This window comes from Protopterus annectens, chromosome 3.part1 (assembly GCF_019279795.1).
Source record: "Protopterus annectens isolate FY-2018-M chromosome 3.part1, PAN1.0, whole genome shotgun sequence".
NCBI lineage: Eukaryota > Metazoa > Chordata > Ceratodontiformes > Protopteridae > Protopterus > Protopterus annectens.
Window position 1 is genome coordinate 1,242,138,607 of NC_056732.1, and position 144,179 is coordinate 1,242,282,785.

The 144,179-nt window shown below is 41.5% G+C and overlaps 1 protein-coding gene across 1 annotated transcript; it reads right to left on the reverse strand.

The window, feature by feature from the left end:
- Positions 1 to 1,055: 1,055 nt before the first annotated feature.
- LOC122798400 lies at positions 1,056 to 100,865 on the reverse strand. Its single transcript, XM_044067307.1, has 2 exons — positions 100,700 to 100,865; positions 1,056 to 4,482 (listed from the first exon to the last, which is right to left on the reverse strand). Exon 2 carries the CDS (start codon positions 4,463 to 4,465, stop codon positions 3,152 to 3,154), a length of 1,314 nt encoding a protein of 437 aa, XP_043923242.1. The 5' UTR covers positions 4,466 to 4,482; positions 100,700 to 100,865; the 3' UTR covers positions 1,056 to 3,151.
- Positions 100,866 to 144,179: the final 43,314 nt, after the last annotated feature.

Consider the following 144,179-nt stretch of genomic DNA (forward strand, 5'->3'; position numbering starts at 1 on the left):
AAAAGATCATACTAAATACTTAGCACAAGCACACCACCAAATAAAGTGAACACTCACAAGGGACAAGCATATAATAAATGCTTCCTCTTTGAAATTTAAAAGGTTGTATCAGGTCAAAACATGAGCTTGCACTATCACTCTTATGCACGTTTAATCAAGTATTTCTTTTTTTTCTGACACATTTTAACAATGGTTCTTTGCAAAATGTTGCAGCTTGTCTGACCAGCTACTAGTGGATCTGTGCCCTTTATCTGTGCATACCTGCTTGATCAGGTTCTGGCCAGCATATGTCTTCATAAAACTTTTGCATACAGCAGCTAATTTGTGCAAAAATCCTGAACAGCTTCCAGAGTCAGACAAGTTACGCCCCTTTGGTCTGTAATTTTCTGGAGATGCATAGTTCTATGCACTTTCCTATGTGGTTAACTATGTAACACTAGTTGAATTACTCTCGCATAACAGCCTGCCTCTACTTGATTACAACAGTCTATTGATATAAAACGGTCATTAACTAAAACAGAAAGAGCTATAGTAACATTATGATAATATCAGTGCTGCAGCAAACAAAACATCAGAAATCATGGTAATCAGTGCTAACACAAAAAAATGGCTACAAAATAAATGAGACCATGGGATGGCATCCAAACAGAAAAAAAAGGTGGGGGCTATATCTGCGAGTTAAGAAGGCTCAACTTCAACTCTGAGGTGGGGGGATAACTTGGGAGCTTTGCAGACTGTTTACCACAAAACCTGTGGTGAGAGACCTGGGTACTCAGGTTGATAATCTCACATTTGACCATCATGTAGCAGCAGTGGTCAGAAAAGCCTTTTACCTGGTTCATCTCAAAATTAAAGGGGTTGCATCCAGAAAAAAAGATGTTATTACCTCTCTACACTCCTCCCTACACCAATAATTGAGTGTAACCCCCCGTTTGGTACGTACCTCTTCAAACACCTGCACCAACTGGAAAGGCCACAGAAATACCTGACAAAGACAATCCATGGCCTCTAACACCTGTCCTATGTGGACAGGCTAAAATCACTATCACTCTACTCGGTATCGTACAGATTGCTCAGAGGTAATCTGTCTCTCGCCTACAAGGCAATCGTGGACCCTGCCCTACCAGAGATGCTCCATATCTGTAAGTCTAACGCCTCGTGCATTACATGCTTGAAAGGCCTGAATCATATATGCGACATCAACAAAACTGATGGAGAGAGAGGTTTGTCTCTGGAATAAACTTCCCATACATGTCAAACAGAGTACCTCGCTGACCCTCTTCAAACGCAACCTTGAAGAGTGGATGTGAAATGACAAATTTTTAACAGGGGGTTTCACCTGCGTCCCTCATTGACGGGGCGACAGGTACTGACTGAGGTTTCTTTTTGGGGATACACTCTTGGCTAGGCTTGTAAGGGCCCCAGGGCCATTAGCCTAGTAACCTCCTATGATCCTTTAAGGTGCGCTTTGAGATTTTCCACATGCCCTTGCTCTCTGCCACTACCACAAGATGTGCAAAAGAAAGCAACACACTGTACATTTACATGTCACATGGATACTTCAATACGCACCTATACTACCATCTCCATCTGTTTGGGCCTTTCAATCATCAGATTCTTTTTACTTTTTTATTTTTGGATTCCACAGATCAGCTCAATGACTCCTCCTCCTTCTACTCAACTGACCTATCTGATCCTCTGTTGGGGACTGAGTCCTCCAAGCTCATTCATTACCCAGAAGATGCAAGTCTTTGAGTTTTGTGTTAGTGTGATGTGGGCCTGTCTACCGACCCTGCAGACTGTCCTGTCCACATCACTGTGTCAGCCTGTGTACTCCACAACTGCTGCTTTCAGCAAATGCATGCATGTCACGTCACATGAGCAACATCCCAGCTAAGCAGCACACAGTTACACAGTGTAAACAAACCAGGCTTCTTGCTGCAGCTGATTCACTAGCTCTCTAGCAGGTGTCACCAATGCAGTGAGATGAGCTGCCCCCCTGACTGGGTGAGCTGATGTTGACCACTTATCACCATCCTCTCTGCCCATTCCCTTCCCAGCTCATGCTGCTCGCCAAACAGGAGTCGGGGCTTTAGCACTATGCACCACAGGGGCAGGGTGTCAATCTCCCTTTGTTGTGAAATTAATTACCAGGCGTAGAGCAGTAGATCCATAGAAGGGATTCCCTCCAAAGAAGATAGGCAAGACGGCTTCTGCTGCTCCCTTCTACTTACTCAGCTACTGACTCCTCCCTGCGGGACTGCAAGTCAAACAATGGTCAGACACAGTGTGACCCTAGTGAAAACCTGAGCACCACGAGCAAGGTGGACATAACTTGCTCTCAACATCCAGCTCCTTTCTTTTGATCACACTCATTTTATTCAAAGAGTTCATCTTCATAATTAGAAGAAAAATAAGTTATGCAATACAAAAATATCAAAACATTTCAGAGGATGTGACATCAAGTGCAATCAATATTTTACCTTTCTGTTTACTCATTCCTCAAAACCTAATGAACTGAAATTAATGTGAATATTTTTATTCTACTTCCACTCCCTCCACCCCGCAAAAGAAACTATTTATTTTGGCTACCAGTTTTTGCAATACTGCACATATGATTTTCATTTATATATATTTTTTTTTGAAAAAAGGCAATGTAAGCAGAAATTTCTTACATACATGCATCAGAAATGGGGAAATGGTTAATGGTCTATATCAATTTAACTACATTAACTCTGGAAACTTTCTAACCAAAACAGAGTACTCCATTTCACTTTCATAACTGAACAATAACCATAGTGAAAAGATAAGCTCCCTAATCAGAATAGCACAACTTTTACAATGTACTCTAGATGACTATATTTAAGTTCGCTGTTGCATGGCCAGAATGCAGGACATTCTAAGGTTACTGTATCCTACTGAACAAAAACTAGTAGCATCTTTGGAAATTAACCCACTACAGACTCTTAAATTGTTCTGTAGCAGACTAGGGGAAAAGGTCTTTCCTATATAACAGCTTATCTGTGAGATATGCTTAGACTGAACCCTATGCATTCTTTTAATAGCAGTGTTAGCAAGACTGCTTCAGAAGCTTTCACTACACATTTGTTAAACCAAATAGCTTTCCCAAACTTTGAAACTCCGAAGCTTTTCAGAGTAACCATGTGTCCGAATGCTTTAGACAGTAACACGACTGCAACAAAATTGCATGCAGTTCATGGTATCCAAACTCTCGCCACTGAGGAAGAAGTTTTTCTCCATTTATTAACTGCAAGTTTGGAGTACCCTTTTTCAGTAAATCGTACAAACATGTCCACTTGCTCTGAAGTGCTAATCGAGTCCTGCGGTTGAGGATTATGCCTCTGACCGCCTTTTTTATCCTTAATTCTTTCAATGAAGGCAGATGGAGGTACCCAAACACTAAACCATGGCTCTGTGAGACATCTAAAAATTCCAAAGATCTAGATTCCAGTGCATATGAGATACCCAGGTCCCGAACAGGCACAAGAACATGAAGGGTCAAGTTCTTGAGATTTGGCAAAGAATTTGTCAACTCTCGCATGATGCTAGGACAGACACCTTTAAAAACCCAAAAGTACTTTAGCTCCAGAGTAGACAGTTGTTTAAAGTGGCTCAGCAAGGTCACAGAACGCTGGGACCAATCAAACGGCAGCTTCATTTTAGTGAGTTTTGGTGAGCTTCGGGTCAGCTTCTCCAGTAAGACCTGGAAGCTCTTCATTTGCTCCATTTTGACTAAACTTGCTCCTGTCATACTGGCCTGTGGTCCAAAATCAATGGGTTCCAAGTAGGTTAGGGTCCAGTTGAGATCTAGTACCTCTAAGTCATTACAGTGAATACCCTCTAAAAAATGTAAAAGGAAGTCTTTCCACTTGCTCTTTTGGTCACTGAGGTCAAAACTAGCATGAAGTACCATAAGACTAGCACTACGTGAGGTAAGATGATAAGCATATTGGTAAACCCACTCCTTCCACCTCTCAAACTCCCGGGTTGACACAAGGACCTCATCTATGCCAGAATGGAAAGCCCCTAAACGCACAAAGTCAGCAACTCGCCAAAGCCTAGGTGTGCGCATCAGCACACTCCAGCTTTGGCAAACTAGTGCTGCCCTGCATTTCTCCACTTCTGAGAGAAAGGAGAAAATGTGAAGCTGGCAGTCTGCTGGTAAACTATTGAAAGGGAAGAAAGTTAGCCGTTTAAGATCTACCAAATTTGAGGAAACTACATTTGGAGAAGTACAAGGATCTGAAGACAGAAGCACGTCAGTTGAGATGGCATTATCTGGTTCCACAATTTCTGATCCCATGTTACAGACAGATGATTGGCATCTTCTTCGTTTGCGAGGCATTATATCCAGCCTTTGAGAGGCTTCTGAACACAGAACACAAGTCTTTAACCATATGCATCTTCTACAGAAGTATGATGGTGCATAAAGAGTCACAGTCATCTATGTGGAAAATATTCCTGCAAAATAAAAATACAGGTTCAACCATTACACCACAAAAGTCAATAAAATTATATAAACATTTCATGCACGGGATCTGCATCAATTAAGCATCTTGAACAGAGTGAAGATACAAAATAAGTTAAAATCTAGCATGTGCATATGTGTGTGTATATGCACGCACACACTTACACATTTGCACACGCTCACACAGCAGTGCTTCTTGATTTACTTGTAAACATTTGTCAAGTCCCGTTTAACAGTGTGGTTTTGTTTACCATTTAGGGTGTCTCCCCTCCAACATGTATACAGTTCCAGGAAGACATGTTCAAAAGAACAGATGTGTGGGAAATTTTTGTTTCTCCACTCCAGTACCATAATCAGGGAGGAGCACAAATTCCTCCATGTATGTCTGTACAACATACTTAACAGACTGAGCCATAACCTAAGCCACAAGGTTAAATACAGTTAGTATAGACAGGTGAAAACTGCCATTCAACTAACATGTTCTGGGAGCTGGGAGAAACCAGACAGTCACAAAGAATATGAAAACTTCACAAAAAACACAGGGGCCATGACAGAACTCTGGAGCTGTGAGGCAGACACCTTAACCACAGGTAGGGCTCTAAGATTTAGGACAGTCCTTAGACATGCCTCCAGAACAGTAAGTGACACATATTTAATTTTAACAGTAGCAAGGACACCATGTCATCCATCCAAAACCCTTTTTCCCCATTTTTGCACATGAGGTCGGGGTGCACTTCAACAGTGACAATCAACAGCGTAGGTTCACACCACCCAGTAAGCTAGCCTTGCCATGGTTGTTCTTCCATAAAGTCACATGCACACACACACCTATAGCCAATTTAGAGTGTCCAATCTACCTACTGTATGTCTTTGAAATGTGGGAGGAAACTGACACAAACATGGGGAGGACATGCAAACTCCTCACAGAAGCCATATTAGCCAAGAATCAAACTATGAACCTCTTGCTGTGAGGTGCCACTGTGCTGACCCCATGTACACCACTTCACTTCCCAACTAATCCATACCCCTTTATAAACAAAATATGCCAACAAGGTAATGTGTGGCAAAGCAGCATTTCATCCTTCATAATGCTGTCTGGTCACTTTATCAAACCTATACGCATAAAACCATGCTTGAGTGGGATTTAAACAATGAACAACTGTGGTCCCACTCCACAAAGGCGGTGGTTCTACGGACCCTGGAAATTACCGCCCCATAAGCTTGACGAGCCTTGTTTGCAAGGCTATGGAGAGGATCATAATGGAACTCATAAATAAAGACATTGGGGACCTACAGACACTGGATCCTACCCAATTTGGCTTTGTCAAGGGCAGATCCTGCCTCTTGAACTTGGTCGACTTTTTCGAAACAGTCACTAAGGCCATTGATGAGGGTAAGGCAGTTCACACAGCCTACCTTGACCTAGCAAAAGCGTTCGACACAATACCCCACTCGGGCATCATAGAAAAGCTCACCAGCTTAGATGTAAACCCATATGTCACAAGATGGGTTGCAAACTGGCTCAAGGACAGAACCCACAGGGTTAGAGTTGCTGGTGCCATGTCAGACTCTAAGCCGGTCACGGCCGGTGTCCCACAGGGCTCAGTCCTGGGCCCCCTCTTGTTCGGCATTTATTTGTCTGAAGTGCAGGCAAACATAGGGGGATTGTGGCTGACAAAAGTTGCAGATGACTGCAAACTGGGCACCATAATTGACACTCCATCAGACACAGACATCCTCCAGAGAGGCCTCATAGAAATGGATAACTGGTGCCAGAGCCATGGCCTTAAGCTAAATGCCAAAAAATGTATAGTCATACCCTTTAGGAAAAACAAGGTAACCCCTAATTACCACATAGGTGGTAATCCATTAAACACGGAAGAAGTTATCAGGGACCTGGGGACCCAATTTGACAGTAACCTCTCTTTTGACACTCACATTGCCAAAGTGGTTAGGAAGACCTTCTACATTGCCCACCTGATCATGAAGGGATTCACATCCAGATCAGGAGAGGTCATTGTACCCCTGTACTCTTCACTTATCAGACCAATGATTCAGTACAACGCCCCATTCGGAATGTACCTTACCCGACACCTGCAGCAGTTGGAAAGACCCCAAAAGTTCCTCACCAAAAGGATAAAGGCTCAAACATATGTCATAGCTGCCCGACTGAAGAAACGCCAGCTCTATTCAGTCGCGTACCGTCTGCTCAGAGGTGAGCTGTGCCTGACATACAAGGCCATGTCCAACCCGAATTAATGGACATGCTCCACCTCAAAAATCCAAATCCACCAGAGCCCCAGAGCAAGAGACTTAAACTTCAACACGGATATAAATAGGATGTGCTGGAGGGACAGATTCATCACCCAGAGACTCCCTACACTATGGAACAGAATCCCAGTCCATGTGAGGCAGAGCCCCTCACTGATTCTGTTCAAGAGAAATCTTGACAGTGGATGGGAGATCGTAGGTTTACCAGAATCATCTCTGTGTCACTGCTGGACAGAGGCACAGCAAACTAATGGGTATAGTATTCTCATCCTAAGGGGTGGTGAAAGCCACACACACTCTGGCTAGGCTTATAAATGCCCTAGGGCAGATAGCCTAGTATGAACCTATGAACAAGTTATGATAATCTGTGTAATTTACACCAATAACTGGCAACCTCTGAGTTAGTTGCATTAGCTAGGAATGCACATAGGACTTAACATACTGCATGGGCAATGGGGGACATAAAAAAGCATGTTGGCAATTTGCCTATTCGCTCTTCTGGCTGTGACTGAACAAGTTTTGGTACATACTGTGGCAATGAGACCAATAATGTTTTTCAGCCCTACTATCCAGAGACTCTTTTCTACATTAACATTTATCATTCTATACACTGTCACCTCAGTCCTCACGATGAATAAAGCATTTTTTGAATCTCATAACAGAATCAAATATGTTAAAGAAAGGAAGAAACTGGTCAAAACTCAAACTATGCTGAAAAAGGAACTGGTCTCCGTGAAACCAATGGTTGGTTGGTTGGGATTCAACAGGACTGTAATTTAAGAAATGGGCACTACATTCTAGCATATTTTCTTCCAAAAGGACACTCGTGCAACACAAGAATACCCTATACCCTCATTTTTAACAGTGGGAAAGCACTTCTGCTTTGCTAATGCAGATGTACAAGGTAGATAAACAGCTGTGCTGCAAAACTTCCCAATGGCTTAGAGGATTAAACTAAGCTGAAACGGATTTGTGAAGGTTCATCTCCATTAATTAAAAGGGTTGTAAAATCACCCTAGCTTGCAGCCACACGTACAGAAATTGTTAATTCTGCTCATCCACAAGACTGTCATAGGCAGCAGCAGCTGTTATTGACAGGAATTGTTTTGTCACAACCATCAAAGCTGCACAAACACAAGCAATTTAAAATGTGTCAACATTAACAACACAGAATAAACTTCTAATGAAAATTAAATATATATATATATCTGTTAAACATCTAGACCAGCAGCATGCAGAACCAGGCACAAGTACTACTTTTTTAAACACCTTTATTAAATTACCACTTAAGACACTGGCAAACATACATTAACAGAAAAGAAAACAAACCATATTAGCATTTTTTCATTTACATATATTAAATATCACACACCTTATTTTCTGTATAACTATCATCAGAGATTGCTGAAGTCATACCTTCTCTTAAACCTCATTGCTTCTCCTGAACATTACTCTGCAGCACTGGTCTCACAATGTCTATTTCTATGAAATTTGCTCATTTTTTTGTGTAAACATCTCTCTTCCAGTTCTTTTAACTCTTTTATAATATTCAGTACTTCAAATACAGTTGTTTTAGACTTTGATTTTCTTTTTCTAGTAATTGTATTTTTTGCAGCTAACCGAATTAAACTTAATAAGGCCTTTCTATGTCTAAGCCAATTCAGATTCCGTGCTCCAGACCGAAAAAAAAATCATTTCATCAGTTACAGCAATTTGCTCACCCAATATTTCTGATAAAGAACTCTGTAGGGAATTTTTAAAATCTGCCAACTCAATACACTCCCATAGCATACCTTCCCAGTTACTTCTTTCCTTTTCTTTGAGCCGATTCATGTGTGGGTACATAATTTACAGCTATAGCCTTTGTTTTATTATTTTAATTTTACAACTCCAAAAGAAGTGAAACCGTTTCAAAATGTTCCCCAACAATAATGTCCTTTTCTGGACTTATCAGGTTCAAATATTATCACCTGTAAATAGAGAGAAAGTACAGTTTTGTACCTACCATAAATGTAGATGTCCGAACAGGATAGCATCTGCAGTCCTAACAAATGGGTTGTCCTGTCGTCAGGCAGCCCTTCGGTCGGCCAGATTCCAAAGTCTGGGTCTGGCCTCGGCTGGTGTCGCACTTCACCCGACGTCATCTCTGCTGGTCTTCGGGTATAAAGGCATTAGCCGACGCCATTTTCCTCAGTGTTTCTTGCCCCAGATGCCAGTTGCCCTCTTGGAAAACTAAATTTTGGGTAAATGCCAATGTTTCCAAAAAAAATAGTAGGCAAACACAAAAAATAAGCATGTATGTACATATATACAAACAAATACACCATAAGAGATCCCCCCCTAGCTAGCTATTAGGAGGGTAAATACCCTAGGAGTACCACAGAGGGGAAGGAGGGTGGGTAATCCTGACTACAGATGCTATCCTGTTCAGACATCTACATTTATGGTAGGTACAAAACTGTACTATGTCCTTCAAGGATGCATCTGCAGTCCTAACAAATGGGTAGAATACCATAGCCAAACTAGGGAGGTGGAAGAAGAATTATGGTGTAGTTAGGATCCCTTGCACACGGCAGTGGCAAACCCTGCTCGGGATCTAGAGTATAGAGGTAAGTTGTAATGCTTGGCAAATGTATGCACGGAGGTCCAAGTAGCCGCCTCAATAATGTCCTTGGTAGCCACTCCTCGTAAGAAAGCTGTGGTAGTGGCTGTAGCCCTTGTAGAGTGAGGTCTTATGTTCTGTGGAATTTGCTTTCCATGGTAGGAGTAACAGAATCTTATGCAATTTCCTATCCACTTGGAGATTGTCTGTTTGGAAATTGCTTTTCCTTCCCTTCCTGTTGCATAAGCTACTAGAAGCTGGTCAGTTTTTCTATTGCCCTTGGTTCTGTCCAGGTAGTAGCGCAACTGTCTATGTACATCCAAGGTATGCAGCAGTCTTTCCCCCCTGTTCTGTGGATTGGGAAAGAAGGTAGGTAGGTGGATTGTCTGGCTTAGAGACACTCTGGATACCACCTTAGGCATAAATGTAGGATTAGTTCTCATGGACACTCTATCTTGATGGAGGATTAGGAAGGGTTGTACTGCCATTAAGGCCTGTAGTTCCGAAACCCTTCTTGCTGAAGTAATTGCCAGTAGGAAAGCAGTTTTCCAGGATAGGTGTTGAAGATCTGCTGTTGCTGCTGGTTCAAATGGAGGGAGTGTCAATTTTTCTAGCACAAAGTTCAAGTCCCATGCTGGTAATGGTGGTTTCCTAGGAGGTTTTACATTCTTGATTCCTCTGAGGAACTGCCTGAGTAGAGGATGTGAGAAGACAGGGGATCGAGCTGTATTCTGCAGAAATAGCTGATGCATGTATCTTGATGGAGGAATAGGACAGGCCTGTATGGAGAAGCTCTGCCAAGTACTCCAGGATGTTAGCAATATCTATCTTTGACACATCTTTTCCTCTTTCAGTACTCCAAATGACAAACCTTTTCCATTTTCCTGCATAGTTCCTTCTTGTTGAAGGTCTGCGGGCCTCAAGGATAATGTCTTTAACCCTTTGGGATAAATCTGGGTTAGTTGCTGTTATGTAAAGTTCCAGGCAGTCATTTGCAGAGTTATGGGGAAAGGGAAAGATTATTTTGTTTGTCCGGGTCAAAAAGCCATCTGGGTTGCTGTATTCAGTCTCACACCCAGAAAGCACATGTCTTGAGAGGGTACTAGACTGGACTTTGTTTCGTTCACAGAATACCCCAGGCATCTTAGCACTGCTATCACATATTTCAAATGCTGAAGAAGCTCATCCTTCCTTGAGCCAGAATCAGGCAATCGTCCAAATAAGGGTAGATCTGTATTCCTCTCAATCTGAAGAAAGCTATCACTGGAGCCAGAACTTTTGTGAATACTCTGGGCAGTAGATAAGCCAAAGGGCAATGCAGAGAACTGATAATGAGAATTTCCAGCTCGAAAACGCAGATATTTCCTGCAACTTAGTGTGATAGGAACATGAAGATAGGCCTCCTTGAGATCCAAAGTTACCATCCAGTGATCTTTGCCCAGCAGAGGTAAAAGCTGTTGTAATGTCAGCATCTTGAACTTGGGTATGTCCAGAAAGGTGTTGAGGATAGACAAATCCAAAATTGGTCTCCACGTGTTCCCCTTTTTTGGCACTAGGAATAGGCGAGAATAAAATCCTAGGCCCCTTTCTGGCATAGGCACGGTTGTATGGCCCCTATCTGGAGTAACAGAGAAATTTGCGGTAAGCTTCTAGTCTGTGTTGAGGAGGAATGTCTGGCATGCCTTTGAAAGGGGCAAGGTATGGAAATAAAACCTGTAACCGTGGTGAATGATATCCAAAACCCATCTGTCTTGGGTAATTAAACTCCAGTTTTCCTTGAAAAGTGCCAGTCTTCCTCCCAAAGGTGCTGCCAAGGCGGAAGGTTCTGGCAGTTGAAAGGTAGGTCATTGGGTCTGTTCTGAAAGGGCTGACCCCTGCCCTCACCGAAGACTGTGCAGGTGAACCCCTGTTCTAGATCTAAAAGAGCCCTGAGCTCTGCCCCTACCACGCCTAGACCTACCCCTAGACTGGGAATCATAAGAAGGATATGTCCACCCCTTGGTTGGCCAATTTCTACTAAACTTTGGAGGCTGAACCTGTAAAAAATCTTTAACAGTGTGCATAGACTTAGCTTTGTCTTCCATTTTCTTTAAAACTGCTTCAACAGGAGAACCAAACAACACATCAGATTGCAAAGGAGCATCCAAGATCCTTGTCTTAACATGCTCAGCTAAATTCTGATCCCTTAGCCAGGCGTGCTCTGCGAGAACAGAACCGGTGGCAGCCACCCTCGAAGAGGCCTGTACAGCATCAAAACCACATTGTAAGGAATGTTTACCCACCTGTTCTGAAACATGTACTAGATCTTGTAACTCCTTACATTCAATACCTTCTGCCAGAGCATCTACCTTAGACTTTAATTGTGAAAGAAGATAGTTTTGATATCTCAGCATGTGGAATTGGCAATTCAAAGCCCTCATGGCTAAAGTGGAAGAAGTATAAACTTTCTTTCCCCATCTGTCCAAAGCCCTTGCCTCTTTATCCGGAGGAACCGGATTTTTAACAACAGAAGCCTTAACCCCTTTAGGCCCCTGAGAAACAGTCTCTGGGTCCGCCCTAGGGCTCTTAAAAAGATACTTATGAGCTTCAGGCACCCTATAATACCTGTCCGGCTTAACAGGAGCAGGAGGTAGAGAATCAGGATTAAGAGAAGCCTCTGCAAAACATCTTCCACCACAGTAAGAACAGGAGGAATAGCTAAAGGCCTATGCTGGGGTAAGAATAAAAATTCCCTAAGTCTTTTCCTGGAATCAGAGAAATCCTGACCTTCCCATTTAAAATGTTCCCTCATAGAATGTAGAGTCTCTGAGAATGAAAAATCCTCAGGAGGAGAAGCAGTAGGAGTAGTGTCATCCACATCAGAATCAGAATAAGGAGAAAACTCCTGCAAATCTTCAGCCGAAGACTCGGAAGCATCAGAATCCTGTTCAAAACTCCCAATGTCAGGTTCCACCCTAGGCCTCTTGTCAGGAGGGGGCATAGAACCCCTAATCAGAGTAATTAAATCTTCGGCCATCTTAAGCATATGCCTCTTGGGCACAGGGCCTGAAGTACTAGGAGTGACACCTGCTGAAGCTAAACCTGGCCTGCCTCTGGGAGAAGCCTTGGGAACAGTAGGGGAAGGCCTAACCACCTTAGGCAGGGAGGGGAGGACAGTTACCTGAGAAGCCCCTTCAGCCTGGCCTACCTCCTGAGAGGATACCTCCTGTAATAATAAAGTCTCTCCCTGGGACTCTAAAGAAACTTCTGTCCGAACCTCCGGCTCTACCGAGCCTTCTAAAGAACCAACGTCCGGGACGGACGGTTCTTCTAACCTAGGCCTAGTTCCTTTGTCCTTGCGCTTTTTCGACGAAGCGGGCGGAGCATCCGACGGCATTTTGTAGTTGCACCGCTTCCCGAAGACTAACCTGGCACAATCTAATCTCCTCTTTATAGTACGTTTGTTAAACCTAGCACAAGAGGGACACCCAACAACGTCGTGCTCAGGCCCTAAACAAGGTATACACAAGTTATGGTAATCCCTATGTGGTATCTGCTTCCCACAAGAAATACAGTTATTCACTTTTTCTGACATCCGTAAAATACTGAGGCAAGAAAAAACAAAATATTCCCCAGCAGTACTTAGCCAACTTTGATTCGGTCTGAAACTCCGATTTCGGAAAATCTCAGGACGCCAACCCGCACTCGCAACGTTGCTTCTGCATCGGACCACGCGGCAAAAAAGACTGAGGATATGACGTCGGTCATGCGCATTTATACCCCGACGTCCTGGCGTCAGATTAATGCGCCTTGACCGACGTCAGCCATATACTTTGGTATTTGGGCCGACCGAGGACAGCGGTATACCCCAAGTGTAAGGACTGCAGCAATGTGAGATGAAGAACATCTGGAGCAGCCAAGCAGTTAGCTTCAAGTTGTCCAGATTCGGGGTTGGTAGATGGGACGGGTGAGATATCAGATCCGGTATGGGATCTAGAATCCAAGGTGGATTCACTGAGTGAGACCTTAGGAAAGGGAACCAGATCTGTCGAGGCCAGAATGGGGCAATGAGAATCATTCTTCCCCCCAACCGGGAGGCTTTCTGAAGAACTTGGAGCATCAGAGGCAAGGGAGGGTAAGCGAGGGTAAGCGTAAAGAAGACCGGGGGGCCAAGCATGCACCAGGGTGTCTCTTGGGGTATCTCAGGTCGGAGGTATTAGAGCAAAAAAACTGTCGCACTTGGTGTTGAAGGGAGACGCAAAAAGATCGCAACAAGGAGTTCCCTACCGTGTGAAGATGCATTTCGCTACCTGAACATTGAGTGACCACTCGTAAGGGGAGAGAATGGTGCGACTGAGCTTGTCCGCAAGGATGTTGGACCGACCCGGAATATGCGCTGCGATTAGAAAGCGGTTGGTGGAGATTGCCCATTCCCACACTCTCATGGCTTCTCGACAAAGAGGGTAAGACCTGGTTCCCCCCTGTTTGTTGATATACCAGACGACAGACATGTTGTCCGACTGAATCGCAATAGTTCCCAAGGGAAGAAAGGCCTGAAGTGCTCGCAACGCTAAGAGCACTGCTCTCATCTCTAGAACATTGATATGCAGTAAAGTCACTGAATCGTTCCACGTGCCTTGGACCGTCCGGCCTGCAAAATGCCCCCCCCCCCACCCGAGGCGGGAGGCGTCCGTGGTCACCGTGGCAAGAGGGGGAGAAGCACAAAAGTTGCGGCCTCTGTGGAGATCTTGGGCGTGGAGCCACCACAAGAGGGACCGCTTGCAAGCCTTGCTGATCGCTATGGGATGATGCATAGGGAGAGCAAGATAAGACCACTGAACTAGGAGTGTCCATTGAAGGACCCGCATATTGAGCCTGGCGAGAGGTAGAAGAGCTATCGCTGCTGCCATGGACCCTAGAGCCCTCAGGACCAATTCCGCCGGAACTGAACTGGAGTGGAGGATGGCCCACACCTGGAGCTATAGATTTTGAACTCTGTCCGCCGTGAGGAAGGCTCTCAATTGTCTCGTGTCTAACCTGGCCCATATAAAATCTATGAGCTGTGTAGGGGCTAGGTTGGATTTTTCTGCATTTATCGTGATGCCCAGGCGGGGAGCTAGATGGAGAAAGGAGTCTCGCGCCAATAACAGTAGATGCCTTGTTGGGGCGGTAAGGAGCCAGTCGTCCAGGTATGGGAAGACCTGTACCCCCTGAAGCCTCAGGTGGGCTGCTACCACTGCTAATACTTTGGTGAACACCCTGGGGGCTGTGGTGAGACCAAAGGGAAGGACCCTGAATTGGTAGTGAATGGCTCCCAGCCGGAAGCGAAGAAACCTCCTGGAGCGTCTGTTCATTAGAATGTGGTAGTACGCGTCTTTGAGGTCTATAGAGCACATCCAATGATTTTCTCCCAGAAGGGGGAGAATGGACTGCAAGGTAACCATTCGGAACTTCTCCTTGGGAACTGCCAGGTTTAAGAATGACAGGTCTAAAATTGGTCTTAGGTCCCCCGTCTTTTTTGGCACTAAAAAGAACCTGGAGTAGAACCCTGATCTGATCTGGTCTGGGGGGAACGGGCTGGATGGCTCTTTTCTTCAGCAGATGGCCAATTTCTGCCAAAGCGGCCTCCCACTGACCGGGTGGAACGTCGGGGAGGGACTTTAATTTTGGGATGTGATGAAACGGAATGCGGTAACCTCTGGATATGATGCGGAGGACCCAGCGGTCTGACGTTATGGACTCCCATGCCGCTAGGTGCTCAGCGCCCCGACTGCCTCCAGAGTGGAGCAGCCGGGCAACCCTTCAGGGCTGCTGCGCGGGCCGTTCAGAGAAAGGTTCTCTGGACCCGAAGTTCCTGGGAGCCCCTCTGCCCCTAGGGCGGCGTCCTCCCTGTCCTCCTCTGCCACGGAAGGACTGGTTCTCTGGAGCGGGTTGGGACTGCTGCGACTTCTGGAACCACATCTTCTTTTGGCCCTTTTGGTTCCTAGAATAGGACCTCTGGGGCACCGAGAAGCGGATTCCGACGGCAGACAGCGTCTTCCCGTCCTTCTCGCTCTGGGTCAAAGTATCGCGAACCGTTTTGCCAAAAAGGGCAGAACCATCGAAGGGAGCGTTCGCGAATGACGCCTTGAAGGGCTCCGTGAAATCACAATGGCGGAGCCAGGCCTGTCGTCTAGTAACTAGGCGTGCCCCTGCAGCTCTAGCGGCTCCCTCCGTAGCATGGGACAGTAACCACATAGAGGCATTAGTCACGGACCTGAGAGTGGCCATACGGGTGGAGTGCAACAGTTTGTCCTCCTCCGACATGGACTCTGGGGGGATGCAGCGTATTCTTTAATAAGATCGCGCTGCATCCTAATCACATGTGCCAAATAGTTCAGTGCCCTCACTGAAAAGGTCGCTGAACTAAACATTCGCTTCCCCAAGCGGTCCATCATCCGAGACTCCTTGCTCGGGGGATGGACTGAGGGACTCTCCTGAGCAAGTTCCCTCTTGGTGGCTGCCGCCGTCAACATGGCATCTACTGGAGGCCCCTTGCTCCAGTGGGCACGGTCAGCCAGGGGACTAAGGATGCGGTCTGGCCTTTTTGGGATTGGCTCCACGGTGTCCGGTTCCTTCCACGCCCTGGTGGTAATCAGGTCCACCAGGGGGTCGGCAGGAGGGGACACCCAAGAGGTAGATGGGCCCGCTTCGAATGCCTCCAAGAACACGGACTCGTCCGAGGAAGACTTGGGGCAGACCACCCCTTATGAGAAGCATTTCCATGATGTCTCCAAAGGAGACATCCTCGGGGTGATCTTGGGAGCCTTCCCCTTCCTCCAAATCCGTGTCTTCCGTGAGAGACTGGGGAGTCTATGTGCCTCCTTTTGCACGTATGCTTGCGAGGATATCCTCAGGGGGCTGTCCGAGGACCCTCATGGCGGTGTCATGTTCCAAAGGAACAACTTGGGGCAAAGGCGGGCTGTCCCAGTGGCGGATGGTGGAAGCCTGGCCCAGTGCAGATGGAGTGCGGGACGGAGCCGAGGCAAGTGCCGGGGGTCCGGAAACCCTCAACAGGGCCCTCTCCACTACATCAAAAGCCGAGGGGGAGCCAACCTCGACCAAAGGATCCGATAATCGGCTCCCCCTCGGATCCGAAGAGTGGATCGGAGCTGGCACCGAAGCACTCGGATCCGAGGGGGCAGTGCGCTCCGACACCGATGGCGCCGAAGGAGCATTGATCCCCCCGGATCCGAAGCTCGGATCCAGGCTCCGAGAGGTCAGATCCGAAGCACTCGAGGGCAGGGTCGGATCCGAAGTACCCAGTACTATCGGCGCCGACCCCGCTCGGCTGCTCGGCTCCAATCGCTCCGAACCCGGGTAGCGGGTCGGAGAAGGAGCTATAGGTTTAAAGAAAGGGGTCGAGCTCCCCCCCAGAGGGGGGGGAGGCAGGAGCACTCCCATCTGCATCTGGGCCTGGATGAACCTTCTCATCATCCGGTCCAGATCAGCGTCAGATAAACTGTAAGTAGATCTCGATGAGGCTACCGAGGTAGGCCTTGAGTGCCTCCTCGATAGCCTCAACGGAGATTGGGTCTCCTCCTCCTCAGGTCCCGGTGAGAAGCACACTGGAGACCGGAGCCGAGGAGGGAGAACCAGCAGACAAGGAGGCCGGAGGAAAAGCCAGCTTGGCAGGCGGGGCGAAACAGAGGTCTCGGCCCGCCGCTTATGGTGCTTCTCCCTCCGGTCCTTTTTCTTGCTTCCCTCTCCTCCAAACCACTAGAGGAGGTTGAGTCCCGGTGGAGGAGGGGAGCAGGAGAGGAGGAACCGTAAGCGGTACCCTGAAGGAGCAGAAGCCGAAGCCGAGTCCGGGGCCAAAAGACCCGCCAGGACCAGCTTCGACCTCCGCTCCTTCAATGCCCTGGGGTTGAACCCTGCACAAATGGAACATCCAGAAGTGAGGTGTTCAACCCCAAGGCATCGAGACTGAGTGTGGCCATCAGCAGGAGAAAGCTTATGGCCACACTCGGAGCATTTCGAGAAGAAAGCCTTAGGGGGGTCAGACATCCTAAGGACACTACTACTACCACCCTTTTTTTTTTTTGAAAAATAAAACAATAATAAGGGCTAACTAGCCAAGCAAACACAGGCCCAAACACACACTACGCACCAGCGAGGGGAGGGATAACTAAAGTTATAAAAGTTATTAAAACTTAAAAACTTTAAGCTATAAGGATGGGAACCTACAACTTTCACACAGAGCTAACTAAAAAAAATATCAAATTTAAGACTTTAAAGTGAAAAAACAACCACTTAGCTGAAGAGCTCTGAATTCCAATCTGGTCACCAGCGCGGCAAACTAGAACTGAGGTCATGTAGGGAGAGCAGGGCATTATGGGTGAGGGGAGGAGCTGAGAGCTCGGATCCATAGCTGGAAAACCATGCCGGTTCAGATCCGATATCGGATCCATAACCCACAGGTTGCAGACAAATGAATCTCCTACTTCAGATTTTTTGTTTCTCCACTCCAGTACCATAATCAGGGAGGAGCACAAATTCCTCCATGTATGTCTGTGCAACATACTTAACAGACTGAGCCATAACCTAAGCCACAAGGTTAAATACAGTTAGTATAGACAGGTGAAAACTGCCATTCAACTAACATGTTCTGGGAGCTGGGAGAAACCAGACAGTCACAAAGAATATGAAAACTTCACAAAAAACACAGGGGCCATGACAGAACTCTGGAGCTGTGAGGCAGACACCTTAACCACAGGTAGGGCTCAAAGATTTAGGACAGTCCTTAGACATGCCTCCAGAACAGTAAGTGACACATATTTAATTTTAACAGTAGCAAGGACACCATGTCATCCACCCAATACCCTTTTTCCCCATTTTTGCACATGAGGTCGGGGTGCACTTCAACAGTGACAATCAACAGCGTAGGTTCACACCACCCGGTAAGCTAGCCTTGCCATGGTTGTTCTTCCATAAAGTCACATGCACACACACACCTATAGCCAATTTAGAGTGTCCAATCTACCTACTGTATGTCTTTGAAATGTGGGAGGAAACTGACACAAACATGGGGAGGACATGCAAACTCCTCACAGAAGCCATATTAGCCAAGAATCAAACCATGAACCTCTTGCTGTGAGGCGCCACTGTGCTGACCCCATGTACACCATTTCACTTCCCAACTAATCCATACCCCTTTATAAACAAAATATACCAACAAGGTAATGTGTGGCAAAGCAGTATTTCATCCTTCATAATGCTGTCTGGTCACTTTATCAAACCTATACGCATAAAACCATGCTTGAGTGGGATTTAAACAATGAACAAACAAGTTATGACAATCTGTGTAATTTACACCAATAACTGGCAACCTCTGAGTTAGTTGCATTAGCTAGGAATGCACATAGGACTTAACATACTGCATGGGCAATTGGGGACATAAAAAAGCATGTTGGCAATTTGCCTATTCGCTCTTCTGGCTGTGACTGAACAAGTTTTGGTACATACTGTGGCAATGAGACCAAAAATGTTTTTCAGCCCTACTATCCAGAGACTCTTTTCTACATTAACATTTATCATTCTATACACTGTCACCTCAGTCCTCACGATGAATAAAGCATTTTTTGAATCTCATAACAGAATCAAATATGTTAAAGAAAGGAAGAAACTGGTCAAAACTCAAACTATGCTGAAAAAGGAACTGGTCTCCGTGAAACCAATGGTTGGTTGGGATTCAACAGGACTGTAATTTAAGAAATGGGCACTACATTCTAGCATATTTTCTTCCAAAAGGACACTCGTGCAACACAAAAATACCCTATTACCCTCATTTTTAACAGTGGGAAAGCACTTCTGCTTTGCTAATGCAGATGTACAAGGTAGATAAACAGCTGTGCTGCAAAACTTCCCAATGGCTTAGAGGATTAAACTAAGCTGAAAAGGATTTGTGAAGGTTCATCTCCATTAATTAAAAAGGTTGTAAAATCACCCTAGCTTGCAGCCACACGTACAGAAATTATTAATTCTGCTCATCAACAAGACTGTCATAGGCAGCAGCAGCTGTTATTGACAGGAATTGTTTTGTCACAACCATCAAAGCTGCACAAACACAAGCAATTTAAAATGTGTCAACATTAACAACACAGAATAAACTTCTAATGAAAATTAAATATATATATATATATATATATATATATATATATATATATATATATATATATATATATGTATGTTAAACATCTAGACCAGCAGCATGCAGAACCAGGCACAAGTACTACTTTTTTAAACATCTTTATTAAATTACCACTTAAGACACTGGCAAACATACATTAACAGAAAAGAAAACAAACCATATTAGCATTTTTTCATTTACATATATTAAATATCACACACCTTATTTTCTGTATAACTATCATCAGAGATTGCTGAAGTCATACCTTCTCTTAAACCTCATTGCTTCTCCTGAACATTACTCTGCAGCACTGGTCTCACAATGTCTATTTCTATGAAATATGCTCATTTTTTTGTGTAAACGTCTCTCTTCCAGTTCTTTTAACTCTTTTATAATATTCAGTACTTCAAATACAGTTGTTTTAGGACGTTGATTTTCTTTTTCTAGTAATTGCATTTTTTGCAGCTAACCGAATTAAACTTAATAAGGCCTTTCTATGTCTATGCAATTCAGATTCCGTACTCCAGACTGAAAAAAAAAAATCATTTCATCAGTTACAGCAATTTGCTCACCCAATATTTCTGATAAAGAACTCTGTAGGGAATTTTTAAAATCTGCCAACTCAATACACTCCCATAGCATACCTTTCCAGTTACTTCTTTCCTTTTCTTTGAGCCGATTCATGTGTGGGTACATAATTTACAGCTATAGCCTTTGTTTTATTATTTTAATTTTACAACTCCAAAAGAAGTGAAACCATTTCAAAATGTTCCCCAATAATAATGTCCTTTTCTGGACTTATCAGGTTCAAATATTATCACCTGTAAATAGAGAGAACTTTTCTTGATTACCATACCAATTATACACCTGCATTTCTGAATCCCTTATTTTCTTTGCCAATGGCTTTAAATATAAAGCAATTAGGGGAAAAGAGGACACAGTGGCTGGTTCCTCTGTTCAGACAGAACTTATCAGATAGGAACCCTCACACACTATTCTTGCCTCTGATTCTTCACATATCCTCCTAACTGACCTTATTGTTTCTGAGAACACAAATGTTTCCATTGCCCTACTCATAAATATCAAGACCCATTCTGCTTCTCTCTGAATCATCATTGTTCTATTAATGTTGTTTGCATCCCCTCCACAAATCCACTTGATCTATATCAATTTTACAACACCTTTGCCATTCTTTTAGCTAGCATTGACATACACACTTCATAACCATGGTTTAAAATTGAAATGAGTCTTTATGAAGCTGGGTCTGACTGGTCTTTACCATCTTTAGGCAATACAGCTACCAAATCTTTCTTCCAACATGTGGGTGCTTCCCTTCCTTTTAAAATACCATTAAATAAAATCTTCCAGATCTTTACCACTTTCTTCCCTCCAAACTTCAACAGGAATACCACCTGTTTCTAGAGACTCTCCTGAAGACTGATTATACACAACTGTTTTTATCTCATTCTCTTCCATGTTAGCTGATGGTTGTTGAGCCTCATCTACCTCCAACCTTGACATAAGTTTTCCATAATTTTTTTCCAGTTATAGTCTTTCTTGAATTCCACATTTCTCTGTTTTATACAAATTTTCATAACATTGACAAAATACCTCTAAAGCCTCTACAGGATCTCTGGCTATTTGTCTTGTTATAGTCTTCCCAAGTCTGTTAACAGCCCTTTCTACTTTCTGCTGTCCAAGACATTGTGCTAAAAGTTTTTGTGCACTGAAGCTATTATCAAAATATAGTTGCTTAGTAACAATCTTTTTAAATTTATAGATATTATCCAGATACTCCTTTATTTTCTCCTTGGCACTCTGCATTTGTGCCTCTTCTTATTCTGTGAAACTCTCCTTTTTTCTACAATACTGTAACTTTTGTCAAGCAAAAATCCACGGTGGTGCAGCGGTAGCGTTGTTGCCTCACAGCAAGAGGTTCTCCTGTTCAATTCTCGGCTGCAGTGCGGGGAGTGTCTTGTGTGTGGAGTCTGCATGTCCTCCCCGCGGTTGGGTGGGTTTGAAAGACGTGTGTAAATGGGCGTGCCTTAGTTGAAGGCTGAATGTCGAGCTGGCACCTCGGCGTTCGTGAAAATCCACTGCCAATCATTAGCGGACCGGAGTTCCACTGAGGCGACCCCTAACCGGGAAAAGTCGAAAGACAACAACAACTGTAACTTTTGTCAAGCCCTCAAAGTAATTCCTATCATGTCTTAGCCATATCTTTTTCTCTTTTCTCATTACAGTTTTTAAATTCCATTTTCAATTTATCCCACTCACTACAAATAATTACTGAAGATATTTCTATCTTCCCTAACAACTCCCGAATAATTTCCAGTACCCAATCCTTAAATTCCTCTCTTTTTAATAGGTAGATGGGAAAACACCACTGCTAACTTTACTTCATTACCCTGCATCTTGATCTTAGTTTTTATTGGTGCATGATCTGAAATAGTTAATGAATGTGTCTTGAAGCTTTCAATTAAATGAAAATGTTTCTCTGAAATACAATTTCTATCTAGTCTAGCCCATTTATTTTTCCTTAGGGAACAGTATGTAATTTCTGTCCTCATTACTACTACTAAATTCACATCTTCCACTTCAAATATTTTCATAAATTTCTTCAAAGTCTGCCCTCTTTTGTTACATTTTTCCTTTCTAAGTCCCATGATACACCCTCACTACTGGAAATCAAGTTCCAGTCCCCACTTACAAGTAATATTCCCTGCTCAAAGCTGATTATTTCTCCCAAAATTTTAAGCTCCAGAACAGTAGTTTTTAGTGGAATATAAATACATGCCAGTGTAATCCTCCCCGTTTGCCTTTACTACTACAAATCTACTATTATTGTCTTTCCCCGCTCTTTTATCACTGTTGGAGCCTCTCTAGCAATTCGTATAATTACTTCCCTTTTCCTTTGTCCCTGATATTCTGATGAACTTCCATCCTGAAATCCTTTCTTTATCAAATTTCCATGCTTTCTTTCCAAATGTGTCTCCTGCTAAATTATTGTGTGCACTTTGCATTTCTTAATATAATTCAGTACTCTCTCATTTCTGTCTACACCTGTAAGGCCATTTCCGTTTCAAGATAATATGGATATAGTAGCCATTATAACATAAAGCTGTTGTTCCCTCTTATTACACGTCAGTTTTTTTTTGTGTATTTCCAACTTTCAGGTTACATACATACAGTAATGCTTGTCAGGCTGATCCTTTATACAGTTTCTTCTCATCTCCATGTGAATCTATGTCACATTTTTCAAGACTTTTTTGTTTTAATGAAAACCGTCACACACGCACACAAAAAATAAATACTTTATCAAAACACTCCCATCCCTAATAACTCAGGTGAAACACACAAAACCATGTATATCTTGAAAAAAAAAAATGAAGTTTAATCCTTCAGTTAGGAACAATTGCCCCGGACTGGCAGCTGTACCCAAAGGCATTACTTAAACTAAAAATAAGTTTACCCATACACAATCAAAGTAGAGGAGACCATCCATGAAGTACACTTACTAACCAGTAATTGAGTGTTACCCCCCCCCCAAAAAAAATTTCAACGGTAGTCCTTTTTCTCAGTTTCCATTCTCACACTAGGAGAGCTGAAGTTAAGCTGTTGATCAGTATTCAGCCATCTTGGAAATCCAATGCTAAATTCTTCTTGATCCTAGTTCCCAAATAACCCTCAAGCTCTCTCCACCTGTCAACTAGCTCGTTACCTCTGGAGGTGAACACCCTATGATCCATTCATTCCTCAGCTAAATAAGGGAAAGCAACAGCAGCAGATGTGCCATTATTTATTGTCAAGGAATAAGGTGGTTTGTAATTTTGCTCTACACTTTACCAATGTAAAGTCCAAACACGCAAGTCTCCCTAACCCCCATCCCGAGAGGTATGCAGGCATTGCCTTGCCATTCCTTGTCCTCTCTTCAATGAATTCCACCAGAAAGAGAGCCAATAGTCAGACTCAGCCAATCCAGGTCACAATAAAGGCTTTACTCCTCTGTAACAACAGAAATAGCTTGCCTTCAGAGTTCTTGAGCAAGATGCCTTAGTAACCCTGGGTTATATATACACCACATTAAGACAGTTACTATGTATACTACATGAGCAGCCTGGAGGCACAGTGACTATGAACTCCTGGCTTCCATAAACGTAGCTACCTTCTGAAATTACAAGCCTGAGTGAGTAGAGCAAATAACCATGCATCCAACTACAGACACATTTGTGATCTCTTCTGCTGAACATAGTTCCCAGATAGATCACAGCACTCTGTCATGTGCTGCCCATCAATAAATTCATGGCTTTTGACAGGTGTGGTAAACCTGATAAACTGCCAGAAATGTAGGAATATGGTCAACAGCTACACATCTCACCTAACTGAATTTCATTCTTCCACTTGGTTATAAAGATTTTGGAAAGCATGAGTGGTGTAAGAAGAATCCTGTACAGATTTTCTACAGTCTCTTTATATGCTGTTATGTACTGTGCTGTATCTTAAACTGTGTATACATTTTGGCTATGGTCAAAGGCTCAGGTATGTGCCTGTACAGAATGGTATGACTCAGACTAAGCTCAGGAGCAAGAACCTTGACACTGACTTTTGGGGCCTGAGGCATTCTTTGACCAGCAAGCTTAGAGGTAGATCAGAAGTCTACTGTAGAAGTAGGTCAGAAGTCTACTGTAGAAGTAGTAGGCCTTCATCTCTGTACAAGATCTTTATGGTTCTCCACCTCCTTCTGTTTCTATGCCTGGACAAGTCCAAAGAAAAAGAGGGCTCCTCACTGTCTGCAGAAGAAAAGAGTACAAAGGACTAGTCCAGACAAAATCATTTAAACTAGCAGATCTAGGAAACTGTCTCTCTGATGCCCTAATTGTGACAGGAATAAAAAAGCCTTCAAGTAGTTTATTTAAGTTAGTAGACGGATATGTGTTCTTGTTCTATTACATTACATTCAACAGGTCAGTTATTGAAATTTCAACAAAACATCTTTATTCCTCCCACAGGAAGCACATAAGAGAGAGAGAGAGAGAGAGTCTCCTAGATCTGCTAGCTTAAAATGTTTTTATCCAGACTAATCCTTTGTACTCTGTTTCTTGTTAGCCTTGTCACCCTCTGGGTCACAGGTGGGATACCAAACTGAACTCAAGATTTCTGGATTAACTCTGTTCACTGTCTGAAGGCTGCAGACCACTGCACTATCTTGTCCCCCTCCCCAGCATGGACTAGACACCTAAAGAATGACTTCCTCTGGTTATAATACCGTAGTCCCGACACGGGTCTTTGGTGAGGAGAGGGGAGTGTGATTTTCTGATTTCACCAGTATTTGGAGAATCATCACAATGAACCAGCTGGTGCTAAATCTTTTTACTCAAGCACACTGAGGAGTTCACCAGTTAATCTGTCTCAACACAGCTCTTCAGACAGGTCCAGACTCTACTGCTCAAAGGGCTCTACAGAAGGTCCCATTTTCAGAAAACAGTTGGGAATTAACTCTTGCTTCTTTCTGCAACAGAGTGAAATGGATCAGTTAAGTCCCATTCCGGACCTCAATGACTTCAACTAGTGTATCAGTTATGTTCAGTGTTGAATGGTTACCTTGCAAATACTCGTGCTCTTCTCCCACAGTAGTACACCCGAATGGTGTAGGCAGATATTATGGACACTTTTTGGAACATCAGTATCTGGAGTCCATGCAGGAGATGATTTCCTCCCATTCTGTAAGAGCTGAGCATGATTTCCAGTACAGGTATATTGCCATTTGCTTTTCTGTGGTAAACAGATCATTGCAGGAACAGGATTTCCATGCATTCCTTACCTAGAGGACTGGCTCCTGGTATCCTGGTCAGACACTCTGCAGTAAGCAGTCTCTAGGCTGCAGTATTTGACAGTCACAATAAAGCAAAGCAAGTCATTCCTGACTCTTGCTCATTGGACTCTCTGACATGGAGGTGGACACTATCCAAAGTCAGTTATACCTGATCTTGCAGGGGGCCCAGGAGGCCATGGACTTGGCTGATTAAATTAGGATTCAGTGTGGGATCCAGGATAAGTTTCTTCTGCAACCTCTACGTTTAACAGCTACCATGACCTTCATGGTAGTATTTGCATAGCTACAGATGTAGTTTCTGCAAAGGACTGTGAAATGAACTGGCTACAGAATTGCCACTTGTACATGGACCTTATAGGTTCATAGGTTCATACTAGGCTATCTGCCCTGGGGCAATTATAAGCCTAGCCCGATTCTGTATGGCTTACGCCACCCCTTGATTTGAGTATACTGTGCCCTTTTTAAGGTTTAGTTTACTGTGCCTCTGTCTAATAGTGACACGGGAGTAATCCCTGGGACAAACCTACGATCCCCCATCCACCTATCGAGATTCTTCTTGAAGAGATTCAGTGAGGTGCTCTGCCTCACATGAACTGGAATTCTATTCCAGAGCGAAGGGAGCCTCTGGGTTATGAACCTGTCCCTCCAGCAAGTTCTATTTATTTCTGTGCTGAGATTCAAGTCCCTCGAGTGTGTGGCTCTATGGGATTTAGATTTACTGAGGTGGAGCATGTCCATTAATTCTGGATTTGACATAGCTTTGTATGTCAGGCATAGATCGCCTCGAAGTAGGCGGTATGCAACTGAGTAGAGCTGGAGTTTTTTTAACAGAGCAGCATATGGCATCTGTTTGAGACCCTTGATCCTCTTGGTGAGATACTTTTGGGGTCTTTCTAATTGCTGCAGGTGTCGGATAAGGTACATCCCAAAAGGGGCATTGTACTCTATGATGGGCCTGATGAGGGATGAATAAAGAGGCACACCTCTCTTGATCTAGATGTGAAACCCTTCATGATGAGGTGGGCTATGTAGAAGGTCTTTCTAACCACTTTGGCAATGTGGTTTTCAAAGGAGAGATTGCTATCAACTTGGGTCCCCAGGTCCCTAATAACTTTCTCTGTACTTAATGGGTTTCCGCCTATGTGGTAATTTGTGGGCACATTGTTTTTGCCAAAGAGTATGTTGCCAGGCACTACTGTGATGCATAATTTACACCAGCCGTTTAGTGAGTTTTCCCTTTCTGCAACTAAACTGCTGCAGACTGAATGCTGGAAAGATAAGCTGGGCTCCCATATAATGCAGACAGTATGGTTTTCCCAGACAGAACACTCCACATAAGTCAACTGGAGAGCAACAAAGCAGCTGCTTCCTGGAGATGTCCTCATGCAATTACACAAATTAGTCTATCATATGGTAGTGAGATAAGAAAGGGGGAGGTGGTATTCCCTGTGTAGGGAGATAATGTTCTTCTGGCAGTGGGCCACAGATAAAGGCATCACTCTCACATCAGTTCACATTCATGCTACAGTGGAATGGAACCCTGATTACAACACTGCTGACCCATGCTCAGGCAGTGAACCAGGCCCTGGAAAAGCCAGCCAAGACGTGAAGAGTCGCTGCTTGATCACATCTCTTCCTTTCTAAGCCTTCCTAACCCCTCCAACTAAAATTGCCATAGCTCGCTCTCACCTTCTTTCAAACACTTCTGTATGCATCCCCTCTACTCTCGAATTTAAACAAGACTGTCCTTAACAAACTCTCAATCTGCTACAACCACATTGCCAGGTTTGCCACTGGGCTGCCTTTTAGGACACATCATTGCATCAATCTAAATCAGCTTGGGTGGCTTGAACTACCCAGCCTAATCCAGTAAAACCAACTGATTATGGCCTATAAAATCCTCTACAATCAGGACAATACTCCTGCACTTAAAAATATTATCACCCCCTATAACAATCCTAGACCGCTTCGATCCTCTAACAAACTACTAATTCAGACTAGCAAAATTAATAACACAGCCGGTGACTCTCTCTTTGCAAACTCTGTAAGTAGATCCTGGAACTCTCTTCCAGTTGATATTACCTTACTTTCCACCTTAGGTCAATTTAAAACTAGACTCAAACAACATTTGTCACTTAACTGGCTATGTCAATGTATCAAGCCTGGCTAACTCTCTCTAGAATGTGTAAAAATCTGTTAACCAGTTTACTGTGTAATTTAATTTAATCCTGACTTACGCTCGGGATTAACTCTAACCTGTGGAACTTGTTTAACTTGCTTACTTATTTAATCTCTGTAAATAGTCTGTTTGTAATATGCAATGCTGGTATTATGTAATGCTGTATCTGTTTACCCTTGGAGCTTTTCTCCCCGGGCCTCCGCTGAAAATGGACATGCATCCAGTCGGACTATCCCGGTCAACAAATGTAAAAAAAATCTCCCACAGAACAGTTAAGAGATGAGTTGCAGAACATATTTACCATTAATGGATTTCCAAATGAGAACTGGGACCTAGTTGGAGCAGTCTGCTTGAGATGAATGTGACCATTCCAGGAGTTGTTACGTCACCTGCAGAATTCTATAATAGCCTTACAATCCACTAATTGCATGCCCAAATGCTTACATGATATGTACAGCAGATAGTACGGCAGGCATCACAATATCTGCTGATGGATGCCTGGATGATAGCTGAGCCATAATCAGCTCTCGTGTTACAGAATGAATGGGAAAAGTCATCAGTGACATAAGCCCAATGGTTGGTAGGGGTGGGAAACCGGACCATTAATTAAAAAAAATCACATCCTTAGAAAAGTGAATGAAGTGGCATACTGTAAAGCTGTTCCTTCAGTCCTCTCCTAGATATGTTGATTTCAAAGCCTGTACCTGGTGAGGGTCCTCCCAAATTGGGACACTGCAGAAAATTATTTAACATTCAAGAGAACACGGGCCACCCAATATTCTGCTCAGTGCAGCAGGGCAAGTGAAAGGTAGCAGCGAATGCGTTTTTAGTTTTACAATGCATCTCATTCCTTCCTGCTGATTCTACATCTTATTGCAAAGTTTAAGGAGGTAAGAAAACAAAACTTTCTCATCACCTCTTGCTAACGGAGAATGACATGGTTTCAGCCTCACAGGATGTACCAGTACAGGAAACTGCTCCTAGTCCAACCCATGGATATTTTATACAGCTAGGACAATATGTGAGTCTACCTCAAAGCTCATCTTCATATACAGACCTCTTGATCCCACTAGATTTGTTGGTTAGGGTCTCTGAAATCATCAAGGTTGCTATGAAGCCTCCCACTCAGTAGGTCTACAAAGGTCTATAGCTCCAAGTAGAAATAGTTTTCAATTCTGTTGAAGAGACCTCCTGTACAGTTCTACTCAGTCAGCTTGAAGATGAACCTAACTCATCTCTGGCACCTGACTGATATGGAACTCTGTTACTCCATGATCAAGGATACTGTTTTAGCCACGGTACTACTGGCTACAATTCAAAAACACAAGAATCATCCTGTCCAATTCTTTACTTCACTGTGCAGGTAAACTGCTTTAAAATCTAAACAGCACACCTAGTCTTCTCTGGACTTTACACGGAGAAAAGGCTGAAGACTGCACATACGAGAACACATTTTTTTTGGATGTAGGTGCCCAGGGCACTCAAGTTAGTATGGCCCTGGATCTTTTTTGAAACCAAAAGGAGATATTAATAACCATGTCCTTTTGGTGGACATACTATGTGGTTCACTTTCTGAGGAGCATCTGCAACTTCTTTCCAGATGCAGCATTTTGTTTAGATGGGATATCTGTCAAGGGCAGAATTAATTAACTAGACAAAAAGAAAATGTTATATGACTAATAACTACACTGTTTCTCTTACCCATGTGATCATAAATGAAGGAAGTATCTGCCCCCTTGACCATCTTCATCTGGTGCTGGTATAGGGTGGCTGTGGTGGCTGCTGCTGCCTGTCTGGTGAATACACCATGACTAAAATGAAAAACATAAAATATTTGAAATGCACAGCATTTTAAATAAATGGTAACCAACATTTTAATGGCCGGAGCTACACTTACTTTATTATTCTAACTATAAATTCATCATTTCCTCAGGACAGTGGCAAAGTGAGTTTAAGGAATTAAGCAGTTTTCCTGCAAAATTATACAAATAAACATCCCTCAGAGAGTCATTATCTCACAAAACTGGGACTTAAAATGCATAGTTTAATCTTCCTTGTTTTGAACAAGTGAACAGATGATGAATAAGCCTCGTCTTAAAGCCGCATGCACCCTCAATGAAAATGCAGAGGACCTCTCCTTCCAGGGTCAATACCCTTGCTGGAAGCCAGTCTAGGAGGTCTGATGATTACAGACATATGCTTCCACAGCTCAGGGTTTTGGCAGAAATAAGGTATATGTTAATGCCTCTGCATCCTTGTAAAACAGCATGGGGGTGGGACAGGCAAAGTTTTATATTCACAACAGTGAGAGCTTGCTCTCCTCCATCAATGACTTCTGGGACACAGTAATTTCTTGACCAAACACTAAGGAGCCTCCTTAAAAGGTCAGTCAATGAAGGGTGCCTTAACATTCTCTATAAATAGGTAGGCATAATCAAGACTGCTGGCATAAGGCTCTGCCAAGTCAGGTCTCTCCGAAGACCTATCTGTTGTATCACGTTACTTGGGCCATCAAGTTGTTTGCAAAAGAAACAATGTCACTGTCAGGCACTTCTATGGCATGTTGCAATTTTTCTTACATGTCTTGCTGTGAAAAGTACTGTATGGCTAGGGTACATGATGGAAACACACACTTTCCTAATCTATCACATCCGATGTTTCCCAGTCTGAAGGACAGCAGAAGACTGACAATACAGTCTTCAAGACTACCAGTAAGATACTTGTGACAAATTTGGGAATTTTTGCCTCTGGCATATAGACTCGAGATGCAATACATTGTCATACCTCACATATACAAGGCCAATGGTATCAGGCTGCTCCCAAACATTCATTATCTGCCATCTTGCTGGGCCTTCTGATTTCCTTCTCTGCAACAATTAGAATAAATTAGTATGTTGTCCTCCCCCCCTGCACAAACTGTAGAACATAATCAAATTTAGGATCATCATGTGGTGAATAGAAAAAAAAAGGCTAGTCCTCATCAGAGACCACTTTAAAATGTGTTACAAGTCTTGTAGGGACTCTTCATGTTTTGCCTTTAGCAGATTTTTGTGAAACTAGATAGAATGTCAAAGAAAGCTCTAATGCCCTCTTCAAACAGACTAGTCTAAATGTGCAAGAAGGGTAGGATGAACAAAAAGCTAGGGTAGTGAGAATCTCAAAGAGGATGGAGCTGGTTGATGGAAAAGCCAGAAACCTGTCTAGAGGCTGCTGCTGAGGAACAGAAAGTGGCCTGCATAGCAGGACTTTATACTTATTGTCTTTTGTTTACAGGGGAAAGTCTGACTAAGCACAAGTCCCCTTTTCAGTGGAGGCCCAGAAAGAAAAGCTCCACATTAAATACATATTTACAAGGAACATAAAAATTTAATATTTTAAGCATTATATTTTTCATATACTTAAAGTTATATTGTTTTACATGAGTCAAAGACATGTAACAATAAATAACTGGACACCACCCAGGTGCCCATCCTGGTCTACCTACACCAAATAAATACTGAAAGTGCTATGTAACTGGAGATACAACAGCAATGATAATGCACATAGGTTCAGTATATGTACAGTGACATCAACAAGCTAGGGTGTCACTAGAAGCAGGTAAAGAAAACAGAGGAGAAGGATGGATATAAGCAGAAATAATCAAGAAAAACTGAAGCAGAAAAGTTCCGATAGTGTAAAGGTTGACATAACAGTAAATAGGTAAGATGAGGTGGGTAAGGAGGGGGTTATCAGTTGGAGAGGATTACAGATATACATTAATTGGAGGAATGTGTGTCAGAAATAGGTATGAGCTTTGCATTGAGCAGCTTTCTACCTTCACATAGGATGGTGTCCAGTATGAACATAAAATGACTGATTTTAAAAATTGGCTTAGTTTTTAGTGTCACTCCAGGGGGCTACAATCTTTGTTGCATGGAAGAACATGACCAAAAGAACATGTTGCTCTGCTAAGGATGGGTTGCACCTGCCACCCCCCAGGCTTTCAGATACTAGCTAAAACTTTATCCACTCCTATTCAGAATTATTCACACAGTCACCACTATACAAACATGAGAACAGCTGCATAGAAGCTGCCATACCTACCAGAAATAAACTAAACTAAAAAACAAACCCCGGTGGTGGAATCCTCATCTAAGCAGGGTATATAATAAAAGAAGAAAACTCACAGCCAAATCAGGTAGAGCAACTTCCATAAAGACAAGTGCTGTCTTATACAAGTAAACAGTCTAAGAGGTCTAATTAAGTCCAACAAGGTCAGGATAGCTTTTTGCAGGCTATGGACAATCAGAAGGCCTTTTTCAGCTATATCTGGAACCTTAGAAGTAATACATAACAGTGTGCTGAACTGGAGTTGAATGGTACCAGCTACACTGATCAGGGTGACAAAGCAAATATACTGGCTGATAAATTCAGCTCAAACTTCACCCTTCACTCTCCCCTGCTCCATGCTGTAAAATTCCCTCCAACATAGGTTGTGCAGGCAGCACTGAAAGCCAAAAACACCACCTCCATGGGTCCCGCCAATATTCCTGGTTGCCTCCTGAACAGTCTAAAACATGACCTATCGGGATCACTTGAGGCACTCTTCAAATACAGCCTTGAAACAGGCTACATTCACAGTGAATGGAGGACTGGAACTTTCATTTCCCTCCACATGGGTGGAACATCAACCAACCAAGGGAACAACAGACCCTTCAGTTTAACAAGCCTAATATGTAAAGCCACAGAATGAATTATCACGGAAATGATAAACAAGAGCATTGGCAACCTACAGAGACTGGATCCATCCCAATTTGGCTTTATTCAGGGATGTCATGCCTACTTAACCTGATAGACGTCTTTGAGAGGATGACCAAGGCAATGGACTAGGGTAAAACAGTGCATACTCTGTACCTTGAGCTTGCTAAAGCATTTGTTACAATACCCTGCCCCACTCAGGCATTGTCGAGAAGCTCTCTGAGCTTGGCGTAAAGCCTTACATGACTCGTGTGATTGCCAGCTGGATCACAGACAAGACCCAAATCAGGATTGGTGTGACCACCTCCACCAAGAGACCAATCACCAGTGGAGTACCGCAGAGCTCAGTGCTGGGCCTGCTCCTGTTTGGCATTTACTTTTTGGAAGTGAAGGCTAATGTTAAAAGCCTCTGGCTCACCAAGCTCAGAAATTACTGTAAACTGGAAGCTACTATAGATTCCCCCAAGACATCAATAACTTGTAAGTGAGTTTAACACAAACAAATGATGAGTGTCAAAGCCATGGCCTAAAACTCAATGCCAAAAAATGCAATTTCATGCCCTTTGGGAAACTGTCTACCCAAGTTAATTACTCCACTGATAGAATTCCCCTAAGAGTCAACCCAGTAGTAAGAGCTATGCTAACATATGTAAACAGCAATCTGGTCTTAGAATGACTTTCTTATCTTACTCATGTATTGTTCAATGTAGCCCAACCTATAAGAAAGGGTATAGCATCCAGGTCCAAAAAGTTATAGTACTATTATACTCAACCCTTATCAGATCTATCATTTAATACAATACCACCTTTGGCATGTACCTAACCAGGAACTTGCAACAGCTGGAATGCCCACAAATGTTTCTCACCAGGAGAATTCAGGGCATGAATACCCTTGTCCTACACTGATCACCTAAAGGCTCTGTCTTGGTATTCAATCTCCTACATACTGCTGAGAGGGAATCTTTGTCTGGCTTAAAGGACTTCCTCAGACCTAACCTTGATTGATCTGTTATATGTAAAACAAACAGCACCAGAAAAATTAAACAGCGATCTGAATTTCACTTGTGACATAGACAGAAAGTGCTGGAGAGACAGATGTGTGTCCCAAAGGATCCCCACACTATGGAATAGACTCCTCATCCATGTAAAATAAAGTTCATCCCTGACCCTATTCAAATGAAACCTTGACAATTTGATGAGAAACTGTAAATTTCCTAAAGGCTGGCCCCCATGTTCCTTATAGACAGAGGCCATCAGTAAGAAAAGTATAATTGTAACACCCCCTCCCCTTACAAATTCTTAGCTACCTCTCTGCTAACCTGCCCCTCCCCCCCATATAACAGTCGAGACCCAAACGATTTGGGGTGTGTGGATAGGCTTGTAAGGGCCCTAGTGGTTGTTTGCCTAGTAACTACTTAGGAACATATGAACTTAAGAGCAGTAAGTGGGGACAAAAGAAAAAGAGATAGGGATAAAAAAAGGTTAAAGGGTCAGTGTGATGGAACAGAAACAAAAAGAAAGTTGAAAGAAAGATGGGTTCAATCAAGTTGAGAGTATGTGCATAGCCTTGAGGAAGTTATGTGCTGTTTTAGGTTGTACTTGAAATGTGTGGTAATGTTGCCTTGTGGGAGTTGGCCAAGACAATTCCACCTCCCTGCAAAGTGAGTTAGAGGGGCTACTTTAAACATGACATTTTTGAAAAGACTAACTGAATGTGGAACACACACCTGGCCAAATAATGCTGGCTGAGAGGAGATATTCAAGTGTAAACTACACATAAAAAAGTGGACACTGCAGAAGGTGATACCAGTTGCACTGACATGAGCTGAACCAATGTTTGTCTGCTAGGTGTTGGTAAGGCCACATCTGATGTGATGGCTGACAGTGCTGACAACATTCTTCAAGGGTCTGACATCTGGTCAGAGCACTGGCTCAAGCCCTTTAATGGTTACTGCCAATTTGCAACCGCTTCCCAGCAAAATAGTGGTCCACAACATCTAATGAAGGAAAGCTAAAATGGGCAACAAAGAAGTCTGAGTTGATGGTGTAAAAATGGGCTCTGGAAAAAAAAAAAGCCAAAGTTTATGAGCTGGGCCTCAGTAACCAAGGCAGGAGGCTCATTAAGAGTAGAGAGTTCAGTCTTCAACTCTATCTTTATTCAGTTATCTTCTTATGTTTTCTTGCTTTTTCCCTCCTCACAGCTGAACATACGCTATCCCCAAGAGCCTCTAATCATCTACCAGGTCTACTGGAGGTGTCTTTCTCTATCGTAGCACTTTGTTTACTCTCACAGACATTCTCCAACCCATGTCTGAGACAGACTAAGAGATTGAGACTCATGGTGCAGTGTCATAATGTTGCAGGGGAGTGTTTTCTTTTTTTTTTTTTTTTAACCAGTAAAATCTTCATTACAAACTTTATAAAAACAATATAACATTCAACAATTTGCCAAAGTAACACAGATAAATACTTCAACTAAAAGGATTGTGACTTCAAATTGTTGGTCTATTTCAAAAGCATTCAGTAATGTTGGATACACTTAGATAACATTAATCAAGATCAGATTTAAATGGCAAGTTTATTATCACAAACACAGACTACAAAATAAAAAATTATATCATTCTCCATTTGATTAATGCAATATACACTGACTTGAGTTATTACTGAGTCACCACCTTATTTTATAATACAGTAGAAAAATACTAAATGTCATAAGCTACTCTACTGACAGTCAGATGGGCTTGTACGTAGAAAAATCAACCCACCATACATACATTCCATTCAATCAAGTTCACTCTTGGGGGATATCAATCAGTATTATCCAGTTATAAACTGTATATATGCTAGGTTCTAGTTACCTGGTAATATTTTCAGCCTATAAAGGATATATAGGCTAGTCTAACCATTTAAGAAGAGACTTGTTTATATGCCAGTCATGTCTGCAGATACCCAATACCTAAAATGCAGGGAAGGGTTCACTGGGGAGCAGCTGTCTAGTTCCTTATGTAATAGCTCCCATAAGGGTAAGCCACTTGTTTTGAACAAGAGGCATAGCAAGACTGTTATGACACTAACTTGCTTCTGCAGTGTTTCAGCACTAACAACTTTAAGAAGCAGGCCAACCCCTTGAATACAGCCTCCCAAGAGTATGCTGCAATTAGTGGATAAACAGGAGTAGTGTGAAATGATGGATTATTGGTAGACTGAAGGGGGGGGGGTTGAGATGAATAATCTTGGATAAGTTCTGGCAATCAAAATCTTCCTGTATAATATATCTACATCTGTCTAGAACTGTCTCCGATACGTTAACATGTTTGACAGCCCAAATGTTTAAAAATGTTTACAAGCTAATTTAAAATTACCTGAGTATCTTTCGATACTAATCTTATTCTTTTTAAATATCTGAAAGATTCCATTATCCACCTTCACTTGTGACTTAAGATTTCTTTAAAATATCCTCTAATCACAGACAATGCCACAAGAATAAAGCAATTATTATTGTATAATCTCTACTTCAATTAATTAAAATCTTTGAATTTATTGTCTAAGGGGTTCCAAATATCTAGAAGGTAGAAGTTGCCCACCTTGATCCATCCTTCTGGGTTCCCCTCAATTTGGAAGTCTTTACAGTCCCAGATTTTTTTTCACTGTCAGCCTTCAATGAGTGAGAGTTTCACTGCAGTTTCCCTGCCACCTCCCAACCTCCAGGACTGCAACATTTTATTTTGTCCTTATGATGTCCAATTCAATGAATGCCCACATGCATCTAGGACTTAATCTAGAATGTATACAGACTCATCTGTCAACCATTACGCTGTAAGCTAAAGGGAAGAAATGGCTTCTGTCTCCTCAGTCTTGGATGGGATTAGTCCCAAAGTAAATTGGAAATTAAGCTTTGAAACTTATCTATATAGGCAATTTTTTGTATGAATGTGGAGATGCTTCATTAAAATCATAAGTTTGAGAGGGGATGCACATTTCAAATTATTTGGATTTTGGCAAGGAACGGTAGGGAATGATTTTGCCAACAGTTTATTATACTACTTAATTATATGTATTAACAAGTGATAATTAGCTTGCACTCCTTTAGGGGGTTGAAATGCATTCTAATGATACAGTATATATTCCAATTCATGTCAGAAGGTTGGGAATACAAAATGTCCCTTTTTATATAAAGTAAACAGAGAACATTTTTGTTTATTAACCTCTAGACCTGTCACTTGTTCCAGATACTTAAAACATTCAATGGCATTTTCTTAACTATCCTGTGAATGTGAAACTCAAACAACACACACAGACATTAGCAAGCCAAATGGAGACAGGCATTCCTTATGTTGGGATGGTAATGCCTACATGTTTTACTGAATGTAAACTTCAATCACTAATAGAAGAGGGATCAATGGGCAGTCCTGTCACACTATATACTTGCAGGTACTAAGCAGGAGAAATTACCTCAATGGACATAATGCAGTTCTGTGGACTTGTTATATAGCAATTTAAATGTCATGAAGAAAGCTTCAGGGAAACCTAAAGGATCCAGAAGAGTACATACAAAACTCCAAGTTAACAAAGTTAAAAGCTTTCACTGCAACACAATTATTATTATGTTAACCCTACTTTTGGACACTGAGCCATAATCTTATAAGATCTGGGCACCCTGTTCTGCGCTTCGCAAAAACTTATTGCATACAGGAGATAAGATTTGGGAATATGTCAATCTGCTGGCAAGGACTTCAGCTTACATTTTTTAATTTTAACAGCAAGTGTGAGATAGGTCTATAACTGCTAGGAACTGTTTTATCTTTATGTGGCTTAAGGAGCACGACGAATTTTGATGCTAGTTTATCTTGTAGAAACACCCCTTTACTTTCACCCTCCTCAAAAAAACCCTTACGTAGATTCTATAGATGACTTCTGAATACTGTAAAGAAAGACCATGTGTAAAATACAAAGCTGAGATTTTCTACTGCATTTCTTTATCAGAAACTGGTTTAGCCAAAAAGGATTTTTCAATGTCAGATACTTTTAAGTTTTATCTCAAATTGGATTTGGTAATGGCTTGCAGCCCTACTTAGGCATCACAGTCGACCAGGATATTATGCATTCCTGAGGTGGGATCTCATTACATTTTACTGGTTTCTGTGTAAGGAAGATGTCCTGGCCCTGTAAGTCCATTATAGCCTTATCCCCATTACTGTTTACAAGCTTGAGGGGAATGCCTTTTTGTGAAGCCATTCCTTGAGCCAAGTAAAATGTTTTGAATTTCTTCCATTTGTCTTGAATCTTCTGGTAAAGTATGTTTTCAATGTGTCTTTTTCTGCCTTTACTCTGTATTTGCAATAGCTTGTCCCAAAGTTCAGATTTTTTGCAATCAGTCTCCAATTTGTTATGGTTAGTACTAATTGTGCAATCTTCTCTTCATCTATTTCTAGTTATTTCTTTAGTTAATTGTTTGGGACAGCCCTCTAATTGTCACCTTAAAAAAAAAAAAAAAAGAGCCCTTACAAAAAAATCCCCATTAATTGATTATGTGACTAAAGATGAATAATGTTATATCTGAATTGTTCTGTATATACTGTGAATTTACTAATAGTGGGTCCAATTTCCAAGAGGAGAAGTTGATGTAATGGTTAGTTAGGCTAAGCGACATTAATCAGCTTGCAGGATCCGACCACATGGAGATACAAATATTTATTAGTTTGTACTTACCATAACTTGGTATCAGAGTTGTCTTCTTTCATTCCTCTTCATGTATGGGTTATGGATCCGGCCTTAGATCTGACTCAGCCACATTTCTTCAGACTAGGAACCAAGTCTCAAACTCTTCCCACTACCGACATGCCCTGCACTCCAACCAACCTCCTCAGATCGAGTTTGCTGCCCACAGATAAAAGAGAGCAAAGAAAGGAGAAGGGAATTTAAATATAACTCCATAGCCAGAGACTCAAAAAACAGGAACAACAGTTCCTAAAGATAATTCTCTCCAGTTCTTCTAGAGCACCAGGAAGGGGGATGGCAGGGTGGGAAGGTGAGAAGGAATAAAAGAAGACAACACAAACACCAAGGTATACAAGTACATACCTAATAAATCTTATTTTATCTCTTCCATTCCTCCTCATGTAGAGAGGAAGGATATGCCGAAGCACTGCCAAACCGAATGAAGCTCTGCACCGGAAAACAATATCCAATTTATAATGTGATACAAATATGTGAGCCTTAGACCATGTGGTTGCTGCAAAGATATCATCTTAAGAGGACCTGGAAGAGAAGGCAGATGAGGTGGACATAGACCTAGTGGACTGGGCCTTTGGAGGGCGATGTAGCTGTAAACCACTCTTGTGATAAATGAAGGTGATACAATCTGTAATCCATTTAGCGAGGGTAACCTTTGAAACCACCTGACCTAGACGGCTAGGACAGCAGGACACAAATAACTGATCTGACTTTCAAAACTACTTAGTACTGTGCAGATGAAAACATAACTGTCTGTGAACATCTAACAAATGCAACAATGGTTCTTCCTCATTAGAGAAATTTGGGAAGAAAACCGGTAATAGAATAGTCTAGTTAAAATTGGCTTCTGTAGCTACCTTGGCCATAAAAGAATGGTTAGGCCACACTATCCTTGTGGAAAAAAATGTAAGGAGCTTTAGAAGATAAGGCCTGAATTTCAGATATTCTCTTTGCTGAAGTGACGACCACAAGATGTCTTGCACAGTGGGTAAGACAGGGTTCCTCCTTGTTTGTTGAAAGAAACTTTAGGTTGCAGTCGCCCACTGATTCAAAAGTTTTTTGGATCAAGTTCTGCAAAACCACAATGAGATCCCAAGGTGGAGAGCAATCCTTTATTGAAGGCCAGAGGAGAAAAATCCCTTTCAAGAAGGCCTTACATAGTTTGGAAGCTAAAGACAATTGAGAACGTTGCCGGAGTGAAAATTAGAAATAGACACTAACTGAAGGTTGCTAGTAGAAAAACTGGCCCCCTTCTTTGAAAAGAGAAGTAAGGAAATGCAGAACCTCTGAGATAGGAGTGGAAAAGGGATCAATGTTCTCTTTATAGGTTCATAGGTAGGTACTAGGCTATTTGCCCAAAGGCATTTATAAGCCTAGCCGGAATGTGTTGGCTTTCGCCGCCCCCTTAGATTAGTTCCCTGTGCCTCTGTCCAGCAGAGCCACTGAAGTGATCCCGGAGTAAACTTTCTGTTTCCCATCCATTCGTCAAGGTTTCTCTTGAAGAGTGTTAGTGAGGAGCTCTGCCTAATGTAGATTGGAATCTTGTTCCAGAGCATGAGAAGTCTCTGGGACAGGAATCTATCCCTCCAGCACGTCCTATTTATTGTTGTGGTGAGGTTTAGATCCCTAGAGCATGTGGCTCGAGGAGATATGGTTTTCTTCACGTGAGCATGTCCATCAATTCTGGGTTGGACATGGTCTTGTATGTCAGGCAGAGATCCCCTCTGAGTAGGTGGTATGTAACAGAGTACAGCTGGAGTTTCTTCAGTCGAGTTGCATAGGGCATCTGTTTGAGGCCAGTGATCCTCTTGGTGAGGTAATTCTGTGGTCTTTCCAGCTGTTGCAGGTGTCTTGTAAGGTACATCCCAAATGGGGTATTGTACTCTATGATGGGTCTTGATGAGTGATGCATAGAGGGGCACAATGACCTCTTATGATCTGGATGCAAACCCTTTTTGATTAGGTGGGCCACATAGAAGGATTTTCTAACCACTCTGGCAATGTGATTATCAAAGGAGAGATTACTATCTACTTGGGTCCCCAGATCCCTTATTACGTCTTCTGTATTTAGGGCGGAAAGCCCAGAAGACAAACCTCTTCCATTCCATAAACTTTCTTAGTAGCTGTTTTTTGAGAGGCTAAAATATCTTGGGCAGGGGAAGCAAGCCTGGACTTTTGAATGATCATTAGAAGTGGAGAAACCAAGCGGTCAATTTCAGGGACATCAGATTGGGATACCCACTATCGGGTGACAAAGGAGGTTCTGTTTGGGATCTAGAATCCATGAAGGACACTTCAGATGAGACCAGAGGAAGGGGAACCAAATCTGATTAGGCCAATAAGGTGCAATGAGGATTACTGAGGACTTCAGGTGCTTTTCTTTCTTGAGAAACTTTGGGATCAAAGGTAGTAGGGGATAAGTGTACAGGAGACCGGGGAGACCAACTGTGAACCAGAGCATCCCTCCTGGACCTGAGCAAAATAGTTGTTGCACTTGTTCTGGGGAATGCAAATAGGTCGCAGGAAGGTCGGCCTCAATGGCTGAAGACGGAGTCTGCTACTGAATGACTCTGGGACCACAAGTAAAGGGTCAGAATGGACCTACTAAGCTTGTCTGCCAGGACGCTGGCTTTCCCCGGTATGTGTGTTGCAAGTAGAAAACAGTTCGAAGACATCACCCATTCCAAAAGCCTCATGGCCTCTGCACAGTGGGTAAGACAGGGTTCCTCCTTGTTTGTTGATGTACCACACCACTGACAGGTCTGTGTGAATTGTAATCTTTTCTAGAGGGAGAACGTCCTGAAAGGCTTGCAAGGTGAGGAGGACTGCTCTCATCTCCAGAACACTGCTATGCAATCTGGTCTCTGTGTGTGACCACATGCCTTGGACCATCTTTCCCTTGTAATGCCCCCCCCCACCCCAACTGGGAAGCATCTTTGGTCACAGTGGCTGAGAGGGTGGAAGAAGAAAGGGTCTGCCTAATGTCAGATCATCCAACACTAGCCACCATTGGATGCCTTCGGCAAACTGAAGAAAACTTGATAGGAACAGACAGTGGGTGGCGGCAGTGTATAAACCATCAAACAGCCAGAGTCAATTGAAGGATTCGCATAAAATACCTCACAACAGGAACTAATGAAATGGTAGTTGCCATAGATCCTAGAAGCTGGAGTATTAGTCTTGCTGATGGAAAAGCTAGATTCAAAACATTGCAGACCTGATCACTCAATGTTTAAACGTGGTGGTGGGGGCAATCTGATCTACTGTGTCCAAGGTAGCTCCGATGAATTCTAAAGTCTGCACAGGAGATAGATTCGACTTTGCCAGACTTATAGCAATACTTACATGATTGGCAAGGTTGAAGAAATAATCCCTGGCCTGTAGCAGTTGATGCCTGGTTGGGGCAGTAAAGAGCCAGTTGTCTAGGTAAGGAAACACCTGGAATCTCTGCAGTCTCAGATGAGGTGCGACTACTGCCATGCATCTGGTAAACACCCTGGGGGCTGTGGTGAGTCCAAAGGGCAGAACTCTGAACTGAAAATGACTGGCTCCCAGCCAGAAGCGCAGATGACTCCTGGAGCATCTGTCTATTTTGACATGAAAGTATGCATCCTTTAAGTGGATCGAGCACATCCAATTGTCCTTCCACAGCAACGGTAGAATGGACTAAACCCATCACCATTCAGAACTTCCCTTCTTTATGAGCAAATTTAATTTACTTAGATCTAAAATGGATCGCAGGTCCCTGGTTTTCTATGGCACTAAAAAGAAGCAAAAGTATGTTCCGAATCATCTTTGTCTGGTTGGGACCTCTTGGATTATTATTTTTTGTAGTAAATTTAGAATTTCTGTTACTACAAACTCCCTCTAACTGGGTGGAATGTCAGGGTGCCTCACTGACCTCTCTGGAGGAGGAAGGAGAAAGGGAATAACACAGCCTCTGGATATAATCTTTAGCACCCACTTGTTTTGCATTATATCGGTCCAAGTGGTAGGGTGCAGAGAAAACTGACCCTGACTGCCTCCAGAGGTGAGCAGTCGGGCAGTGCTTCAGGAGCACTGGTAGGGCCCATCAGGGAAGGGTTCCCTGAAGCCCTGATTCTGCAGACCCCCCTCTGTCCCTGGGGCGGTGTCTCCCAGTGAAACTCCCCCCCCGGACTCTGAAGAAAGAATCCCCTTCACTGATCCTGGGAGGAGCCCTGGGACCTATGTAACCAAGTTTTCTTTCCAGTGTGCTGGTTTCCAGAAAAGGTGCACTGTGGAGTAGAGAACTTGACCCCAACAGCAGACAAGGTCTTCCCTTCTTGTTTGCTGTGCATTAAGGTCACCTTGACCGATGGACTGAAGAGTTGAGGATCCATCGAAGGAGGCGTTAAAAAAGGATGCCTTAAAGGGCTCTGCAAAATCACAAAGCCTCATCCATACATGCCTTCGAATAGCAATGTCTGTGCCAGCTACCTGAGGGGCACCTTCCATAGAATGGGAACTCAGCCTTACAGGACAAAGACAAAAGAGTAGCCAGTCGTGAGGTGATCTTCTTGAAGTCCTCTGGCGACACAGTCTCTGCCAGGGAATCTTCTAACTCCTTCACCAGGTCCCTCTGCAAGTAGGTAAAATGTGCCAGGTAGTTCAATTCCCTCAGCAAAAAGGTGGCAGAGATATAAATGCACTTACCAAACATGTCCATCGCTCTGGACTCCCTGTTCATCGGATGGACAGTGGAGCTCTGTTCCACTAGCTCCTTTTTGGTAGCTGCTGCCACAACCAGGCATCCACTAGAATACCTGTGGTCCATTAAGGTTTATTCTTGGGGGGGGGGGGATTTGTCTGGGCACTTTCGGATCGGTTCGATTGACCCCGGCTGGACACTAAATCCACTAGTTTGTCTGCCGGGGGATACACCCAGGATGTAGATGGGTCTGTCCCAAAGGCCTTCAGAAATATGGACTCCTCAGAGGAGAGAGGCTGGCCGACCAACTACCTCTCTGCCGGAGGATCTCTAAAAATGTCTCCAAAGGAGACGTCCTCCAGTGGTGATCTGGGGGATCCCTCCCCTTAAGTCTGTATCCTTGGTGATGGACTCCGAGAGGGAGTTAATGTGCCTCGTTCTGCATGCCCTCTTGCGAGGAATCTCCTCTGTGGGATGTCCAGGGGGGGTCCCGGAAGAGGAGGGGGGTCCCTCTGGGGAAAGTGTTTGGAAGCCAGTCTGGATGGGCTGAATCGGGACAGGAATGATAGACGCAAGTCTCTGATACAGGGGAAGTCAGTGGGAAGGGTTGTGGTTTAAAGGGACCGGATCCCTGTGGGTAGAGAAAGCCCTTTCTACCACTAGGAATGCCAAAGGACCCAGAGAATCCCTCCCCAATTCCTCTGGAACTGAGGCTACAGAAGGAGAGAGGACTGGAATCCCCAAGCCCTGGGTCCCTGATAGACTTGGACCTGAGCTGTCCAGCACCGAAACACCAAAAGGAAGAGATGTCTCAGACAAAGTAGGAGACGGACCCTTCCCCCCGGATCCGACGAGGATGTCCCGGATCAGAGACCTGCTAAAATACAAACACAATGGAGCCAAGACAGTCAAGGCAACGGTCGGAGTGGAGGAAGGCAGGCTCTACACTCAACTCGCGGATCTAGCTGAAGATGAGGGACAGATCGGAGGAGGAGTCTGGACTTGGAGGGAGAGAATCACAGAACTCACAGGGGACACTGCCAAGAAGACCCCTAGCTGGATCAGAGTCTTTCAAATCTTCCTAATCATCCTGTCCATGCTGGCCTCAAAAAGACTCCTAGAAGACCTGGAGGAAGTTATGGAGGGGGGTCTGGAGTGCCTAGAGGGAGTCTTCTGAAGTCCGAGGAGAGGAACTGACAAACTCCTGCACCAGTGTATGGTCCCTTGCAGTCGGATCCGTAGGACTAGGATCCAAGATGGAGGGTGGTGACTTCAACTGAACTTCAGATCAAGAAGGACCCCGATGGATCCAAGGAGAGTCTTTTATCAGTAGTTGTCAGATCTGAGGGCCTCCTGACCTTAGCAGGTGGCCCTGAAGACACTCTTGAAGATTTATGGAGGTGGTTCTTGGAGTTGGAGGATCCAGAAAGACTCTTGCAGGGGGGTTTGAGCCCCTGGAGAGGAAGTGGGCAAATGGCCCTTCAGAATCAGTTTCTGCAGTTGGCTATACCCCTTGGGTTGAAACTCCTGCAAATAGACTGGCCGCAGATGTTCTGCGCCCAGGCAACATATATATATATATATATATATATATATATATATATATATATATATATATATAGAGTATGCATCAGAATTCAGGAACTTACGGCCACATTTCAAGTGCTGTTTGAACCCACAGGGTTTGTCATCCTTAACAAAAAAAAAAAAACTACCACACTCAAAGCAGACTATATATATATATATATATATATATATATATATTTTTTTTTTTATATCAAAAAGGGACACAAGATAGAGGAGTGAAATGAGAAAGGGAAGCCTAACAGCCAAAGGAAACTCCTAGCGTGGGAAAAACTTTTAAACTGTGGAAGGAGACAAGAGACAGGACACATCATGCACACTCAGAAAAGTGAGAAAGTAAAGACAGAATATATTTAGAAAACAAACTTATCTGAAATAGGAAACTACATTAACTGCTCGAGACTGTTTGCAATCATGTCTGATCCACCGGGCAGCAAACAAGATCTCGGGAGGTTGGCTGGAGTGCAGGGCATTGCGGATAGTGGCAGGAGATCGTGACTTGGATCCTATTCTGAAGAAATGCAGCGGACTAAGATCCGAGGCCGGATCCGTAACCCATATGTGAGGAGGAATGAGAGAGACAACAAGAGATCAATCCTTAACTCATTACATCTGAGTGGCGCCTCCAGGTGCACCTGCATTTAACTCCTACTGATGCCTCTAGGCGTCAAATATTGCTTGTTCATACTTGAATAAGAAGTTATGTACTCATCATAACGTTCCATCTGAGTAGATAAACTTAATTTGTCAGCAACCTGTGGGTATCGGATCCGACTTCGGATCCGAGCCGGCAGTTTTCAACAGCTTAGATCCAAGCTCCTAGCTCCTCCCCTACCCATAAACCCCTGCCAACCCTGACTGACCTCAGATCAAGTTTGCCCCCAAGCAGCAACTGCTACAGATTTATCAATTTCAAAGATTATCTCTGAAGACAACAAATGTGAACAATCGAAGGTCAGGGGGAAGGAGGGGGGACGGTTGCTGACAAATGAAGTTTATCTACTCAGATGGAACGTTATGGTGAGTACATAACTTCTTAATCTGAAGTAGCTAACTTCATTTGTGCAGCAACCTGTGGGACAGAGTCCCCAGCTATCTGAACCTTGGGTGGCCATCATGGAAGGATGTTCCGGAGCACTGCAGAGCCAAAGGATGCTCTCCCTCTGGAGATAATATCCAGCTTATAATGGTTGATAAAGGTATGAGATGAGGCCCACGTGGCAGCCGAACAAATATCATCTAAGGATACCCTGGATCTAAAAGCAGCAGAGGTAGACCTAGATCGGGTAGAGTGGGCACGGACTCCCTGAGGTGCGGGCCTACCAGAAATTTCATAAGCCAAAAGAATGCATTGCGAGATCCATCAAGACAATGTGACTTTAGATACCGATTTACCCAAATTAACTTTGGCAAAGGAGACGAACAACTGGTCGGATTGCCTTTGACCAGATGTCCTGTGAATATAGAATCGAAGTTGTCTATGCACATCCAAAGAGTGTAGTTTGTATTCTCCTTTGTTTTGGTAATTAGGAAAGAAAACTGGCAGGTTAATGGACTGATTGATATTCGATATGGAAGCAACCTTAGCGAGAAAGGAGGGATTGGTCCTGAGGTAAACTCTATCCTTGTGGAAGGTTAGATACGGGGGTTTCACACAAAGGGCTTGAATTTCAGAAACTCTTCTAGCCGAGGTGATGGCGACAAAAAAGGCAGTCTTCCAAGACAAATACTTGAGATCCACTGAAGCTGCAGGCTCAAAGGGGGAAGCTGTCAAAGCCTGAAGCACTAATGTCAAATCCCATGGAGGTACCACTTCCTCTGAGTAAGAAGGTGCCCTTCAGAAAGGTTTTGCACAGTTTTGAAGTGATCAAGGGACGCAGATCCTGTCCAACATGATAGTGAGAGATAGCTGCTAGCTGCACCTTGACAGTGGAATAGCTAGTTCCCTGGTCGAATAGTCCTGATAAGTCTAACACAGCAGGTAAAGGAGCTGTGAAGGGATCCAAGTTTTGACATTCCGCCCAAATAGAGAAACGTTTCCATTTGCTACTGTAAATCTTCCTAGTAGAAGGCTTGTGAGCTGCTACTAGAATAGCTTTGACTGGGAAAGAGATGTCGGGAGTCCTAGCTAGGAGTGGAACTGGAGCAGCCAAGCTGTGAGCCTGAGGCTGTCCAGGTTCGGGATTGAGAGACCCAAAGGGTGGGAAATCAGATCCGGGAGGGGATCTAGAATCCAAGGAGGATTCACCAGATGAGACCAAAGGTAAGGAAACCAGGTTTGACGAGGCCAGAATGGGGCAATGAGGGTAATCCTGCTCCCCAACCGTCTGGCTTTCTGTAGAAACTTTAGCATCAGGGGGAGAGGTGGATAAGCATAAAGCAAACCGGGAGGCCAAGCATGCACCAGAGCGTCTCTCGGGGCTTTCCCGACTTGAGGAATTAAAGCAAAACAACTGTTGCATTTGGTGTTTGAGGGAGAGGCGAAAAGATCGCAACAGGGCTGCCCCCACTTGGCAAAAATCTGATTCGCTACATGCGGATTGAGGGACCACTCATAAGGGGAAAGGATGGTGCGAATGAGTCTGTCCGCCAGGATGTTGGACCATCCCGGAATGCGCGTTGCAATGAGGAAGCGGTTGGTGGAGATTGCCCATTCCCACACTCTCATGGCCTCTCGACAGAGTGGGTAAGACCTGGTTCCCCCCTGTTTGTTGATGTACCAGACAACCGACATGTCCGTCTGGATCGCAATTGTCCCTACAGGAAGAAGGTCGTGAAGTGCTTGCAACGCTAACAGCTCTGCCCTCATCTCTAGGACATTGATATGCAAGGAGGTCTCCGTATCATTCCATGAGCCTTGGACAGTCCTGCCCGAAGAGTGCCCCCCCCTCCCGAGGCGAAAGGCGTCTGTGGTCACCGTGGCAAGGGGAGGGGCCATAGAGAAGGGGCGTCCCGTGCTGAGGTCCGGAGATTGCAGCCACCACACGAGAGCCCTCTTGCAAGCCCTGCTGAGGGGAATGGGATGACTCAGAGGGTAGTGATGAAAAGACCACTGGACTTGGAGGGTCCATTGTAAGACCCTCATGTTCAGACGTGCCACTGGCAACAAATTGATTGCCGCTGACATTGAGCCTAGAGCCCTCAGGACCAATTCCGCAGGAGGAGCTGAAGATTGAAGGATGGCCTGCACATGAAGCCTCAGGGTCCGAAGTCGCTCTGGAGTTAAGAAGGCTACAAGATTGATCGTGTTTAACCTGGCCCCGATGAAATCTATGACCCGAGTTGGGCTGAGAGCAGATTTGTCCATATTTATTGTGATCCCTAGCCAGGGAGCAAGGCGAAGAAAATAGTTCCTTGCTGTGCAGAGTAGATGCCTTGTTGAGGCGGTCAGGAGCCAGTCATCCAGGTACGGAAAAACCTGAATTCCCTGGAGTCTCAGGTGGGCCGCTATCACTGCTAACACTTTGGTGAACACCCTGGGGGCTGAGGTGAGACCAAAGGGAAGAGCCCTGAATTGGTAATAACTGGCCCCTAGCCGGAAGTGGAGGAACCTCCTGGATCGTCTGTCCATTAGAATGTGGTAGTACGCATCCTTGAGGTCTATCGAGCACATCCAATCATTCTCCCGTAATAGGGAGAGAATGGATTGAAGAGTGACCATCCGGAACTTTTCTTTGGTTACTGACAGGTTCAAGAGGGAGAGATCGAGGATTGGTCTTAAGTCCCCCATCTTTTTTGGTACCGAAAAGAACCTGGAGTAATAACCCGATCCGAGCTGGTCTGTGGGGATGTGTTGGATGACTCTTTTTTCTAGGAGCTGCTGGATTTCCGCAGCTGCGACCTCCCTCTGATCGGGTGGGACATCGGGGAGGTGCCTGGGGAAGAGAAGGGGATCTGGTAACCTCTGGATATGATGCGAAGAACCCAGCGGTCTGTCGTGATGGACTCAAAAGCTGCCAGGTGCCTCAAGAAACGCCCCCCGACTGCCTCCAAAGTGGAGCAGCCGGGCAACCCTTCAGGGCTGTTGCGTGGGCCAGTCAGAGAAAGGTTCTCTGGACCCAAAATTCTTCGGACCCCTCTGCCTCTAGGGCGGCGTCCTCCCTGTCCTCCTCTGCCGCGGAAGGACTGGGGGTCTGGAGCGGACTGGGACTGTTGGGACTTCCGGAACCACATCTTCTTCTGTCCCTTTTGGTTCTTGGAGAAGGACCTCTGGGGAGCAGAGAAGCGGATTCCGATGGCAGACAACATCTTCCTGTCCTTTTCGCTCTGGACCAAGGTGTCGCGAACGGTCTTCCCAAATAGGGCAGAACCATCAAAAGGGGCATTTGCGAAGGAAACTTGAAGGGTTCTGCGAAATCACAATGCTGGAGCCAGGCCTGATGCCTCATGACAAGACCTGCTCCGCTGGCTCTAGCGGTTCCTTCCATGGCATGGGATAGTAGCCACATAGAAGTATTAGAAATGGACCCAAGAGTGGCCATACGGGTGGAGTACAGTTATTTGTCCTCCGCCAACATGGACTCCAGGGGCGACGCAGTGTATTCCTTAATAAGATCCCGCTGCAGCCGAATAACGTGTGCCATATAGTTCAGTGACCTCAATGAGAACTGAGCTGAACTAAACACCCGCTTCCCTAAGTGGTCCATCGCTCAGTACTCCTTGCCCGGGGGGTGGACCGAGGCACTCTCCTGAGCTAGTTCCCTCTTAGTGGCCGCCGCCATCAACATGGCATCTACGGGGGACCCTTGCTCCAATGGGGCCTATCGGCAGGGGGACTGAGGATCCTGTCAGGGTGCTTCGGGACTGGCTCCACAGTGTCCGGCTCCTTCCACGCCCTGGTGGTAATCAGGTCCACCAGGGGGTCAACCGGATGGGACACCCAAGAGTTAGAAGGGCCTGCTTCAAATGCCTCCAGGAACACGGACTTGTCCGAGGTCGGCTTTGTGGCAGACCACCCCCTCTGATCCTGAGCATTTCCATGATGTCTCCAAAGGGGACATCCTCGGGGGGTGACCTTGGGGAACCTTCCCCTTCCTCCAAATCCGTGTCTTCGGTCAAGGACTTGGGGGAGTCCAAGTGCCTCCTCTTGCACTTTCGCTTGTGGGGGATCTCCTCAGGGGGCTGTCCGAGGAGGCCTCACCAGCAACATCCCATTCCAGGGGAATGACCTGGGACATTGAAGCAGGCTGTCCCTAAGGCCGGGTAATGGAAGTTGGACACAACAGAGAAGGAATGCGGGGTGGAGTTGTGGCAAGGACCGGGGGCCTGGAAGCGGTCAACAGAGCCCTCTCCACCACGTCGAACGCCGAGGGAGAGCCGCGCTCTCTGGGATCCGAGAGCGGACCATCACTCGGATCCATCAGGCAGACTGGGGCCGGCGCTGAAGCAATCAGATACGAAGGCCCAGTATGCTCCGACCTGGATGGCGCCGAAGACAAACTGAAACCCTCGGATCTGAAGCTCAGCCCTCAGCTCCGAGAGCTCGGATCCGACAAAAACAGACCCAACACGCTCGAGGGAAGAGTCAGTGCCGAAGTACCAGAGACTGTCTGCGCCGACCCACCCCCAGTTCCAAGGCTGCCCGGCTCTGAAGGCTCCGAACCCGGGAAGCGGGACGGAGAAGGAGCTATTGGGGCAAAGAAAGGGGTCATCCGGTCCAAGTCTGCGTCAGAAAGGCTGCGCGTAGATCTCGAAGAGGCCACCGAGGCAGGACGGGAGTGCCACCTCGATAACCTCGAAGGAGATCGGGTATCCTCCTCCTCAGGACCCGGTGAAAAACAAGGGGACTGGATACGAGAAGGAGGAGACCGGGAAGCCCTGGAGGGAGAAGACCGCTTAGCCGGGGGAGCCGAAGCGGAGGCCTCGGCCCTCCGCTTGTGGTGCTTCTCCCTCCTCTTGTCTTTCCTGGCCTCCCTCTCCTCCGGGCCTACAGCGGGAGGTTGAGTCCTGGCCGGGGGGAGAGAGGCAGGAGTGGCCGCCGCCGAGGCCACGGAGGTAGCCATGGTAGGACCGGAGGCCGAAGCCGAATCTGGGGGCAAGAGACCCACCAGGATCAGCTTGGATCTCCGGTCCTTGAGTGCCCTGGGGTTGAATGCCGCGCAGATGGTATTGTCCAACCCCAAGACACAGAACACACTGAGTGTGGCCATCAGCCTGTGAAAGCTTATTGCCACACTCGATGCATTTTGAAAAGATAGGTTTTGGGGCCTCAGACATTTTTAAACTAAAGAAACACACACACACAGACCCTAACAAACCAGCGAGGGAGAGGGAGGGAGGGAAAAATATATAAACTAAAGAAGATTTAAGCTAAGGGAAACAGGTACGGACCTAACACACGGTACTCACACCAAAAGTACAGAAAAAAAGTAAAAATTTTTCTATTTTTCTCTCACAGAAATTCGCTAATGACGGAGCTTGAGAATCCAGCTGCTGACAACAAGCGCGGCAAACTAGATCTGGGGTCAGTCAGGGTTGGCGGGGGTTTATGGGTAGGGGGAGGAGCTAGGAGCTCGGATCTAAGCTGTTGAAAACTGCCGGGTCGGATCCGATACCCACAGGTTGCTGCACAAATTAAGTTAGCTACTTCAGATTCAATAATGCCAAAAACATGCTATCTACAAAGTTTCAAAAGATTTCTTCTTAAATCATACACAGTGGCAAACAACTGCATTAATACTTGACCTCTGTCTAGTGTAGGTAAATAGATATTAACTGCTGTTTTTACGATAATTTATATAGATATAATTTTCACATTTTTCTATCTTAACAACAACAACCAAGTGACACACCTAGAAGTCCTCAGCCTCATAAGAAAGCTGTCACCTGGATGAATAAAATGCAGCTGACAGTATATGTGTGCCACTTGACTAGGTGTTGAGATATTGTAAGTCGTTTACAAAACATTATAAATGTAATAGTTACTATGTTTACTGTGATTCAGAAAATTTGTTTTAAAGACCTAAAACCTAAAAAATACTACCACTATAAAAGCAGTTTGTGCTGAAAAGTTTGCCATTTAAACTTCTTTCATAACCCCATATGGTTCCAGAAATATGAACATTTGTTTGAAATGTGAGGACATAATTTAAGGCTTAGGCTCTGCCCATTGGAAGTTATAATGCAAACTTCCTGAGCTCCACTGGAGTGAATGAGTTAATAGAATGTAATGTAATCTTCTTGAGATGAGGCAAAATACTATACAACCTGCCATCCCCAGTGTGTGTGTGCAGTTAAAGTCTAATTTTGCTCCTGTGAATTCACTTCCTTCCAAACATCCACTTGAGCTAATGCTTATACTGTGTTAAGGTTTAGATAATTCTGTCTCCCTATAGGCCATTTGTTGCTGGTTGGGTCAATTACAAAATTAAAAATTCCCAATGATACAGAAATCAATTTTTTGTTTGAAAGATAGGACTGCCTTATAGAACTGTAATTAACATTAACATTTGAACTGTTAAAGTTCTCGAGTAGACATCTGAGTTGGCTAATGAGACTCCCAATTTACCATGTCAGTCTATAGTTTCATCATTTTTTGCCCAGCCCAACGAATCATGCTCTGGCATAATCCCCTATTTTACTGAAGAACTGAAATTGCTAGCACCCTATCCATTCCATTTTCTCATTATTTGCAATTTGTCTTTTCTCTTGATTTTGTTTCCTGAAGGAAAATTACTGATGATGGTTCCAGACTAGGTTTAGGATTGCTTTCCATGTTCACGGCATAGACATTCCCCTTATGTTAAAAGAAAATAAATCAATATGTACTCTGTTAGAAAACAGGCATGTGGGAGTGTCTGCTATTGTGAACCCTTGACTGGTTAACCCCGGTTGAAAGCTGATGCTGGGTAAACACATGAGCATGAGTAGGTATACAAAACACTTTGTATTAGAAATGGTACCAGAACTTTGATGAATTAAAACACTGGCCATGTGTTAACAATAAAGTAAAACTAATACCCTTTCCTGTCTCAAAAACCTTTTTTAACCTTGGATGTGAAAAATCATTTGTCCCATAACATTAACTAGACCATCTTGAACTCTTGCTCACAATTAAACATCTATGTACTACAGTAGTTTTGAAAGAAACAAACATTAACCAGTGTGTAACAGCCAGCGTGCATTTCATCACACAAAATCATAGTAGTTATACAGAATATATAATCTAGGTGACACAGAAACACAGAGGTCCAGTTGCAGCATGACCTTTATTGCTTCCTTTGGGGAACCCCAGCTGGTTTGGAAGGAAAAGACATTCTGAAACAAGATAATGGCCAGATACATCTTAGCAACAAATGTTGGAGTCACCACTTTGGAAATTTCTATCTTAGGACCAAAACCATCAAAATCTGTGCTTGAATTCCTTTCTTCATACGGCACGAATGCAAGAAGGAAAAATCTGTATGTCCAACGGTATCCTAGGGGTACCCTCCTGGTCTCTACCTACCATCAGTTGTACTGCTTTCCTCACATTATTTTTGGGTTTCATTATAGTTTTAGTAGGCGAGGGAGATGGTCTTTTTTCCACAGAAAGGAGATGATGAGGTTCTCTTTATCCTGTTCTCTCTCAGAAAAAAACTGTCTTTTAGGCTCTAGATTAGTGGAGATTAACATCAGTCGAGGAAGTTGAAAAGTTTAAGTGTTGATTTGTTTCCTTCTTGGGATATACAAGATGTCCAAGATACATAGTTCAACCCTTCTCTCAAAAAATGGTGCCAGCTCTCTCCTTTTCAGGAAAAGTGCCTTATTAGCTATAATCCGGAACCATGTGTGCTGAGGACCTATCAATTTTAAAGCAGTTTCCTAAAAGACTGGGTTTTGTTCAGGATAGTTTCTCTGTCAATACATTTAAATATATATTTTGTTTTTTTTTTTTTGGAATTCTACACCCTAGGAGTTACTCTGTGTTCTCTCTCAATTATGTCATGCACCTTCCCCCAAGAAGCTTCTTCAGCTTTGTAGTAACGAACCCTCTAAGATCATTCCACTCCACACTTTCAGACAAATCCAAGAGTCCGATGTTTTAATGCTTGACTATTTTCAAGGTCTTTCATTTTATTTTCAAGCTGAGTAACTGAAGTATAAGCTTGCTTGGAGCTTACCTTCAGGAACCGTATACATTCCATGATTGTTTCTATGTCCCTTTGTTGTGCTGTTACAACAGCCTGCATATATTATAGGTGGGCTTCACGGTTTATGGTGTTTTTATTTTTTTTTTAACATTAGCAGCCATTGCTCTGATCACAGCTGTCAACTTCTTGAGGGATTATTTTATCATTTTAATTTAAACAGCGATAGAACTCACAGGCGCTGACATCTTGTCAACTCTTTGCGCGCAATATAATCCCCGATTCATGAAAGACAGATTCCAAAAAACTAGTCTACTGACACAGTTTCACGCATTTTTTTTTAACTGGGGGAAGGGCATGCAGCACTATTATCTTCATTGGAGTTTGTTTAAAAGTGATTATTGCTGTTCATATAATTCAAAAATCTACATGGACAGAATGGGAGGGGCACTTGAGAGTTGAAACACATCTACCATGTGTGTGAGCCAGTGCATGTTTGCAATGCTTTTTTTTTGTTAAATTCATGCCTATGTGCATATTAATGACACTCCAGAGTGGGACATGAAATGGGCACCAGCGCTGCCTGGTCCTTTGTTTCTGCAAAGGGCATGACATCAGCAGCATGCCCCAACCATCCCCAGGCTTCACGGAGTTTGGCTGTCTTCACAGTCTGCATGAGAGAGATCAAAGTACCAGTGCACCGGATATCTACCTCTCCTCTATCCTCCCCACCTGTACAATCAACTGCCCAAGCCAAGAACTAAACCCAGGCCACCTGAGCAGTAGTCCATCAGTAAAGGCATCTTCTGAAGCTTTCTGAACTGGTCATCCAACTAAGGTGCTGGCCTGTGATGCTTCTTACTACCTGTGAAGATTTCTCAAATTTCCTGTGAGAAACGGAGTGCTTTCTTAGCTTCTGGAGACCTGCAGGGTGAGCTACAGGGCTCCTGCTTTAATTGCTTTAAGCTTCCGAGACATCAAAAACATTTGAGGAGGTCTTTTAATGCCTTCTTGTGCAGTTAGATCCCCTAAAGAAAGGGCACCTTTAGGTGTTAAGAGATGTGCCTAAATACATTATACACTTTAAATGGTTGCAGGATACTACCACAGTGGCATTTATTCTATGAAAAAGAACATAAAATAAAAAAACACCATATTTAGGAAGAAAAGTAATACAAATAAAGTACTTCAGTTTTATTCTGTACCTTTTTACAGTGGTAAAATTACATTCAAAAAGTCATAACTCCTCAAAGTAGCCTTCGCCATTCAGTCTGTAAGCAAACTATATCATGGTCAGAAATGCTGTATTATTGTTTTAGGACAATGCACTACTGAAGCTGAGGGTTGGGTTTAGCAGGCTGGAAAAGATTCGAGTGCCAAGGGGTCCTAACACCTGTCACAGGAATCCTATTTCTGTACCTGGAGCTCTAAACATCCAATGGCTTTGCTGAAGAGTCTTAACCCACTGGCCGATTCACACAGGAATGATCGTGGCCAGCGTGATTGACAAGCAGAAAGCTCGTGACGTAATATGCAAATGTGTCATGACTGGCATGGCATGCAGATTTGCTCGTGACATCATGCATACATTGCTTTGTGATGATCATATATGAGGTGTGGTTCAAAATAAACATGCTAGAGATGTACAAAACTGTAATTCTATAATAAAACATGTCCTTTGCAAAACTTAGATTTTCCTATTTACTTTTGACAAAAACAGTCTACCACCAAAACAAGGCCAAATAATGCAAAGTTATTTATACAGAAACCAGTGGAACAATAGATGTGTTTAATCCTTGAAAGGAACTTTACAGCACTATCAGCAGCTGTATAGAAACTGTCATGTGCCAGTTTCATGTTACTGGTATGACTTTGCAGTCACTTTCTTGACAGCATTAGACTATCATAATTCAGTTTTATGATCAGACCGACTTGATTATAATTTACTTTTAAAATTACTTTTTGTTACTAGTAACATTAGACTGCTGTTTTACTGGGTGTTTTACTTACAAGTTATGAAGTTGGTTACAGCAGATGGACTGTACAGTTTTCTTGCATTAGTACTAAAGGCCTGGTTAGGGTTCTGACAGAACTAAAATAATGTTGGATAAATCCAGATCTCTGACATTGTAAAATTTATATATCCTGTTTTTGTGACATGGGTTTTATCAAGTACACTCTTGGTGTGTTAGCTGGATTGTGACTTTCAAAGTGGGCAGAATGTTGCTGCAGCTAAAGTTTGGAAGAATGCAATTCATGGAATAGCATGCCTGAAATGTGTTTTTATGCAAGTCACTGCTACCTTGAGGCAGAGTAATCAAAGCTGCATAAGAATATATTGTAGTTTAAAAACGGGACAGTTTCTATTGTAGGAAAAAATGGGAGATTAGGGAAATAGCTGTAGACCTATTAAATGGGAACTGAGCATAGAGGAGGGGCTTTGAAATACAACTGAAATTGGGAACATGACTATTTCTTGTGATTGGCCGTGAAATGCAAACTGATCGACTTTCTTTTACTGAATTAATTTTAATTTTCAGTGAGTAAACATGTCTGCAGTATGTGCTTCTGATCCCAATGAATATTTAAGGAAGACAAACACAGGAGAATGTTTATTCATGATTGCTCTGTAACGTCAGCCTGCTTCTGGGTGTTGGGCAGGGCTTGTTACTGTGCATCTGGTGGGTTAAGACACTTCAAAGCCTATCCAATATCCTGTTCTATATAAAATAAAATGCGTTGTCTTGAAAGTACTTATTGGAAATAAGCCTGCAAAACATGACAAAGGAAATGGCTATATAGCTATGAACTGAATGCAGATATAGCTAATGATCAATGCCTAGTATTTTGTAACATGATTAATACTGCTAAATAATGACCGGGTCGGTTTATGATTCTTCTTTGTGAGTAATGTGATACAACTGCTTTGTATAAAAAATGCTTAACATGCTTGACAATAATGTTTTTATATATGACAATAAGTTTTATCATCAAATAGCGGGTGTCGCAATGGGTATGCCCATTGCTAACACCTATGCTAACGTAGTGCTAAATAAATGGGAGAATACATACATATTTAACAGCTTATGTAGTTATGCATCAAAAATTCCTTTAAGAGATTTGTTGAGGACATCTTTTTTGTATGGATGGGGAATGAATCTGAAAATTTAGAATTCGTTAATTTTTTTAAATACTACTACTGATTTTTTGAGATTCAAAATGGCATATTCTGAATCTAAAGATTCATTTCAAAGATACTGAACTTCATCACAATGAACTGGGCTTGCACACCAGTGCTTATAAAAAAAAACCACCTCATAAGAACAAACATCTTCATAGGAATAGTATGCATGTCCAACATGTTTTTAAAGGAACTGTGAAAGGGCAATATATTCGAACAAGTAAATTAAATACTGACCATGATATATGCCTTACTCAGATGCAAGAGGTAACAAGAATTTAGAGGTTATGAATGCTAATTTTAATGAGATCATTAGTAATAGGAATAATAAGGCACAACCTTACTTCACAACTAATTACTCTCATAACTCAAATTCCACTAATGCTGATACACTATAATATTTAATTTATTTATTATTTATTTATTGACATTTGTTAAATGGGTTAGTCCAACTGGGCTTGGGACCCATTTTCAGTGGAGACCTGAGGAGAAAAGCTCCATGAAATACAGCAATTTACAATAGAAGTTATACAATCACTAAGTAGGTCTTTTACAAGCACAGTTTACACTAACAGATGACATTACTTAAAGAAAGGTTATACAGTGTTTAATATGAACTAACTGATTTAACAATAGATATGTTAGACAAATCAAAAGAAGAAAATTAAAAGGCAGTATACCTGTATTATATTACAGAACAGCAGTGTAATTACATATTTACATTACTGGTTTGTTTCGTCAGTGCAGGTATCAGAGATTTGGGGAGAAAAAAAACAGGCATAATTTGGTCAAATCAGTTGAAGAAAAAAGGGGGAGTAATGACATAGGGTATGGGGAAAGTTATCAAGTTGGGGCTTGGCAAGGACAGATTTTAGTAGGTGAGCCTTGAGTTCTTCTTTAAACTGGGATGGGTGAATGATGGAACAGATGTCCCTGGGAAGTTTGGAAATGGAGGATTTGTAGAGGTATTTGCCAATAGTTTTTGGGTTGGTGGGTTTGTAGTATTAGTTGGTTAGAGGTACGAAGAGTACGAGGAGGAGAAGAGATTGAGATGAGGGAAGAGAGGGTAGGGCAGAATGAAGGTTTGTAGAGAAGGGAGTGTAGCATTTGAAGTTGAGACAGCTGCAATAAGTGGGGAAATTCGAGCCAGTGTAGGGAGTTAAGGGATAGGCGGTGGTGTGCATTATATGGTGAGTTTGTAACAAATCTAGCTATCTTATGGTATGTTTGTTGAAGTTTGTTTAAGGTAGTAGTTTGGATATGGGTAAATATAGGGGCAGCATAAAGAAGGGAGGGAAGGAGAAAAGCTTGGGCAAGGGACAGTCTAGCATTGGATGTTAGGTATCTTTTATTACGATATAGAAGACCTACTTTCTGGTGAGTCTTTTTTATACTGTGTAGTAAGTGTGTATTAAACTTCAGTTCATCATCAATGATGACTCCTAGAAATTTAGTTTGGGTTTCAGGTTTGATAGTAGTGTTATTTGAGGAAGTGATAGCAAAGGTGGATATGTGGTAAGAGAGACAGTGGGGAAGAAAAAGTAACAGTTTGGTATTTTTGGGGTTGAGGATCAGTAGGTTAGTGGTTAGCCACTGTTCAGTAGAGAGGAAGGTCTGTTGGGTAAGAGTATGAAGTTTGGAGATGCTGTCAGAGACACAGATGAGGGTAGAATCGTCAGCATATTGGATGAGGGATGATTGTTTACAAGATGTTTGGCGTCATTAGTAAGGATGTTAAAGAGGAGGGGTCCCAAGATGGAGCCCTGGGAAACTCCTGTTGGAACAGGTATAAAAAGGAGAAGTGGAAAACAGCCATCTTACTGATTGTTTCCTGTGAGTCAAGTAGCTAGAGAACCAGGTGAGGGTGGAGGTAGATAGGTTAAGATTAGCAAGTTTAGATAGCAGTAGGGGATGTGAGACTGTATCAAAGGCTTTTGAGAGGTCAAGGAAGAGACCGGATAGAAGTTTATTTTTGTCCAGGACCTCAGCAATGGTATGGGTAAAGGATAGTAGGGCAGTAGTTGTGCTGTGGTGGGGACGAAAACCGTGTTGGGTGGGGGTCAGGAGATTATGTTGGAGCAGGTAGTTGGGAGTGGACACATTTTTCAAGAATCTTAGAGAGGGGGGATAGGATGGCTATGGGTCGGTAGTTAGAAGGGCCAGTAGAATTGCCACCTTTGTGCAGAGGAATGGTGAAAAAGGATTTCCACAGAGTGGGGACTGTGGATTCTTGTATAGATCTGTTGATTAATATGGACACTGGGTAGGCGATGGTGTCTGTAGCTAGTTTGAGGAAGGTTGGTGGTAGATTATCTGTGGAGGAAGAGACAGTCTAGCATTGGATGTTAGGTATCTTTTATTACGATATAGAAGACCTACTTTCTGGTGAGTCTTTTTTATACTGTGCAGTAAGTGTGTATTAAACTTCAGTTCATCATCAATGATGACTCCTAGAAATTTAGTTTGGGTTTCAGGTTTGATAGTAGTGTTATAAAGAAAAGACCTTATATAGGAGGTGGAGACAGGATGTAGAGAGAAAGGAGGAATGTCAGGTGGGTTGGGTGGGGTAGACAGGGGAGTAGTCCTACAGTTTGATGGGATGAGTGACTGAATAGTATCGATAAAGTGATTGTTAAGAAGGGTTGCTGTGTCTAGAGGGCTTGTGTTGGGGAAAGGGCTGGGTGTTGATGGATGGCCTGGGGACAGAATTCTGTTAATTGTAGTCCAGAATTTTTGAGGGTTTGATTTGTAAGTAAGTTGGCCAGAGTTGTAGAAGGACTTTTCATCTGCATTGGCTTGTTTCTTAGTAAGGTTTCTGAGGTGCTTATAGTGGTGAAGGAGGGATAATTCTTTGGTTTTGGTCCAGGCTTTATCTCTGTTGAGCATGAGGGACTTAGTTTGTTTGGAGAGTCATGGGGCATGACTGGATTTTATTCGAATCCTCCTAGAAGGAGCAAGGGAGCTAAGGGTATTCAGGAAGATGTTATTAAAACTGCTGACTGCATCGTCTAGTGGGATATTTTTTAGGAAGGACCAGTCAATGGAAGATAGATTTGAGTTGAATTGCGTTAGATTAAAATTGGTGAGTGTACGGCAGTCCCGATATAGATGAGGTTTGGGGGGTTGGGTGATGAATCTGAGGATAGAGGTGGGGAGGTGATCACTAAGTTGGTCTGGCAGAGTAATAGGGTTGTGGTAAAGGTGGGGGGAGTTGGTAAGTATCCAGTCTATTATGGAGCTAGAAGATGTATTTCTATGGAGTCGGGTGGGGGACGATATGAGTTGATGGAAGCCATGTAAGTTAATACTATTTTGGGGAGAGTCAGTTTTCAGTTTGGACCAGTCTAAGTTGACATCTCCCAAGATGAGGGTTTCATAAGTTATGTTATGGGAAAACCAGGACAGTATGTTTTCAAGAGTGTTTAGATTATTTCCAGGAGTGATACAGATAGAAGCAATAGCTATTTTCTTGTGAGGGTTGAGGTGCCAGTTGAGTATTATAAGTTCTGCTGGGTAGAAGCTGGGGACTGTTGTGGGGAGTGGTGATAGATTGAGGTTGTTAGAATGGAGGGTGGCGAATCCACCACCTTTTTTTGGGTATCTATCTGAGCGATATATGTTATAGCCTGGTGGGAGAATTTCATTGTTGGAGATATGTGGTTTAAGCCAGGTTTCAGATAGTGTGAGGATGTGAGGGGTTGTATGGGTTATCCAGGCATGGAAGTCAGTGATTTTATTGGATAGGCTTTGAATATTTAGAGAGTATATGGCAAGGTGTTTGGAGGGGGATGATCCAGTTGTAGTGGGCAGGGGAGGTTGAAAATTATTAGGTGAAGGAGGGAGGTTGGAGGATGAGGGATGTGGGTGGCCGGGGTGGGGTTGGCCAGGGTTGGGGTGTATATTACCTGATAACAGTGCGCTAGTAGTGGGTAGTGAGAGTAGAGGGAAGTGTGAATGTAGTTTGTAAGTTTGGTTTTAGATTTAGAGTTAGGAAGGATTGTGTGCAATTGGGGTGGTTTGTGTGTACATGTGCAAGGGAGGTTAAATAAGGCAGGAGAAATGTAGCAGAAGGAGGATGTTGTGAAGTTTGCAGAGTTGTAGGTGGTTGTGGAATGTACTGTTAGACAGGGGTGATGGAAGTGATATACTTTATTATAAAGTACAGTAGATGCAGTAAAGAAATACAGATAATTCAGAATAATTGGTGTATTTTACAGTCACTTCCTGAGTTAGTTGTGTATACAAGAAATACTTCTAAGTTCACCTATAGGAATTGCGCTAGCCTCAAGAACCATTTGTTATAAAGATTTTTCTCAGAATAAAGAACCTGTATCTACTAGGATAGGAACTGTTCCATGTTACAATGGTTCAATATGTGAGATCATTAACACTGAGACATATTTTACACATCCTGTTAATGTAAAAATATACATGTACCTGTTATGCTAATTGCAATTCTATAAATACCATATACATAGCAACATGTAACGTATGTCCCAGTTTCTTTATTGGCAAATCAACTAGAAGACATAGAGAGAATAGTAGAACATAGGTCAGAAATACGAATGGGCATTATAAGCAATAATTTAGCCCAGCATTTAAAAGAAAATGGTAATGATCACCATTTTACATTTAGGGTTACAGAAACAGTAGTGAAGAACATTGGGGTGGTGACTTAAACAACAGGTTAGAACAGAAGGAGTACGAATGGATTGCACGCTTGAATGCTGATCATCCACCTGGAATCAATAAAATGGTTCCCCTCAAACCAGTTTTAAAACAGAAGCAAATGTGTTTAAAATGGCTGTTTTTTAAATAGTTAAATAAATATAAATATATTTTAATGCATTTCATTGGCTGTGTGACATCATGTGATTTGATAATTTTCATAGTTAAACATGAGATGTATGCTCACGAAGAAAAGCAAAGCACAAACTACCAACATGTCTAAGAATAAAAAAAAAAACAAAACCTTGTTATAATTTTTTTACTGTATGGATGATGTGACTTCATATGGTTCTTTGAAGATCTCCAACAACCTTTATTGATAATTAATCCTGCCTAAAGCTTCAAGTTACAAGAGCATTTACTTAATAAACCGTAACGTGAAATGTTACACTTACAGCTGAAAATGACATGGTTTACCTTTTTCAGCAAACAAAGGATCATTCACTGGAACAAGCAAATGGTGAGTAACGTATGTATGACCATCTCTGTTACAGGCACCACTGCAAATTCCTACACAGTAGCTAAGATAACAGAAGAAATTACATAAAATCACCACAATGCTGAATCTGGGATGCTCTGGCTGACACACATTATGGACTGCTGTCTACTGCTCAGTTCTGCCTGGACAATTAAAACCTTCACAGGCTGCCATCTCAACTAACCCTAATAAGCTATTTCTCTTTCTAGAGTTGCAGTTCTTTCTTAATGTCGCCTTGTAGCAGACAATTTACAATGGTTAACAGGCAAATGGAAGGTGTACAGCTGATACACAGGCCCTAAGAGAGGACAGGGGGATTGACAGTAAGATGTAAGCTGCAGCTGGAACATCTCACAGAAACATTCTCTCAGTGACTACAGAGATTCCTTTAACACTGAGAGCTCCGGCTGCACGACAGTTAACAGAATATCTAGAAAATTGGACTTTCCTGGCTGGGGAACTATAAGAAAATGCCCTAGATGAAAGTGTCCCCAAAAGACGACCTTGAATAAGAATCCAAATCCAACCTGTACTTTTGGCAAAGGTATGCAATATAGACCAGGTGGCAGTCACACAAACGTTACTCCCTGAAGCACTGCACAAAAAAAAAAAAATGCACTGAGGTAAACACTGTTATGTAAGAAAGGCACTGCATATGTGTTGAAGTGTTCTACCACATATGATATAACAAAATAAAATGCAAATGGAAAGCCACTTGCAATGACACACATTCCCACATTAGTACAGCATGCTAATGTATCCTGCCCTGCAGCCATAATAATGGAGGGCAAACTTAATACAAATTACTCTCTTGTCATGGCTGTGGAGCAGAGAACAGACCTGGTGTACTGCTGTCCTTCAAAGGAGTTGATCTGGCCTATACAATTTATGTACAGCATCTTAAAGGAAATGATGTTGCTTGTCCACAGTCCTGACAGTACAGTGATTCAATTTTATGAATCACTCTACTATCAGGACTGCAGAAACAACACTTTGCACAATCTCTCTACATCCCTTTAAGGGATTGCTCAAAATGCTTATGAATGAATAGCCCAGAATGTTTTTCAAGACAAAACCTTCACTTCCACTGCATCTCCATCCTCAAAAGTGCCAGCTGCTCTAATGCAACAGAATGCATATCTTAAAAAGAAGCCAGGGATTTCTCCGTGTCTCTCTAGCTCTCATCATTTGGAAGACCTTGAAGCATTACTGTCTAAACTTACACTCAGTTTGGTCCTGTACTTCAGAACAAAGACAGGACCAAAAGGGGGTTCTGATTCTTAGCTGAGATCCAACTACTAAACCCATCTGCTAGCACAAAAGTTTTAAGCAGAATACTTCAGAGATGTTCTGTGAACAGAAATCAACCCATCCAAATGGAAGAAATGAGAAATTATGTGGACAAATTCAGCTTTGGTGCAGCTGGAGTGTTTCATAAGAGTTAAAAAGGAAAGCAACCTTGATTTGGTTATGAGAAACAAGAAAACTAATGGATAATCCTGCATTATAGGAAACTGTGACTGTTGGTGTCAAGACAGAGCTATGAAAGAAAGAGTGTTGTTCCATATAACTAGTCATCACAATTAATTTCCGAGAGAGCAGAAAGATCAGGAGTATGCAGGAGTCCTTTGGGTCAACTAGGAAATCAAGCCATTATGGGGGAGTGGGTATCTGACGGAAAACAACAAGAACTGCTTCTGACGGAAAACAACAAGAACTGCTTACATCTGATAATAGGGGTAAAAAGACATTATAAACTTAAGTGTGTCTTTCCATGAATACTTGAAAGGCCAACAGATAACAGGGAGTGGGGTAATTCTATAATATGAAGGGCTATGAGAAATCATTTGGGTTAAACACCCAATTCAAAGCCTCATAGCTCCTTCATGGCTTCTGTGCACAGTTGATATTAATAGCTCTTTTGTGTGCTAACATACAGCATTAATGTCCCATAAAAATTGTTTCAAGGCTTGCAGCCTCAGCATAATTGCTCCTACTTCCAATATATTTATGTGGAACTTGCACTTTGAATGGGACTACTGTCTCAGTCTTAAAGAATCGCCCACAGAAGCCCTAACCAATCAATGAAGTGTCCAATGTAAACATCCCTCTTTCTGGGTCGCCAAAACTGTTTCTGTATCCCCAGAATACTGCTGCTTGCAGGCTTGAAAGATCCAGAAGAGAACGCAAGGTGCAGTGGTGCAGCGGTAGCACTGTCGCCTCAAAGCAAGAGGTTCTCCGGTTCAATTCTCAGCTGGAGTGCCTTTTGTGTGGAGTCTGCATGCCGTCCCTGCATTTGTGTGAGCTTCCTCGGGGTGCTCTGGTTTCCTCCCACATCACAAAGGCATCTGAAACATTTCTCCCCTGGGCCTCCGCTGAAAACTGGCTTAGTTCCAAGTCGGACTTTCCTGGTAAATAAATGTTAAATAAAAAAATAAATAAAAAAATCTCAAAATCCCATCTAGACTCCACAAGACCAAGATTAACTACTGCAGAACACCTGCATGCATTCTGGCAGATGGTATGATTAGAAGAGACACTGACATGTGGCTTAAAACACTGAAAAATAGGACAGCAGCAAAACCGAAATAAGGCTGGGTAGTTCTTGGATTGTCTCCAGAGTTAAAAATGGGCAAAAGCTCCTGGTATCCATGGAACATTCTAAAAAGGTAAAAAGCTTTTAAAGAACAAAATGCATCTTTTTTGTTGTTGATCTTTACGCCCTGGAGACTGCAAGATCTGCAGGGCCAAGTTAACAGGATCATGTAATTTCACCACAACTACTTAGATTAAGTTTTCTGACCATATATATGGAATGCAAATACAGAATTTGTTTCTGATGTAGTTGGTTCACAATGATGTGTTACTTTGGCCAGTCTCCGTGAGAAGAAACTAGGAGTTACACTGTTCCATTATGATGTTCTATACACTGGAGTACTGCATTTGGGGAGTAGGAAAACTTTTTCTACCTGGGTCTTTCCTCTTTTTCTGCACTTATGAGTATATTTAAGAAAGGGGGAGCAGGGGGATTGCCCACCCCCACACACAACCCCCCCCCAACCAAAACGTTTTTAGGGTTTGATTATAGTGAATTTTTCAGTGCAGGAAATGTACTTGTTTCACTTTGTGGGATTTGCAATCTCTTTTGTTATAGAAGAAGTACTTAATTTTATTACTAATGGATCTGGTGGCCTTGTTTTTTTTCATCTGACATGTACCCAGAGTTTTTTGCACAAACCAAACCATGACGGCTGGAAGCAACCAGAAGCCTGCTGTCCAGCTACAGGAAAATACATTCTTATTGTATCAGTTTATCGATAATAGGAAGATCCTATGGTTGAATTGATCCCTTCCACCAGAATTCTGCTTTCAGATGTTCCTGTGGCCAGGTGTGGAAATTAGTAATACACAATGCAGCATTAGATGCAGAGAACATAAGCAGTCTCATACCTCAAACCTACGAATACAACTTCCACCAACTGCCAGCCTTTGTGTATCCAGAAAGTACAGTTGTGTAAACTTAGCATAAATGTAGATGTTAGAGTGTATGCACTGTTGCAGTCATCACACTTGGGTTATCTGCCTGCAAGTAGCCCTCAGTCGGCTCGAATACCAGAGACTTAGTATTTCTGCATTGGTTGCTGTCGCTTCAGTACTGACGTCAAAGTCCTGACAGAAAGTCCTCAATATCAGATCACCTTGAGACTTCCAAGATGGCTGCACACTGTGTAACAGCTTAATGTCAGCTCTCCGAGTGTGAAAACAGAAAACTCAGAAGAGAGAGCCAGTATTTGTTTTTTTTGGATAAATTTTAGTAACTGACTAGCAAATGCATTTCCTGGATACCAGCAAAAAATAAATTCAGAGAACCTGAAAGAAAATCAATCACAAAAGGTGAGGAAAAAAAACACTGAATGGGAAGAATTCTGCAGCCGTTCAACAAAAAGCAGTGCAAGACATGACTTCCAGCAACCTAGTGGAAAAAATAAGTCAATTGTACTCACAGTTGATCGAAGGAGTAAGATAAATTTAACAAAAGGTTGGGAAAAATGGAGGAAGCTTTAAAAAGATATTAAAATTAGGTGATTAAAACTGCAAAAACCACAGGTCGAAATGAAGAAAAGGCTGGCTGAATATGAGTCTGCTCAAGAAGAGAGGTTTCAAAAATAACAGAATTAGAGGACAAAGCACTCTGTACCACAGAAGCTGGACTGTATTAATTTTATGAAAGCACAAATAAGCAACTGGACTGGTATTCCACAGCAGGTGCCATTAATTGAAAGGATGCATTGTGTGTATGCTCCAAACCAGGCCATGAAAAAGCAACCTAGACCTTTAATAGTAAAGATGCAATCCTACCAGCAGAAGGAGTTGATTCTAACAAAACTGTGGCAGAAGGACAAAGTACTAAAAGTGGGAGACAGTAGAGTGTTTGTGGAAAATGATTACTCACTGTACACCAGGCAGAAGAGGAGTAAATTTATTCTACTAATCAGGGAAGGTCGAAAAACAGGTGTGAGATTCCAGCTGCTGTACCCAGCTTTTTTCAGAATATTTTTTCATGGAGGGACACAATCATTTTCTGATGCATGCTAAGGAAGAAACACAAAAGTCTGTCCAACAAAAAGTGAGTTATGAAACAGGAGATTCTGCTTCTTTTTCACCAGGACCACCTACTTCACAACAATCTACTTACACCCACATAGCATGGTTTTAGACCAGCAAATAGTACTAAAATTGCACTAATTTCCTTTACAGATACAATTAACAGGGCAAGAGACTGTAGCCAAGTAACCTCAGCAATTTTCCTAGATTACAATCAACAGAACGTGCTGGAAGGACAGGTTTATAACCCAGACACTGTCCATGCTATGGAATAGACTTCCCATACATGTCAAACAGAGCACCTCACTGGCCCTCTTCAAGAGAAATCTTGATGAGTGGATGGGAAATAGAAAATTCACCCCAGGGATCATTCCAGTGGCTCTACTCGACACAGGCACTGGAACTAAGGTTGGGTAGCATGGAGTCAGGGTAATCCTATGGCCTAGGCTTGTAAAGGCTCCAGGCCCATTAGCCTAGTACACACCTATGAACCTTTCAAAAGCTTTTGACACTGTCTCGCACCCCAAACTGTTAAAATAACTTTCCTCCCCTCTCAACAGTGGTTTACCAGTTATCTTTCTAGCAGACAGCAATGCATTAAATGGCAAGGGTGTCTTTCACAATATCTGCCCAACAAGACTGGAGTTACACAAGGATCCATTCTTGGTCCCATCCTTTTCAATACCTCAATAAACAACATCTATTCTGTTTCCTACCAAAGTTCCCTTATCCAATATGCCGACAACTCAACCCTCATTTCCTTTGCCAACAACATACCACATCTCAAACACATAACCCAAACTGCCTTCTTTTCCATTGAATCCTGGCTCATTAATGCTCAAGTCTTACTCAGTCCTAACAAAACTCCTTCTGCTTACACCTTAACCACCTTTGGATTTTAAGATTAATTCCCTAAATAATACAGAAATCGAAGTAGTCACACATGAAAAATTGCTAGGGGTAACAATAGACCACAAACTTTCCTTTAATCTACACATTCACAATATTGTAAAGAAAACACACCACAAGCTAGGGATCCTCTACCAACACAAAAGTTTCATGGACACATCCACCAATAACATTGGCCACAACCTACTCACTTCCCTCCCTACTATACGACACCCCTATCTTAACCAATCTCCAGGTTTCACTGAAAAATAAGTTTGAATCCCGTTACAACAAAGTAGCAATATTTACAATTACTGGTTCTTATTCCAAACATCACTGAAGTGACCTAACTGCACTTAACTGGCTTGAACTTCCCTTATTACTAAACTACCACCAATTGACCTTTGCTCATAAAATCATCTATAAACCTAACAACAATCCTGCCTTAAAATCAATTCTCCATACATACATACCTACTAGGGCTCTGTTCTGAAGACAAGCAACTACCAACTCTACATATACCCCACAAAAATACAAGAAAATGTCTCTACTCCTATTCTGTGACCAAACTATGGAACACTTTATCCCTACATATCAGGGCTACATCAACTCCTAACAAATTTAAGCTCAAACTAAAACAATACCTTCTCATGGCTCATATTTGTCCTTGCTCCAAACCAAGCTAATATTATAACTCACTCTATACACCCTCTAACTATCATCCTCTATTAACTATCAATTAAGTATCCAGAGATAACTTAACTACACTTACTGTATAATGTAAACTTTGCCCATCATATTATTTTACTATTTTTTTAACTTTTTGGCAATCTTAAGAATGCACTGCTAATGTTTTGACTGCCCTTTTATTTTTCATGTAAATATTATATTGTAAAATTTTCAAGATGTTTTATTTTTTGTGTAAATGTTCACACTGTTAATTCTGTTAATTGTACTATACTTTTACGGAGCTTTTTCTCCCTGGGCCTCCACTGAAAATGGGCTCTTTGTGACCCAGTAGACTTTCTCAGTAAACAAATTAAATAAATAAATCTATATTACAAGCAGATTGTGCCAGTGAAACCTTTTCCAATGCTTCAATGAAAAATGCTTGAGAGAGAGAAAAAAGCACAAGAGTTGATTAGACATTTTCATGAAAAATTGTTGTTGGGAAGGATAAAATGGATTCTAAATCAGCTATATACAGATCTAAGCCCTGGTTTGTAGCCCAAAGGGAAAACCTTTTCCATTTGCTAGAATATAGTTTCTGAGTTGAAGGTTTATGGGATGAAATTAGGATGTGCTTGACCATTGGAGATAAGGGAATGCACCTGGCTATATGTGGAATTGGAGCAGCCATGCTGTCAATTTGAGGGTGTGGATGGAGGGGTGGAACTGTCCCGATTGAGGAATCAGGAGATCTGGAGATGGATCCGGAATCCATGGTTCCTTCAAAAGGTAGGGCCACAGGAAAGGAAACCAAACTTGTCAAGGCCAGTAAGGAGCAATGAGGCTCAAGGAATTCCTCAACTGTCTTGCTTTCTGTATTACTTTGGGTATGAGCGGAAAGGGAGGAAAGGCACAGAGAAGTCCCGGGTGCCAATCGTGAACTAGAGCATCACTGGGTGACATCACCAAATGGGGAATGAGGGCAAAGTAGCTGCTGCATTTGGTGTTCAAGTGAGTGGCAAATAGATCGCAGCAAGGCTGGCCCCATTTGTGAAAGATCTCTTTCGCAACCATTGGATTCAGGGACCACTTGTGAGGCATAATTGCTTGGCTGAGTTTGTCCGCCATTACGTTGGATTTCCCCGGGATATGCATTGCTATTAGGAAGCGTTGAGTATCCATCGCCCATTTCCAAACTCTTAAGGCCTCTCTGCAAAGCGGGTAAGACTTGGTTCCCCCTTGTTTGTTTATGTACCACACAACAGACATGTTGTCTGACTGAATCACAATCGTTCCAGTGGGACGGGAGCTGTGAAGTACTTGCAACGCATATAGCACTGCTCTCATCTCCAGAACATTGATGTGTAAGTGGTTCTCGTGGAATTGCCAAGTACTTTGGACTGTCTTTCCCAGATAATGCCCCCCCCCCCCAATCTGGGAAGCGTCTGTGGTCAAAACTGCTTTCTCTTGGGGAGGAAAAAGTGGACGGCCTATGACAAGTTGTTTCGTTTGTAACCACCATGTCATATCCATTTTGCATGCATTTGTTATTAATATCTGGTGAGATAATGGAAGGTCTTGCATCGACCATTGTGCAAACAGCATCCATTGGAGAATCCTCATATGTAGACGAGCAAGAGGATCTAATAAGATGGCGGAAGCCATAGTCCCTAGAACTTGAAGTACTACTCTGGCCTGGACTCTTTGTTTAATAAGGATCTGATCTGACTGGGTAGAGATTCCACTCTTTCCTGTGTTAGCTTTACTGACATGGTGGTTGTGTCTATTTCTGAGCCTAGATATACAATATGCTGCGAGGGAGATAAGGGAGACAAGACTGACTTTTGCAAGTTGACAGTGATGCCTAGGCTGGCGCACAAGGATAGTCTCTCATCCCTGGTTCTTATGAGTTGATGCTTGGTGGTAGCAGTGAGGAGCCAGTCGTCTAGGTACGGAAATATCTGGAATTCTTGACGTCTCAGGTGAGCCATTACCACTGCAATGCATTTGGTAAACACTCTGGGGGCTATAGTGAGGCCAAAGGGCAGTGTTCTGAACTGAAAATGGCTGGCTCCCAGTCGGAAGCGTAAGTGTCTCCTGGAGCACCTGTCCATTTTGATGCGGTAGTACGCATTCTGGAGATCGATTGAGCACATCCAGTTGTCTTTCCTGATAAAGGGAAATATCGACTGCAGAGTGACCATTCGGAACTTTGATTTTCTTACATGCTTGTTGAGCCTACTGAGATCTAGAATTGATCTCCAGTCCCCTGGCTTTTTTGGAACTAAAAAGAATCGAGAGTAAGTTCTGGATCCTACTTGCTCTGCGGGGACTTCTTGGATGACTCTTTTTTTGTAGCAATGAGATGACCTCTGATGTTGCACGGTCTAGTTGGATGGGTGGTACGTCTTGAAGAGACCTATTTGTTGGGGGTTTGGAAATCAAGGGAATCAGGTAACCTCTGGATATTACTGTGTGTACCCAACGATCTTAGCCAGGCACTTGGGTACAGCGATATACGACCCCCGACTGCCTCCAGAAATGGACAGTTGGGCAACCCCTCAGGGTCGATGGAAGGGACGATCAGAGAAAGCTTCCCTGTCTCCCTGATGTTGCGGACCTCCTCTGCTGCGAGGGCGGCACCTTCCATTATATCCTCCCCCTCTGCCCATGGGGGAGGGTTGACCTTGTGCCTGAGGAAAACCTTTTTGGGATTTGCGGAACCACATTTCCCCTCCTGTATTACCCTTGGGATAGGGTCTGAATGGGAGAGAGAAACGGACTCCAAAGGCAGATAAGTTTTTTCCTTCCTGCTCGCACCTAGTCAAAGTCTCTTTCATTTGGGGTCCAAAAAGAGATGAACCATCAAAGAGAACATTAGTGAAGGAAGACTTGAAGGATTCCGTAAAATTACAAAGCCGCATCCACGAATGTCTCCTGAGGGCTTTTCCTGCTGCGGCTGCCCTGCTCGCTCCATCTGCCGCATATGAGATCAGCTTCATGGAGGAGTTAGCTATGGAAGTAAGGGTGGAGAGCTGTGCGAAAACCTTGTCCATGGAACCCGGAGCTAATGAACCCTGGAGGGTATCTCCTAACTCTTTCAGGAGATCCCTCTGCAGACGAGTGAAATCAGTCAGGTAATTCAGCGATCTTAGTGCAAATGCCGCAGAAGAAAAAGTACACTTCCCAAAATAGGCATAGTTTTTATTCAAACTAAACCTTGGGCAGATAGCCTAGTATGAACCTATGAACCTATGAACCTATACCTATCCATCGTCCTGGACTCCTTGTTAGGAGGATGGATATTAGAAGATGTCTCAGATAATTCCTTCTTGGTGGCCGCTGCTACCACCATAGCATCAACTGGAACTCCTTTGCCAAGGAAAAACTTGTCCTCAGGTGCTGTCATAAATTTGTTTGGCCTCCTCGGGACGGCTTCCATTGAATCTAGAGAGGTCCATGCTTTCCGTGAAATGACCCCCAAAAGTTGGTCATATGATGGTGTCACCCAAGAAGTGGAAGATCGGGAGCCAAAGGCCTCAAGATACGCTGATTCATCCTCAGTAGGGTTAGAGGTCTTCCAATCACCCTTCTGTCTAAGGATTTCTAGGATGTTAGAGAAGGAGACATCCTCAGAGGGAGATCGATTGGATCCTTTTGATTCCTCTAAATCAGTGTCTGATGTGACAGACTCAGGAGAGTTGACATGTTGCCTCTTACATAACTTCTTCCAAGGGAGCTCTCCAGCGGGATAATCTGGGGAGGTCTCGGAAGAAGAGGTGCCTCCAATGGGGGCTACTTGGGCCTCTGGTTCCCTACGCTGTGGAGGTGGCAGGGGGGGGGGAGAGGTTGCTGCCTGCTGCTGGTGGGACACAGGTTCCAAAGGAATGGCTTTGGCAGAGGATAAAGCCTTCTCTATAGCTTCAAAAGCCTTCACCCCCCACTCCGAAGAAGACCTCTGCTCCGAGGGGGTGGAGGGTCAACTCCTAGCAAGAGGGAACGACTCTGAAGCAGAAGTGGGAGCCGAGCTGAGTCTAACCGAGGCTCCGAGAGGGAAGGTTGGTTCCGAAGAGAACCCAGGGTGACTGTCCCCCTCAGAGTCGACACAAGAGCGACGACTCCAAGAACCCTCGGCTCCAGACTGAGCCACTGAGGATAGAGTAATTGGCTCCAAGGAAACAGGCTGAATCCCTGGAGCCGAAGGGTCGAAGACAGAGGAACCTGACTTAATAGGCTCCGAGAGCAAAGCAGTCAGAGGAGGAACAGTGAACGGTACGGGGGACGGCTCTGAGACCTTTTCTGTCTGGAGGGGTCAGTTTTCTAGCCAGAGCTGGATTCGAAAGCAACCTCTTTATCACCCACTCAATGTCCTCATCTGATAGGGTCCTGGAGGATCTGGTGGAGACTGAAGGAGACCTCCTTCTCTCCAAAATAGGGGATCTCAAAATAGGAGATACAGTCTCGATGTCAGGCAAAACTTTCGGTACCGAAGACTGTCTTGGAACTGATGGAATAGACTGCACCGAAGATGAAGCAGAGTCGGAACCGGAACTCCTTGGTTCCGACGCTTTAGACTTTTTGGTCGGCTCCGATATGCAACTGGTGTGGCTGTCTGTAAGAGACGTTTGCTGTGCACACCTGTTGCATTTTTGAAGCTCAAAGGGCGATAATCCTTATGATATTTATCTTTAGACATAGTTAAAGACTAAAAAATAAAGGTGCAAGGAAGACGTTTTTTTGTTTTTTTTTATAACAGTCACACACACACAGGGAGGAAAGGCCCTCTAACTTAAACGGGCACTACGGCCCTCTAATTTAAATGGGCCGTACAGTCCTAAGAGAGGAATAGGGGTTGAAAACTTTCAAAAAAACAGAAGCACAATACAGAAAAAACTATATAAATAAAACAGAAAAAGGTGGTAGAAAAGGACTACATACGTAAAAAATCATTCTACTTAGCCAACAAGCCAGTAAGACACAACCTCAAAGCTTTTGCGGCAAACAAGATCTGGGAATTGCCGTGAGGCACCATGGGATAGGGGCTAGCCTCGAACCAGTAAAAAGCTCTCGAGCTTTAGTATAGGCAGAGTCTGAGCCGAATATTGGCTCCGAACCCATCCAGCAAGAATTACGGCGAGATAGGACTATATAACATCATATTTTTCACAGAAACATATGCATTTCATTGAAAGTTTTGATAAACATCCAATAACTACGTCAGACCACTCGCAAATAACTCAAATAAAAATACAGGGTAATGAAATAAAAATGAGGCACTGGCGCTTTCCCACCTATCTGTTGAAAAGAGAAGAATTTAAGGAATGGGTAGTGGAAATAATTTGGGAGTTATTAGAAAAGATAGACATTTCTTCTGAAAATATAGCTAGGGAGTGGGATAAAACTGAAGTGGAGTTTAAAAATAAGGTGGAAATGGAAGAAAGAGCCATGGTTAAGAAGAAACAAGAATTACTTAGAGGGGCTGACAAAGATTAAAGTATTAAAGAATAGGTGGAATCTCACAGAACAAGAGGAGGAGAAATTGCAGAATGCTAAAAAGAAAATAAGGGATTACCTCGGAAATATGGACGAGTTTAGAAAGGTTGCTGTTAAGCAACTTTTTTTTTGATAACTCCAGAGCACAAAACATTTAGCACAATGACTCGTGCAACAGAAAGTTAGAAATGGTAGTCACCAAGCTTAGAGAGCCTAATACACAGAAGATAACTAGAGATCTTGTAGAGGTACTAGATGTGTTTCAAAAAAATTATGAAAGTCTGAATAAAGCAGAGAAATATGGAAGAATTTATTTCACACAAAGACATACTCGGAGGCTCTGATCAAAAATTTACCAAAACAGCAGAGGCCACCAAAGCAGACACCCAAACAACTACCACCTCACGACCCAACACATGCAACACATAGACCACACAGTCAGAGTGTCAAACAGTCACAGCCCTTAAGGCCAAACAAAATGCCAGACACACTTGTCATTGGTGATTCCATAGTCAGACACAAGAGAAGGTCACAGTAAGCTGCCTGTCGGGCGCTAGAATCCGCCACATAATGCAAGCACTCAGGTCTCTCAACAGCAGGTACACTCAGTCATTGTCCACGCTGGTGTCAGCGACCTGAGGCTGGACTACATGAAAAGGGACATCGAGGAGCTCTCTGATTATGTAGCCCAGGCAGGTATGACCCTGACCTTGAGCAGTATCCTACCTTCACCTAGAATGATGCCACAATACAGTGATAAGATGATCAGCTTTAATAATTGGCTTAAATTCTGGTGTCATTCAAAGGGGATCCAATGTCTGTCTGCCTGGGATGACATGCTGGACAAGCCACGCTGCTCGCGAGGGCGGCTTTGCACCTGTCACCCTGGGCTTCGGATATTGGCAAAGGCTCTTGCCACCCCCATAGTGCCTTTTTAGGCAAGGCTCAAATTCTAAACCTACCACCCTAGAACACCAAAAGGAAAAAACTAAGGGTAATGCTGCTCAATGCCAGAAGTCTCAATCTCAAGATGCACGGCCCTTCTCAATATGGAGAACATCGATGTCTGTGCTGTGACAGAAACCTGGTTCAAGGCTCCTGAGAGCACCCCAGCACTAACAGGTTTCACCTCATATCATCGTTCCGGCCCCAAAATGCGGACAACACCAAGAAAGGAGGGTGTCCATATTCATAAAGGACACCCACACCTCAAGGTTGGTGCATGGAGACCATCCAGGTGCAATTAACCATAGGCAAGACTGCTCTGCAATTTGTAGCATGTTACAGGCCACCCTCTCAAACTCAGGAACCTCACATGGCCTTCCTGAAAACATTGGAGGGGATAAATGTATCTCCAAACACCATCATACTAGGTGACTTCAACTACCCTAATATAGACTGGGAACACTACTCAAGCCCGAACACTCTAACCCAAAGATTCCTGGAGTTCATAAACTCAAATGCCATGGAACAACTAGTCACCATCCCACAAGAGGAGAAAACATACTTGATCTCATCATCACGAATATGGGATCAAAATGTTCAACCCCTCACTGGTGAGATCAGATCATAAACTAATCTCGCTGGAGGTCCTCATACCTGAAACAAAAAGACCACAGTGAAAAACTTCTCAAAAGCCGATTTCACACTTCTAAAAACTAGTGTGGTCTCCTTTAAGGCCCCAGAGCCAGTGGTAAACATTACTCAAACCGCTGAATCACTTACAAATGCCTTCTACCACACCTACAGGACTGCATGGATCAGGCAATCCCAAACAAAACTAAGACTCTCTGTACCAAAGGCAAGCGTCCAGTCTGGTGGACCCCAGCCATAAACAAACTCTACAACAAAAGGAGGAAGCTACTACAAGATAGAGCAAAATCCTTGAAAGGTAAGACACCTTTGATCATTATAAGTAAAAAACTAAGAGCTCTCATAAAATCATCCAAGGCAAATTTTGATAGAAAAATGGACTCTAAAGAGAATCATAAGGCCTTCTTTAGCTATGTTAGAAACCTAGGAGGAAACTCCCAGATATGCTCAGAATTAGTTCAAAATGATGTGAAAATTACTGAACCTACACACATTGCCAACATACTGGCTGACAGGTTCAGTGCAAACTTCTCCCAAAGGAGATATCTATTCCAGAAGATTGTAGCCCCCAAACATCTGGTGAGAACTGCCCTCACTAAGGCAAAAACACAGCATCCATGGGACGGATGGTGTCTACTCAATTAAACCCACAGTTAGGACAGCTGTTTAATCTTAGCCTCACCTCAGGATACGTACCCAAGGAGTGGCACTGTGGTCCCACTTCATAAGGACGGTGCCTCCACAGACCCTGGAAATTACCGCCCCATTAGCTTGACAAGCCTTATCTGCAAAGCCATGGAGAGGATCATAATGGAACTCATAAATAAAGACATAGGGAACTTGCAGACTTTGGATCCAACCCAGTTTGGCTTTATCAAAGGCAGATCCTGCCTCTTAAACTTGGTTGACTTTTTCGAGACTGTCACCAAGGCCATTGATGAGGGAAAGGCAGTCCATACAGCCTACCTCGACCTGGCAAATGCCTTGACACAATACCCCACTCAGGTATCATCGAAAAACTCATCAGCTTGAATGTAAACCCATACATCACAAGATGGGATGCAAACTGGCTAAGTGACAGAACCCACAGGGTCAGAGTTGCTGGAGCCATGTCAGACTCAAAGCCTGTCACAAGTGGTGTCCCACAGGTCAGTCCTGGGTCCACTCTTGTTCATCTACTTTTCTGAAGTACAAGCAAACACGGGAGGTTTATGGCTGACAAAGTTTGCAGATGACTGCAAACTACATCTGACACAGATATCCTCCAGAAGGGCCTCACAGAAGCGGATAACTGGTGCCAGAGCCATGGCCTGAAGTTAAGCAAAAATGCATAGTCATACCCAAGGAAACTAGCTACCATATAGGTGGCAATCCACTGAGCACAGAAAAAGTCATCAGGGATCTGGGGACCCAGGTTGACAGTAGCCTTTCGTTTGACACTCATGTTGCTAAAGTAGTTAGGAAAACCTTCTATATCGCCCACCTGATCATGAAGGGATTCACATCTAGATCAAGGGAGGTCATCGTCCCCTGTACTCATCACTCATTAGACCTATGATTGAGTACAATGCCCGAATGTATCTGACCAGACACCTGCTGCAGCTTGAAGGCCCCAAAGTTCCTCACCAAAAGGATAAAGGGTCTCAAAAATATGTCTTATGCTGCCCAACTGAAAGAACTCCAGCTCTATTCAGTCTCATACCGCTTGCTCAGAGGTGACCTGTGCCTGACATATAAGGCCATGTCAAACCCAGATTTGATGAATATGCTTCACCTCAAAAATCTAGATCCCTCAGAACCACAAGGGCAGGAGACTTAAACCTTGACACGGTTATAAATAGAGCGTGCTGGAGGGACAGATTCATCACCCAGAGACTCCCTATGCTGTGGAACAAAATCCCGGTACATGTGAGGCAGAGCACCTCTCTGGCCTTGTTCAAGAGGAATCTTGACCAATGGATGGGAGATTGCAGATATACCCCAGGGATTACTTCAGTGTCACTGCTTGACAGAGGCACAGCAAAATGATAGGCATAGTTTTTATTCAAACTAAAGGGGTGGCGAAAGCCACATAACTATGGGCTAGGCTTATAAATGCCCTTGGGCAGATAGCCTAGTATGAACCTATGAACCTATGAATTAAATATGCCAATGTTAGAGGCAGAAGAAGCTCAATTACCAACAGTTAGGATAGGGGGACATGAGATAAAAATGGTGATGTATAACCAATCCACAGGAAAGTCCCCAAGAATTGACGGTATTTCTGTGAAAGTTTGGAAGCTAGAAGGGGAAAAACTGAAAGATCTGGAAGGTTTTAACAACATTTTAAGTGGAGGAGAAGCACCAACATCCTGGAAGAAAGTGGTTGTAGCTGTAATAACTAAAGAGGGTAAAGACCCATTAGATCCAGTATCATTCAGGCCCACTTCAATCCTAAACCATAATTATAAAGTTCATGTCTAATATGGCTAAAGGAATGACAAAGGTGATGCCAAATGGATAGATATAAATCAGTGTAGTTTTGTGGAGGGGAAGCAAACATTTGACATTAGCAAAACACTGGTAATCCACAGGAATGCAGAATGTAAGAAAATACCACTGTTGTTGGTAGGTCTTGATGCAGAGAAAGCATTTGACAGAGTAAGCTGTGAGTTTATGAGCAAGGCAATGGAAACATTTGCATTCCCTGAAAAAAGTATAAGGCTGATTAGTAGGATATATGAGGGATTGGAGGTGTAAATTAAAAGTGGGTGGGTTCCTCTCTGATCATTTCTGTTTGAGCAGAAGAACCATGCGGGGGTTCCTTTTCCCCTTTGTTACATTATATTTTTATCTGTAATATATTTAGAACCATTGGCAAAGAAAATAAGGGACTCAGAAATTCAAGGATATAATTGGTAAGATAGTCAAGAAACGCTGACTCTATTTGCGGATGATATTTTATACCTGATAAAACCAGAAAAGAACATTTCAGTGTTGTGCAACATTTTGAGACAGTTCCAAATCTTTTTGGGATACAAAATTAATGAAGCTAAAGGAAAGGAAATAGCTGTAAATTATGTACCCATGCATGAACTGGTTCAGCAATATCCATATTTATAAGGACATGATGAAGTACTTAGGAGTATGGATTAAAAAGGATTCTGGTGTGGCAGCCAACTATATGCTGGAAGAGACTAAACAAAAGAGAATACAAAAACTGAGAAATTAGAATCTCTGCTTTATGGATATGGATAGCAAGCTATAAGCAGTTAAAATGCTTTAGTCCCTTTAGTTTTATACACAGGTCAGGCATATTTTTATCAGCCAGACGAGAAGTTGTGAATCGCAATTAATAAAGAAATGAAGGGTTTTTACCTGGAAGGGGAGGATGGCAAGAGTCAAGTGAGATAAGCTGATTCTTCAAATAGAACAAGGCAGTCTTGCCTTGCCCAATTTGAAGAGGTATTTCATAATTACACACAGGTTCGTATACATAGCACAAGCAGAAATCTATAATGCAGAGTAGAAAGGTGTGATAATGAAACAGTGGGGGGAAGCACAAAAAATGTAAGGAGAGACTTTTTTTGGATACAGATCCTTAAGGAGAACAATAACCATAGAGAATATTATATTCATAAAGCAGCAGAAAGTATTCTGAGAACTATGCCAACAAGGGAATAGAGAAAGGAGATTCTACCAAGAGATAACTGCAATTAGGGATACAGACAATAGGCAAGAAAGCGGCTGGAATTTATTGGAGAAAACTGGTAAAAGAACCAAGGTATTGGGAGCAAATAATTAGAGAGGGAAAAGTAATAGTATGGGAAGAGGCCAAGGATTTACTTGGACTCCAGGCTAGAGATTGCCTTCCCCATCAAGGACTAATATCAGAATATGGGCAAAGAGAAAGAAACAGGGGGATTCTAAGTGAAAGACCAGCAATGGTACCGTTTTTAGTAGAATCTAAAACAGAAAATGTTATTAAAAATGAATAATTCATAGAGAATATAAAATATTGCATGATAACTATAAGAATCAATTAGAAGAGGTTAGAAAGGATTAGGAAGAGAATTTGGATAAGTAATTCACAAAGAAACAATTTGGGGTGGGGATAAATGTATGTCTCCCAAATATGCAACAAAGTCTAAAAGATTTAGGATTGTTGCCGGGAAGGGGTTACATAGATATTTTTATACCCCAAGTAGACTCCAAATAATTTTTTCTCAGGCAGACAGCAAATGTTGAAGGTGTGATGGGGAAGAAAGAGGTAATTTGGAACATATTTTTGGGAGTATAATAACATCCCTGCAGTCTACTCAATCAGAAATACTGGGTGAGAAAACTGGTATGACTAAGGAAATCATTTTTTGAGCTATGATACAGAATCAGAATTGCCTAGACATAGTAAGGCCTTGCTGTGACTAATTACGATGGCTGCCAAAAAAGCAATTACTAGGAAATAGAAATCAAAGTCTAAAGCAATTGTACCAGAAGTAATGAATATAGTAACAGAGATGAAACAACTGGAAATGGGATATTTAGAAAAGGGTAAGATCAAATTACATAGAAAAAAATGGAAATTGTGGGAACAATACATGCAGATGAGGATTAGGTTTAAAAGAAGGCAGGATCTGAATGAGCTATGTAATGTTTGACAGTGATTGGACAGATAAGTGATGTATAATGCTGGCAACTAAAATTATGTCAATATTGTTTTCATTTACATAAATGTACGGTTGCCTATGTCATAAGTGACTTTAATAAAGATGTTTCTTCTTTAATTAAAAAAAAAAAAAAATCAGATCACCTTGACTTCTCTGAAATGTCTTGCAACAGCTTCTACCACAATGAAACCTTGTGGAAACCCAAGGGGATGCGGTGATAATGAATGTGAAGGTCATGAACTGAAAATGTTCGAGTACTAGACAGAAGATAGATATCTTGTTAACTGCTTGTTAAGCTTTAAGCCAAGCATCTAGGAAGTCTAAAATGAACAACTATGTTTCCTTGATTAAGGAATGGGATAAAAAACCTGGAATGTTTTTCTTTTGGGATATAGACGCTATTTATGGGGTTCCTATTACGTGATCGCAGACACAGTCTGTCAAATGCATCTTGATCGAACGTAAAAGAAGGAAAAGGCAAAACAGCGAAGCAGCTTTTAAGCAAATTCTTTCCCTGGGAAAGAATTTGCTTGGTCGCTTCCATTACTTTGCCGTTTTTGGCAGTGTAGTGCGATCTCGGAGTTCATATATTTAAGGGGGGGTGAAGCCCCCCACTTTATGTAATGGTTTAAAGTTTTTTATTTATTTATCTTTTGGAAAAAAAATCGCTATTCTGTTTTTTTAACATTATTGTAAGCTTTACATGGGGGGTCGTCATCATTTTTACTTTTTTTTACGATGATGTACTTGTTAAATGTGTTAACCGGAATAAAGCATGGATTCACATGGACTTTCTTTTTCAGACTTAGCCTGAATGCTTGCCTAGTTAAGTGACTTTCATGAATTGTCAGGTAAGATCTGGCATGGGTCAGATGTTCCCTATTCTCTTAGGTACTAAAAAAAAATAGAATCCTTGCTTGCTTGCTTGCTCACAGAGCAGACCAGATGTTCTCCCTTCTTCTAACTCTTCTGACTCTTTCTGTGCTGTTGAATTTTGGCGTAAGTGTGTGATTGAGTACACGTGTATGTGACTGTGTGTCACGCACACCAGCAACAGACAGCCTGAGAAGGCTAAGTAGTAAACTTTCCATGAATCAGAGATAGTGTTTTCCATGCAGTCAAACAGATGGACAGTCTCCATCTACACACCTCACGATGAAGCTGGTTGGTGAAGGCACTAGAGCTGAATTTAGTCAACCCATGAGGATAACCCCAATCATCATATCCATGTCAAGGATCACCAGAACTTGATCCAATATCCTTGCTACTGATGGCCAGGACAGACTTGATGGCATCAACATACCTGCCATATATCCTACAGGGCCAACATGGACAAAGGTCTCTGATGAATCCTCTACAACCTTTGAAAGGTATGTTGTGGGAGGCCGAAACGACCCCCCCTGTAGCAGGAACTGGTTTTCAATCATTTTTCTGCTTATGGTCCAAAAAGTACAGGACCCTTAAACGTAAAGTCTATGAAGGCTATTGCAATGTTTTTAACAAAAAAGAGCAACGAAAAAGACAAGGCTAGATTGGTTGTATGGGCTGTTCCTTCAAAGGGATTATACCCAAACTGGACCATGAGGGACTCCATGCTCCTACAACACATTCCTTAACATTGTAATCAAGCAGCTGGTTAACTGTTATTAACAGAATCATCTAGTAAGCTACTCTGAAAATATGACATTTAAATGAGATACTTTAGCACCTTCAGACAAGGCACAAATGGCACAAACTTTCCAAACCTGTCTGGTCTTGGGAAATCTCTGTATGAAGGAAGGATAGGTTGTACTAGGGAAGCAGAATTCCTATTGATAGTACCTTTTGACATCCATGAGAATTGCAGTTCAGAGCCAAAGCTCAACACGGCCTGGTCAAGCTTTGGGATCTCAGTCCACATCTTTCAGTCTGATGACAAAAGGTAAAGCTAGCCTTTAGAGATAATGGTACTACTACAGCTGGATGTTTCCAGTTCTTTATACACATCTTTAACGGTGCCAGCTACAGACTGCCTGACAGGCCTGCTGTGACATACTCTGGGAGGACAAGATGAAGATAAAGGGCCATACCCCTCCTTCACCCGCATCAAGTTAAAGATTGTTTGTAATTTTAGTTTGTAGTAGATGAGGATTTATGTTTAGTTCGAGAACAGTCAAATAAGACTGAGTTGTCTATACAAAGGAAATGAATAGCAAAAGCTTTATTTCAGAAAATTAATTTGAAAAACATAAATGACTCCATCTGTCCTTGGATGGAAACGAATTTGATAATTATACAAAGCAGGTAACCCCATGCCAAAGTCTGGCCAATACTTAGCACTGCAATACATAAATGATAATTCAATCTACACAGTTATCAATGACATTTGTCTCATTTGTGCAAAACACAGCTCCACTGTTCAAAGGCTAAAATGGTTAAGTAATCTGGCATCATTGTTCAATGGCCCTAATGCATGTGTTCTTATGCTTCAAGTTAATTAGTACCCCTACCCTTTGTACAGCCAAGACCACCTCAGTTTAATGTTACCTGGCAAACAGCAGAACTACCCATTAGCCCAAATCACCTGCAAAATAATCACTGGTCTATGCTAAGAGCCAATAAACTGATGCACTAAAGAAGCACTGTTTATTTTAAAATCTGGGATCTTATCCTATATGGGTTAAACCTGGAATACTGCTGGAAGACTTTTATGAAATACTGACACTAATTCTGTTGGATAAAATTAAATAACCAAATTGTTTTACTGGCTCTTTTATACAGAATGTGTGTTTAGCACTTTTAAATCTAGTTCATTGTGTGTTCTGTAACAATCTTTGAAGGAGTTAGTTGAGGTGCAAAGTGAGATGTTACTGCAATAAAATAATTTTTTAAGGACTTGTTTCTTGTGAACTTATAGCTTAGTCAAAAATCAAAAGAACAGGATCATCATAGTAAACACACAATTGAGTCATAAGGCTGTTTACATCTTGCCAGTACCCATTCCCTTACAGTATCCCCTTCAGAATACATTTATGGTCAACCGTGCTATTATCCAGGTTCAGTTTGAAAGATGATAGGGTGTCACTCTGTTTAACTTGCAAAGGAAGACTGTTCCAGAGGTGGGGTAGATACTGGCTAATAAACTTTGAGATTACTTTTTTTAAAAAGCAAGGACCTCCAACAATATGTGCTAGCATAAACCCTCATGTATAGAGTAAGAAATTGAGTAAAATATTCAACTATCAAACTACAAGAGCACATGGGTGAAGTTCAAGGACTTTGAAGTGTCTACCTTAAGAAGGTTACAGAAATAAGGTTCAGCATGGAAGTGGGCTGAGCAGGTGATCCAGTATAGTCACCAAAATCCAGGTTTCTATATCATATTATTTAAAGACAAAAAATCATTTTCAAACAGATAATTAGAACCATCTCAAGTAAAAGGCACATATAAAGTAATAAGCAGAAACACAGTGTCTTTTTGCTCGGTATCAGCATACATATCTGGACAGTGATAACTACGGTTTCCTGGAGTTCCCAGAGTTGGTAACAAGGGTCAGAAAACTCCTGAATGTCCTACTCCTATGGCAAATGGTAATACTGCCTAACAAAAAAAAAAAAACAAGGTACAGTAAAACTGATACTAATTATAGCAATTTTACTGTAGGGTAGTAAGTTCCACTCAAGTTCTCACAAGTTTGGGTATTCCAAACGTAACTGACATAGCAGAGAAGGCAAAGTCTGTTTGATGGCGAGCAAGCAAAATGATTACCAGAATCCTAAAAAAAATACAAACATGACCGCCTGCAACCGAAAAGCATAGAAAAAAATCTCAGTGAAAACCACTGCTGTTAAAATGCCAATAAAGAGCACAATATACAAATGTTGTACCAATATGCTTATATTGCAGTGTATTATCTCTGTGACACCAGGGAAATACTGCCAGTCCAGCTATCTGGAATTTTGTAAATCATATGTCACTTGTGAATATTAATATGATTCATATGCTTGTCTTACTTACAAATGTAAGAGAACTATATGTTATGTGTATATTATGGTGCAGAAGAGTATGTTGAATTGTATGTTATGTACTGAGCTTCAAGAATGTGTCCACTGTGTACCCTAATGGAAAAGAACAGAAATGTATAGCTGGAACATACAGAGTTAACTTGCAAAACGCTAAGAAAATAAGTTGGGATCAAACTGTTTTACGATTGTGTGCTTATCTCTCAGTTTCAGTAAAGGAGACAGGATGTCTAGAGCTAGAAGTTTCTTTCTATTGTCTTGAAACAGAAATAATTACTTGATTTAAAATATAAAAGTGTTTTTATTGCTCTGGGACTTCTTAGCAGCTGCACATCTGAGAGAGAAGTATTTGTAACACAGAGACGATAGTTATCTGGTTAGCCTGGGAACTGAAGGCAGGTGACAGAGTGATGTCCTCTAGGCTAACCCAGCAATAATGTTTTGATATTCATTTGGGAACTCTCTCAGAGACTGTGCATTTTGTGTTTGGTTTTGGACCTGGCAAAAATATCCACTCATCAGCATGTCTGCCTGCCTGTTGTCTGTAAGTAAGACTTAGAAATATAGTAGAGATTAATTTAGATGTTTCTGTATTTATTTGAGACTGTTCTGCAATGTTGTTTTAAAATAATTCCTGTGATTCTGAACTCTGTAGTTACTGTGTTGTTTGTGTATTGTCTTGTTCTTTTATTACTACTTATTAAATATATTTAAACATTTTAACTGTGGCTGGTTTGTTTAGGGATACTGAAGCTCTTAAATACTTACATATGTATTTGGTGACATTGTATAAGCCACTCAAATAGTCTTAGTCTTGGGTCACACTTACCATTTGGATAATAGTAACATTACACAGTAGGATTGGTCACCCTTGGGTAAGGGCCTTACAGTAGCTGATGAGTAAAGGTGGCTGGTGGTAGCTGTTACTACCTTATAGTTTGGGCAGAAGAGGGCATAGCTAGTAAACCTGTATCAGCCTTTCCCAGGTGTGTGTGTGTGTGTGTCTGTGTGTGTGCGCGTGCATGCTTGCATATCAATCAAATCTCAAAGTGTGTGGGGGTATCAGCTACTTTGGCAGGGACACAAAGCACTGGTTGGACAGAGAGGGTGCTGGAGGTCTTAGCTTGGCCACTTGGCTGAGATCTTAAAACTATAGCTGTGCCAGTGGAGAGTCTTACTGGGGATCTGGAGAAAGAGGGAGAAACCAGCCCCAGATTGACTGTGATCTCTGTGTGCTCTTAAGGGAAATTGTACTTTTACTGTGTGTGTACTTGTCATCCTCCCAATGTGTACATTCCTCACTGGTGCTAGAGGTGAGAACTGAGGCTCCTTGATTACTGGGCCAGTTCAGGGGTGTCACATATTAATTTGGTTGGCAGTGGTGGGATATCCACATCACATATCAATTGTTTGGCAGTGGTGGGATATCCACATCATATAGTAATTAGTTGACAGTGGCGTGTTAGCCACATCACATATTAATTGGCTTGTAGTGGTGTGGACAATGAATTCCTGTAGCATGTCTACAGTGGTCACTGAAGGTGTTTGTACTCTCAATCAGCCATGCAGTGAACATTCAGAGGACATATCACAATTCTTTGATTTTTTTGTTAGTTTAGTTAGTCAGGGAGAGCAGGCAAGCATGTCAGCAGAGGAGTATGACAAGCTGACAAGGATCCAGTTGGCCGAAATATGCCAGGCTACAAGACTGGTGCATGCCAACCTGACAAAAGCAGACATGATTGCAGCTTTAGTCACAGCTGCATCACACCCCAGCAATCAGGAGGACAATCAGATTGGCCTTGGAGATGTACAACACTCAGAAAATGGACAGCTCAACCTTTCCACAGAGGACTTAAATATCCATCTGGAGTTAGAGAGACTTGAGTTAGAGGCCAAGCATTTGGAAACAGAAGCAGCAGAGAAACTGAGACATCTTGAGGCTGAGGAAAATGAGAAACTGAGATGGCTGGAGGCTGAAGAGAAGGAGAGGCAGAGGCAACATGAAAAGGAGATGCTGACTCTTCGCCAGAGTCATAGAGGTAATGGGGAAGGGAGTAACCAAACCCCAGAAGCAACAAAGGTCAGTAAATTTCTTTCACAATTTACAGAGGGGGATAATTGTGACAGTTTAATTCATATGTTTGAGAGGGTATGTAAACAGTATAATGTTGACCAAGAGCTCTGGGTAGGGTTTCTGACCACCTTACTCCACTGCAAAGCTGTAACTGTTATCTCCCTAAGGGTTTAACAGCTACTATATTGGAAAAGGTAGAATGTTCACCCATAAATGGGAATTTAATAAGCAAGCTATTGTGCAAAGAAGCTCTATTTATTTTAAAATACTCTACATTGACCCCTAGAGAGCTTAATACAGAATGCTGTTGGAAGTATTTAATATGATTGCATTAAACTGAATGATTCATTATTAATTACAACTGATGCTTTAAGGGCATGTTTTTTGTATAAAAGGAAATTGTTTTTACTGCATATTACTCCTGGAAGGGTTTTTGTAAGCCGAGGCACAAGAGACTGACAGCTTTCATTAAAGTGGATTGTCTGTTTTTTGTGTTATTTTACTTCTGCTGCTTGGTTTATGGTTTGCATCTGTTATCTCCAAATTGTCAGATATTCATCGTTTAAACAATAATGTTGCAAAGAACTGTTTACTAGAATGTTTAAGTTAACACCTGACGCTTACAGGAAAAAGTTTTGTGAGCTTACACGCAAGACAGATGAAAGTGTGTGTGAATATACTGTTGAACTAAGCACTTATTTTCATAGGTGGGTGAGTGGATGTCAAGTCACCACTTTTGAAGGGCTGGCAGACCTTTTGGTGAAGGAACAAGCCCTTAGCACTTTGCCTGAAGTCTTGAGAATCTGGTTAGCTGACAGACAATGCACTACTGCAGATGAGTTGCGGAAGAAGGGAAACGTATACCTAGTATGCAGGGCATCACTGCATGGGAAAGGGACACCCAGTGCTGCTCTTGGGTCTAAGGGAACCCATGGTGGGCAGCCCAGACTGCTCCACTAGAGTCTGCCAGTTGAACGGAAAACCACTAGTCCAGGTACACATCCAGGACCAAGGGTTAAATGTTTTAAATGCAACCAGTGGGGCCATGTAGCATACAAATGTCCACGGAGGCAAGGTGGGTAACAAAAGTTGGGAGGGCCAGTAAGTGGGAGTGACAATATGCCAACAGTAGGTCGAGACAACAAGGCTACCAAACTACCACAAGAGGTTCTATCCTATCTTAGTGAACGGGAAGGAGGCCATGGCTAAGAGAGACACAGCCACTGACCTAACCATTGTGAAGCCTGCAATGGTTACAGAGGTGCATTACTTACTTGGGCAGTCTACTCCATTGACTGGGAGGGTGGAAAAGAAAGCCAGCAAGTAGGTGTGTTTGAGGCTCTCTCTGCAGATGTCCTGACAGAGAATGATTTTGATAATGCAGTACCGTGTGTTCATGCAGTTACACGCAGTCAGGCTTGGAGACAAGCATGTGGGTCTGGTAGCCTGGGGGAGACCCAGTCAGACTGCACACTTGCAGCCAGGACTGGCGAGGTTGTTACTTCAGGGAGGGAGCTACCCTATAGCAGTGAAACTGAAGGTGAGCCACAGCTGCTTCTGGGTAATGATGTTCCCTTGGACAAAGTAACTGCAAGGGCAGAGCTGAGTAGTAGTACCCAGCTGACAGTGAGGCACCACTGTCCGAGGATACCAGGCTTCCTGTGGAAGGGGAGCTGGGAAGGGTTACAAAGAGAGAGAGTTGAGACAGACTCAGCTCTAAGACCCTACATTAAAAGGCCTGAGGGAGATAGCTAATGAGGCACCTGATTCTCAAGGGAAGGGGGAATCTGTATACTGGAACAAAGAGTTACTGTATAGAAAGTGGACCCCTGAGGAAGGGATAGAGGGTTAGAGAATACAGCAGTTGGTAGTGCCCACGGTCTACCATCTGGCACTTCTAGCCATAGCCCATGACATTCCCTTTGCAGGTCATATGGGCATAAAATGTACAAACAGACGTATTATGCAGAACGTCTATTGGTTTGGGATTTCTAGAGATGTAACAGGGTGCTGCAGGACCTGTGAGCAGTGCCAAAAGGTAGGCAAAGCAGGAGAGAAGGTGAACCTCTTTTGATGCCTTTGTCTGTCATTGAGGAGCCATTTCGGAGGGTAGCCATGGATACTGTGGGGCCTCTGAGTACCCCATGTTCCACAGTGAAAAAGTATATCCTAGTGGCAGTAGATTATGCTACCAGATACCCTGAGGCAGTGGCTCTGTCCTCCATTGAGGCAGAAAAGCTGGCAAATGCTTTGTTAGAGATTTTCAGCAGGGTAAGTTTCCCAAAAGAAATACTGACAGAGGTGCCAATTTCATGTCAGACCTGCTGGCTTGTCTGTGGAAGTACTGTGGAGTGAAGCACCTAAAGACCACCCCCTACCATCCCAAGACTAATGGTCATGTTGAGAGGTTAAACTGTACACTCAAGTCCATGCTACTGGCATTTGCAGACCAGCTTAAGAGCTACTGGGACAGATATTTGCCCAATCTGTTTGTTTACAGTGAGTTTTCCCAGGAATCCACAGGTTTTTCACCCGCTGATTTGCTGTACGGGCATAGGGTGAGGGACCTCTAGATTTGATTTGAGATGAGAGGGAGGGTTAGTGTGAATCCCACAAGGAGTCTCTTGTGGCATATGTCCTAAACCTCACAACAAAGCTCAGAGAACTCATGGGCTTAGCCCAGGAGAACCTAGCAGAAGCCCAACAGCAGAAAAAGGTATGGAATGACAGAAATGCTCACGCTAGAGAGTATGCTCTAGGGCAACAAGTAATGGTTTTCATTCCTGTCAGACACAACAAGCTGCAGGCAGCTTGGGATGGACCTTATAAGGTGGTAAGGAAGGTCAGTGATGTTAACTACATGGTAGAACTGCTAGGCAGGAGGCAGGGGCACAAACTATACCATGTTAACATGATGAAACCTTACCATGACAGGGAGGCCCTTGTGCTGAGTATTTGCAGTACAAGGCAGGAGTCTGAGGGGGGATCTACGGCTACAGGGAGCCAGCCAGGAAAATCCCAAATTACTATGGTGGAGCCTGGGGAGCAGGCATACGATGGGACAATGCAGCACTGTACTGGGGTCAGCAATTCCAAGGCAGCTGGAATCTCAAGACAGGGCACGGGGTAAGGTATTCCCAGATAGTCTCAACCCTCTCAAGAAACATTTCTCAAGGGTCACCTGGAAAAAGTAGTTTGACTTTTCGAGGAGGAGAGAAATGTGACCCCAGCGAAATACTGCCAGTCCAGCTGTCTGGAATTCTGTAAATAATCATATGTTATTTGTGAATATTAATATGATTCATATGCTTGTCTTACAAATGTAAGAGAACTATATGTTATGTGTATATTAAACTACTGGTGCAGAAGTATGTGTTGAACTATGTTATGTACCGAGCTTCAAGAATGTGTCCACAGTGTACTCTACTGGAAAATAACAGAAATGTATATAAGCTATATACCTGTACCACTATATGTTTTATTAGTAGAAGCTGGAACATACAGAGTTAACTTGCAAAACTAAGTTGGAATCCAAGTGTTTTACGATTCTGTGTTTATCTCTGTTTCAGTGAACGAGACGGGAAGCATAGAGCCAGAAGTTTCTTTCTATTGTCTTGAAGCAGAAATAATTACTAGGTTTAAAATGTAAAAGTGTTTTATTGCTCTGTGACTTCCTAGCTGCTGCACATCTGAGAGAAGTATTTGTAACACTCTGTTAGTATCTGGTTAGCCTGGGAACTGAAAGCAGGTGACAAAAAGTGGTGTAATCCAGGCTAACCCAGCAGCAAAATGTGATATTGATTTAAGAACTGAGACAGAGAGAGAGAGAGAGAGAGAGAGACTGGAATTTTGTATCTTGTCTTGGATCTAGAAGCATCCACTCATCATCAGCACTACATCTGCCTTGCTCTGTAAGTTATTTTAGGGCATATCATCTCTTAGATGTAGACAGGTATATAGTAAAGATTAGTTTAGCTGCTTTCTGTATTTATTTGGGACTGTCCTGCAATGTTGTTTTAAAATACTTCCTGTGATTCTGAACTCTGAAGTAACTGTGTTGATTGAGTATTTTCTTGTTCTTTTATTATTAAATATATTTAAATCTTTTTATTGCGGCTGGTTTGTTTAGAGATATTTAAGCTCTTAGATTACTTGCATATGTATTTGGTAGAACTGTACAGGCCACTCCTAAATAGCCTTAGTCTTGGTCACCATTTGGATAATAGTAACATTACAAAGTATGATTGGTCACCCTTTGTAAGGGCCTTAGAGTAACTGATAAGAGCTGACTGGTGGCAGTGGTAACTACCTTATAGTCTGGGCAGAAGGGGGCATTGCTAGGAAACATGTGCCAGCCTTTCCCATGTGTGTGTGTGTGTGTTTATCATTCAAATCTCAAAGTGTGTGTGTGTGTGTGCGTGTGTCAGCTACATGGGCAGGAACAAGAAGCACTGGCTGGACAGACAGGGTGCTGGAGGTCTTAGCTTGGCTACTCCACTGAGATCTTAACCTATAGCTGTGCCAGTGGGGAGTCTTATTGGGGATGTGGAGAAAGAGGGAGAAACCAGCCCCCAGACTGAGATCTCTGTGTGCTCTTAACTCATTACAGCCGAGTGACGTCTCCAGGCGTTTCTGCAGTTACCAAATATCGCCTGTTCATATTTGCATTAATAATTCGAAAACCATGTTACATACAAGGTATCAGAAAATTTTATCTTGAAGCATACATGATGGCAAACAAAATTGTATTGATATATGACCTCTGTCAATGGGTATTTCTTAAAAATGTAAGGTGATAACTTCATTTTTTAAATGCTGAAGCCACGCCCACTGGGAGTTAAAGGTACACACTCAAAAGAGCTCTCCTGGAGGGAATGAGGGGAAACTTTACTTTACTGTATGTGTACTTGTCATCCTCCCAATGTGCATATCCCTCACTGGTGCTGGTGGTGAGGATTGAAGCTCCTTGATTACTGGGCCAGGGCAGGGGCGTCACAATCTCCACAACCCTTCATGAAAATGTACATGGGAAAACTACATTCATAAAAAAATGGATTGTCTTCTCATGTGAAGTGGGCTGCCCCCAACCCAACACACCCCAATGAACCTCTTGAAGGAGGCATATTTGTGCAAAAACTAATTGCAAGATTTCCTCACCATTCCTCACTTACTGAAAATGTGAATGGTTGGGGGTTAAGGGGAAGGCAACCCATTTACATCCTTTTTCTAGGAAATTGGGTGAAAGCTTTCTACCCACTTTCTTTAGTTACTGAAAATTTGAGAGGCAGGGGGTTGGGGGGGCAACAACACCTTTACAAAAAAGCATGTAAAGTATATATTTGTCATAGGGGTATTGATCTGCAAGGCTATTTCTCCCTTGCCAGTACCCACACTTAGGCCTTGGCTGGCTTCTGAAACAGTCATGCCAGTCATACCAGGGCTGAAGCTGTCCACCTCCTTTTTAAAGACAGCCAGTGCTCATTGCTTAACTTGGAAAGGGAGTTTGTTCCAGAGAAAGGGTAGGTGCTGCATGACTAATTTAACCGTAATCCATGTCTTATTTATTTGCTGGAACAGATTCAGATTTTTTCCCTATCTTTAGCCGGACATTTTGATTTATTGAGGTACAAGAATTCTATGACTACTGGAGCCCTTACATTACTATAAGCAATGCACAGATCACACCTAAGGAGTTTACATGAAAATGAGTATAGAGACTAAAGTTTCCAGTTCATCTTGTTCGTTCAGGTCTTTTAAACCTCTGATTTTTGTTCAGTTACATACCTCATGGGTCTTTCCAACTGCTTGATAAACTGAGTGAGATACATCCCACAGGGGGATAATGGATCTGCTATGGAGTGGGCCCAGGACCACTGGCGTGTGATGCAGACGTGATAACCACTACACAACCCACCATACCTCTTAGAGCAAGAAATCTGGACAAAGCCATACATAAAAGTGGGACAAAGGCCCAAAAATAGAGATTTTTTTTTTAAATACTGCTCTAACAAACTTAGAAAGTTGATAGAATAACAGGTTTTGCATTATCATGAATTTTTGAAGGGTATGAAGTCTGAAACTCAAATGTCTGTCATTTTCTAACTTCAGTCTTTAATAATTTCCACTAATTTGCCAGAAAACCACAACTTTCTGTAAAACAGACCAAAAACATGGACATTCTGTGAAAATCTGTACAGTTGAGAGGTAAACCCACCACTATGTTGAATTATTTTAGTATTTCTACCTCTCACTATACATTTACTCTCAGTAATGCTTTACAGCAGTGGTGCAAAACGTCCGGCCTTCAACAGAACATCATCCGGCTCCCAGAGAGTAACCAAAAATTAAAAAAGTGAAAAAATGCTATGCCTTAATCCAGTCACGCAAACCTTCCAGCACGTGCTTACTTACCTAACTGACTGTAGTTGTGCACACCTCTAATTTTAGCTGCGGAAGTAACTATTCTTTGTTGTTTATAACTTGTAGCCTGTAAACAGTAGTAATGCTGGGCTGTGCAGAGTAACACAATTAAAATATGCGGGCGCGCTCAACTTAGATGTGGGAAGGTAGTAGGTGGGGCTTGGTATTGTGTATCTAGAGGATTAGTGCACTACAGGATAAGCCACTGTATTTGATTTTACTAATCAGGCGCCTCCTAGGCCACATTCTACACAAAACAAAATTTCCATCTCAGTGAACTTTGGTTTAGTATTACAACAGTACCTTGCAGGATGTGCAGTAGCAAATCCCGCCCTAACCATGCCTCCAGGCCGACACTTCCTGGCGGGCTGTTGAATTGACTGAATATGTATCCCTGTGCTGAAATGAATATTGATAAATGCATTCTGTTGGGCAAGGCCATCACAGGAATGACATTTTATTTGAAATTTAGCAACTGATGGATGCGGGATAGTGGAATGACAAATGCATCACTTACCTTCCTGTGCTGTAACTGCTGGCAGCATGTCAGGGGGATGAGAAATCGTGAATGCAAAATGCACACTTCGTAGGTCGTGCAGTGTGGCCATCAACAATTAAGAAACCCCCAAACAGCAACACTTAAGAAACCACCGAATCTGCCCTCACTAAATATATCCTCTTCCTCAATGTAGTGGGGTATCGGAGTTGGTATACTTAAGTAGCGGGGATGGGGGTGCATGTGGGGCTTGCCCCTTCAAAAGCAAAGAGAAAAAGTAATAAATTACTTTGTGCTTTAACTTTGAATTTGATATCCGCAGTAACATGGAACTGGCTTGTTCAGTAAAGGCTGCTTTACGGGGATGAAGTTGGTATCGTGCATGAATATTATAGCAATAACCCACATCTGGGTGTGGGTAATGCTGGATTTACCCACGGTTGGTGTGGTTTGGTCACAAGGGTGAAACAAAGACAACCGTGGGTAAATCCAGCATTGCCCACACCCAGACGTAGGTTATTGCTATTATACAATGACATTATTTAAGGAACAAAAACGTACTTTTCTTAAATAATGTCCTTGTATAATGGTTCCGTGTTGTCCTTCCGCGGCTCAAGGAGATCCCGTTGCTTTTTTGATGTACTGCGCATGCGTATGGGACTTGCATCCCCACGCATACCCAGTACATCAGTGCTTCGGAAAGTAAGCAACGGAGAAAAGAAGATCTCCATTGCTCCGTTTTTTTTTTTAATTAAAAAAAATAGTTTGGGGCAATTTAGGGGTAGGAGAGCTGCAGTCCCGACTCCGCACATACGAGAAAGACAGCTTGAAGAAAATACAAGGGAAATCAGGTATGTACCTGATTTCCCTTGTAATTTCTTCAAGCTGTCTTTCTCGTATGTGCGGAGTTGGGATTACAGCTTTATTATTATTATTTTTTAACAGAAAAAATGAAAACTTGGACAATATACCAACAGAAAAAAGTCCGGGCGACCGGACCTTTTCTGTTGGTATATTGTCGGATTTACAATAGGCACGCTGGTTGAGCTGGGCAATAAGCGCGCACGTTTTGGAATAGTAATGGCCAGTCATTGTATAATACACAGTTTACAGTGCTACATGCATTGAGTCACATATAAATTAGCATGCCAGTCAGTCATCAGGCGTTTCCACACCCATCTGTCCTGTAAATCACCAGACACATGCCCACATCTGCACAGAACTACACGCGAAGTACTGTTCTAATACTTCTTGTAGGCGCGCAGATTTCTGTTGGCCATTTGTTTATGTGACCTAACACTTGTCTAACTTTCCTGCAGTGTGGTGTTGCGTATCTAATGGGGGTTGGCATCTTATCATAACTGATTTGCATAGTTTGTCTTCCTGAATGGGATGATCTACGCCCGATCGTGGGAACTGCTCTAAAGCAACAGCTGCGTGTTTCACTATTATCTGCCCCTGCGAAACGGGACCTAAGCAAATGAGTCCCCCAACTCTTAGCCCAGGCACTTTGATCTAACCCTCATTCAACTACGAAACTCTCAACCTAACTCAGGGTTATTTCAAAAGGTAACCCCCCCCCCCCCCACGCACGGACTATTAAACAAGATTAAACATTAAATTAAAACATGCAACTGGTCAAAAATGTATTCCTTTTGTAAAGTTATCTGCTCTTTTTTCCATAAAACCTTTGTTATCTAATAACACTATCTGCCATGCCGTATACACTGGTTACCCGAAAGTTAGCAGTGTACCCCATCCAGGAAGTTTAAGTTTTTCAAAGGAAATACCAGACTTCTCTGTGCGAATTCAGGTATAAATCCATAGGATACTTTGTGTGCACAACAGGGATCCTGCAAAACTAGCAGTTCTTAATTGCGACATTCAGAAAAGTAACAAAAACATTTCAAATGTCAACACCTAAGTATTGTGAAGTCCATCCTGTTTAAGTTAATTGTCTAAACACCTGATCTTAAGAAATTATCATGTTACCTCATGAAATTTCACAAAGCAGGAAAAACACATTTAACAGTATTTCGTTCATTTAAAAACTCGTATGAAATAAATATACGTAAATTCATTGTAATTATAAAAAAGCAACTCACCCACAATGAAAGGGATGAAAAATCCAACAACTTTTTATTAACTTAATGAAAATTAAATAGGCAAATTACTTAGTCTAACATTTAATATACAAGGGAGAAAAAGGCTTTGTATTGAAATAATTACAATGTTTAACATACTGATTTTTCTGACGATGATCTTCCGATGTTTATTCAAAGAACTTCTAAAAGTAAACATTATGCACAGAGTGCTGGGCGGGGTTTGGGCGGTCCTTGCTACTGCGCATCTGGTGGGGTAATGTTCTAATACAAAACCCGACCATAACTCTACAGAAGTTTAACTCTACATTTCTATCCTAAAACATAAGCACCATAACCCTAAACCGACACATGCTACATGCTAGCATGCATGTTTAACATAAGCCTGAAAATCCAACCTCTTAGTGCAAGAAGGAAGAACAAAAGCCCAAATATAGGGACAAATTTTAAATATTTCTCTTGCAAACATACTCTACAATATAGCAAAACAACAGTCTAGTCACTAGTATACTCCAAATACAACAATATTCTGAAAAATACTCAAACCCAGTCTCAGGAAAGAAACAGGAACCAATAATCCAATAAATAACTTGTTGTTTATTAATAAAATTCTTGAATAAAGGGCAGTAGTATTGTATGTAATAAAGTACCTATGCTGTTGTTGTCTTTCGGCTTTTCCTGGTTAGGGGTCGCCACAGAGGAACTCTGGTCCGCTAATGATTGGGAGTAGATTTTCACGAACACCGAGTTGCCAGCTCGACGTCCAGCCTTCAACGAAGGCACGCCCATTTACGCATGTCTTTCGAATGCCCACCCAACCGCGGGGAGGATATGCAGACTCCACACAGAAGGCACTCCCCGCACTCCAGCCGAGAATCGAACAGGAAAACCTCTTGCTGTGAGGCAACAACACTACCGCTGCACCACCGCGGAAGTATGTAATAAAGTACCTATATTATGTAAAAAATATTTGCAGGCTGAAATAATCAGCCTGCCCGGAGGATCATACATCCTTTTATGAATCTTAGGCAAACAAAAAAACACAACTAGTTCACTGCCTCTAACAGTGAACTTTTTTTCAACATCTTTTCTGGTTATTTAAATAACCCAGATGTACACTTTTTTCGATCAACCCCCCCAATTTCATCTTCACCTTATCAAAATCCTCTTTTTACTCACTTCATAAATGTCACGATCTTCTACATGATCCATGCACATTTTATGGTATTGTAAAACATTCATCACTACAATTTTATTCCCCTTGTCCGCTGGTTTTATCACCATTTCCTTTCTATTACTCAAATCTTGTAAAGCTTGCCACTCCTTATATGTTAAATTATATTCAATACTTCCCTTGTTGTTATTAGTCTTATTACAAATATTTTTCCCTTCAAAAGACAACATTGAACTAAAATGTGTAATATTTTCATTGTGAAAAGGGGGTATAAATTTGTTAATAAATTGGAATATTGACTGTGTCCAGTCTACAATATGCATTCATTTCACACATATCAATCTCTTCATTCTCACTTTCAAGGCATGAAAAAAAACTGTCACCTGTAGAGCAATTATTAGAACAATCCAAGCAATCATTAGGAACATCTTTAAAAAACATTTTTAAATGCAATTTACGAATTAATTTAAAAATGTCTTGCTTTAATAAATAAAATCAGGGAAGTACCGTAGGAACAAACTTCAGTCCCAGATTTAACACTGCCACTGATAAAACACAATTCGACAAATGAATAACCAAATTAATATCATTACACCTAAAGTTATCAATACCATTTGGTTCTCTTACTGTTAAATTGTCCAAAGTTCTTTTTATTTGCTCCCTTCGAACTGTTTCTCTCTCGTTTCTGTCCCTGTACAATGGCGCCATTGGAATGAAAATGCTGTTGATAGTCGTCAGCTTGCTGTGGGGTCGGCAAAGGTGGAAATTCCTCTACGTAACTTCCGCTTGACTTGCTTTGACTGACACCTTCCGAAGAAGCAAATGAAACGGAATGAGGTTTCTTAAAACCTCCGCCTTGAAGTTTTTCGTTTCGCCTGTAATTCGTTGATTTCACAAAAGCCCTCCCACTTTCATAGTCCTCAATGTCAAGCAATAACTTAGTTTTTTGTATTCTGTCAACTCCTCTTCTAAAACTTTTAATTTTGTGCCAATATCCTCAATTAAACTTTTGATATTGGCACCCCCAAGAGAGACAGAGATTTCATTTGAAAGCACAAACAGTTCTTGTTTCAATTTCATTTGTTTTATCTGATCTCTCTCTCGAGCAGAATTTGTAACCAATCCATGACACATTTCTGTGATGCAGCAACCCAACGTTCTCTAAACTGTTTATCAGTGCTGCATATATCATCAAACGGGGTATTTGGATTTTTTTATAAAGCGTAAGCCTCTCGGGGTAATGCCTAGATTTAAATATCTTTGCAACCCCAAAATATTATAATGCACCCTTGTTTCCTTCTCTAACAGTTTCTCAAATTTAGCCCAATCTTCTCTCATCATTGGAAATAGCATTTGCTGCAAACCCAATAGAAGAGAAGGGATTTAATGCACGTTTAGATCTTTCATTTAAATATACATCAAGAAACTGTTCTGTATTGTTACCCACATTGGAATTTACCAAGCGATTATCACCCACCATTCCAACTGAAGTCGAAGGAATGTTTAAAAACTAGTCCATAGATCTCTGTGACTCCGTCATGGATCCACTATTACTCGCAGCTCCTAGTATAGAAGAGGAGTCGCCTCGGAACACCCGGGGAACATCTATATTCGGATCAGAAAATATATCATAACAACAGTCTAGTCACTCGTATACTCCAAATACAACAATATTCCGAAAAAGACTCGAACAGGAACCAATAATCCAATAAATAATTTGTTTATTAATAAAGTTCTTGATCAAAGGGCAGTAATATGTAATAAAGTACCTATATTATGTAAAAAATATTTGCAGGCTGAAATAATTGGCCTGCCCGAAGGATCATACATTCTTTTATGAATCTTAGGCAAACAAAAAAACACAGCCAGTTCACTGCCTCTAACAGTGAACTGTTTTTCAACATCTTTGCTGGTTAAATAACCCAGACGTACACTTTTTTCCATCATCCCCCCCAAATTTCATCTTCACCTTATCAAAATCCTCTTTTTTACTCACTTCATAAATGTCATGATCTTCTAAATGAATGCATTTAACTGTATTTCATTCATTTAAAAACTCGTATGAAATAAACATACGTAAATTCATGGTAATTATAAAAAAGCAACGCACCCCTAATGAAAGGGATGAAAAATCTAACAACTTTTTATTAACTTAATGAAAATTAAATTGGCAAATTACTTAGTCTAACATTTAATATACAAAACAGAAAAGGCTTTGTATTGAAATAATTACAATGTTTAACATACTGATTTTTCTGACGATGGTCTTCCGATGTTTATTCAAAGCATTTCTAAAAGTAAACATTATGCACAGAGTGCTCGGCGGGGTTTGGGCGGTCCTTGCTTCTGCGCATCTGGTGGGGTAATGTTCTAATACAAACTCCGACCATAACTCTACAGAAGTTTAACTCTACATCTCTATCCTACAACATAAGCACCATAACCCTAAACCACTGACACAAGCTACATGCTAGCATGCATGTTTAATATAAGCCTGAAAATCCAACCTCTTAGTGCAAGAGGGAGGGACAAAAGCCCAAACATAGGGACAAATTTTAAATATTGCTCTTACAAACATACTCTACAACATGTTTTGTGCTAGCATGCATGTTTAATTTAAGCCAGACACAAGGTGCAGGGTTTGATTCTCACATGGGGTAATTGGTTAGGCTAAAAATGGCCCACAAGGGCAGTTAGCCTAGTACTAATCTATGAACTAATCTATGAACCTATGAACCAAAAATCCAAAGTCTATCATGATTTAATGACTTCGATCACAGTGGTTTGAACTGCAAATTTTATGAGGAGCAGACTAAAAATTGTTGTTCTTCTTTCGGCTTTTCCCAGTTAGGGGTCGCCACAGCGGAAATCCGGTCTGCTAACGATTGGCAGTAGATTTTTATGGTGCCGAGGTGCCAGCTTGACGCCCAACCTTCAACGAAGGCACGCCCATTCACGAATGTCTTTTGAATGCCACTCGACTGCGGGGAGGACATGCAGACTCCACACAGAAGGCGCTCCAGCCGAGAATCGAACGGGAGAACCTCTTGCTGTGAGGCGACAATGCTACCGCTGCACCACCGCGGAGCAGACTAAAAATATAATGCAAAAATCTGGACAGTTGAGAGGTATGAACACTGACACTAAACATAATTTGCGTATGATCAGTGACACTAGCTGAATGACTCAAACAATCAGTAGAAAATATGCTGCAAGAAATTATTGTCTCTGAATTATTACGTCCGTTTTTTTTCTGGGATAATCCTCCAGAATGAAACAACAAAAAGGAGAGTAAATTGTATAATATGAATCGTTTAAAACACATATTAATCTGGGACCATCAAGGAGTCGAGATGATAGTAAATTATTAGCATCAATCTTTTCTAATTTGCGATTTGCTCGGGCGTCTTAAACAATAATCTCCAAGTGTAGTACTTTGCAGGATGCGCAGTAGCAAATTCTGCCCCAAACAAGCCTCCAGCCACACGGACCCCACACCCAAATGGATATTCACATGGCTCCTGCCGTGGCAAGGCAGCATCTTTGAATATTCAAAGCATACCAAAGCACACAAATATTTAGTCGTTTAGTTAAATCACCTTTAAATACTGTTTAAGTCAGGAAAGCTATTCTAAGCTAATCTCCAAAGTAAGTCTATATGTTATTTAAATATGGCTCGAAGACTGTCATTGATTTCAGAATATCTGACATGAAGTTAGTGAGGTTTATCGTAATTAAACTGTTTTAACCTATCTGAAGGCTGTGCAGACTAGTTTGAACGTTGTGAATTTTAACTTCATTACACGATGCAGTAAACGCGGTGGTGGTGCTGCGGTAGCGTTGTCGCCTCACAGTAAGACGCTGACCGGTTCGACTCTCAGCTAGAGCGTCTTCTGTGTGGAGACATGCGTGAATGGGCGTACCTTCGTTGAAGGTTGTGCATTAGGGCTGGCAACTCAGCACGTAAAATCAACTGCCAATCATTAGCGGACCGGAGTTCCGCTGTGACGACCATTAACCAGTGCACAAAGCTACCGAAGTTATCAGTGCAACACACAGAAATCAAACAGTTATAATATTAAAGGAAAAACGTTGTATAGGTTAATTGTAAATAAACTGAGCTATTAAAACTTCTGAAGCTGTAACAGCAGGCAGTACTATTTGTATTAAAATAAGACATGACGGCACAGTATACACAATGTGGGAATTTGCATGCCTGTCACTCCAGTACGGAAATTAGCATACCTGTCACTCAAACTAGATTTTCCCTGCCATTGCCAATCAGTTAAGACACGCCCAAAGCTGCGCAGAACTAACTGCGAGGTACTACACTTGGAGATTACCCAACTAACTATTCTTCTTAACTTAGCAGGAAAAATCAGACGTGGCCTATCGAAACAGTTACAATAAAAGCTGTCAAACGTTAGTACCATACCTCTAACCGTAAGAAATCTCGTCAAAGCCTACAATAATGTAAGGTGCAAAGGCCCCAAAATAGATGCAGGTCTTAAATATTGCTCTTATAAACTTAAGTTTGTAGAATAACATGTGTTAACATTTGTCTTCTGAAGACTATATAGTCTGAAACTCTTAATATACGTTATTATTTAGTGACTTCTATCCTCAGCGAATTGCCAGAAAACCACCAAAAATATTCAGTAAAAATCTGAACGCTTAAAAGTACGTAGTATACAACTTAATGTATTATACCACATATTTTTAATGTTTTCCGGCATAATGCTACCTTTCATAAAACCGTGAGAGAAAACAGAAGCCAGTATGACACTATTTTTCAAGCAACATGCAGTATAATGATTTATTGTACAGAAACGTACCAAGTCATTGTAGCCTCAGTTTTCGTGTTTTCAAGCAAGGGGAATTAGTCCACTAATTAAGTCATAAAAGAGACTTGCACTTTAAAAGCCACTTTACGACTTCCTTTTTTCCTGAACACCCTTGCTTATTTGCTAGGGCTTACAATGTTTGCACCGTTGCAGGTTGGGATTCGGACATGCGCAGTTTAAAAGCCTGTGCAACAATAATGTGAAGTTCCGGATTTACATTTTTGTTGTTGCTTGTATTAGACTGCGAACGTTTGGTATAATGTCAGATTGCGTAATGTCTGCGGACAGTTTTAGTATAGCTTGCTGTGTAAAAGAGGACTACATTGTAGTGATAGAAAAGACCTACTGTCTTACAGTTAATTATAACTATTTATTCATAGCTCTCACTTACTATCTTCAAAATAAGAAAGAGTAGTAGGGTTACCACCTGTCCCACTTTGCGAGGACCCTCTTTGTGTAGTTGTGTCCTGCAAAAAAAATTAAAAAAATGGCAAATGTCCTGAGATTTTAGGACAAACATATTTCCTATATTTTATGTAATAGTTGCATAAAAAAGTAATTCTGTTTCTGAAACACCTAAATGTTATAAGAAACATAAGCAACTAAAATAATACAAGAATAAGCATTTATTTAGGCAAAAAAGTGAAGTTCTGTCCTTTATACTGGCCGTGGGTATGTTTTGCATTGCAAAATCTGACGTTTGTACAAAAAATGTCCCACTTTCGGCATTCGAAAATGTGGCAACCCTAAAGAGTAGCCCTCATAATGTGGAACAAATGGGCAAAATATGGAGCACATACTAATGGCTTACTAGCAACTTAAACTAGGAAGATCATAGGATGGTTAAAATATGCTGGTTTTACTTACAAAGATGGGTACTTTTCCGTTAAACCCCTACCACGTGTTTTTGGCCCCAGAGTGGCGTGTCCAAGACAGTACTTGGAAAACCAAGACACTCGATTGTGTCAATTACTTGCTTCAAGCAAGCTTTACATATATAAAAGTAACTTCAACCTTTTTCTTTGCTCTTAATTATCAGCCGTCGATGTATTTCTTACAGTAATCACAGAGGTGATATGCTCGCTACCTCCAGTTATTTATTTTTTTTCAGAAAAAAAATCATTTATTCCAAACAAATTCCCCTACACACTGAAAAAAGCTAACCAGAACAATCCCACTGGTTTATATCAGTAGTTTCCAGCCTGAAGACAGCCTCCAACATATGCACTTCACAGCTGGATACCACCTCAACTCCACATACGAATACCTGGGAAGTGTAAGAAGATAGGGAATTAAATACCACAAGCCAATTTTAGATGGAAACCAGACAGTGCGAATAACAGTTTTGTAGTCCTCCTATGACTTGTTGGAGGCTACACCCGTAAAGGGCCGACCTAAACACTTGTTCGCACAAACACAATGAAATATTTCCAAAGGCAGCCCTGTTGGCCGCGCACGTTTTAAAGATGCATAACAAAGGTTTCCCCAATAATAAAGACATCTACATGTGGGAATTAAAAACTCGCAAGTATACTCAGTGAGGGAGATCCTTGTAGAGTCGTTCAGAGCAAAGCTCCAAGTTACACAGAGTACTACTTTTTTAATTTGATATATTTGGAGACAGAGGGGGTATGGCAAAAAGAAAAAAAGTGAATTCAGTTACAGCTCAAATTTAACTAAAATGTCTAAATATAAAACAGTCACAAGCCAAGCTTCGGATCAGTACCACGCTTCGTTTTTCACAGACCTTGTGGTCTTGCTTTCCACTGTCCTCCCCTTCCTACTACATGGTGTCTGGGTGATTTATTTCTCTCAATATAGGACTGCACTTTGTTTTTCATAGACCTTGTAGTCTTACCCTTCCTTTTCCAGCATTTTTGTGCACATCACTCTTTTGGAATGGGGTTTCAGGGATGAGAGTGACTTAGATCAAGAATAAGAAATCACCCGCAGAGATGCGTTTGAAAGGGGAGAACAGTTGAAAACAAGTAAGACTGCAAGGTCTGTGAAAAACAAACCGCGGGGTCGATGATATCTCTGAATGTGGGATGGCCGTCAATGCCAAATCAATCTTTGGCTAGTATTACAGAAGCTTACATGTGATAAACTGATCGGCCCCATGTAAGAGTGATGCACAGCTGAGTGAATTCAGCCAGTGAGTCTGAAAAATGTACACATTTCACTGTTAAATAAGTCGAAACATGCCAGTCTGGGACCGAAAATGTGTGGTAGGGGTTTAACAGAAAAGTACCCAAAGATGATCTTTTAATGAATTAATATGATTAATTTCTATTTACCACGGGTTTCACTTAAAAATACCTAACACTGAATGTGTGACATTCAAGGAACATGAACCTTTTAAGACCCCAGGCCCAAATGAGGTACTTTCCTCGTAATGAGGTACACTTGAGAGGTGTGACATTAAACCCAAAAGATTCCCTTTGCAGAAAAGGCTCCACCTAATCCTTTCAGTCATGAAATCCTGAAAGAATGATATTCAGGTTCCGTTTGAGAATTAAACAAACATAAGACTTACATTCTTTGTGGTGGTTATTACTCCGAATGTGGTCTAATAATAAACCTGTAGTCAGTACTGAGTTTTCTTTTAAAAGTCGTTTTCCTTTAAATTCACAAAATTTTGCTTCTTCCGCTTCATTGTAAAATAACTAGGAAGAGCAGACTATTGAATGTACTAAACACACACACCTCATACTCTCTCATCTTCCAGAGGAGAGAATTTAGGACAAAGCCCCTGAAAATGAGTGAAGCATGTGGCTAAAATCCTAAACTCAGGGGCACCTATTTATTTAATTGACATTTGATTACCAGGATAGTCCGATTGGGTAGGAGCCCATTTTCAGCGGAGGCATGAGAAACAATAATTATACAATTTTCAGAAATAATACAAAAAAATTCAGTTTAAATAATTATACCAAATTAGACATAATGTGAAAACATTGATTAAGGCTAGATAGAAGTTAGATGATGATTTAGTATTTAGAGGCATTTCAACCAGTTTATAGAGAAATTAAAGGTAAGTTAATATAATACAAGCAGGAACTGCAGAATGAAGCAGGCTTACGATATATTTAGAGAGAAAGCCAGGGGGAGAAATTGATAAAAGTAAGGAGGTGGGTGAAGAAGGGAGAGTAAGAAGATGTAAGGTATGAATAGGTACTTGTTCAAATTTAGTGATATAGTTTATCCTGGCATTGAGCAAGAACAGAGACAGCTGCTGGCTAGGAAGTCTTTCAGAATTGTTTTGAAGGATTGGAGGGTATCGACCTGATGGATACAGGTAAGGAATTCCAGGCCTTTAGCAACATGGTACGAGTATAGACAGTGCCCAGCAGATTTGCTAGGTTTGTGGACAGACGTGAGTTTTTGGCCACTGGATCATAATGACTGACTAGGAACATAGTTGTGAAGAATGTTGTTTAATGCTTGACAAGTAGATGGATGCTGAGTAATTTTATAGGTTGTAATAAGCTGTGTGATGGGGTAGTTCTAACCAGTGTAGGCTTTTTAGTGCTATACAGGGGTGGGCTATAAAAGAGGTATTTGTTACAAATTTAGCAACTTTGTTACAGCATTGTTCAAGTTTAGATTTTTTTATACCTGGTGGTTAGTAAGGATTTCAAGGCCTTAAAGAAGTGTGGGAAGAGATTAATAGTGGCAAGTGTAGTTTTAGTTGTGTTGGTGAGAAGGTTTTTGGTTCTTTAAAGCATCCCTAGTTTTTTCTGAGCTTTTCTTGTGTAATTTTGTATATGCAGGTCAAATTTAAGATTATCTTCCACTATCATCACTAATAATTTGCTATTAAAAGTGACTTCAGTGGTTGCATTATCAAGAGAGACGGATTTAAATTTTGTGTTTTCATGAGAGAGGAATTAGGTGAAAAAAGTGGTAGTTTGGTTTTCTTTAGGGTTGAGCATGAGTTGTGAGTTACAAAGCCATGTTTCAGTGGCTGTTAAACTTCCTGAGTAAGTTTTTGGAGGTGTGGCATGTTGCCAGATGTGCAAATGAGTGTGGAGTTATCTGCATACTGTATTAGGAAGGCCTGTTGGGTGGATGTGTGGAGAATGTTGGTGAGAATGTCAAAGAGGAAGGGGCCAAGGATAGAAACTTATGGTACTCTGGTGGTGACTGGAAGCTATGAAGAGAAGGTGGAGGGCCATTTTACTGACTGAAACTTATTGGACAGGTAGCTTTTGAACCATAGAAAGGTGGGCTGAGAGAGACGTTATGAAAACATTTGAATTAGAAGTTTGCTGTGACAAACTGTGTCGAAGGTTGTAGACAAGTCTAGAAGTAAGAAGGAGACTAGTTTGCTATTATCTCTAGCTTTACTGACAGTATCTATATAGGTTAAAAGTGCAGATTTAGTACTATGTGAAGGACAGAAGCCATGTTGTGCGGGTGATAGGAGTTCTTCCTGAAATAGTTTAGCATTTGTTTTTGTATACATTTTTCAAGTTTTTTTGGAGACAGAGGATAAGATCATTATAGGTCTAAAGTTAGTATTATCTGGTACTCTGGCATTTCCTCCTTTATGCAGAGGGATAATGTGTGACTTTTCCAGATAAAGGGAATGTGGAATTCCTGGACTGACCTGTTTATTCTCTTTCTTCTTCTTCCTCCTACATAATTTAAATATAATTTTAAACTTTGTCCACTAGGGGTCTCCCTTCCCAACGCTCCTATTAGCGTCTAAATAATCCTTACCTTTATCTATTTTAGTTCAATACTAAACTACTCTGTTATACTCGTCTGTCCTGCCATTTATCTTACTTTGTCTAGTCCCTTCTCCTTTCCTCTTTTTTCTGCTCTAGTCCTTAGCCCTAGCTATTTTATAAATATACTAGCACTCCCCACTTATCTCTTACTTCCAAGAAGTTAGCTGTATTCTGCTATTTCACTGATTGCTTCTGTGAGCTATTTTTCACTTGCTCTAACCCGCTTTGTTTGCCCTGTGGGCTCACCTCGCTCCCCTTACCCTACCCCCAACTCCCACCCACCCCTGTACACAACCTTATACTACTCAAACCACACCCCTAGCTTCTATTAACCAGTTACCTCTCACTTCCTCATTAACTTACCCATCGTATCCCCTGCTACCTTCATCTACCTCGTTTTCCTCTCTAACTACTCCACCCTTTAACTATCTCATTAACTTACCTATCCTATCACCTGTTTTTCCCTTTAACAACTCTACCCTGTAACCTTGCTCTTACCTCTATCTCATATCTCCTAGCATCTATCTCCTATTCCTCCCAGCCATGCCTACTATACACAGGCCTACCCTCAATAATGACCTTCTCTTTCTCACTATTCTTATCCCCCTACTTTTATCCCATTACCTTACTTGCTATGAGCATCAACCAACCAGGGTTGGGAGGGTGGCCTAATGGTTAAGGAGTTTGCCCTACAAACACAAGGTGCAGGGTTTGAGTCTCACAAGGGATAATTGGCTAGGCTTAAAATGGCTCGCAAGGGCAGTTAACTTAGTACTAACCTATGAACCTAACCTATGAACCTCTCTAATTTTCAGCTCCCCTTAAAACACACAATTTCAATCTCTCCTCTAGCCAGACAAACCCACTTGTACTGCTCTCTTTCTAGACCTCTCCAAAGTCTTTGACATGGTGAATCATCACTTAATGATAGATATACTTACTTCACTTTCAGTTGACACTCAGGCAGTCAAATAGTTTGAATCCTATCTTAGAAATAGACAACAGGCAGTCCTCTGGGACAACAACCTATCTACTCTACTCCCTATCTCGCAAGGAGTCCCACAAGGCTCTATTTTGGGGCCCCTCCTCATTTCTATTTTTATCAATGACCTGAAAACACCCCTACCTCAAACCACCTGTATTCAGTATGCTGACAACTCGACCCTAATCTGCGCCGCAGCGTCTTCTGCTGAAGTTCAGTCTAACACCCAAAAAGTATTTACCTCAGTTGAAAACTGGTTCTCCAAATGCTGTCTCCTCCTTTACCCCCCCAAAAAAACAAACTTTTACTGTTTACCCTTACCCAGAAGTCTCCCTCTATTGATTTCACAATTACACCAAATAATGGCACTGTAATAGTACCAGACTCAACTACTAAACTCTTAGGCGTAACAATTGACCATAACTTCAACTTTGACTCACACATAAACTCAACCATCAAATCAGTGAATAGAAAACTGGGATTCCTCTATAGGCTAAAACCATTCCTTACTCCTATAGCCAGGACTACTATTGCCCAAACTCACCTAATTTCCACCCTTCTCTATGCCTCCCCAAATTTTACAAATCTATCTAAAAATAATCAAAATAAGCTGGCCACTTCTTACAATAACATTGCCAGATTTGCCACTGGATCCTCATTCCGTACTCACCATTGTCAAAATCTAAGGAAACTAGGATGGTTGGAACTGCAAAACCAGCTTCTTTTTCAGCAACTAACCATCACCCACAAAATCTTGATCATCCTACAAATACTCCCATTCTCTCTAATTTGATCAACCCATATAAAAATCTAAGTACCCTACGCTCAGCTAATAAATTACTAGCTGCAACCCTAAAATCCAATAACAAATCAGGTGATTCTCTATTTACTAACACCATTGGAATCCTTTGGAATAAACTTCCAAGTAATCTTATATCCCTTTCATCGACTCCACTGTTCAAAAAGTATCTAAAAACCTTCCTTAATTCACAATGGCTGTGTCCATGCACCAATCCTGACTGAAACTCTTTTTGTCACAACTAACCTTTCTAGTTTACTAAGTTTTCTGCTTTAAACTCTGTTGTCAAAAGTGTCTATTTTTGTCTTGTACCTATTATTCTATATACCAAGTTATATGTCCTTTCCTCATTGCTGTTCCTTTTTTGTTATGTAATGTAAATAAGCCTAACTTATAGGGTTTTTTTTTGTTACTATGTATAACCAATTTTTGATTAGTATCCCCTTATGTCTATATTTACTCATGTATGTGGTGGTGCTGCAGTAGCATTGTCGCCTCATAGTTAGACGTTGCACGTTCGATTCTCAGTTAGAGCATCTTCTGTGTGTCGACATGCGTGAATGGTCATTCCTTCGTTGAAGGTTGTGCATTAGACCCGGTAAGCCAGCATGTAAAAATCTACTGCCAATCATTAGCGGACCAGAGTTCTGCTGTGGCGGCCCCTAACTGGGAAAAGCCGAAAGACAGTTATTAGTTGTATACAGCTGTTGTGGAGCTTTTCTCCCCGGGCCTCTATTGAAAATGGACATATATCCAGCTAGACTAGCCCGGTCAACAAATGTAAAATAAATAAACTAAATAAAAAATAAGGACTGAGATAAGTTAGGCTATGGTATTGGCTGGTGTTTTAAGGTACTAACTTGGAAGATCATCAGCTGAAGTAGAGCATGGTTTGAATTTGTTTAAGAGTAACTTTATATAGGATGTGGGCTCAGGTTTAAGGTGAAAGTGGATGTAGTGATACGTGGCTGTTGGACAAGGTTAGGATTAGATGAAGGGGGATTCTTGGTTATTGATCCTATACTGTCTTTGAAATAAGAGTTGAATTGTATTGCGGTTTCCAGTGGTGAATTATTGGGGCAGGGGTTAGGGATGAATTTTGGCTGGGATGCAAGATTTCTTTAATGGCTGTCCAGAATTTTGTAGGGTTGGGTTTACTGTTATTCTGAAAGTTATTGTATAGTTTTTATCTTCATTTATTTGCTTTTATTACAAAGGTGGAGCATTATGAAGTTTTCAAGATGTTGTGATGTTTTATATTTTTGCCATTCTTTTCATGCTTTTTCTCCATCCTTCATTAGCATTCTGTTATTTTTGGATAGCCAAATTGCATTATTTGTTTTTAGTCTATTCCTTCCAGGAGGTGCAAGGCTATTTAGGATATTCAGTTGTATTTAATTAATTTACAACATCACCCAAGGGGAGAATTTTTATGATGTTCCAGTTAATAGATAGTGTAGTAGTGAACATTTCTAGGCTAAAGTTGGAAAGGTTGCATGTTGTTTTATAAACATGCTATTTAAGTGGATGTGTGAAATGTCTGGGTGTATAGATTGGAAGATTATCACTTAGAAATTCTGACATTGTACCTGTGGTGTATTTGCTATGGCCTGATATTATAATCCAGTCTAATAGGGAACTTGATGTCTGGCTGTAATATGTGAGACTATTAATTAGTTGTGTAAAACTATATAAGCTTATGCTAGATGTAGGGTAATTAGAGTTTATGTCCAACCAATTGACATTCCACCCAGTAGTGTTTTTTCTTCTGGAATTGTTATGGATATCCAATGGAAGATATCTTCCAATATAGCTATATTGTCACCAGGAGGGATGTAAAGGATAGTAATAGATGCACCACCCTCAGGTCAAATAATAGCAGAGAATAAATCAGTTTATAGTCATTACAAAGCAGTTAGCAAGGAGGGACAAAGAAGAACAGATTTCCTTTCATTTCCTGAATGCAGAAACTTGGCAGCGAGTGAGCCTAAGTAACGGACATATACAGTGTAATCTGTTGACCAACAGAGGAGGTTAAATTACAGCCACTTTTCAACACTGGGCAGATGAGTATTTGACTAAATTACATTAATCCACAGCAAGGTTCTTCATGTTAAATTTTCTTACATTATACAATGACAAAATTCTTACTGAAACATTAGGAGTTGGGCCTTGTGGCAGAGCTTCTGTAGTAACAGGGTCAGATGTAGTGAACCAGGCTATTGTACAATGTCAAAATTCTCAGTGAAAACATTAAGGAGATGGGGCCTTGTGGCAGAGCAGTATTGGGGCTGGATATAGTGACTACAGGCTCTGCACTGTGAATTCTAATTAGTACAAAGTATGCTTATTCATGGGTGACACACATGCCTCTCAACTGTCCAGATTTTTGCCTCATATATCTGGTGTATTCCTCATGCAATGTGTGGTTTTCTGACAAATCATTCAGGACTGAAGTCACTAAATGATGTGCATTTGAGTTTCAGACTTCATATAATTCAAAAAATGCATGATAATGCAAAATCTATTATTTTAGCTACTTTCTAAGTTTATAAGAGCAGTAGTTAAAAATTGTTCCTGAATTTGGGACTTTGTCCCCTCTATTATTTTTAGCTTTGTCCAGACTTCTTGTGCTTAGAGGTTGAGAGGTATAGACATAACCAAAGACAAGAAGAACTTAGTTAAGTTTTGCTTATATTATAGCCTGTCAGAGCTTTTCCTCTCCAGGCCTTTATTGAGGAGAGATTTTTTGACTATGTACAGTAAGACAAACCTGGTAAACAAAAACAACAAAAAAAATAAATAAATAAAAGTAGCACATTTCATAAACTAAGCAAGGGGAACATTGAATACAATATTTTTATGTAAAAAAAATCAACTCTGTTATCGCAAGAAGTAATTAAAATAACAATAACATTATTCCAGTTAATGTAACCAAACATAAAACCCTCTTTCGTCACTGGTTGCGGTAATGTAGTCATGAATCATTCAATTGTGCAAAGCATAGTGTTGCACATTTCTTATAATAGAGTTCATTAGCATGACAGCATAGAACTATTATACAGTAGTGCAAACAAGCACTGTCCTGTGGGTGTAGTAGTGCTTCCACAGTGTAAAAGACTGGAAATGGGTGAGTAGCACCTGGCATGTGACTATGGCAGTGCCAGCACCTCCTTATCCATACTACATTGTTTTGTTCACATGCCCCCCCCCAATCCAAATACATCATTTACTTGCAGGGGTTAGCTACAACACCTGTATGCAAAAATTTCCTTATTTATAGCTAACCGGGGTTAAGCTCATCAGTGGCATTCTGAACTGGATGGAATATCTGTGAAGTTGTAGATAAACTGCAGAATTCAAGGTGTCTGGATCACAATTAGGCATTTCCCCTTTACACAACCTGCAGATGTGTTTGCTTTGAGGTCCTAAGGAGCTTCATTTTGTAGACTAGAGTTTGATTCTGACATTTTTCATTTGCATAATGCATCACTCTGAGTAAGTCACTTACTCCGACAGTGCTCAAAAATGGACCACAATCCCTCTGAATAATCCAGTTAAAGCTTAGGTGTCACTCCAGGGGATCCAGTAGCTGTCATCCTGGGAGGACATGGTTGACAGATCACGCTGCTTTGCCAGAGATGGCCTTCACCTGTCTCCACAAGGCTTTTGAATACTGGCAAACACACTTGCCTACCCCATAGTGCCTTTTTTGGGCAGTGTCAAAATAACAAAAGCTTCTGATGTAAAAAAACCCCACTAGCAACAAAGTCAAGGCCATGCTGCTTAATGCTAGGAGCCTAACTGCACACCCTGTAAGCTCTCCTCACCTTGAAAGATGCTGTTGTCTGTGCAGTCACTGAGACCTGATTCAAAGCTGCTGAGCGCACCCTGGCTGTACAAGGCTACAATGCCTTTCACATGTTCAGACCCCAAAAATGAACGTGAAAGAACCAAAGGTGGATGTGTACCTATCTTCATGAAATACAAATACACCTCAAGACTGGTAAAACAGTATGACTGTCTTGAGCTACTCCAGATCCAAATAACCATAGGTAAAATACACATTATTGCCAGCTACAGGTCCCCCACCATGAACCAGGAGAGGCACACTGCCTACCTGGACTTGCAAGAGTCACTCAGTATACAGCCAAACACCTTGGTCATGGGAGATTTCAACTGTCCTTCCATCGACTGGGTGACTTACATGAGCACAAATACGAATGCTGTGAGGTTCCTGGACTTTATTAATTCAAATGCCCTAGAACAGTTGGTCTGCACCCCCCCCCCCACAAGGGATATAAATATCCTAGGCCTAGTGCTCACCAACATGGAGGGTTATATTTTAGTTTAACCCATAACTTTTTTGAATATAACAAATGCATCTATCAACAGATGCAAGCACCCATGTACGCTAATTTGGTAATGGGTTTATTTGAGTTAGAGTTTCTTTATAAGTTAGAGTTTTTTAATAAGTATTTTGTTCTTTATAATAGATATATTGATTTATTTTTTTTATGTAAGGGCAGTGCATGGCTAGTGGATTATTTTGTAGTTTCTCTCCAGGAAAACTGTTTTGGCTTACAATTTGATTGTATACAAAAAGATATTCATGTTGTTTTTTAGATTTAGAACTAAATATTGTTGATAATATGATTATTACAAAAATTCATAAAAAATTGATGATGGTACTCCTTTTTTAGATAGTAACAGCTGCCACCCCCCATATCTTAAAGGCTTTGCCTTATAACGAGTTACTCAGAATTAATAGGCTGTGTAATAACATTCTAACTCTCAAGGAAGAGATTTTGCATTCATGTATAGCCTTTAAACAAAGGGGATATAGTAATGAATTAATTATTAATTATTTGACTAAATTGTTGTGCTTGAGAAGGGATACTACTAGTGTGGTTAATGTTCCAGATGATATGAAGTCTGTGAATAGATATAGGAGTCATGCAGGGAATATCAGTGATAAAAATATATATTTTGTTATTGGGATTACTTGCTAGATGTAGTTCTTGACAAATAAAATTTGCTTACAAATTGTCATGAAAAGCTAACCTTTAAATAAGAAATGAATGTAGTATAACCAGTCTTTCTTGCATCTTCTCCCTTTTCTTAGTATATGTGTAACTATTTTCCTTAAACATACAAATAAATGGTTACATTTCTATTTTTACTTTATATATAGACTATCCCCATTCTAACTATCCCTTATGAGACCAAATGAACATAAGAATTTTCATACTTTACTTGACGATGTAGTGACTTCTTGTGTATATATTGTATATATATATATATATATATATATATATATATATATATATATATATATATATATATATATATAATTTTCTCGGAACAAGATTCTTGTCTGTTTTCTTTAGATAGGTATTTGTATTGTTTATTTGTGTTTTTGAGTTACCGTATTGTTGTTATTTGAAAAAGGAAAATTGAAATAAAAAAATTTTGGAAAAAAAAGATATATTTTGTCACTACTTATAATATTTATAATGCTGCATTAGTAAAAATCTTAAGATACTACTAGCCATTCTTACATAAGGGGAAGTCTGGGATTAAGAATTTACCTGATTCCTTTACTGTCTCCTATGAGAGAGCCAGAAATATAAAAGACATGGTTGTTCATAATTTGTTCTCTATGCCTACTGACATTTTAACTATTCCTTTACAAAATTCTGGTACATTTCCCTGTGGTAAACGCTCTATTTGTGTTCATGTGGTTAGGACTTTTGACAAAATAAATGGCATTTTCTTTCAGACTAGGGCTATTTTCTCCTGTGTGTCTAAGGGAGTGGTTTCTTCTATATAGGAGAAACCAAAAAAATGTTTAAAAACAGAGTACAAGAGCATGTGAGAGACATTAAGAATCAAAATTTGGATAGCCCTGTGGCATCACATTTTCATGCAGTACACTTGGGGTCTTGTACCAGTTTAAAAGCATGTATTTTAAAACAAGTTTTGATTAAGGATGATGTTGTACTTAAAAACAAACTGTTATATAAAGGAGTCTGTATTTTAAAGTTTGGCACTTTGGTGTCTTATGGTTTAAACAAAGAACTTGACTGGAAGGCTTTTCTGCATTGTGTTAATTATTAGTTTATGTTTATTTGTTTTAGTTAATTGATTAATGAAGTGATATTTGTTATTTAAGTATAGCTTGTGCTGCTGTGATGTTAACTCTGTGAAAGGATTGCTAGCCAAGGTGCTGGAGTATTAAACAATTTCGGATTTTATGCTTCTGCAGTTGGTGTTTTTTGCTTTCTCTGTGTTTTTTTTTGTACAAATATCCTAGGCCTAGTGCTCACCAACATGGAGGGTCACTGCACTATCCCCTGTGTGTTGCCCTCCTTAGTAAGGTCAGACCATAAAACTATCTCATTTGAAGTAAAGATCAGACCTGAACCCCCCCCCCCAACACAAGCAAAAAAAACTTCTACAAAGCAAACTATAGCCTATTAAACAAAGATATAAAAAGTTTCAAAACCCCTGCTAGCACAGCCAACAATAACTCCTATGCAGAGGAGTACAAAAATGCCCTATATAGCCACTTAAACAAATGTATTGACTTGGCTGTACCTGACAAGACCAAACCAGGGCCTTCCTAAAAAACAACCCACCCTGGTTGACTGTTAGTATAAATAAGTTATATAACAAAACAAAGAAACTGATATTTAAGAATAAGAGGGAACTTACTCAACAGAAGAAGAATATCCTCCACATCCTGAACAAGCAAATTAGATATCTAGTAAACTCCTCTAAGACTAGTTATGAGTCTAAATTAACACCCCTAGCAAAAGACAATCATAAGGCACTCTTTAGCTACATCAGAAACCTAAAAAGGAATGCCCAGCTCTGTGCCAAACTTATAGTGGATGGTACCACTCATGCTGAACATGAGAAAATTGCCAACCTGCTAGCTGACAGATTTGGCAATAACTTCACTCCCCTGTCCCCACCAGCCATATCCCAAGGCATTCCTGACACCAGTCTACTACTGAGTATCTCCAAGGAACATGTCATAAAAGCACTCTTCAAGGCTAAAAACAAGGCCTCTATAGACCATATAACATCCCAGGCTGGATATTAAATAATCTAAAATAAGACCTAGCAGAACCACTTGGTATTCTGTTTAACCATAGCCTGGTTTTGTTCCGGCAGAGTGAAGATCAGCATTGGTAATCTCCTTGCACAAAGGTGGTCCATCAGCCGACCCTGGGAACTATTGACCCATAAGCTTAACCAACCTTGTCTGCAAGGCCATGGAAAGAATCATCATGGACCTTATCAACAAAGATATAGGTGGCCTTCAAACTCTAGACCCGACCCAGTTTGGTTTTGCCAAGGGTAGATCTTGCTTATAAAACCTAGTGGACTTTGAAAATGTCACCAAAGCCTTGGATGAGGGCAAAGCAGTACATACTGCCTAGCTTGACTTAGCCAAGGCCTTTGACACACTGAGGAATCATTGAGAAACTCTTCCAGCTGGGAATAAACCTGTACATCACTAGATGGGTAGCTAACTGGCTCACTGACAGAACACACCCTGTGAAAGTTGCGGAGTCTAACTCCACCAGTAGACCAGTTATCAGGAGGGTACCACAAGGATCTGTGCTGGGCCTGCTACTGTTTGGTATCTGTTTCTCTGAAGTTCAGGTGAAAGCAGATGGCTTGTGGCTTGCCAAGTTTGTAGAGTCCCCCAATGATGTTAGCATATTACAGAAGGAAGTGACACAGACAAATTATTGGTGCCAAAGTCACAGACTAAAACTAAATGCAAAAAAAATGCCTCATTGTCCCCTTTGGCAAAGAAATAACCCCTGCTAATTATAATATAGATAGCACCCCTCTAAGTTCAATCCCAGTGGTGCGAGACCTGGGAACACAGGTTGATAGCAATCTAAACTTTGATCACCATGTGTCCATAGTGGTAAGGAAAGACTTTTACACTGAGCATCTCATAAATAAGGGCATCGAATGCAAGACTAAGGAGGTTATAACTCCACTGTACTCCACCCTTATCAGATGACTAATTGAGTTCAATGCCCCCTTCTGTATGTACCTCACCTGACACCTAAAGCAACTGGAGAGACCACAGAGATTTCTAATGAACAGAATCCAGGGCCAACAAAATATGTCATACATGAAAAGACTGAAAGCTCTGTCACTGTATTCTGTATCATAAAGACTGCTAAGAGGCAACCTGCGCCTGGCCTACAGAGCAGCCTCTGGCCCTGCCCTAATGGAAATGCTGCACATCCACAAATCAAATGGGACAAGTGTCACTCACTCCAGGGATCTCACTCTAGCCTGTGACATTAACAAAACATGTTGGAGAGAGATATATCTCCCAGAGATTGTCACTCCTCTGGAATAAACTTCCACTTCATATAAAGCAGAGCTCCTCAATGACCCTACTCAAGTGCAACCTTGACAATTGGATTGGTGACCATAAATTCATTCCAGCGGTGGCACCTATGTTCCTTATGGACAAGGACAGTCAGTTCTGATCATAGAATCACTCTGCTAACAACAACCATCTAGCAAGAGTCAGGTTACATGGGTTTTTTACACAGCTAGGCTTGTAAAGGCCCTAGGGCCATTAGTTTAGTAACCTGTTATGAGCCTATATAAATATACAAATAAAGGCTGATAATCAGAGCCACTATTAACTGATGTTAACTGTTCTAAAGTCTTCCTTAAGTTTCACCATTCTTATACGTTTGTTGCTGGTAAGTAAACCATAGGCTGATTCTCATGTATGCTGCATGGAAAATGTCTGCTTAACTCATTCACTCCAATGGAGTCCTGGAGGTTTGTACTCTTAATTCCCATTGACTGCATCCTAAGCTTTTAGACAAAATCAAATTATAGCCTCACATTTCAAACAAACGTTCACATCTTTGCAGCCATAAGAGTTAGTAAGGAAATATAAATGACAAAATATTCAGCACAAACAGATCTTTGCAGTGGTAATATTCATTAGATTATAGGTATTAAACTGGGTTTTATAAATCACAACAAGCACAGTAAGTTTTGAAATATTGATTTTATAATATTTTGTAAGTAACAGAATATCTCAGTAACCACTGCAGCCACACACATTCTGTCAGCAACATTTTCTTTGTCCATTTATGAGCTTTCAAATGAGGCTGTGAAATATTGTCTTACGTTACTTGAATGATGAGATATTTAGAAATATATTTATTTATTTTATTTTACATTTGTTAACCGGGGGTGTCTGACTGAGTTGAAAAGGTCCTTTTTCAGCAGAGGCCCGGGGAGAAAAGCTCCACATAGAAAAATTACAAATACATTTAGTTATTTAGACATGATCAGTATACACACAAATTACAAAAGACTTGCTTTTACAGTAGTATGCAGCACATCAACAGTTACAGTGGAGAGAACAAACAAAAAAATATTAATTTAAAAATAAGGGTAATTCATAGATTTGTGGTGCACAGCTGAAATTTGGCACATAGGTAGAATACATACATAGTACACAGGTACAGTACATGCATTGTAGATTAACCAGTGTTTGTGAGTAAGACTGAAAGCTATTATCAAGTACTGTAGGTTTAGTATGTGTACCTTATCCACTTTCACTAGCCTGGGGAGCAGTCATGGCACTGCCAACTTTGCTTGAGATGTTGCCTGATGAGGTCTTTAAAGGAGGCTTTGGATGATGGGTTTTGAATGCTAGTGGGGACAGAGTTCCATTTTATAGCCACTGAACTGCTATATAGTGCATCTCCAAAGCTATTGTAGCTGTTGGTGACTTCTAGTAGTAGTTTGCTTGATGATCTAAGAGGCCTTTTGGCTGAGTGATGTTGTACTAGATTTTTGAGGGCAGGACACTTATTGGGAGGTAATAGATCAAATGACAGAGGCAGAGCTGACTGTAGGTTAGGAGGTTGGGCAGTTCAAGCCAGTGGAGCTGTCTCAAAGCAGTACAGTGATGAGTTCTATATGAGCAATTTGCAGAAAAGGGGGCAATTCTGTTATAGCAGGCTTTCATTTTGCTTAGTTCAGTTTTGTTGAGATTAGTCAGAATGGAAGATGCATAGAGCAGGATGGATAGAAGTTGAGAGTGAGCAATGGCTGATCTTATGTTGTTGGTAAGAAATGGTTTGATATGGTAGAGTGATTCCAGTTTGGCATGTAGTTTTTTAATAGTTAAGTTGAGAAGACTATCAAATTTTAGGTGGGAGTCTATGGTTATTTCCCAATAGCTTAGCCTGTGCCACTGGAGCGATTGGAGTAGCATTTGTGGAGTAGATAGTGAATTGACTGTTATCAGTGTTTTTGTTAGAACTGGTTATAACCATAAGCTGAGTTTTCTTTGGACTGAGTATAAGTTGGGCTTTGGTAAGGTAGTTTTCAACGTCAGAGAATGCTAGTTGAGTTGTTAGCAGGAGGGTGGGAATGTTTTGTGCAGCACAGATTAAGGTAGTGTCATCTGCATACTGAATGATAGATGCATGCTGTGTGGAGGTATGGAGGTCATTTGTGAAGATTGTGAATAGTAGTGGTCCTAAGACAGAACCCTGTGGGACTCCTATAGTTATGGGCAGCTGATGAGAGAGAGAATTTTCCCATTACATAGCTTGGTACCTGTCAGTTAAGTAGCTTTGGAACCAGGTAAGAGTGGAATTTGATAGGTGATATTGGTTTAGTTTGTTTAGCAGGATTTGGTGCAAGACTGTGTCAAATGCTTTGGACATATCCAAAAAAAGAGTTAACACCTGCAGGCCATTGTTTTTCAGACAGTTTACTATGTCTGTGAAGCAGAGGAGGGCTGTAGTGGTACTATGGGCAGGTCTGAAACCATGCTGAGTAGGAGACAGGATGTTACTGTCTAGGAGATATTTTAGCACCTGAGTATCGATGCATTTTTCTAGGATTTTGGCCAGGGGGGAGAGTAAAGCAATGGGTCTGTAGTTATTATGTTCAGTGGAGGTCCCACCTTTATGTATGGGTGCAACATAGGATATTTTCCAGAGTTTGGGCACATAGTTTTCAACAATTGATCTGTTTATAAGAGTGGAGATTGGGATAGCAATAGCATCTGCTGTGAGTTTCAAGAAATAGCTGGGGAGAAGGTCGGCTGCTGTTGATGAGGTTTTTAGTTTGGAGAGAATGCTTTGGATTGAAGTGGTGGAAACTGTTTTGAGGGTAAAGCTTGTATTAGTTTTATTGGGGGGGATAGTGAGGAAGAAACTGTCCTGTGATACTAAGGATAGAATTGAGTTCACAAAGTGGGAGCTAAATTGTGTTTCGATGGGAACTTTAGTGTCAGGGGTGGTTGGTTTGGGGGTAGCCTTTTGGGTGGGTTTTAGTAGCTCGTTTACATTTTTCCCAAATTTTTTGGGGTTGTGTTGGTATTTAGTTTGTAATGTCATGTAGCAGGATCTTTTGTCCAGCCTAATGCATTTTTTTTGCACGGTTGCGCAGTTCTTGGTACTTAGTTAGGCATTGTGTTTCCTTGTTTTTTTTGATAGTAAAGCCAGGCAGCGTCTCTGGACTTGTGGATTTGTTTGGTTTCTTTACTGAGCCAGGGGATTGTAGAGGTTCTAACCTTGATTTTGCGCAATGGAACGACAGTGTCTAGGTGTTGTAGAAATGTTTTGTTGAAATATGCTACAACCTGGTCAGGTGGGAGGGTTTTTAGTGGGGGTCCAGTCACAGTTACACAGTAAAGTATTGAGAACCTCAGAAGAGGATTTTTTTGTGTTTCTAGTGGATATAAAGTTAGTGGTTTTGCATATGCTTGTTCTACTACATATAAGGTATATTATGTTGTGGTCACTTAAGGTGTCTGGGAGACTGCCTGCGTGGGGGTACAATGTGGGGTTGTTAGTTAGGACCCAGTCAAGGATGGATTCCCTTTTAGATTTTTTATCACATCTAGTTGGAATTTGGGGTCTATATTAGTCAGTCGAAACAGCTGAATATCGAATACCAGATGTTCAAACTGTGAAGTTCGAACACTGATTTATCGTGAAGCCGTGGAACACCAAATTCTTTCCCAGGGAAAGAATTTGGTGGGCCGTTTCTGTGGCTTCGCGATTATCAGGACTGTGGTGGGAAGTTACAAGTTGGGTTCAGGTGAGTGTGTGATTGTGTGGACGTTAGGGTTAGGGCACGGGTTAGGTGAGTTAGGGTTAGGGCATGGGTGAGGTGGGTGTACGATAGTGACAGCCTTTAGGGTTAGGGTGGGACAGGTGAGTTAGGGTTAGGGCGCGGGTCAGGTGAGTGCGCAATAGTGACGGACCTTAGGGTTAGGGTTTGGGTTAAGGTACGTGGATAGGTAGTAGTGTATGTACAGTTTAGTATAGGGTTAGATGTAGGATTTTAAGTATATGTGTGTGGATTGATGTTTTTTTGGTGTACTTGTGTTGTGTGTGTGTTTCTTGGAACAGCAATTTTTTCCCTGGGAAAAAAAATCACTGTTCTAAGACTTCGATGTTTGTGCAATTCGTGGTTTGAAGTTCGAACATATGGTGTTCGAACTTCAACCATTTCGGTGAACTGATATAGACCCGGAATTTGGAGCAGCTACTGGTAGCCATGGAGATTTATTAGATTACTTGGTGGTTCTGACATGCAGGTGAACCAGTCTAGGTTGAAATCCCCCAGAATAAGGGTTTGTTGTGAGTATGTAGAAGAACACCAGGATACGATGTCTTCAAGGCTAGCAGATGTATTACCAGGTGGAATATAAATCACAATTGTAGTGATGACCTTTTTAGGGTGAAGTTGAAGTTGTGAGATAAGCATGTCCCAATTATTGGGGGAGGGGTAGGAGTTTGGTAATTGACACACAGTTAAATTTATGACAATATAAATAGCATATGAACAACAATTAATATCTCTTAAGCAGCACTAGGCAGAGGTCAGGTATCAGTGCAGTTGTGTTGCACATTATGTAAGCTTTAAGATGAAATCTTTCAATAGCTTGAATGTATTTGGTTTTGAAATTATTAATGCAAAAATGAACAGGCTGTATTAAACACCTAGAAGTGTCAGTAGGATGCAGCTGCAGATGCACCTGGAAGTGTCACTAAGCTCTAATGAGTTAATATCTTGTTTCATTCAGTGACAATGGGTATCCCTAGCCCTTTGCTTCTTCTACTTGAAATAGATTGTATTCATATTTCATCACAGTGTTGCCCTGAATAAATATATATATATATATATATATATATATATATATATGTATATTATATATAATATATATATATGTATATATATATATATATATATATATATATAAAATTGTGATAATTTTATTCTAACAAGAACACTCATCATTTTGCTATTTCAGCTACACAGCTTATTTTGTTCAAGATGCTTTATACTGGTTAGAAAGGAAAGGTAATAGAATGGGAGAGGCCAATGATTTATTTGAGCTGCAGGTTAGAGATTGCCTTCCTTATCAAGGACTGATATCAGAGTATAGGCAAAGAGAAAGAAATAGGGGACTCCTAAATGAAAGACCAGCACTGGTAGAGTTTTAAATAGAATCTAGAACAGAGGCTGCTGTTAAAAAAGGAATAATTAGTAAAGCATATAAAATAGTGCATGATAATTATAAGAATCAATCAGAGGAGCTTAGAAAGGATTGGGAAGAGAGATTGGATAAGCAGGATATATGTATATCTCCCAAATATGCAGCAAGGTCTAGAAGATTTAGGATTTTTGCCTGGAAGTGTTCACACAGGTATTTTTATATCCCAAGTAAACTCCAAAGAATTTTTCCTCAGGTGGGTGGATAGCAAATGCTGGAGGTGTGATGTGCAAGAAAGAGATAGCTGGGAACATATTTTTGGAGGCATGATGAGCTGGCAGACTTTTGGGGTTCCCTGCATACCTCTCTGTCGGAGATGATGGGTGAGCAGGTTGGACTGTCTGGGGAGATGATTTATTTTTGAGTTACGCTACAGAATTGAAATTGCCTAGACATAATAAAGCCTTGCCGAGTCTAATTATGGTGGCTGCCAAAAAAGCAATTATTACAAAATGGAAATCGAAGTCTACACCGACTTTCCTAGAACTAGTGAATATAGTGACAAGAGATAAAACAACTGGAACTGAGATCTTTAGAAAAGGGAAGGAGCAAACTACATAGGAAAAATGTGAATTGTGTGAATTGTGGGAACAATATATGCAGAGCAGGAACAAGGTTTAAGAGGCAGGATTTGAATGACAAATACAATGTTTAACTGACAATGACTGGATGGTTTATAAGTGATGTATAATGTTTACAATTACAGGTGTTTCAGTGGTGTCTGTGATGTAAACTGTTTGCAATTAAAGTGATATCATTTTGTATGTTTTTCATTTATAGAAATGTAAGATTGCCTTTGTCATATGTGTAAATTAAATAAAGATGTTTGAAAAAAGATGCTTTATATTGGTTTGCTTTTTCTGCATAACATTGTTCATTTGAATGTAGCTGAAACGTGAAGGTTGTTGTATGTAAACTTGTGGCTTGACCATACCTATGATTCAGAAAGAATCTCGCTGCCCGTGTAAATTGCCTGCCACAGGTACGTCAGTTTATGTGACTGTGAGAACATACAATTTAGAGACAGCAAGGACTGGAATGAGAAAAGCCTCATTACTGGCTCATTAGCATATCTCTGAATGACATTTTTTTACCACCAGTACTATCAGACCTGTGACTGCTGTAGTGCTTACCCATGCATGTCTTTGGAAAAGGCACCCGATACACTCACACATACACTTCCAGACATTCCCCTACACGCACACACACACACACACACACACACACACACACACACACACACACACACACACACACACACACACACACACACACACACACAAACCCCCTACATTAAACTAGCCCTCCCAAAGTTGATCGAACCTACAGACTCACTCAGTCATTCATTCACATGCCCATGCACACAACACGTATTCACAAACTCGATTCCCTACCCAACTCCTTAGTGTGACCACCTAGGCAGACATGCATTCATCTGACATAATTTATGACCTTGTAGACACATACACACACACACACACACACACACACACACACACACACACACACACACACACACACACACACACACACACACACACACACTCACACACACTACTAACACTAACACCCCACTCCCAACATCTTCGCTGAACTTACTGCACCACAACTGTTTCCATTGTTGTTGATGTGTGACTGTCTTCTTTTCATGGTGTTAAATTTTTCCAGCACCCATGGAAATTTGCATAGCCAAGATATTTTCTGAATTGCCTGGCAGCATACATCAGGAGCCACAGGCATTTCCAGGGGAGAGTACATAGCTAATTAGCAATGGCTGTTCCACTGGATTGCCTTATTAACATGCAGCTCTTCCAGCAGAACTGTCCTCCATGCAGATGCTCCGAGTAATGAAAAACCTCAGCAGTAGGGAAGTCAGTGAATTACAAAGGGTTAGCATAAGGGGTAACTACTGATGTTAAGGCTTCCTACTTATGGTAATCCTTTCTGAATCCTTGGATATATCTCACACATGGTTGTTAAATATTTTTTCTCATTCTGTTTAGAAAATGCTTTTCTGGTATTTGCTGTACTTTAGGCAAAGCGAGTTCTTTGCTATATACCAAAAAACTGTGGTAAATCGTCAGTGCTGTACTTTTTTGTTTAAGTGTTTTGAGTGGTGTTGAAGTGCCCACACTGGTTTCTTTGGTTACTGAATGTTTATTGGTTGTTATATAATAAAATCTGTATTTACACACTCACAAAAAAACGTTGTTGATTCTATAACAACCTAAACAATGTAATCTAAACAGAATAACGTATAACTGATAGCATATTTTACCATGTTTTTTTCTCTGTACTTAGTCTTATGATTTTGTCCTACTACTCCAGCAAACTCACTAACAGAGCATGTGTCTGCATCATTACACTCTCCTAATCAACATCTGATTAATTCCTTGACATTAAGGGCAAAAGCATTATCTAGCCTTCAAGCACCTGCTGCTCTGAAGGAACACGTATAAGTTAGCAAAGAATGGTAGCACAATCAGGAGGTCAAACTAACAGTTTGGGAAATGGAGCTGCCAAATATCTGTCCCACCAGACTCCTTATACATATAAATGTAATATGAAGATGATGAAGCTTCACTGCAGTGTAGCCCTGTGTACCTCATTACATAAGTTTTGAAACATTTTGAAAATATTGATGTACTCAATTATTTAAAATTAAAAAAAAAAACAGATTTTCATGAAATTGTATGTACTTATTTTACCTGTGTTTTCTGTCTTCCTTATCAGTAGACATGAACTGGACTTGGAAAATTAATTTCTTCCCCACCATCACTATTTTTAGTAGCATGACTGGCCACATATTAAATCAAATACTACCAAAACAGAGATACAGGAATATATAGGAAGAGGAGGAGCTGGAGGTAACCTTCACTGACTTGTGACTATCACCCCAGCTGCCTCTGCTGTCAGTCTTTGATTTCTGGGCAGCCAGGCAGAATTAGGACTGTTAGCATGTAACTTAGAATGTTGAAACAACATTCTGATTTACCTATTAAATCAGCTGTTCAAAAGCTGTAGAGAGATTGGCCTTCTGCCATTTGCCCTGCTGTGTTATTGGAAAAAAAAATAAGTGCTTATTTTCAATTGTTTTCTGCACTTCTGTTTTACTACATATCTGTGTAATCTGTGCAACTGTTTTTTTGCAATCAGTGCAACTATTTTTAGTCTCCTTTTTGTTGTCTGTTAGAGCTGAATATCTGTTACTGTTTGTGACCCTTTCAGCTTGTAGCGAAATATTTTGCCTAGGGAGGCCTAGCTGTTTTCTTTGTGGCAGAAAGTGTGGTTTAATCTAGCTGAAAGTATTCCTGCAACACTGTTATTTTTGATTGGATAATTCGCTGGTTTCTGTTTCTCTGCCTTTAATAGCCAGTGTTTTAAACCAGTTATACTTGTTTGCTCAAGCTGTTCAAAGCTGCAGAGAGATTGGCCTTCTGCCATTTACCCTGCTGTGATATTGGAAAAAGATAAGTGTTTATTTTCAATTGTTTTCTGCACTTCTGTTTTACAACATATCTGTGTAATCTATGCAGCTGTTTTTTGCAATCAGTGCAAATGGTTTTAGTCTCTTTTTTGTTGTCTGTTAGAGCTGAATACCTGTTACTGTTTGTGACCCTTTCAGTTTGTAGTGAAATCTTTTGTCTAGAAAGGTCTAGCTGTTTTCTTTGTGGCAGAAAGTGATCAGTCTGGTTTAATCTAGCTGAAAGCATTCCTGCAACACTGTTATTTTTGATTGGATAATTGGGCTGGTTTCTGTTTCTCTGCCTTTAATAGCCAGTGTTTTAAACCGGTTATACTTGTTTGCTCAAGCTGTTCAAAGCTGCAAATAGATTGGCCTTCTGCCATTTGCCCTGCTGTGATATTGGAAAAAGATAAGTGTTTATTTTCAATTGTTTTCTGCAATTCTGCTTTACTACATATCTGTGTAATTTGTGCAACTGTTTTTTTGTCCCATCCACCCACATAGTTGTTGTGGTCTTAAATCTTAGTGGCTTTGAGTTGCCCACCTCTGGTGTAAAGTTGATACTGGACTCTCCCCGCAGTCACATTACATAAGCTCATTCTACTGTTTATATCAGTGGTTCCTAAACTTTTTCGATTCTCGGCTCCCCTTGCTGAATCCAGGTTTTCCCAAGGCACCCTCCGTCAAATTCTGTAAGACAATTTTCCATGGACTGGCCAGCACGCGGCCCACATAAAGTGCATATTTCATTTATTTATTTGACATTTGTTTAATGAGGCTGCCCGACTGGACTAGGAGACCTGGGGAGAAAAGCTCAAAAGTACAATAAAAAGACAATTACCAAAAAAAAGTGTACATTCTGCTTAACAGCATAACCCTGATCTACTATAGTTGAGAGGTAAGCAAACCTAATGGCAACCTTATTAACTTTAAGTTTATAAGAGCAATATTTAAAATCTATCCCTATGATTTGGCTCTGTCCAGCATACCTCTCAACTGTATAGATTTTTGCAGAATGTCCAGATTTTTGCCTCATATTTGGGTTAAGAGATGTTAACATCTCCATCCTTGCCAACTAGACTAGTGTAACAGAAAACACAAATTGCATTGCATTAATTAATGCAATTAATGTGAAATAAACCATCTAGCTTTAGACTGGTATATTATGCAGCAGTGGGAGGTCACAAAGTTACTTATGCCACTCTGCCCAGAAAATCTTGAGTTTACACAAAACAGGCCTACGTCTCGTAAATAAATGGGAAAAGCCCCGAAACAAGGCAGTCATGCTACTCCACACCTAGTCTCTATGCTTTGTACCTACAGATAACATGACATGCCAGATATTCCACACCTAGTGTCTATGCTCTGTACCTACAGATAACATGACAATCTCATACTAATTTCAGTTTATTAACCTGCCTGGATGACAAAGACACATTATCTATATACTTTCATCATTTGCAAAAGAATAAGGAAACAGTAGGTATTAACAAACAGCTTACCCAGTAATGAATGATACAACTAGCAATCTTCCTGTGATGTACTGTCTTCCTAACTCCACCCTGATACACACCCAGATACTAGCAAAACACAATCCTGCAGCAAACAAAACAGCCAAGCGAGATGCTTACCCTTCTTTTCCCATGTCATGGGACCAGGAAATACACAGAGATGCAAGAGAAACTGCATAGGCGCAACCAATCAAATACCAGACATGCGACAGTCACCAGATCTGTCTAGGACCAATAAACAACGAATAGGCCAGTTGCCGTTTCGTGGTAGTATACCCAAAGTGTTAGACTGAATAGGTCAGAAAATGTAGTATGTATGGGACTAGTAGAGCCCCTTATTTTCTGTATCTTATAATGTACATAGTTTTAGTCAAATTTGTCATTATGTATAACCTCCAGCCTAAGACATGGTGTTACTCCATACGTCAGTAAGCGTACGTTGTGTACTATAGATAGATTATACATAAGGAGGAGTAGCAAATGAACGGTAAAATAAACCAATAAAGAACTTAGGCTTGCTAAAAAAAAAAAAAACTTTGCATTCATAATTCTCCCCTCTCCACATAGAAATGATATTCATAAATAAAATGAATGCTAAAAGGTCATGTAAGAAACACGAAGGCTGCCAGATCGTTCATTAACACTTCTTTAAAAGTTCTGTAGAAAGCTCCTGACATAGGTATTAAGCTGTTTTCACACTTATTTTACATTCATTACATGTTTGGTGATGGGGAGAGTGACTGACACTTGAAATGACTTAATGTTTGTCTTTAACAAGGAGGGGGACAGGCAAAAATCAAAAAGATGTTATGGAAATATAAGTTGGATGTTGTATGGGCGTGCACATATCTTGTACCGCATTTTTTTCCTCTCGAGTTGCATTAGCAGGTTGTTAAAATTAGGAATTAGTTTAAACAGAGGTGCATGTATAGATTCATTGATCCCCTTACTTTGGTTTATTGAGGTAAATTTGCCTTGACAGTTTGTTGCTATGTCATGTGTGTTGAACATCAGTTTTCCTGTTCTCAGACTTCACATATCGCAGGATTCAGCTTATGTTTTGCTGCTTGTAACCCCAACAATGTTGGCTTAGCAGCTAAGCTCCGCGACACCCCTGTGAGGAAGCCATGGCTCCCCAGGGTGCCTCGGTGCACAGTTTGGGAACCCCTGGTTTATAGTGAGAACTTAGTAAAGGCCCACCCCTTTAGCTTCTGAAGCTTGAATTATCTCATTATCTTCTGTCTCTTCACTTTCTACTAAAAAAACAAACAAAAAAAAAACCCAAAAAAACTGTACTGCTTTCTACTTCATTTTTCTGTTTGCTATATTTATTACTGCTTGTTGGTACCCTCACTAAATTGATGACAGTATTCTACTGAATTGCTGCTTTATTAGTGCTGTCTGTTGCTGTTGTGATTTGTGAGCTATTGTTTCAAAGCAATCTGCTGATTAACTATATTTCATTGCTATCTACTGCAACTCATTACTGTTTAACTGCATTCTACTAGATTTCGTTGCTGTTTAACTGTAGTTTTTCATACTGCAAGTGCTATTCTTTTGACAATAAGTGATTAGTCTGTGCAACATTGTGAGTTTTTTCTTACTGAGTTCTTAACCTTAAAATTGAGTAGCATAGTCTAAATACAGGTCTGCAGCATCCAAAGCTTTAGCTGCATGGTTTTAAACCCTTTTTGAGATATTCCAGCTACAAGTTTTCACTTAGTAGCACTTGTGTTATCATCTAGTAGTACTACTCATAAATCTTCCTCCCTTTACCCTCTTAGCTCTTTCAGTTTCTGACAAATATGGATGGACAATTTCCTACATTTTCTCCTGCCAGTCTGGTCAATATGGGCATCTTGAGACAGTGTAGCTACTTCCTCATGTACACGGACAACCCTCTACTACTGCCAGTTAGGAACACAATTTGTGAGAGATGCAATTACATCAAGCACCTAGTGTCATTGCTCTCTCCCCCACAAACAAGTATATCTGGCACTGAGAAGGTTGGCAACATGAACACCACACCTCAAACACCACCCAGATCTACACAACACACTCCCACATATGCGGAGGTCCTCAACAAAATCATACCCAAACAAAAGAGACCTCCGAGGCATAAACGCATGCAAATTCCACTACCCACCACACCACACACCACACAAGGTCCACACACCTGTGTCTCACAGTCACTAAGACCTAAACATAAATCCAAAATATTAGTCATAGGAGACTCCATTGTGAGACACACAGATGTGCCCCTCACCAGGATGGATAAGGAGAAAGTCACGGTTAGTTGTTTGTCGGGTGCCAGAATCCGCCATATCACCAATGCACTCAAGTCTCTCAAAAGGTACTGTTATGATTCTGTCATAGTCCATGATGGAGTGAATGACTTTAGATGTACCTCTCTGGACTATATGAAGAGAGACATGATCAAGCTCGCTGAGTATGTGTCCCAGGCAGGTATGTCCATAGCCTTAAGCAGCATTCTACCATCACCCAGAATGATGCCTCAATACAAACAGAAAATGATTGACTTTAACAACTGGCTTAGTTTCTGGTGTCATTCAAAGGGGATCCAGCACCTGACAGCCTGATTGACAAGCCACAATGCTTTGCCATAGATGGCCTGCACCTGTCTCCCTTGGGCTTCAGGCTCCAGGCAAAGGCTCTTGCCTTCCCCATAGTGCCTTTTTTAGGCAATGCCATGAGGTCAAAACTACCAACATGAAAATTTCATCAAAACTTAAATTAAAGGTCTTGCTGCTAAACGCTAGGAGTCTAAACATGAAACTGCACTCATTGCAAGTATTCTTAACCCTGGAAGAAGCTGACATTTGTGCAGTAACAGAAACCTGTTTCAAAGCTGCGGAGAGAACCCCAGCCATACCAGGTTATTCATCCTATCATTCATTCAGACCCCAAGCTGTGGGCAGCAAAACAAAAGGAGGTGGAGTTGCAGTATATATAAAAGACATACACACCTCTAAGCTAGTCAAACAGTATGATGCTCAGGAAATACTCCAGGTGCAGTTAACAATTGACAAGACCTATATTCAAATCATAGCTAGCTACAGCCTCCAACTCAGACTCAAGATGCCTACCCACCTATCTGGACCTCTTCGAATCTATCAAGATTCAACCCTTTACCCTGATCCTGGGTGACTTTAACTATCCAACCATAGATTGGAAAGAAATACTCATGCCAAAACACAAATGCCTAGAGATTCCTTGATTTTGTCAATGCAAATGCCTTAGACCAGTTGGTTGACACGCCTACAAGAGGTGAAAATATCTTGGACTTGGTATTAACCAACATGAGTAACCACTGCAGCATCCCCACAGTGTCATCATCCCTGGTAAGATCTGACCACAAAGCAGTCACTTTCAAAGTCACAATCTCCCCTGACCCCCCCCCCCCCCAGCTAGGGTCAAACAAAAAAACTTCTCCAAATCTAATTATAGCCTCCCGAGGGAAGATATAAACGGCTTTACAGACCCTCCCCCTCCACAGAAACTGGCACATTACACCAAAGTACTATATGAGCATTCATATAGCTGCATGGAATCAGGAATACCAGACAGGACAAAATCATCCCCCTCAAGGAAGAGTAAAGTTGTCTGGTGGACATATATAATAAATAAACTCTATAATAAAAGGAAAAAATTGCTGTCCAGGACCAAGAAGGAGCAGGTGTGTAACTGGAAGCAATCTCTCCTTAGCCTGAAAAAGCAAATAAGAGCACTAGTGAAGTCCTCCAAAACAAACTTTGAGTCTAAACTGGCCACATCCACTGAAGACAATCATAAGGCTTTCTTCACATATGTCTGCAATCTCACGGGAAGCATCCCAGATCTGCTCAGAACTGGTGGTCAAGGACACCACATAAACAAATGCTATAGATATAACCAACCTGCTGGCAGACAGGTTCAATGAAGACTTCACTCCTCTGTCCCCCCCATCAGTAAAACAAGACATCCCCAGTACCTGCCCCCTCCCTTTATCTCTAGGGAGCAAGTCATCACTGCCCTCTTAAAGGTAAAAAATACAGCCTCCATGGGACCCGATAACATCCCAGGCTACATCCTACATGAACTCAGGCAGGAACTTGCAGCACCATTAGGCACCCTATTCAACCAAAGCTTGAGTACCAGCTTCATCCCAGCCAAGTGGAGGACAGCTACTGTCATCCCTTTGCACAAAGGTACAGCATTCACCAATCCAGAAGTTATAGACCCATCAGCCTAACTAGACGGTTCTGCAAGGCCATGGAGCGGATTATCATGGACCTCGTTAACAAGGACATTAGCAACTTCCAGACACTTGATCCCACACAGTTTGGTTTTGTCAAGGGGAGGTCATGCCTGTTAAATTTGGTTGACTTCTTTAAGACAGTCACCAAGGCCATAGATGAGGGTAAGATGGCACACACCACCTACCTTGACCTGGCCAAGGCCTTTGATACTATTCCCCACTCAGGTATAATAGATAAACTCTCTCAGCTAGGCATCAATCCATATGTTACCAGATGGGTAGCAAACTGGCTCACTGATAGAACCCAGCTAGTCAAAATAGGGGAATCCACCACAAGTAGTAGACCTGTAACAAGCGGTGTACCCCAGGGATTGGTCTTGGGGCCTCTGCTGTTTGGGATATACTTCTTAGAGTTGCAGGCCAAATCTAGTGGGCTATGGATAACTACGTTTGCAGATGACTGCAAGATGAGTGCTCTCATCAATTCTTCTAGTGATGTGGCCATCCTCCAAGAGGGTCTCACCCAAACAAATGACTGGTGCCAGAAACATGGCCTCAAACTGAATGCCAAAAAATGCATCATCATCCCTTTAGGGGAGAATAATGTTCTCACAAATTATCACATTGATAATAAGACACTAAGCATGCAATCAGTCGTAAGGGACTTGGGAACCCAGGTTGATAGAAAACTGACTTTTGCCACCATATTGCCTCTGTTGTACAAAAAGCTTTCTACATAGCCCACCTCATTAGTAAGGCTTTCTCATCCAGGGACAAGTTGATCATAACATCCCTTTATTCTTCCCTTATGAGACTGATTATTCAATACAATGCCCCTTTCAGCATGTACCTCACAAAGCACATGCAATAGCTGGAGAGACCACAGAGATTCCTTACCCAGAGAACCCAGGGTCTCAAACATCTACCCTACACAGATAGGCTAAAAGCCTTGTCCCTCTACTCAGTCTCCTACAGACTCTTCAGAGGTGACCTCTGTCTGGCATACAAAGCAATCTGAGACCCTGCCCCAATGGGACTGCTGCATATCCGCAAGTCAAGCTCCACTCAAGTAACCCACATGCAAGACCTCAACCTGGTCTGTGACATCAATAGGACTTGTTGGTGGGACAGATTTGTGTCCCAGAGACTCCCCCTTTTGTGGAATAGACTCCCTCTCCATGTAAAGCAGAGTATCTCATTAAACCTTTTTAAGCGCAACCTGGATAACTGGATGGGGAACAGAAAATACACCCCTGGGATTCCATCTATGTCCCTGCTGGACAGTGGCATAGGGTGCTGATTTGTTGGAACATGGGCTAAATTCTTGGCTAGGCTTGTAAGGGCCTCAGGGCCAATAGCCTAGTAACTTTCTATGATCCTATGTCCCAGTCAAATAAGAACACCTAAGATGTCTGCCCATAGCAAAATTCATCCATCTTTGTGCAAGTCTGTGGTGACTGACATTGTAAATAGATTTTGATTGATAGTTCTTTTCATATCTCAGACACTAAAGTAGAAATACATTTACTGTAGGATTGCACAAAGTTAAGAGTACAAATCATCTTCAATGATTAATTCTAGTTTCTCAAACATTGCTTCACTTGAGTCTCCTGCAGGATGCACATTAGCAAGCCCTGTCTGAGTTTGTTCTTTGACTTGTAACTTCTACATTCCCATCTAATATGCACCCATGGTTCTTAATAAAAATTGGTAAAAATCATCCTCATCCTCATAATCTTCCTATTTCATATTTTCTACATGGTGTCAGGGTGTTGCATCAACTGTCGCCATCTCTCTTGATTCAGTGCCACTCTCCTACCTTCTTTAACAGTCATGCCTGACTATTGCAGATCTTCTCTCACACAATCCGTCCATCTCTTAGCTGGATGCCTATGTTTCCTCTTGCCTTCTTCCTGTCTGTTCCACATCTTCTTTACCAGCTAGTCTTCTGCTTTCCTGAACATGTGCCACACCACAGCAATCTGTCCTTTTTGACATTCACTGCAATTGGAGCTACATGGGCTTCTGCTCTGATGTCCTCATTTCTTCATCTGTCCCACAGTGTGCATCCTAACACCCATCTCTGACATGTCATATCCATCACCTCTAGCTTTTTCAACTGTTCTGCCTTCAGTGCTCAGGCTTCTGTACTATACAGTAGTATTGGTATCACCACTGTTTTGTGCACCTTGCTTTTTATCTTATTTGGCATTCTTCTGTCACACACTACCCCTGACACTCTGCACTGTTTGACTGCAACCCCTATAACTCTAGCTTTGACCTCCTCATTCAGACTTCCCTTCTCCTCAACCACCCCTCCTAGGTACTTGAAGATGTTAATTTGTTCCACTATTTTACCTTCTATCTCAATTCTCAGTTTCTTTTGATTTACCCATTTGCTGCCATTGCACTTGCCTTATCTGTACTTAGTTTTATCCCATGTGCCTTCAGTTTTGCATTCCATTCCCTTATCCTTTGCTGAAATTCTTGTTCAAAGTCTGCCTATAATGCCACATTTCTGTCCCCCTCAGACCTGATTGCTAAAACTCACCCAGTTTTAAAAATTGTCAAGAAGGAAGTTGGGGTGGTGGCACCCTCACCAGTATATGTGATACATAACTGAATATTTCTATAGCTTAAGAAAGTAATTGCTACTACAACCATTTTAATGAGTGAATATATAATAATAATAATAATTATTATTATTATTCATGATTCAACTTTTAAATTTAGGTTGTATAGTTGAAATGTAGGTACAGCAAGATCACTTTGCAAGGCCACTGTGTGTTGTTTTGGAGAGCTTCTCCTTTCCATAAAGTTAGTACGAATATGTTTGGATACATACGGGCTTGCCCTGACATGGGAGATATAGGTGGGACTTTGCTCTGAAAAATGTTTCTTTCCATCTGTGCAAGTGGGTCATAGCTCTATCTTGTCCTCAAGCAGTTGTGATCAAGGAATTTAATTTCAAGCAATTGTGTCATTCACTGGCAAAACATACAAGTACTTAGATTTTTTTTTCTTGACTGTAGCCTTTTCTACTAGACTTCAGTGAGAGAAAGGTAGTATTTTAGGAAATAAATTCTAGATGTTTTACCAGGAGGGCATTATTCATTAATAAACATTACACAATTTCCTTTAAGGAAAAATGGAACTTGATGATCTCAGCAAGGATAAGGGAATAGCTTGGTCTGTAAAATAAGTCTAAATCATAGTGGGAGAAATGACTACATTTCACAGGCTAAACTATAGTTTGTTTTTACAAAGAAAATTTATGAGGATTAAATTCTAGTCTGTGTTTACTTAACATAGTTGGTTCTCTTGGTTGAAAGAACATTACCCTAGCTCTGACTACAGAATAAAAAACAAAAAAAAAAACAAATCTAAATTATAATGTAAGAAAGGATGATCTTTCAAGAAATAAATTCTAGACTATATGTAGCCAATGTACTAGATTCCAATGTCTGGAAAGACATTAAATATGTCTAACACAGGAAAGTCTGTGTAAGAATAAAGTGCCTTTAGTGGTGACTGCAAATGAAGTAGGGTAATTTGGCTGTAACAGAAAACACTGCCTTTCATAGAATATATTCTAGCCTGTTTTAATATGTCTGGTATTTTTTAGAATTTAGCTTGGTCTGCAAAATAGGGTTAAATTACAGTATTGGATCATAGGATCATAGAAAGTTACTAGACTAATGGTCCCAAGGCCCTTACAATCCTAGCCAAGTTTAACCTGTATTCCCAAGGGTGTCTGGTTCAAGCAGACACTAAAATCAGCACCTATTGCCCCTGTCCAAGAAGGACACAGGTAGAACCTGGGTTGAATTTCCGGTTACCCATCCATTTGTCCAAATTATGCTTAAATAGGGCCAACGAGAGGCTTTGTTTAACATGAATACGAAGCTTGTTCCAATGATGGGGCAACCTCTGTGAGACAAATCTGTCTCTTCAGCAAGTTCTGTTGAAGTCATATACCAGGTTAAGGTCCTTTGAGTGAGTGACCCGTGTGCCATTTGACTTGCAAATGTGCAGCATTTCTATTAAAGCTGGGTCAGATGGCTATTTATGCAAGACACAAGCTGCTTCTGAGCAGTCTGTATGACACAGAGTAAAGTGACAATGATTTCAATCTGTCCGCATAAGACATATCTTAAAGAACCTGCATTTTCTTGGTAAGGAACCTTTGTGGTGTTTCCAATTGCTGCAGGTGTTTGGCAAGGAACATACCAAAGGGAGCAGTGTACTCTGTTATTGGCCTGATGAGGGAACAGTACAGGGGAGTTATAACTTCTTTTCTTCTGGAGGCAATGTCCTTACTTATGCGATGAGCAATATAAAATGCCCTTCTTATCAGTCTGGAGACATGGTGATCAAAGTCAACGTTGCTGTTAACCTCTGTGCCCAGATTCCTCACCACTGACTGTGTGCTAAGGTTATTGCTTTTGATATGGTAGTTTACAGGAACATCACACTTGCTGAAGGGGATGATAATGCATTTTTTGCATTAAGTTTTAGATCATGATTTTGGTACCAGTAATAGTCTGCGTAAGACCTTCTTGCAGGATGTTGACATCGCTAGGGGTTTCAATGATTGCTCCCAGTTTGCAGTCATCAGCAAACTTTGTCAGCCACAGTCCTTTAGTTTTTAGCCTGTACTTCGGAGAAGTAGATTCTGAACAGTAGGGGTCTGGGAACCAATCCTTATGGAACACCACTGGTCACAGGTCTGCTGAAGGAGGTGGAGTCCCTTATTTTGACCATTTGAGTTTTATCATTGAACCAGTTTGCAACCCACCTGACAGTATATGGGTTGATACCCAGCTGGGTGAGTTTATCAATGATGCCTGAGGGGGGAATTGTGTCAAAGGCCTTGACTAAGTCTAGGTAGGGCATATGCACAGATTTGCCCTCATCTAGGCCTTTGGTGACTGTCTTGAAGAAGTCCACCAAGGTTAACAGGCATGATCTCCCATTGATTAAGCCAAATGGGTGAGGTTGAGCATTTGGAGATTTCCAATATCTTTGTTAATAAGGTCCATGATGACTTGTTCCATGGCCTTGCAGATAAAGCTGGTCAGGCTAATGGGTCTATAGTTCCCAGGGTCCGTGGATGCACCCCCTTTCTGCACAGGGATGAGAGTAGCTGTTTTCCATTCCATTTGGACAAAGCCAGTGCTTAAGCTGTGATTGAAAAGCATGCCCAGTGGTGATGCTAATTCCTGTTTTATGCAAAGCAAACAGAGAGGTTGCACGCACGGCTACTAGGGAGTAAAAATTAAATGTTTTAATTTAATTTATTCAAGGTCTTGTCTCTAGATAGTTGAATTCAAATACTTTAGGTTATGCAGACATCTAGTGACCTGTTTGAGGTACTGCAGTTTTTGGCACATAACGTTTTGAATGAAATAAGTCAACATTAAGTTTTAGTTAGAGTTCTAGTAAAGTATATGTATATAAGTTTTGACATGTGTTATACATATATTTATATATATTTTTATTTCATGTTCTCATTAATGGCATTTTTATGTGTTTTTGATGAAGTGGTTACTGGTCCAACAACTTAGAAATGTGACTGGCTATGTGACTGATGATGTATGAGAAGTGATGTATTTAAACTGCATGGAATGTAACTCTTGTATATGTCTGATGAAGTGTCTTGAAGGGACATGAAAGTGCTTACCAGTTTTTATTTTGCTGAGTTAAAACATTTATTTTAACTCCCTAGTGGCCGTGTGTGCAACCTATCTGTTTGCTTTGCTGGACTTTCTTGTTATTTATTCAGAGAGGCACTTTATTCTCCAACAGCTGTGTGCCTTTGTATCTTAATTCCTGTTTTAACCCAGGTAGAACATGCCATGGATGTTGTCAGGTCCCATAGAAGCTGTGTTTTTGACCTTGGAGAGGGTGTTTAAGACCTGCTCCTTGGAGATGCTAGGTGGGGGACAGTTGTTAGGGATGTTTTAAGGTATATGTGGCAGGAACAGGGTAGCAAAGTTTTTACTGAACCTGTCAGCTCACAGGTTTGCTATACTCACAGGTTCTGTGTATGTAGTACCATTAACTACAAGTTCACCGCAAATCTGGGCCTTACCTTTGAGGTTACGGATGTAACTAATGAGCACCTTGTGGTTATCCTTAGTTAGGGAAGCTAATCTGGATTCATAGTTAACTTTGGAGGACTTCACTAGGAGTCTTATTTGCTTGTTTAAGTTGAGGAGGGAGTGTTTCCAGTTTTGAGACCATTCCTTCTTACTTTTAGACAGCGATTTCTTTCTCCTATTGTATAGCCTGTTAATGACAGTTGTCTACAGGCAGGTTTGTTTTTCCTTGAAGATCTTGCTTTTGTTCTATCAGGTATGGCAGAGTCAATACAATTGTCAGTGGCGGCTGGTGACTTCAAATCACAGGGGGGCTGCAGGAGACAGCTGAATGGGTGGGGTCAAGGGGAAGGGGTGTGGTCAACCATAAAGAAACCATCATTATGAAAGTCCAATCAAGACAAAAATAAAATATTTCAATGCATTGGCTGCATGACAGCTTACTTAATATCTAGATGGAAACAAAAGGTTGTGAGGCATGAAAAAAATTACTTTTAAATACATTACTGGAATGCCAGTCAAAATCAAGTATAAGCAACTCAAACCACTTCTCCTTGCACTGCAGTTCTAATTATAATATATTCAGCTTTATTAAAGTACCAAGTAACATGCTGAAAGTAGAAATCTATGTGATGCCCCCACTTGTAAAATGTTTTATCCAAAAAGACCAAACTCAAGATACATTGCTTAAAGGATTACTGTACAGGTTATGGACCACACATGATTGGCATTCTGTTTACAACAAGTGTAATGAGCCATTATCTAATCAAGTATTCTCTGCATGGCAACAACAGAAAGGCTTTCAATGTTGGCAATTTTTCCTTAATTGTGTATATAAGTTTTAAATTCTATATGATGTGTTAGAGACAAGCTTACGCTATGGTCATTGTGCTTTGCTACACAATACAAGAGCAACAGACACTTTGAGTAATAATAAGTAACTGAGTAATAAGCATAGCACAAAAATATAGGACAGATGAAAAGCCACTGTAGTACTTTATGCAGTGTCCTCCCCATCCAAGGTAGATACACTCCTTCCTTGCCTTTCTTTCACATCCGGACAAAGGCCCAACAATAAGGACAATTTTTAAATATTGCTCTAATAAACAACTTCAGTCTTTAGGATTTTGTCACTAATTTGCCAAAAACACATTTTTTAAAAAAAATGGACCAAAATGTGATGCAAAAATATAAAGAAGGACACTTTTAATATTACTGCTACCTTGAATAAACAGTACTAAAAATGCTCCTGTATAAATTTGAGACAGTTGATAGAACAGCTCTTACTTTAACATGCATTTTATTCATTCTTTGAAAATCTGGACAGTTGGGAGGTATAGTTCAGCTGGGCCTGTCTGAGCTTGCTGCTTCCCCCCCCCAAATAAAATAATGGTTGAGCCTCTGCAGCCATTTTTATTTTGTATTTTACAGCACAAACACTAGTCATCTCATTGAAACAGCATTGAAACCCACATTCAAAAGAAAAACATTTTTGCCAGTGGCAGAAAGAAATTAACTTTATATTTCATGGTTTCATCGAAAAATAAGTGTCTGTTGAAAATGATAAGCTAGTAATAATATTGCAAGAGGAAATGGATGGCAAACTGATAACAAACTCATAGTTAGTATCTTCACCAAGGAGAACATTCTAGTATGGCAGCATCCATTGTGCTATAGTATTAACTAGGCAAAGCACTAAACTTCTATTCCCCTGCAGCTGTCAGCTTGTAAAAAAATCTACTCAATCACAACTGCATCTCAACTTCGCAGCTCAAAGAAAAAAAAAAAAAAAAAATATTGGGGGGGGTCAAAAGCCCAAAACAGGGGGACACATTAATTGCTTGTATAATCTCCTCAAACATATTCAGTGAATTCAGTTCTTGCCATAGCTGTCAACCTTAGCACAGCCAACCAAGAATCAAACCAGAAAACCTATAGCTGTGAGCAACAAAATATACCACGGACTTTCTCATTTACTTGGGCAGTGAGAGACAGCAAACAAAAGCTCTGATGCATCTGTAGCCAAGCAATTATACTTCTGACAAGTACCCTAATATACAATACAGTTTGAGCTTGAAATAGTCTACTATTATTAATTAAAATTATTAAAAAAAAAAAATAAAGTCTGCCAGATTTTTTAAAAAAAATATACTTTTTTTTTTTTTTTCTTTTTCTTTCATTTACATTTATTATTTACAAATTAAAACATGTAAGAAAGTTGGACTTTGCATGATTTAATTGCCCTATAAACTAACTACTCTATAATGGGCAACAACTCAATTTCATACTTTGCATTTTATTGCATTTTTCAAGGCACATTTTTAAAGATGTTTCATGTATTTTTTGTTCATTTTTCAAGGTCTGCTTAGTGAGATAATTTTTTGAGATTTGTTTAGTTTATCTTGTAATAAAGCCTGCTAACAAAAAACAAAAAGCCTTGTGTGTAAGTTTTTAGGATGCTTGCTGCATTCAAAACTGAAAACTCCTTCCCGAGATCGGCGAGACTGTCCTAAAATCTGCTGCTTGCTGTTTGCAGTCCAGCCTGACATATTATTCTCCCAGTCTGTGCCAGCATAATGTGCACACAGACGCTCCTTGTGTCCCCTACTGCGGGACTGCCGGAGCATGCGCATAGGCGTGCAGTCGCAGTGGACTACTGCTCTACTATGCGCCGCGAAAATTAAAAAAAATTTTTTTTTTTTTTTTTTTTTTTTTTTTTTTTGATTTGAGGGGCTTTTCCGTCCGGCAGTCCCGCCTTGGGACAATTGTACAGATGCTCGTATAAAGCATTGGTGTATAATCCAGCATAGGTGTCTGTTGTATTAGTGGGGGGAGAGGCTATGAAGCTATTTATGCTGTCACATAAGACATTGTAATAGGCCTTGGAGAAGTTTTTAGTCTAGTTGTTGCTAAAGAGGGTGTCTTGTGTTACACTTACTTCTTGCGAGATTGATTTTTGATAAGATCTCACCAGGGATGGCCACACACTGAGGGTGGTGCAGCAGTCCCCCATGTTGGTGAGCACCAGATCCTGGATGTTTGAGGCCCTTGTGGATATGTCAATCAGCTGGTCCAGGGCATTAGAGTTAATGAAGTCCAGGAACCTTTGGGCAAGTGAGTTAGAACACATATAATTTACCCAGTCAATGGATGGTAATTAAAGTCACCCAAAACAAAGGTGTTTGGCTGTATCTTGATTGACTCAAGTAGATCCAAGTAGGCTGAGTGGATATCCTGATTCATGGAGGGGGTCCTATAGCCGGCAGTGACCTGAAGAGTGTTCTTAGCAACAGTCAACTGCACCTGAAGGAATTCAAGGGAATCGTGTTATTTAACCAATCTAGATGTGTATTTATCTTTAATGAATATTGATACACCACCTCCTTTAGTTCTCATGCCTTCAGCTTGTGGCCTGACACATGGAAAGAAATGTAACCTGGTGCTTCCAGTGAGTGCAGTTTCTGGTTTAGACTCCTGGCATTTAGCAGCATAACATTAAGGTCATTTTTAGAGATTTTTATGTCGGGAATTTTGTTCTTGTGACATTGTCTAAAAAAGACACTGTGGAGGTAGCAAGAGCCTTATCTAGTAACTGAAATCCCAGGGGTGACAAATGAAGACCATTTCTAATGAAGCATTAAGGTCTGTCAACCATGTCATCCCAGGTTAACAGATACTGGATCCCCTTTGAATGACACCAGAAACTAAGCCAATTGTTGAAGTCAATAATTTTTTGATTGTATTGAGGTATCATCCTAGGCGAAGGTAAAATGGTGCTTAAGGCTATGGACATACGTGCCTGAGACACATAATCAGAGTGCTCAGTCATGTCTCTCTTCATATACTCCAGTGAGGTATGTCTCAAGTCATTCATACCAACATAGATTATGATGGAGTCATAACAGTGCCTGGTGTTGAGACACTTGAGTGTGTGTGTGTGTGTGTGTGTGTGTGTGTGTGTGTGTGTGTGTGTGTGTGTGTGTGTGAGTGATATGGTGGATCCTGGCACCTGACAGACAGCTGACCGTGACCTTTTCCTTAGCCATCCTGGTGAGAGGCACAACTGTGTGTCTCACAACTGAGTCGCCTATGACTAAGATGTTTGTTTTCGTGTTATGCCTTAGGAGCTTGACTGGTGAGACACTGGTGTGTGATACATTATGTGTACTATGTTCTGCAGAGGTTGTATTATGTGAACTGTACTTGTGTTTGTGTTTGGGAGGTCTCTGATGTTTAGGTAAGTTTTTGGTAAGGACCCCCGCATGGTAGGTGCAGGAGGTGAGGTGTGCAAGCTGACAACCTGCTTAGTATCAGATAAACTAATGGGTGAGTGAGAGAGCCTGGATTCTAGGTTCTTGATATAGCTGCATCTCTCACACAATGAATTTGTGTGGAGAAGAAGAAGTGGGTTGTCAGTGTACATGAGGCAGTTGCTGCATTGCCTCTGGATGCTTATGTCGATCAAGCTGGCTGGAGAAACTGTGGGAAATTGTTCATCCATAATACTAGGCAAGTTGATGTGGTCAGAAAACAGGCAGAGGACAGGAAGGACCAGGTAAAGTAGAAGACAATAGAAGTGGACAAAAAATATGAAGGGCTAGTGGATAGGCTCTGTGGTGGTATCTCAGGAGCTTCACTGAATGTATCACACCTGTCAGTGAAGGACAGTTGTGAGAACTCACTGATGGGGCACCAGCAGAGTACTAAGGGAAAATTTGCAGGCAGATGTGTTTACGTCTATAACTGCCAATGAGAGAAAGGACAGTATTTAACAAAATAGATGGTAGCTGGCTTTTTGGAAGCAGGCTACGTTTTACCAACAGGAAGGACTCCAGTCATTAATAAATATAAGGGTTTCTTCCTTTTCCTCAGTATCTAGAATCTAGCCTTTTTTTATAAACACACATAATCCATAGTGACAGACAGGATTAGCTTGCCTTTCAAAAATATACTAAAGTCCATTTGCAGAAAGGGCTTTATTTATTAATAAATGCAGGACAGTCTGTTTCAATGAAACAAAGACCTTGGTGGACATAGCAAGGGCATGAAACTCAAGCCTGGTTTGTAAGAGAAAGCCAAATTGTAATGGGGGAAAGGGACCATCTTTCAGAGGAATAGGTTCTAGCCTGATTTATCAAAACACTCCAATTTCTCTTGGCTGAAAGGACCAGACCTGAGATTCAGAAACTGTTTCTGCATCACTTTAGCCAATTTTGCACAATGAGAAGCCACATTTCAGGCAGGTGCAATTAAAGGACAAAATGAATATTATTATAAAAATTCAAAAAATTCTGCAGCCTACAAAACATGCAAATGGCAGTATAATGAAATGGAAATGAACAACAGTGTTAAAATTGGAGTAATCCCAGATGCAAATAAGGGTAAACAATTTGGTGGAGAAATTCAGAAATGTATATATTCCATACAGAGAGATACAACAGCCAGGTGTGTTGACCATAGCAAATTTGGAGATACAGGAGACAAATTCCAAAAACATGTACTAGCTAGCCACCTCATTAGTCATTTCATATATATATATATATATATATATATATATATATATATATATATATATACATACATATATGAGAAGTCTTTTTTGCTAATGTTATTCATACTGTTGCTTATTGTCATTCTCAGTGACACCAAGTCATCCACTGTGCCTATCATATCATGCCCTCCATGATACAGAAATTGTAGAGCACCACTGTGTGGATATAGGCACCATGCAGAAACTGGTTGAGATGTGTCACCCTCATATACAATCTTGGAGATGTATGGAGTATCTATCTCTGTGGACAACAAGATGCATGTGGCATTGAGAAGACAAGCTTTAGGGACCTTTCAGTGACCAATGGGAAGATACAATAGGTGTATCCTAGGCATCTGCCTCAAGAATACCAGGTCTCTGATGCCATGCTGCGCTATGTGGAGGATCATATGTAGCTTCCCTGTACCACAGAAGAGAGAGAGGCAACATCATGTGGGCATTTTATGGTATATCTCATTTCTCTGAGGTATTGGGGGAGATAGATTGATTGTAGCTGCGGTGGTGGTGCTGCGGTAGCTTTGTCGCCTCACAGTAAGACGTTGTCCTGTTCAATTCTCAGCTAAAGCATCTTCTGTGTGGAGACATGCGTGAATGGGCGTACCTTCGTTGAAGGTTGTGCATCAGGCCTGGCAAGTCGGTACGTAAAAATCTACTGCCAATCTATTAGCAGACCGGAGTTCCGCTGTGGCGACCCCTAACCAGGAAAAGCAGAAAGATACAACAACTGGGGGAGATAGATTACACCCACATTATAATAATGATCCTACTTGGGGAGCAATGAAAGTGGTATATCAGCCATAAGTGGTACCACTCAGTCAACTGCAAAGCGATTTATAATGCATTGGGTATAATACACAATGTATATGACGGCCACTCAGGTAATGCCCATAACTACAACATTTGGCACATTTGCAACTTATACCATAAAACTTGTACTGTTTTCTGAAAACTTATGTCCTTCCCTTGCTTATTCTACTCAAAGAATACTTACTATTGTGTTACTCCGTACAACATCTCAAGCCTGACTAACACTTTGTAAATATTGTTACTAGTTTTAGTTTTTTGAATGTTTTTCTTCTTATTGTAATTATTGTTAACTCGTTCTATTTTATGTTTTGGAAGCTTTTCTCCTCAGGTCTTCACTGAAAACTGGCCCCGTGCCCAGCCAGACATTACCCGGTTAACAAAGATAAATAAATAAATAAAATAAATAAATACCAGCAACTTGTGCAGGTAGATTTTCCAAAGGAACATCTTATTGGTGATGCTGGATATGCCCTGGAGCCATGACTAATAACAATTAGATGCCCACAGACAATGATAGAGAATAGCTGCATTAATGCCCTGCCACAAACTCATGTCATTTTCAAACATGTTTTTACCTGATTAAGGCCTGCTTCCTCTGTCTGGATGTATCTGGAAGTGCAATGCAACCCTGCAACATGTGGTAAAAATCTTTGCAGTGTGCAGTATTATGCAACATCCCGATGCACAAGCTGTTATATCAGAGTAGAGAAATTCAGGAGGATGACGTGCCAAACTCAGCAGCAGAGGAGGTGCCTGTGGAGGAGCTGGCTGCAGGGGATGACTGGGCCAAATGGAGGCAGACATGGTATGCCATGGCACTGGCTAAGAGGCATCATCTGGTTCATAATTATGAGTCAGAATAAAGCTGAACATATAAAATAAAAAAATGATGCATGAAAAAAACTGCACCTGGGCTCTACTATTCCATGCATAGACTGGCCACTGTGCACCAGATATAGGATACTCAAGTGACAACATACTGAGGGCATTGCACAGTTATCATCGTAAGCACAGGTGGAGAGGGCCACAGTGACAAGTATCAAAAATGGGCAGTATGTGGGGGTGGGGGGGTGAGGATTACTGCTGTGTATGTGTGTGAGACTGGGTTGACTGGTCAATGGCCAATGAGAGGGGTGTTTGATTCATTATTGTGCAAGCATGTGGACACTGAAAATGTGTGTGTGTGTGTGTGTGTGTGTGTGTGTGTGTGTGTGTGTGTATATATATATATATATATATATATATATATATATATATATATATATATATATATATATATATATATATATACATATACATATATATATATATATATATATATATATATATATAGATACATATGTGTGTGTGAGTGTGTGAGTGTGTGTGTGTGTGTGTGTGTGTGTGTGTGTGTGTGTGTGTGTGTGTGTGTGTGTGTGTGCTGGGACATAGCTTCAACAGAAATGCAGCACTGTGTTGTGATATGGCGGACAGGTCCAGGTCACGCACAGGAGATATAAGTGCTGAACATTCACATCCATGCCCATGTAAGTGCTCTGTCCTGTCCTGGGAAGGTCAAAGGTCCAATCCATAACATGCAGAGAAGAAGGAGTGCTTTGTGAGCACAAACTACAGGTCATGTATGGATAGTTACTGAACAAACATTCCATCCTCATGTATGCTTCTT

Bases quoted from the DNA above. Each gene is read 5' to 3' on its own strand.
- LOC122798400 (XM_044067307.1), bottom strand. From the start codon at position 4,465: ATGACTGTGACTCTTTATGCACCATCATACTTCTGTAGAAGATGCATA.